The sequence below is a fragment of the Cuculus canorus genome, chromosome 8 (assembly GCF_017976375.1).
Source record: "Cuculus canorus isolate bCucCan1 chromosome 8, bCucCan1.pri, whole genome shotgun sequence".
Classification (NCBI taxonomy): domain Eukaryota; kingdom Metazoa; phylum Chordata; class Aves; order Cuculiformes; family Cuculidae; genus Cuculus; species Cuculus canorus.
This window is the reverse complement of record NC_071408.1, coordinates 10,210,581-10,341,065: the sequence shown is the minus strand read 5'-3', so window position 1 is coordinate 10,341,065 and position 130,485 is coordinate 10,210,581. Positions and strand designations below refer to the sequence as shown.

General features: G+C 36.5%; 1 long non-coding RNA gene across 2 annotated transcripts; it reads right to left on the bottom strand.

Moving 5' to 3' along the window:
• Positions 1-9,465: 9,465 nt before the first annotated feature.
• On the bottom strand, positions 9,466-74,589 carry LOC128852855 (uncharacterized). 2 transcript variants are annotated; one of them, XR_008450945.1, is made up of 4 exons: positions 74,208-74,589; positions 42,374-42,744; positions 34,761-34,854; positions 9,466-13,921 (listed from the first exon to the last, which is right to left on the bottom strand). It is a non-coding gene; the product is annotated as an uncharacterized LOC128852855 (long non-coding RNA). The 2 variants fall into 2 exon arrangements; XR_008450944.1 differs by lacking the exon at positions 34,761-34,854.
• Between the last annotated feature and the right edge of the window lie 55,896 nt (positions 74,590-130,485).

Here is a 130,485-nt window from a genome sequence, read left to right as displayed (position 1 = left end):
CATACCCAAAATGAAGGCCAAATGATTTTTTTAAAGTATCTTAAACTGCTTAGTGTTTTGAGGGTGTTTTGTCTCTTGAAGAATTATGAGAACTGCTCTTATAAAGAATGTATCCTGTAGCACCCATAAGATCTTTATGACCTCTTTAATGTTCACATCCAAATGCAAGGCCTGAAAAAAATAGGAAACCTATGTAGCTTTTACACATTATATGTCTGTGAGCAATGTTTGATATGAAATACAGGCTTTTTTAAAGTTCCAATTTTAATTCTTATCTTAAGAGTTAATATTTTAATTTGCCCACAAAAAAAGTTTCTATAAACTGAAAAATAATGTACCTGTTTTGCTGTTATAGTTTTATCTGAAATGCACCGGTGGTTATTTGCATGAGATGCAGACTAAAACCTTATTAAAAGTAAAAGCCGAGCAACTACTGCAGTATTTCATTCTCTATTTAGTTTACTTAATAGTTGAGATCTTTCTTGGTAGAAGTTATTTTTATGATCATAACATAAGAAAAGATTCTATACACGTATAAATAAAACTTGGTGATGAAAAGTAGGTCAGTCCTTCAGTCTGGCTTTTAGCTACATCTTAAAAGATTTTTCTCTGCAGTGATTTGCTGATCCACTTATTCTTAATATCATAATCCTTAAATTTATAATCCTCAGTGATAGTTAATGATTGCTAACGTATAATTTTTCTCATCAATTACAACAGAGCCAGTGATACATTTGCTCATGTGTTTGTGAGTGGCTGTCTGTTTCAGAATCTGATTATTTAAAGTGTATCTAATTTAATTACCAAACAGCAAATACACTGTCTGCAAAAGTCACTGACCTAGAATGTTGCCTCTAAGCTTTTGAGCATGGCTGACAGTGGAATGATGTAAAACGACATGAAAGCTGAAGACATAATTGCTCATTGTGAATCTCTTTTTCAGTAGCTAACATTATTCCAGAGATGAAAAGTGACAGTTATGTATTTTTGGCAACGTTTCCCTGTAGAAAAAGAACATGCAACCTACTTATTTTTGTTACTGTTAGGGCTGACTCAAAATTATATTCATAAAATTTTATTTACTGACATTATGGACTGAATTTTTGAGTGGTCTCTGCCCAAGTACTAATTTAGGGCCCTCATAGTCTAGGTATATAGTCATGCAAAATGAGCTGTTAGAGGTTTATCCACAAAACATCACAAGAGTTATTTCTAGGAACAAACATTGTGTTTTGGGAGTATCCAAAAAAAAAAAAAAAGAAAGTGAAGCATCCAAAACTGAGATGCTGTTTCCGAATATCTGGCCGCACAAAACTCAAAAATACCATCTGGTGACAGCCTTACCTTCCACACAGATTCTATCAGACTCTGTGTGTGTGTGTTCCCTCTGCTTGCAAATTTACACTTGTAGCTGATGGAAATGCTACATATGTGAAAGCTTGGAAAGCAGTTAGTGAGCAACCTTATTTTAAAAAGAGCTGGTAAAATATAGCAGCCAACAGTCTTAAAGTGAACATAGAGCCTAAGCACATGTTGCACTACTCTGTGCTTGTAAGTATGCAGCCTCTGTGCTCATTTTAACTCTGTTAGTTTCTTATGATGATAAAGGTGCATAAATTGCCATCAGCTCAGGAACTCATCAGCCTCATCTATGTGCAATGCAGAAATATCAACTTTATTGATAAAAAAAGTTAGGAGGGCCTGTTAAAACTGTGATTCTTCCTGTTGTGAGGAGGATAGTGGCATCCGTGCCCTGTGAGCTCAAGCACAGCAAGCTGATAATATAATCTTATTGATTTGGGGATTGGAGTCAGAATTTCTTTGTAGATATGACCTACATTTGTGGTAGAAAGATGGTTAAAGACAAGTCAGTTTAATTTTAATGACTACAGAATCCTTAAAACATGGTCTACTACTTGCAGGCACTTCATTGAATAATGTTTCAGTTCCAGTTCAAAGGCTGTGATACCCTTCTGCCATTTTATCATGGCTATCCTGAGCTAACCTGATAACATCCTCATAGAAAATTAATAAAACAGAAGGAATTCACTTTCAGGAAAATATAGCTCAAGTACCTTATCTAAGTAGAGAGGAACCACTACCACTAGACAAAAACAGCTGCGCAGGTATGCACCTAAGTTCTAGCAAAACAATATCTGTGCAGAAATGCATGTCTCAAACTTTGATTACTCTTGAACAATGTTCCTGACTAATTAGCAGTAGCTACTGCTGTGCCCCAAAATCTCAGTACAGGGTTTAAAGCAGAAGAGACAGTCTCACACAGACAACAGCCTCTATAAGTAGTGAGGAAATCTAATGTTTTTCTTTCTGTTTTTTTTTTTTTTTTTCCATCTGCAATGACATTGATGGGATGAGTGGTGTGGGGAAGAATTATTTTCCAGAAAACTGGACAGTCAATTTGTGGTATTCACTTTGAGCAGACCTGTGGTTTGGTTATCGTACTCTTGATCCATGTCATCTGGTTAGAGAACATAGTTCCACTCAGCGGTTACGACCATTTATACACATACTTGCAAATTCCGCAGAACATAAATAATCTCTTGATCTCCTGTAAAGGCTGATAAAAATCTGAAGTGAGTACATAGTTCTGGGTCAGATTTGGGGTGCCAATAGGTACCCCAAATGAAAAATCTCTTGGATATTGTGACAGAAGCTATTTTAAATGATAATGACAATGTTTTGCTTTGGCTTATTTTATTTCCTTTTTTTAATTTCTTTTTTTTTGTTCTCAAATGCAAAAAAAAATATAAAAGAATGGCTTAGTGTTACCAGCTCTGCATCAAAATAGTGGGAAATTATGTAAAGTACACAGTGTAAAAGAGGAAAAAAACTGCCATTGCTTCAAGTATGTACACTTGTGCTCTGGGAGCCATTGTCAGACAAAAATATACTGTGAGATCGTTCTCACCCACATACCTCAAACTACACAAGGACAAGGAGACTGTCATGTGGTGGCAAAGGCCAGATTATCATAATGTGGGTGTGACGTTTCTGCCCCAAAATACTCGCCTGCCTGTTGTGTTCTGAATTTCCTTATTTGTACCTGTAAAGCGGTAATCTGCACAAATGGATTACTTAGGCATCGAAGTGCTATGTGTCCAGGGCCACCCACGGTTCGTCTGTGGGCAGAATTGCTCTTTCTGTAGGTGGGAGCATGTGTTTTTTAAGTACATGTTCTTTTGTTGCTCTCTCCTCACTTCCCCAAGAGTGACATCCACCTCTGACTGCATTTCTAGTCAGTGTAGGGATATGTGGGACTATGCTTCTTGTACAGTTGTCTGTTGTACTGGCTTGCCAAGTCCTCGGCTTGTACAAATTGGCATAATTCCACTGAAATCAATAGAAGTATGTTGACTAAAACCAGCAGAGAATCTGACTTCATTAGTTGGCAGTCCCCAGTCCACATGCACTTATGGAATGATCTCCCACAGTTGTTTTGGATGTACACAGGTCTTCCTGGAGATGCTACAAAGACTTCCTTTAAGATACTCTGCAGGCCACAGCTGTCTGCTGTCTTTAAAATACTGTATCTTTTCCTGTCGTCTTCTACAGTTGTATTCTTAACGTCTGTCTGAAAGTTCTTTTAGCTTTGGTATCCTTTTAACACTTTGTGGCCTCCCTGTTCTGTGGGACAGTGGATGCAGTAATTTCATAATCTCTGTCAGTGTGGTAACTGGCAGCATATTGATACTGAGATAGTGAACTGGATGCCATTTAAATATAAATATATCGTTATGAACTTTAGGCTTATCACAGCTCATTATTTTGAGGCAAACAGTAATTAGCACAGGGTGTACTTTATGATAATTAGGAATGTTTTACGCATCAGATGGTCATGTTGACTTTTGAGGGCAACCACCTGGAGTCAGCTCTGACTAGCTAAAATTAATATTTTTTTTATTTCTTTTTATTTCAGTGTTTCAAAAAGCATGTGATAAAATATTTTAACTATTTAATCACTAAATAATAAATCCATACAAACAGATAGCTTAATAGCATGTTTATGGGGATAACTTGCCATTACTCATAGGTGACACTGTAGCTTAGATAAGCTACAATATGCATGAACTATCTTCAGTGCAATGCAAAACTTCCACCATCTTAATGGCCAGGTGAATGTTACTTTCCATCTATCTCGTCTCTTTGCCTACAAACCTTCTGAACACCGCTACCCTAGAATTGTGGTATCTGGCCTATTTCAAAGAATAACCCAAGTTGGAAAAGACCCACAAGGATCATCGAGTCCAGCTCCTACCTCTGCGTAGGCCAACCCCAAAATTCACACCACATGTCTGAGGGCATTGTCCAAATACTTCTTGAGTATTGTTAGGCTTGGTGCCACGAATGCTTCCCTGGAGAGCCTGTTCCAGTGCTCTGCCATGATCTGGGTAAAGAACATTTTACTAATATCTAAGCTAAACCTACCCTACATCTTCCTGCCATTCCCTCAGGTCCTGTCATTGATCACCAGGGAGAAGAGATCAGCTCCTCCACCTTCTCTTGCGAGGAAGCAGCAAACTGCTATGAGGTCCCACCTCAGTCTTCTCTTCTCCAGGCTGAACAGAACAAGTGACTTCAGCCACTCTTCATATGTTTTCCCCTCTAGACCCTTCACCAACTTTGTGGCTCTCCTCTGGACACTCTTGAGTAGCCCGATATCTTTTTCATACTGCAGTGCCAAAATTGCACAGAATACTTGAGATGGGCCCATAGCAGTGCAGAGTAGAGTGGTATAATTGCCTCTTTTGGCCAGCAATGCTGTGCTTGATGCACTGAAGGACACAGTTGGCCCTCTTGGCTGCCAGGGTGCACTCTTGGCTTATGATCAACTTGCTGTCAACCAGAACGCCCAGATCCCTTCCCTGAGGGCTGCTCTCCAACCTCTCAATCCTGAGTCTGTGTGTATCGCCAAGGCTGCCGTTTCCCAGGCGAAACAAACAGACACTTGCCCATGTTAAACTTCACGTGGTTGGTGATTTCCCAGCTATCCAGTTTATCTACATCCCTCTGCAAGGCTTCTTTGCCCTCAACAGTGTCAACAGCTCCTAAGAGTTTCATGTCATCGGTGAACTTGGTCAGTGAACCTTTGAGTCCTGCATCCAGGTCATTTATGAAGATACTGAATAGTACTAATTCAAGATGGATCCCTGCAGAACCCCACCAGTGACTGGTCACCAGCCCGATGTAACCCCATCCACTATGACCCTTTGAGTCTGATCCATCAGCCAATTGTTCACCCATGTATTATGTATTTATCTGTCTGTCTGATGGACATTTTGTTTAGGAGGAGACTATGAGAGATAGTATCAAAATCCTTGCTGAAATCCAGAAAGATTATATCAACTGTTTTTCCGTGGTCAACTGGGTGAGTAACCCTGTCAAACAAGGAAATTGATTTTGTCAGGCAGGACCTTCCCCTCATAAACCTGTGGTGGCTGGGACATTTTTAGAATTTTTTGACCTTTTTATACTTGTTTTTTAATTACAAAATCCTACTGTGATGTTCCTAATAGAGAAAATGATGATGATTAAAAAAAAAAGAATAAAAATCAACTCCCCTGCCCGGCAAACAAAGCACAGCACAACTTATACCATCAGATCTCACGCTAATCTCTCTGCAAATTTAAAACGGGTTAAAGTAACTTAGTTAAAACATAGTCAAAAAGAAGCAGCCATATCTCATGAAACAAAATCAGGAAAGGTCAGAACATGTGTCATGGGCATATAAACTAGCTGCAGAGCAGAGGGGCTTATTTCTTATTCACTGTGAAATATAAATAAAATTTTGGTGGTTGTTCATGGTACATGTGGATTGCAGTTTCTGCACCTGAGGCTTTCCCTAGATTTTTGGTATCAGTTTAGATCCAAACCTAGGAAGAGGAAACTATTTTTGGTTCCAGTGACAACATGAAGGCATTTTTCACAACTAGCAGACGTAGAAATAGAGCTGTATTTAGAAGTTGTGCAATTCACATACTTGTCATGTTTCCTCCTCAGATAAGTACTTCCTAAAATTAAACATAAACTTTATCTTACATATATTTGTCAGACATATTTGTGTATCCAATTTGTGATTATTGGTTGTTATGAAGCGAAGCACCTAACATGGCTATGTAAAATACTGAGATTTCAAATACACTTTGGATGCCGACAGCACGCGAGGCAGCTAAACATTATATTTACCACACGAACAAAGAATAAGGATGCAATAATGTAAAATAGTGTTATTTTTACTTCTAATACACTTCTTATTGGATAGTATTTAACTTTTGTAATTGCATTCCAGAAATTCTCTTTGCTTAAATTATACAACAGTATCTGCAGTGTCTCCAGATAGATGCAAATAGCAAACATTTTAATGGTTTTCTTAAACATACCTTGAAGATACATCTCATATACGAGAGGGAATGTTCCTTAAGCTCAGGAAAAACTCACTGGTTGTGTATTTATTCTTTTTGTTTCTCCTTTTATACTATATATATTAAAATTAAAATAATGGAGGGAGGGAAGATGAAATGCAATGGCAAGTTTAAATACTTTTTTACTAAATCATGAGCAGCTTCTGCTTGTATTCAAAGTTGATTCCTACTAATACATGCTGCCATGGTTTCTAAGTTTCAAAACATTAGTGATTTTTTGGGGGGGAGGAGAAGATATATTTTGAAATAAAAACCTCTAAGTTCAAAAAATTGCAAGTGCTGCATTTCAAGGAGATTAAATAACCTATTTCAAGTTAGGAAAGAACTTGTAGATACTTATGTATCTATGGAATAATGTTAGATAAATTTAAATGTGTTAACTGTATGGTGCCATTACAAATGTTATTTTTGGCTGAAAAGTATCAGTGATTTTTTATAAAATAAGGAAAAGTCAGACTATTTCAGCAAGCCTTGGCTGGGCTGTTTGGAATGTCGTCTCTATTTCTGGTACTCACACTTAAGGAGGATGCACAGGGCGACAAAAAAAACCAAAATTAAGACAAAATAATACAAACCTAAATAAAAGAAAGGGTAAGATATAAAATTAATCTGGAGGGGATGTCACCACATGAGTGCTATTAAAAAAAACCTGGTTTTCATTGTTACTCTGGCAAGAAGCAAAGATAAATCATCAAAAGAAAAGAAAAAAGGCGGGATCAGCAAGAGAAATGTAGTGTTCCTTTTAAGGAAAACTCAGTACTAACAGATTATTCTTTCTTTTTTTTTTTTTTTTTTTCCAGAAAGACACATGAATAGGGTCCAAGATTATCTAGATACTGCTTCCAGTTCAGCTATAGACTACTTCTATACTTAACTCTTTGACTTACACTATGTCACTTCATCATCCGTAAAGCAAGAGAGGCTAGTATGGTAGTGTTAGATTGTGCCAAGAAAAGAGTTTAAGATATTCATCCTGTCATGGTCTTGCATATCATAGACTATTTATATTTTAGGAATTCTTTGACTTGTAGCTTTAGAAATAAAACCAAGGGTCTGTATTTGCTGAACAGAAATTACAGACTTATTGCAGAAACTTGTTGGTTTAGATATTTTGACGCATCTAATTCTAGAAGTGAGAGGAAAAAATGAATATTGAGAGCTAACTAAAAAAAGAACAACTCCAACCTTATAACAAGCCCTTAGTACCACCTCTACTCTCTTCAAGTACATTATTTTGCTCACTGAGGAACAATAACTGATCTCTCATGTATGGAAAGCATAATCCTCCTTCTCCACCTCTGCTGCCATAAGACTAGTGCTCCTATTATGTCAAGGTCCATCGTGTTTACTGCAGCTTTGATATGCTTGACCTAAAAAGATTGCTGAGAGCAAATTATTTACAATGACACTGAAGAGCAATCTTCTAGAATGACTCTATGGCCTGTGGGCATTGCACTGAGTACATATGTATCATATTATCAAAAAATCATGAAAATTACTCTGAAACCTTTCCAGAGTATCTCACAAATACCATTACAAAAAGACATTTTTCTGTGGCTTTATGGTTTAAGGAAAGATGTGTGCAAGCCACCGTCTCCTGTGGGGTGTGGAATAATAGTATTGTTTTGCCAATGAACATTCTGTAAATTACTTTTCTGCAGAAGTTGTCTTTCAGTTAAGTTGCATTCAATATTACATAGCTGCACACTAAGAAGATATTTTTCTATCTCTATATGAAAATATGAGGTCATCAAAATCACTGATAGATTTTACACTAGGCCCCATTAAAAGAAACCATTGCTGCAGAGTTCGTTCTTCAGAAACCAGCAAAAACTTGCAGTCCGGGTGAAAATATTAGTTTTATATATGTAATGGGTGTGGACTGATCATCTCTGTCTAGGTCACTGCTAGCTGAGGTATCTGCACCCTGTTCTAGTAGGATATAAATTTTTGCAGTTTACTATTTAGCGAGTGTATGAAACAAAATTATGATAGAAATAAGGGAAAAATATGTATTTTGAGGGAAAGTACTGCCTTAGAAAAGGATACAACTGACTTAATCTTTATCCTGCACTAGAACCCATCCACTCAATGCTAATCATTCAGACACTATAAATTAGCATAGAAAAACATGCACAGAAACAATTCACACCCCAGGATGCTGGTTATTTCCAGTGTCGCCACATTCCAGAATCTTCTATTAAGCAAGTATTATCTCTATTAAAAAAATGTAACACAACTGTAACATTAATAAATATATTGCAGAAACAAGACCTGATTTTTGGTTTCTAGCAAGAAACTTTGATGCATAGTGTTGCAGGAACATACTACCTACCTCCTTATTCAAAAGTTTCTCCTTCCAGATAGAATATATACATCTGAGTCCTGCTTTTAATATGATCTTTATATATCTGTGAATATAAGTTGGTAGTAATTCAAGCTCCCATTTTTGTAGAGATGAGTAAACTTAAAGATACAGGCTTATCTCTGAACAGTGTTGCCGAGAAGTCATACTGCCATAGCAACCCTTCCTTTTAATATTTAACTCGGCTGCCTCTGATCACAATAATATCTAGTGTGCAACAGATGCTGTGAGTTCTTGTCTAGTAAATATTACAACAAAAAAAATATAATCTTCCCAAACATCACTTTCAAATAATGACCAAACCATTCCAGGATTTGATTTGTTAGTGTGGCTCTCTTTGAGAAATTGATTCAGTACCTTGAGAAATTGCGCAGTACACAAGTGTTGTATAACTGATGTGCTGAGGAAACTTAGTAAATAATCCTACTAAAATATTGTTAATGGACCCTCCTTTCTGATGAGGAAAAAAACATGAACATTGTGGAATTAACTAACTTCTGGAAGCAATTCCTACTGCAGAATATCTGGGTTGCATTAAGTGTAAAGGCTGATCTTACCTTGGATGTCTGTGCGATGTGAGATGTGGAGACTGGTCCTTCTGTGTGTCTGTTAAGGTTAATAAAGTGTTGTAATGAAATAAGGACAAAGTTGTGAGCTTTATTTACACTTTTATTTTCTTTTTACTATCAGCATTACTGAGAAGATGACATAGGTGCCCAAAGTTTACAGTTATTTTACAATTTAACTACTATTCCATTATTATTACTAGATATACATTTCTCTGTTATCTTCGATAGGCAAATGTAATATTATTTGCTGTCTAATAGTGATTATTTAGGTGTTTGAAATCAGTTTCATGTAAAATTAATTAATGCTTTGTTTAACATTTTATCCATATCTTTCAACTATGGCTCCCATTTGTATTTGTTATGACAAATAGAGAATAAATTTTTGAACTATTCCACAACAATTAAAAATGAGATTTAAGTATTATTTCCACCTATAGTCAGAATCCTTAGGACTGTATATAAACAAAGTTCAACATGCATAATGAATAAGAATTTTTATGATTTCAGTGATGCTGAACCCTGAGAAGGCACATTCTACAAAAATGCAGTGATTTTTTTTTCTAGTCAGCTAGCTTAAACAGAGTTTAAAACAAGCAAGCAAAAATTAAATATCCCCAACTACTTTTTGAGCAGAAAAACGTAGCCTGTAAGAGGTGTTTGCTTCCGACTACCACTTTCAGAGCTGATGTTCCTCTTAATGACGACAGTAAAATGTGGGGCCACAGTTGCATTCATTGTTCAGTGAGCTTGTCCACATAGTTAAACCCACCGACAGCAATGAATGTTGATTGTGACCTTTTTTTGTAACGCTTGGCAGAGTGAGGGAGAAACATCGTGTGGTGGTAAGGTTGCTATCTTCGCTGTTAAGGCCTGAAAGCATGAAGTAAGGAGGAGGATGGTTAGCTGGAGGGTACAATCAACGGTCGATGGTTTTCACTTTAATTCCAAACTCACCGACAGCGTTGAATGTTCACTGAAGCAACCACTACAACAGAACTCCATTGATTTGGCAGCATCCTGCCAAATGTCTGAATGTCTGAAAGGAGGGGGGGAAATCAAAATTCACACAGTGATTTTAATCATACAGATGATGAAACTTCAGTCATTTTTCTCTTACCGACACCAACACCCTTCTCTGCCCATCTTATTGCAGCCTTCGTACAGTGAGCTGGCATTTTTCCAAATTTCTTTCTATGAAAAGAAAAGATACTTTACTTACTCAGGCTTTAAGGATGGAGGCTGGGGATCCAGTTACAAGTGGATTAGTGTTGATGTTTTTTCTCAAAACTGAACTTCATAGCAAACCAAAACACAACATCCCATATGTGAAAAGAGCCGGCCAAGAGATTTATGAATAGGTGTTTCCAATTATAGATTGCCCAATTGAGTAAAATTTCTTCTGCTGATACGGTTAAAATGGATTTAAACTTGCTTAGGACTGACGGAAACTACATTTTCTTTTAAGAATGCTTAATTTCTCAATAAACCTTTCAGAAACAGAAGGCCTTTTTTCCTTACAAATTGTCATAAACACAGAATGTGTTATGAGAGTTTTCAGAAGGAAAAAAGGTGAATGTACATCAAGCATTGATGACCTAAATTTCTTTTCATGTTTTTTTTTTTTTTAGTTGGCAGCATGCTGTCCATATCCAGAACCTGATTGTCACACTGTAAAGTGCTTATACTTAAAAATTTCCACAGTAGCACAATACTTATTTCCAATCTTTGGATCTTTCCAACTCGATCATCCTCATATGTTAAAATAAATATTTAAAAAACTTACTTTAGCGTTGCAATTCTTATGTTGTATGGGAAGGGTTTTAGAGGCTGGATCAGAAGGCAAAAAATGATAACCTAGGAATTTTACCTTATTTGCATTTGTGAGCAGAGTTCTCCTGAGAAGGTGGTCTTGCAGCTCAGCTGGTCTGGATTCTCTTTTGCTAGGTCCACTCTTACCTTGCTGGACTGAAATTATTGGATTCTAAAAATTGCTGTTTGTTTACCTTGTCCTTTGTTAAAATACATTGTATATTAGTTCTCATCCATTTCTGGTTGTTTTAAAAGTCTTTATAAATGTTGCAGGTTTTTGTTAAAATTGTTTGTACTTCAATAAAGGAAATAAGCACCAAAATACTGCAATTCAAAACTGTGCTGCCTGTATCTATTTTATAAGCAAACACCATGACAAGGACTTTGTCCTAGCTGCTTTTTTCAATTAATTGCTCTGCATATAGAGGTATTTATTACGTCATTTAACTCAAATGTATTTTCTCTTAAATATATCTAAAAGACAAAGAGTCGTTAATGCAGCCTATTGGGGAAAAGGAATTAAATCAACTCATTTTCTCCTTTATGGTAGATTACATGTGCTTTGTTTAGGAAGGCAACTGTGACTGTGAATATCTCTGAATTCTAACAAAATATGGCCGTCTTTTTTTTTCCCCAATACAGCAATACAGGATATTTGCTGTTGATACTTCATATTTCAGCTCTGAAGTTCAATTTCTTTCTTTTTTTTTTCTCCTTTTATTTGTACTGACTCTTCTACAGTAAAATTCTGTGGATGTTACAAAAGGAGTTCTTTACACCAGCTTGAGGGATGAGAGAATGACTTTCCAACTCAGTAGTCTTTTCTGCATCTGCTTCTGTGCAATATCGTTCTAGCCAAATGAATAGACTTTATGTTTTAGGGTCACTCACGTTTAACATCCTCCCTATTATATGCTCACTTTCGGTGTGCCATTCTTTTCAGTACCCATTCCCATGTTCTTAATTCCCACTTCCATCTCTCTCTTCACATTTCAATACAAGGTCTTGCTTGGCTGACACCTGGCAGTTAGGGAGAGGGATAGGAGAAGGAGAGGAACTATATAGAGATTGCAGCTGGGTGGATTGCATCATAGAAGGAATTACTTTCACAGGTTATTGTCATGCTCTTCCCACCCCCATAATGAAAAAATCTCAGTCTTTCTTTGGATACCTAGCCTCTGTAGAAATGGGATGAAACTTGTAAGTACAAAACCACAAAAAAGTGTTCCTGAGCTCCAACCCCGATTCCTGATGTGTGCAGGTTATGCAGGGTAAAAATGCTTTCATATTCTCTCATCTGGTTTTCATTTTTTTAAAATCTCTTACAGGGCTTAGCTTGCTGCTACAAATGCCAGCTTTTTTAAGTTTTACTTCAGATCTGCAGGCTTATGTGAACATTCATATTGGATGTATGGTTTTTTTTTTTCATTTAAGGTTAGTAGGTCATAAATAAACTAAAGTGTTTTCCTTTGTATGAGCAATAGGGTCATGGTATACATGAAATATTGCTTTAAAAACATTGGAACCTAACATGAATTGACAGAGGTACATGAGGAAATAGTTCGTTGTGTCGCTGTAAAGGCCATAGGGACTTGGACTGCTGGAGCTGCCGGTCTTAGGAATAGATTAGGTATCTTGTCTGATGACCTGTACTTAATTTAAGTGACTGCCTTTGCCATTCCTTCCAGAGGGCAACTGTGTGAAGTAGAGCATCTCATCTTCAGTCCTTTTCCCTCTCTTCATGGCCTGACCTAAATTGAAGATATGGGTGTTATGCTGAACAGACAGTCGCTTCAATGCTACATGAACTGCATCTTTGGTTCTCATTAGTTAGCTTTCCCATTTTGACCTTGGTATCTTGAATCTAAAGACTAGTGCTCAACTTCATTGTACTGGTTAATACTAGCAACTGTTACACAGTACACTCATGTTGAACAGCTGCCTTATGTAAAACAGTAATAAAAGCTCTCACTCCCTACTTGGAAATGGTGGCTAGAGCTGTGAAGTACTACTCTGCCCTGCTTATTGCCTTCCTTTCTTCTTTCTCCCTCCCCCTCATAAACGGTTGATGAAATATTAATGGTAGCTCACAGACGGGTCTGGCTTGCAGTCTGCTTCAAACAGTTGTTTTAGTACTTCTAACAATCTTACTGCTTGTACAGCAGTGAGACTGCTTGCGAATAAATACCTAGGTGAATACACAGATCTCAGGTTTGCGGGGTTTCTTATGATTTTAGATAATTTCCCTAATGATGCATTAAACCAGTCTATTCAGATTGTACACTGATTACAATAGTATTTTAACATATTTATATGGTAGATGCTCTGCATGGTTTACAGCGACTTTTTTTTTTTTACTGGCACTGAATTGCAGCTGGAAGGCGGAGCTAAGTCTTTTTGAAGGTAAATATATGTTTGTATAAAGGGAAGAAAACAGAACAGTACTCTTAATATCCATATTGCAAAGTTATTTCATGGATACAGTTGTAGGCTACTTCTACCTCCCACTTGCCCACTTCCACAGTCTGTCAACAGGCTTTCGGTGACACACTTGGGGACAGGAAGAAATGTAATGCACGGATGTGTTTTTAATTGTGTTGCAAAAGTGAATGCTAATGGCAGTGTCTAAAAATTCCACTAACACACTTGATATCAGATTCTCAACTTGTGTAAATTGACACAGCTCCATTGACATCAGTGGGATCTGCATTTACACCAGCTGGCATATGGATGCTCATCTGGAAAAAAAAAAGTAAAATGAACAGTTATCAGTTCTTATGACCTTTCCTATTTTTTGTGTTACGTGTTCATTCTTTTTATTACACTGTTCTCAAATAACAAATTTTCATGTTATATTGACATTTTACCTGCAATAAATTAGCAGTGATACTAAATCTCAATAAATATTGACGCTGTTGTACTTCCGCCAAAAGAAATTAAATCCAGCTGACTGTAGTTATTAGAGCTTCAATTTATTCTTGGATGACCTTAAGTTATATGCTGAAAGCAAAAACTCTGTGCAGCTATCAGGAGAAAGTCCTTTGTCTGACAAAACGAAAAGTGTTCATTTCTTCTGTTGTCTTAAAAACTACAAGAACAGAATCCAACAACCTTCATTGTAATCTAAGACTCTCACTGTGTTCTACAGACACTAACTGCAGTGGTTTCTGCAGAGTGTTGGAGTAGAGCGTCAGCTCCTAATTGCTAATGCACTAATTCTAAAACCAGTGTCTTTCAAGAAATCCAACTAGACTATCACAGTGTTTTCAGGTTGCCTTCAATCTATAGGAATATCTTTGTTAACCTCTGCTGGGGGGGGAAAAAAAGGATGTTTTAGGGGTTACTTCACCATTTACTGGAGTACAGCCATCTCTGGAGAAAAGTAGCAGCTGCATAACATTTTGAAGCACTAGTGCATGCCAGCCTGAGACAGGAGGGAAAATTGTGATTGCCTTGTTTAAATTCTGTGTTCTACAAGGCTGCTTTTTTGTACATTATGATACGAAGTAATCTAAAGTTGTTCATAGTCATCCTGGTTATTGCTCATGAAATGAAGGGGAAAAACATCTTGGCACACCAGAAAACACATTTTGATCTGAAATAATAACCACAAAACCTCTTTGTAAATGAAATTAAAACTTTTTTGACATGCACAGCCATCACAGAGCAATCTGCAGTTCACTGAGTCCTATCAAAGTTCTACTGACCCAGAAACCAGGACATCTCCAAGTATTTTAGTTCATGTGCTTGTAGCCTTTGACTAAGTATTTCAGTAAGTCTGCCTTCCAAAATTTGACCGTGCTCTTGAAATTAAATCCATCAGATAATATTACATGTCTACTGCACAGGCTATAAGGTGGTATGCTGATTAGCCAAGCTAATTTAGGAACAGAACAAATATGATGAGCAGCAATGATATTAGTCCAATCAAATATTTAATTGCACTTCCTGAAATAACTTAATTGCAAAGTTCAAAACTATGTTTTGGCTATTAGAATTTTACCCAATTAGTAATTAGTATTTTTTTAAATGTTGATATTAAAGACACTTCCAAACAGTGTAATGTAAAAATAGCCCAGGCAATATTGGGTTTTTTTCTGAACACGTTAGACTTATGGTACCTCATCAGTATAAATTGTTATTCTCATTTAATAAATCATAGTTGCATTCATGTGCTCTAAGCAGACTTGTCTCTCTGACCTATTGAGCCTGGCTGCAATTTATTACTTCATGTTGTTAGTCCTGTTTCAAATTGTCAAATTGTCAACAGACAGGATTGAGACACTTGGTCTATAAGCTTTGCTTTTTTTTAAAAGCCAAGAAACTGGTGAATAAATTCTAATGCTGCTTGCAGTTTCCTAGCCCTTTGGATTCTCCACTCTTTGTAACAGGAAGACATTACTATTTATGGAAGATACACACATATTTCAGTCTCCATAAATCATATGCAAACATCTGTTCTTTAGATCAGTAGATGGAATATGGTAACTGGTTTTTACATCAACATCCATGAAGTAATACTCCCTACTGATGTTATGCTTAAAATTTAATATTTTAGCAAACATTTCGTTAACTTAACTCTTCAGGCAATGAAGGTCAAAACAGTAGAAATTGCAAACACAGACTGGAGTAGAGTTCCATGTGGCCTATACCCAAAAGATGTCAAATGGAAGTTGTATGATAGATGGCCTAAATATTAAGAGCAATATGATCATTTCAGTGAAATCACAAGAGGTTCTGTTAGCAATTCTCTGTACTCATTGTTGGCTTTGAAGGGAATTTCTTATTCTCATCCTTCCCATGGTAGCTTTAAATGGGCATTCTTTTCTTATTTGATGAATCTGGATTGTGTGTAGCAGTCTACATTTTTGTCGTAGTAGTATGATCTGTTTCCCATGTGATCCTGCAGGCAAGATTCGAAGGCCAATAACTGTGAAGCTCTGCTCAGAAAACATATGGTACATGTGGAAAACAAGACTGAGTACAAGTTAATGTAAGATGTGGGAAAGATAATATTGCATGATAGGATGGGTGCTGCAGGCAAAGGCAAAGGATAATAATTTTCTTAACCTTTCTTTCTTCAGTCTCAGTGTTAGTATTTTTACATGAAGAGTTTCCAGCTTTAGAGAGAAGAATCTTCAGGATGTACCCTGTTTAGCATTCATGGCAAGCATTTATTTGGTTGTCTCAGACTGTGGATTCATTGATTGGTTTTCAACATCTCATTTGTCTTTGTACTTATTCTATGGGAATGGAGAGCCGATATTTTGAGATTAGACCTGTAAGTGTCTGCATAGCAACTGAATTTTCAGAATGAAAGTATTTACAAAAATGGAGAGTAAAATATTCTATATTTCTAAAAATTATTGAGTCCTACTGTAGTCAAGTGTTAGACAGTAGATTGTCATTCATTACCTGCAGAAAATGAGCTTGTTTCTCTTAAGTTGTCTACTAATCTTTGTTTTAAAAACCCCAAACTACTTCAGAATGAATAAGGATCCCCACTTAGGATTGCTGAAGTATTTCAGTATTTTCTTTATGTTGTCTTTTATGTTCTTCACATTGACTATATGAAATACGTATATTCAGAAAAAAAACATATTTGGGAGCTTTTAAAACATCTTGTTTAATTTGTGTTTCTGATTTTTAATTATTTTTTTTAGAAGTTACCAGAAAGGGTGTCATTTGAGTGCAAGTTAGCTTAGGGATTCTCCATGTGTCTGTATCTCACTGTCAGAAGAGGGTGCAGTATCCCAACCCCCTCTTCTTATCACCATAGGAATGGACTGTGAGAAATGCCAAATTCAAATAATTATGGTCCTGCTGCACAAAGTTTCTTTTGATCAAGAGCAAGTAATTTAAACTCTAATGTTTAAACTCTAATACAGCCTCGTAAAAGCGTAGTGATGGCTGATATCTCATAGTGCTTTGAACATGTGAAGTGCTATATAAACAATATAGGGCTATTGGGCACAGCCCAGGCTATTAGCATTTGAGGCATATTGCCCCAGGCCTTTAGAGGGGAAATCATGTCTTCACTGGAAAAGAGGCACCTTTTTGAGTTCTGTCTGCTTCCAGATTAAGTATCAGGATCTTCATATGTAGCATGGAGATATTAAAAAGTATACTTTTTCAAATACTGTTTGTTACACAGTGCTGGATACTAAGTAAAAGCAGGGAGCATTCAGTTAGAACTGTGGTTCTGAAAATGTAAGGATGTTAAATAATTTCTTGTTTGCATTATTTCCTTTACTCTAATTGTATTTTGGCATTCTTGCTTTTTTTCCTTAGTGAAATTTCTGTATGCAGATCTATTTGTTGCTAACATATTTAGTATTTCTAATGCGTAATTTGAAACAGATGAGAGATTATGCTTCATCTTTGGTCCTAAAAATATCACCGTATTTTGTAGAAGTTAGGCCATAAATACAGTTCCAGAGTATGTTGAACACTCCATGGATTTCTTTGTGTAAATGTTGGTGAAATCTTGTTCTTCAGACACTAATACAAGTTAAGAAAATAGTAGAGAGGCACTTGCTAAACAGCTGAAGTAATGTTTGCCTTAGAGCTGAGGTTACAGCTCAAATGGGAACAAAGCTTTCATAGGATTGGTGGAATTGCCAGATTTGCTTCATTTTGACTCTCCATCACACATTCTTTGTGCTCTGATAAATAAAGGCTACTGCTTAGGACTCACAACTCAGGCATGCCTTGCATTTTCTCGTGTGTGCAGTCTGGGGTAACAGAAGGGCCCATGACTATCTTCAGGGAAAAGAGGAAATTCCCTGAAATCATTTTATGCCAGTCATTTCTTCAGTTTAAAAACAAAACAGTTTTTGGCTCAGACTTTATAAAACATTCTTTTTGCCTTTTAATGGTGTAACTTCTTATTTTCAGTAGCAGAGATCATTCTAAACAATTGCATTTTTCTGCTTACTTGGTGGGTTTTTCTAGTGTCTTGAGCTAAGCTTTTAGGCATGTTAAATGATGTAAACAAGTTTTGGATTTTTGTTACTGTTATCTAGGAACAACCATTCAGAACAAATACTCTATTGACTCAACTCTGCAAAGCTTTGAACACAGAATAAGCTCAGGCTTTGAAGGACTGGACACACAGTTTAAATATCTAGCATAGCAAAACCTATTGCAGTACAATTACTTGTACTGGATCCAATGATTTACAGCATAAATTTGATCCATAATTCCATGTATGCAGGAAAGAAATGCCTAGATAGTTTACTGTTTTCTCTTGCTTTTTTTATGAAGACAAACACACACAAATTACTTATTTTCTTCCCTGGCAAGAGTATTTTTAAGTAATATATTCTTCTAAAGAAGAAAAATCCCACAATGAATAGATACTAGATTACAAGAACTATTTTAACAGCCTTATGTTTATTGTTGAAAAACGATGAACCCCTTAATGTTTTTAATCTGCCCATATATTTGTGGCACTCTCAGCATCCTCTTCCACCTTCCTGTTCAGCTCAGCTGCCCTTTGGAACTCTCTTTGTGCTCCTGTGACCACTTTAAACTTTCTATTGATAAAATTAAGCTGGACTCCTAATTTATTTTTCCAACAGAAAGTGAGATTTGAAAGTGGTTATTGGCCCAATAACCTACAGAGAAAGCAAAGATGCTTTTATTGGGAAGGGGCCAATCCTCCTACCTCCCAGAGTCCCAGGAAGCTGTATTTCCTACACCCTTTCCCTAAGATTCCCTTTCCCAGCCCCACAGCAGTGGGGTTTCTATTTTTGCAGCCATCTGCTGCAGTAAGGAAGGGTAAGCTAGGAAGTTATGTTTGGGATCCCAAGTGAAACTGGTTTGTGAATCCAAATTCTGCTTAAACATGTGGGAAGACTGACTGGGAGATTGGCAATGAAGTAAATGAGTGAATAGAATGAGGGAAAACATGAATAGCTGAACTAAAAGGGGATTGTTAAATCATTCCCTGTGCTTCACAGGATTTTGCCCGTGTTTTAAAAATACACATAAACACACATGCAGACACAGCTTAATGTGATGGAAGAGAGGGAAATGTCTCTTCATTTTGGAGATTTGAAGGGATCAGATTTGTATATCTGTAGCATTCAGAAGGCACTATCATAACCAAATTATATTTCTACACAACAGAGTCTTCCTTCCACAGTACCTAATACATTTAAATACCTAACCTGCAATGAATGAATAGTTTTTGGTGTAAGTGCATTTTATGCAGTCAATACCGTGTTTAAAAATCTCTGGAGATCCACTGTTACCATCTCAGTAACCACTCTTAATCAACAGATCATGATCTGAACAATCATAGGTGACATTGGCTATCATTAGAAGTTTTATTTCTGCATCAATACCCCCTTGGATTTATGAAACCTTTCTTGTTTAGGTACCTACTGATTTTCTTGCTAAGGATAATCAGGGAGTTTGAGGCTCACAGATTAAAATTTCTGTGCAGCTTAAAGGTGTCCTATTTATATTTTTCTTTAGAAATTCCATTCAGTGGGAAGGCTCCATCAATTAAGTCTTGTGGGAACTCTATATTCCAAATACATAATGCAAAGACATTATGCTAGCTTTTAGCAGATAGGGTGAATTTCATTCTTAGCGAATATGACCTAGGTGCTAAAAAGCTATAGCTGAAAGTGCTAGGTTAAAAGCACAAGTCTGCTAGGTACATAAATATTACATGGTTATATCTTTAATGGGTTCCTGTCGTAGTCTTGCTTTGTTTAAAGATTTCCATAACCCTGCTGATTTATTGCATCTTTTCTAGAAGTATGCTGTTAGCAGGAAACTCAGTTGAAGCACTTTCAATCATGTTGGAGGATCATTATACTTTCACTTGAATAACTAATTAGTTGCAAGAAATTAACCACTGCTGTTTAGCACAAAAACACTTCCGAGAAGGGCTTTCATTTTTGTTGTGGAAAATGACCTCTGGCACTTGAGGAGGGGGGCAGAAGGGACAAATAATGATCCTGCTGTCTTTTAATATAACTTTTGTTTTCAGTTCAACCTGGTAACTAGCAGGCAGCATAGCTGTCTGAATAGGGCACTGCACTTGGACTTGGGATAAACATGTTTTAATCTTGATGGACCCATGGATGTGATCGCTGACCTCATCCAATTGATTGAAACTGGTTAAAGGTTCCAAATAATGTCCCTGAAAGCTGTGGGAGACAGAATGTGACACTGGGGAAGAAATAAATCAGTGAATAGCATGGAAGGAAGAATATAATTTGACCAAAGAAAGGATATAACCAGTTTGTTCATGTCTCTGGAACTTATTTTTCGTGTTGTGAAATGTGGATCATGCTTAATTGGTATATGAGGATCTAGTCTGTGTGTCTTGTGTAACAGCTCAGTATTATTGCCATATGCTGTTCACAGTACTGTTAATATAATGTAAGACACAGTGAAGTGAGGAAGAAGAATAAAGAGCAGCTACAATGCTCAGCAATTTAACCCACCTCTCCCAGGGCAAAAACTGGAAGAAAAATGAAGACAAACGGTTTCTGAGGTCTAGATTCTACTCAAATATATAAAATCCGTTTAACAAGGCAATAACCCTATTACAATTCCTGGTCACTTATTTTTCTGTAATCGCAATTTTGACTCCCCCCCCCCCCAGTTTGAGAAATATACATATAAATATTTTTTAAAATTATAAAAAGAAACAATAACTTATGATGCATATCCAAATCAGTAGCCTCCTTTCAGTTTTCTCCTCCCTCTATTGTAGGGGCAGTGAATTCCTCAAGTATTTGGAGAGATAATTACCATTCAGTAACATGAAGGTAAAGGGGAGGGGGAAACCTAATTGGTATTTTTTGCTCTCTTTTCTTTCTACCCACACTTGCAAGATTAGAAAGTCTTCAGTATGAGTATCTTAGGTGTGATGATACAGAAATACTGGGAATTATTCAGTGCAAAAACGGAGTGGGCTACTGTAGTCATGACAAACTCTTCCTGAATATCAAAAATAAGGGTAGCAGTACCCCATTTCTACAATATTTTTAACAGTTTTCCCATCTCCTCTGTTCTTTGCCTTCTTTCCAATGCTTATTCTCAAGTACCTATTTTGGGTACCTGAAGGTTAGGATTGGAGTCTTATTCATTAATTTATCATTATATTGGATTACCCACATAGTGTAAGAGTCTTCTGACTCACTATGTGCTTAATGTGGGTTTTCCTTTTTATTTATTTTTTTTTTTGAGAGGAGGAAATAAGTTTACAACTTATTTTTTGGTGCATGAGAATACAATAGGGAGGAAGGTCACATCTGACTTTTTTGAGGGGAGGTTTGCATATGTGCATGACAAAAAATCCGACATCACGTGGAAGAAGAGAGCAGAGCTGCCCTCTAGAAAAAGGACATGAGCAATGCAATAATATCTTCAATAAAACCCATGATCGCGTTCATCTTGAGGATCTACGAGGCAGACAGTTTCAGATGGGACACACTGACAATAAAACAAATGGGCACAAACAAAGGCAGCCAAGAACTTGTGCGTAGGCATGTGTGTGTTTACGTGTGTGCAAGCCACCGTGCTTCAGGATAGCCACACATACAATAAGAAGGGAAGTGGCCTTAGTGAAAGTTCTTTACTACCTTCTAGAAAATTACCTTCCATACATTTCAAAAGAAATATTATCCTGAAATGTATATATGGAATTTTCAAAGGACCAAGGGATTTTGAAAGATACCTTCCCTTAACTCTCAGTGGAATTTCTGCTAAAAATTCCAGTGCTTTCTTTTGTGCAGCGCTGAAAAGGGCAATCTGAGTGCAAGAATAACATAGAAATGTGTTAAATTCAATGCAAAGTATCTTTTGGAATGAACAGCATGCATTAGCCTGAGATTCCTTAATTCTAGTACATGCGACTCCTCCAAATTATGTAGACACTAACATTTTGAAGTATTACAACTCAATAACATGTAACTGAACATAAAACTGTTAACAGACACCCAAGATATATGCTGTTAACAGATGCCTCAATTTTATTTTCCCCTTTATGAACATGTTCTCTGGTCTGTTCCCATTACCTAATTTTGTTTTACTTGATCTTCCATTTTGATCTATAATCATTCAATGAACTTAATGTGTCTTCAAATAACAGGTGCTGACTTTAGGAGTAGTTTCAAGCTTCAGTTTGGAATTTGCCTGCAGTTCAGATTTGGTTTATTTGAGTTCTTACAGAGATCTAAATCTTGAATTTCCTTCCCACTTTGATACTCCTTCATGCCACATTGAATATTGACTTGTTAATGGTCAGACAACAGCTATCCCTTTGCCGTGGAAAATAGATGTCCTTCACACTTCAAAAGAAGTGTAAAATGTGTAGTCTAAAACTCCCTATATATCTAGGGAGAAAAGAATTTAAGACTCTTCTTTAAAGGACAACCTTTGAAATACAGTTAGATAAATAGGCAGCTATGTCTCCGTTGCACTTACTCATCAGTTATTGCATGAAATCACAAAACACAAAGGCTGATTATGAATGTGTCAGTAGCAGAATAACGTGCCTTTACTTTACTGAGATAACATGCCTATTCACGTGGAGGATGTTGAACCAAGATGCTAAGGGAGAGGCTAAGAAATATCACTTCAAGTGGATTATAGGAAAAAGCATGTAACTGTGTTCCATTTAGAAACTTATATGTATTAATTGTGTGTAAATATAACTTATTTTCTCTTCCAGTAGCTGTGCATGCATGTAGTTGAAGAGACCAAGCAAATGAAAAAGTGCTTTGAGTTGGTCATGAATTTTAGAATCGTTGCTTTGATTGAGCCTATGTTGAGTAAATCAGATGTGAAGGGATTAGCTTCTAAAGTACATTCCAGGTTATTTCAGACAAATGGAAAGAAAGTTCCACTCTGCAAATTGAACAAAATTTCCAAACTGATGAAAGTATGCTTGCTCACCTGATACAGTCCAAAAAGATTTTTATTTCTTTTTTACTCTTTCTCCACCATTTCCTCCCCAATTTAGGGCACAAACTAAGCTTATTTATTTTCCTTTCTGGTTTCACAGGGTGTAAGTCTGTAAACATGTTTTCATACTGATGTTTCTGTAAAGTTTTATGGTGTGCAAGCGTTCAAAGCATGTACATCTCATCAACTGGTTCAGTTTTGACATTCTGAAATAAAACATGGCTGCTGTTCTCAAACAATCATCAGTTTTTCATGCAGGTCTGGTGGTAAGTGGAGATTCTATAGTTCAAAATTCCTTGTAAGTGTATTGAATTAGTACAAATTCTCTCTTTATAATCACAAAGACTTGGAGTTTTACAATTCTGAATGGAAATAGGGATAGTTTTATTGGTAAAAAATCTGTATGTTGCAGATTATGTTATGTCTCATGAAAATTATGAACTAACAGTATTTCTTGCATTATGGCTTCTTTGTGCTTAAAGCATTTGATATTAGATGCTTGTCAGAGACACATAGTCAGAAGCTGAATGATGAAAAATGTCCTTGGCATTCTGCCCAGGATTTTTCCCCCCACTATCTTATTTTTTGTTAAAAACCAAACCAAACCAAACTGAACCGAACCAAACCAACCCAAACCAACCAGCACCTCCTCCCTCCCCAGTCCCCATAGTTTTAGGACTTGAGACTTACTCTTTCTCATTATTTCCTGTGCTGTTTTGAGCCTAGTATCAACTATTCAATCAGCATGTTTGAAAAGCACCTACCAGGCTGCCAGATTCCCAATGCAGAAAAACTAGACAGTGCCAGAAATCAGTCACTCTATGCTAAATATTTCTGCTGGCTCCACACCCTGTCTCTCAGAGCCTGTAGAAGTCTAATCTTCTGTTCTTCAGTGAAAAGATGGCAGGATTTAAAAAAGCCATCTGAAGTTGCTGTTACACAAAAAATGTCTTGTCATCCTGCATAGTTAATGAGTTAAACTGGTCTCTGGTCTTCAATGGTAGCAAGGTCCTATTTTGTTTCCTTTTAGTATCTTGTATTACGTGGAATGCCTTTAAGCTCAGCTATGTGGCATTTGTCATTCAGTTCTTCACTTGCCAAGTGAAGAACTTAAGTTGAGTGGATTTAGAAATTCTTCTGTTTTAAACAAAATGTTTTGCTGCCAAAAAGTCTGAATATCAACACCAAATGCCAAACAGCAGAGTACCTACAAGCAAGTACCTACAGCTGCCCTCACCTTTTGCATGATGTCTGTAAAGAGTTGGCGTACAGAAAATTAAAATGATGTAATATAGAAACTAAAATCAGAAAAAGTAATGCAGAAGCTAATATGGAACAAATCCTTTTCACAGTTTTAAATGTGTCTTCAGGACATATCCAGTTTTTATAATATCCAAGGATCTTCCCAAAAGTACTGAGAGTCTTTTGATTGTGTAAGAGTAGAATGAATTTTCCAATCACTCTTAAAATATGCAAATAATTTTTAGTAGGCATTTAAGGTAATCATGACAAAATTAGCCTAATGTAAACCAGATGAAGCTGTATTATTTTGCTTAAATATCTTCCATAGCTGGATTAGGTTCTTAACTAGCACATAGTACCTAAACTCAACATCTGAACTCTCAAAACACCTTATTCAGTGCCTGCCTTACTATGAAGGTGCCCAATGCCTCTGGCCACCAAAATATCTGCCAGATGAATTCCCCATTGTTCCAGCCAGGCTAGTGCTGATCATCACTCTGCAGAAGTGCCCTGCAGGCCTCACTTCAGCACGTCTTGCACAATAGGATGAAGGAGAACATGGCTCACTTCCCTATGCTTTCTGCTCTTAGAAGCAGTTGTTGGAACAATCCCAAAGAAGAGAGAAGTTGGTGTCTCAATGAGCATATTCTCTATTGCCAACTGAATATCTAGTTTTGCAGATTCTGAAAGCTTATTGAGGAGGCATTTGAGGGTGTCAGTCAATCAGAATATCTGTTCGGAGTTAGTGGGGAGGGATTTGGGTTCAAAATCCCACTGATGAAGCTGGAATTTGAATCTAGGCCTTCCATGCTTAGATGAATAACCTATTCCTTGAGAAGTAAGAGAGTAAAAGTGCAAGTTCATATCAGCTGGGAGAGGAATCTTTTCAGGGACAAACTGCAGGAAAGAGTTCCTGGTCGTATCACTGCAATATTTGTTATTTCTTTAGTCCTTACATTGCTCTAAGCTACATTCATGGCTTTCTGTCCTCCCTCCCCTCTCCTTCTAGTTAGGAAATGGATGCAACAATTTGAGATCTGGTTGACTCTCCTTGTCCTTAACGAAGAAGCTAATGTACTCTTTTCTGGATGTTCTGCGGTCTTCTCAGGCCTAACTTGATGTTGGTCCTCCTGCTGATGTGACAGCTTCTAGGTGATGTGTGACATGGCATTGTGAAGAAATCTATATGCAGGACGTGTTCTACAGCCAGATAGTTCTCCATGAAGAGGTTTAGCAGGTAACTCAGAGCCACAAATCTGATTCCATTATCAAAGGTTTTAAGCTTCATCTGTTAATTCTAGATGTCTAATGTATGAACCTGCAATTTATGTACGTGATATTGATAGCTGTAAATGTTAGCATATGAATTTGAGCATCCCAGAAGGATTTTTAATATGCAAATTAGCTTTTAGCAAAGCCACACTAAAAGCACCAAACTTCAGAGTTTATTTCTATTTATTACTCTGTCAGCATGCACTTGGATGGCCCAGATGAAAACAGAAGGCTCCGTATCTCTTAAAAATTCTTTCCTGGAGTTAAAGCAATGGGAAACAGCTCTGAGATAGACTTCTTGTGTTACAGTTATTATGGAGAATTACTTGTGGGAGCAACCTACGACCTTCAAGGCAGTTTTTTTCTCCTGTGTGTTTAAAAAAAACCCAAACAACCAAAACCCCAAAACTCTTTGATAACCTTTATTTTGATAATGTTTTGATCCACCTCCAATGTCTGGGAGTCTTAATCATTGCTTATCTGCAGAGCTGAACCTTAAAAAGTGCTATGCACATTTCTTCTACTCTGAGTATCCCAGCTGGAGTCTGTCTTAAAAAGGGGGATTTTCCTTTTTACCTGGGGATTTTCTGAGAAGGGATTTTCCTTTCTAATTACCTTTAGAAGGAGTTAACTGTATTTTGAGCATCCTTCTCTGTGTTCACCTGCTTGAGTAAGTTATTAGACTGCATTATTACTGAAACTTTATGATGATATTTTTTGTTTATTATTCAGAATATCAGATAATTGAAAATAATCTAGTTACTCTTCTTTAGATGCCTTTGGGGATGCTTGGAAAAAAAAATTGTATAAATGTTCCATAGTATGAATCTGGTTAACTTTCACTTAATTTTTTATTTGTTAATTTGAGACAATGAAGGAGAACAAATGTTGCTTATGTAAAATGAAACTGAGAGTGCAGAAACATGGAAGACATGCCTATTCTTGTGAGAGGCATGGTGTGCAATAGCTTATGATGAGGTGCAGTTGAAGATTGATTAAGTTGATTAAGATGGATGCTGCCTGATACAGGTCTGATAGAGTGGCCCAATTATGTATCCCTTCCCTTCACTTTCCCTGCTTCTTCCACCACTGCAATACTGTTCTACTTTTTCTCTTCATGGAGGACGAAGAATTTGTTGGGGAATACTAGTTGGCAAGAGAAGCATGCTTCCAGCTAGATGATAAAACTCAGAAATATGTTGCAAAAATGCACTGCAAGAAGGGGGAAAGGGAAATAACAGCCTCAGGATCTATCCTTCTATTGTGAACTGTGGCAATGTAGATTGCATCACATGGGACTGTGTCTGTGGCTTATGACATGTTGGTAATTATAAACTGAAGATAACTCAGTGCACTGTTTATACAATTTCTTGTTAAACTTGTCACAGATATTCACTTGAGATATAATTCTATTTAGGTTTACCTTGTTCATCACACTTATTCACATTGTTTCCTGTTTTCTTGTGTTTGGAATAAAAAATAATCAGAAAGCTTTTCCTTCTCCTAGGTCAGGCATTAGAGATATTTTTTTCAGGACCAGAATGCAGAGACAGACGTTTCTGTTGTGAAGTCTTTTTAGGTTTGGGGTTGGTTTTAGTTTCTTTCCTCCTGAAGTATGGCTCTCGATATTTCTTTCGATTCAGGCTTATGTACTTAATAGTGAAAACTAAGAATGTTTTAACTGTCAGGCACATGATTAAAAATGTGCATCAAAATTTACAGCTTAGAAAGAAGTCTCTGGACAATCTCAGCAAAATGGTTCACAGATTATGCTGATTCATGTTCACACAAGAGAATATGCCAAACTGTCTGCTTATAAAAGTAATTATTAAACTGGTATGGAAGCTCTCTGTGCTATAGTAGTTTAAATTTTATTCTAATTTGTTTGATTTTCATATCATTGAATCTACAAGAGTATTTAAAAATCATAGGTACAGTAGTTGTGTTATAGGTTTTACTGCAGCCCTGTGCATTTGAGTGATGATAATCAGTGGAAAGCCCAGAGTGGACAGACAATTCTACTATATTGTCCCCTTCAGTCCCATCACATGGCTCTCAGTATGGTACTTGCTTCTCGACTATGCCAGAAAATTATTAAATATGCATGACTGAATTTTTGAATATAGAAATTACATATTGCAAATGGTTGTGTTACACTTACGTGCAAGCTAAAGAATGAAAGAAGACAAGGAATTTATTTAGAAAATACAGGCAAATATGTCTGAAATTCTTAAAACAAATAAACACAGATATTTTGTAAGGAAATTCAAAATTTCGTTGCTGTGAGCATGACTAAATGTAAGCAGGTCTGAATAAAAGGGGACACATAATAGACTTCTCTGATGGTAAAGAGTGAGAAAGGATTTTACAGCATCAAATATACTTGTCTGTTTGCTGGACCTCCTAGAGCAAAAACTATATAGCTGATAAACAAATCAAAATATTTTTGCATTATTTTTGTAAAGGCTTGTTTATATCAGCACTCCATAAATAATATTGGCTTGCAAATGTACTGACTTAAGCATTTAATCTTGTGCCTTTCTATACAAGTATTGAAGAATGTGTATATTAGAAAAGTAGTATACCTATTCTGTTTCGATACATCCTAAATTTAATAATAAACGGTATTTTTCCTGGAATTATAAAGGAAGAAGATATGAAAATAAGTATATAACAAGGTATACAGGGGAATCATTAATATTCCTGACTATCGTGAAAATCTATTGTCTAACTTGAGACTTGTGATTTGTAAGAAGGGATACATACTGTACAGGTCATTCTCATTTAGTTTTGGTTTGTATTTAAATGCAGCCCTCTCCCTGTTCTGTCATCATTATCAGTGAATGCTTATTGATGAGGTCAACAAACATATCAGTATGCTTAAAAATGGACCTGATCTCCCAGTTCAGAGAGAAGATAGAAGGTAAGATATTCCAGTGTTTCCCCAGTAAACTCTTTCATTTTATACCTGAAACACAAATTACAGCCACCTAGCAGTCAAGCATGAATTAAATCTTTGTCATGAAATACCACATCTTTTCAAGCAGATATCTGGAGAGGATACCTAGTATTTTTACCCATATTTAAAGCCCAGCTATCAATCTTTATTGAACCAACAAATGGAGCTAAACTCTGGGCTGAAGACCTCTGTGCCTTAAGTAATCAAACTTACTATCTTTTAATAGATACTTCGGGAGAGGTTGTCATACCTACTTATAAACAGTGGATTGTTCTAGGGGTAGCTTTGGGCTAAATGATATGTCTTCAGAGAAGGTTTTCAGAAGGACCTAACGTTACTTTACTCTGCTCTCAATGAAGTTAGGTGAGAATTTTTATGCTGACTTTCAGAATTGAACTTAGGAAAGAGCAATTACTTCTGTGCAAGGATTTTCAGATCTAATTGTCAGAACAAACCATCAGTACTTGGAATGAATCCAGTTTGGGCTGACTGCACAAACTTATGAAGAGCCTTTGAGGCAGTTCTAGTGAATGATGTTAATGTAAAAGAAACTATTAATAAGACCATGGATGTGGGTGAATTAAAATGGTGGAAAAACTAAAAGTGTCTTCAAAGTATCATCTATGGCTAGATTCAGTGATGCCTACTAAGCCATTTTATACACCATTTCATAGTGGTCTAGACTAAACTGAAAACATTTACCAAGAGCTACCATGGGGTAGTATCTAACATACTACAACTATTTATTTTTACAAAGGAGACCATGAGTTATGAAAAATAGTTGAATGTTATAGCTGAAATGTAGATCATCTTCCAGTGTAGTGACTGGATGATGATATAAGCCTATGTGTAGAGCTGTTATTAAATAAATGTTTAAAGTTTTGTTTCAGATTATTACTGACATGTCAGCAGAGGCTGGTATCTCCATTCTTGGTGATATTTAAAAATTGTTTGGACAAAGCACCCGCTGTAGAGTAATGCTAGGTTTTACGCTGGTTTGATCAGGACACTGGCATAGGTGAGGTATGCAGGATCCTTCCAACATCATTATTTCAAAAGTCTCCCTGACTTCTGTCATTCTGAGTATATATTGACGAGGCTTGATGGAACTGCTTCAGAGGCACTTCCATCGACAAAAATATTTCAGGCAGCTCGAGACACTAAAGTGGATCTATTTCTACATGTTTTTATCAGCTAGTTGAGAAGAACTTGTATATGTGAAGGACACTCTCAGCTTTCCGTACTAAAGATCAGGAATAAGAAGTATAGCTTTTTGACTATTAACACTTTAGGAAAAAAGGTACATTTGGGAGCTTCATATGCATGCATAACTACCTCCAGTTCTTAAAGTGTGGTTGGTTTTCTATTACAGTTGTTTCACTGTGAGAAGGGATGAGTGAATAACCGGGGGGGCAGGATGTTTTACTTTACTTTCATACTCTGCTATCCAAAGCCAAATAACTGTACCCTTGGAATATGTTTAAAATAGACTGCTGGGGGGAAATAAAGGACATCAGAGTGGAAAAATAAAAGAAATAAAGAAGCTCAGTCAATCCAAATAATATAAAATAATCTTTCTATTTGGGAAAAAAAGTAAAATTACTTCACATTTCAAAAGAAAAATATAAGCTAACTCTTCCCCAGCTGCCCACTCCCTCCAGAAACAAAATTAAAAGTTCAGAGAAACTGTTAATATATTCTGTTGCCCTAGATAACCTTGGCAAGTTTAGAACATGCTGAAAAAACTTCAGAAATTCCTGATATTTAACATTTCTATGTTGAGATTATGCCTTTGATAAGAAAAAATCACCATTACTTTGCATATGGCATTAGAAATAAGAAATAAGCCAATACAGGATAAAAGCAGGTGACTGTAGTTTAATAATGTGATTTTTTTTTTCCTTAATGTGAATTCTTTGAAACACTAACTTGAAGGTCTGAGTGTTTGGATTGCTGAAAACAGTGTTTCAATACAACTGGAATATTTTAGTGAAAGTGGGAACAGAAATACCTAATATTTTAAAACAAAAGAAAAAAAATCCCACTTAATCTAGTTCAGAGTTTAGCTTGTTTAAAGAACATTATTTCTATCTGACTCTGTAACCATATCCTCTAATTTCATTTTAAATTCCATATCACATTTTTTTATCTGGCTCTTTCCTATTTGAATCTCCAACAATTTTGTTGTTGTAAATAGGATTCTTGGCTATGTGATGAATGAAGTATTGCAGCTGTCAGAGTAAGAAATTTCAGTGGTGTCTAAAGATAGACTTGTCTCTTGTAGCTGTTCTTTGGCAGAGAAAGAGGATGATTGACGAGAAGTACAGCATATGAAAGAACAGTTAAAACACAGACACACTGACATTATAATACAGTGTCTCATTGGGTGATGTGGTGTTTTGACTACATGGCTGCATCAGGTCTATAATTTAAATGCCATTAATGGCACAAAAAGCAATAGCATGGAGACAGGAATACTGTAAAACCTCTGGGTCTGTACTTACAATGCAGATAAAATAGCTCTTTGAACTTGTGGTGCCAAATGTTTTCCAAAATTACCATTCTTCCATGAGGAAAGCAGTTTTTGGTTTTGTGGGGTTTTATTTCTTCCCTTCCTTCTAGCACAGACAGACATTTTCTGTTTAGATTGCTTGGCTTGTGACACTACTAAGATCCCAGGCAAAGGGAGGCTGCTTGTATTTTGCCTAGCTCTTGTCCCAGTCACACATTCCATACAGAATTAGCTATTGTGAATAGTCATGACTATGTTTTCTTTGTGTTTGTTGGCATTTGAATATGCTTCTTTATACTTTTCCTAAAGTAGCGCATAGAACTAATTTCACCAGAAGCTATTGGTGTTTAGCTGTAACAGAGTTACACATAGTCCTGTGACTGCATCCCGGTTATAATATCGCATTTGTTTCCACTTGACTGTTGTAATGTTCTGTGTCTTTTAGACTTGTTGTCCTTTCTCTCGCTCTCTGTTTTATTTTTTCTTTTTTTTTTTTAACCACCATTTTAAATTATAACTGACTTTGCTTTGCTTATTGAACTTAATGTGGCTGAGCACATGTTTCCGTACCCTCACAGAAGCCAAACATTTAAGGCACCTTAGTGTAATGTATGCAGTAATTGTTTGGAAAATTGGAGTGACTCTTTCCAGAAACAGTTCACAATCTTTGAGAACCTTGCAAAATGTGTACAATATGTTAATTGTGAAGCTTTTTTTTTTCCTAAGCACATATTTCAAATGAGGAGAAGAAATGCTGTGTAAGTGAAACTTGCTCAAAGTTCTCTGCCTTTCCTAGTGGGAGACTGTTGTAATAGTTGCATTATTTCTTTACACTAATAGAATGCAAACAAAAGAATGAAGCCTTTGTAAATTATATTTAGGGTTTTTTTTTCTTTAAACAGATTATTGTATATGTCTGGTACAATGCCAAGTATATGCTAACTTTTTCAAATTTTGGCTAAGTAGACCAACTCTTTCTAAAATATTCATGCAGTGCTAACAAAGTTTAAATCCAACTTTTGTTCTATGAGTAAATCAGAACTAAATAGTCATTGTTGCTAAAGGGATGGTTAGGAGGGTTCAGAAGAGGTCTCTACAATGCAGGCCTCATATTCTAAGTGTGTTAAACGCATGCAAGTAGGTATGCCTTTCTCTTCTCACTTAAAAGCAAATCCTACATAAAATTCAATGCATATATCTCTGCTAAAGATATATGACATGGATCCAGTTTATACTGAGGGCAGAGTGAAGAAAAATAAATCTGAATTGATTTACAAACTTTGGATCAAGCAGAGGTTGTTTATTGAGGATTCTCTTTACCTCATATCTGACACTGTAGCTACCTCTTTGAAGCACAATCCTTCAAATCCGAGCTCATCAAAATGGCTTTCAACTGTTCCTGTGTACTCCTACAACAAACAGTTCTGCTTCTTCCAAAATTATTACTACAATGTACAAAAGGAAATCTTATAAATACTTTGGGTTTAGAAAGAATCTTGATCATAACAATCAATAAAATGCAAAAAGGTATATTGGCCTAGTGAAAGGAATTGGCGGCATTTATTTCTTTCTGAATATTAGTAAGAAAGTTTCACTTAAACTACACATGGCTACTACAACCAAGAATTTTTCTTTCTTGCAGTGTGTAGTTGCCAGTCTTCAAAGAAATATTTAATAGCTCTAATTAAAGTTTTTCTTTGTCAGGTAGTCCAAGAATTTTAACTAGAATTTATGCCTGTAGGTTATAAATTTTGGAAGGTTAAGTTTTCTCAACTTCTAACAGCAAATTCAATTGATATAGCCTTAGATTTTGTTGGGGAACAGCACCACTTCTAGCTTCTCTCCCGTAAATATAATTTTTTTTCTTTTTTTATCATTATTTGGAAATGTCATGAATAAAAATTAAAAAATTAAAATTCTGGGTCTTGGGGTACAAGTATTGAGAAAACCTCGCTTTCTTTTATTTCCTTATCCTGTATTTGTTGCTAGTTTCTTTCACTTCTCTGCCAATATACTAATACTTCATTTCTGTTATCGTTTGTATTTCTGCTTGGTAGTGCAAGGGAAATGATATACAGAAATGAGATTTCTTGTATTTTCAGCTCCTACTCTATAATATATTTTTTTCCTTGCTATCTCAAAGGAATCATAATTTATAAAATTCTTCACCTTAGTCATGATGGCTAGTCATAATGACTAAAACAACCTATTGTGTACTCATTATTGAAAAAAAAAGTAGTTCAAATAATTAGAGGCTTATGACTTCATGTGCTCCACTTTTCATTTTAGTGTTTTGCAGACAGACTTGTGTGTCTCTGTGCATGTAGCTTATGCTTGATCACGTAGTATTTACGCAGATGTGCAACCTACAAGTGTGAATTTTAGTTAAACTTTTGCTTCTTTAATTTCTATGATGTCCTTCCATACAAGATAAAAATGACAGGACATGCATGTTGTGTAAATGTAGAATTTACATATGTAAATTCCTGAAAATAGTATTGAAGTGTTGAGTCTGCTTCTGAAATTCTTACAGTATTGCTTGTAATATTATTTTGAAGAATAATGATTTCTTAACACCCTTGTCACAAAAGCTTGGCCTGGCAAGCTAGAAATTCTTTCCCCTTCTTCTCAAACCCACAGAAAACTACAATTTACTTAGAGTTTAATTGCCTGTGCCTGAATTTCCTTCAAGTTAGTGAAAGTGTTTGTAAGAATAGTAAGAGTCAGGAGGAGCCTAGGGGTGTAGTAACAGCTGCTCACAAACAAAATTGCTAATACCTGTGAGGAGTCACAGACTTTGAAAGAAAAGCCCGATATTTTAACATTATAGCCATAACCTTCAGATCTTTAAGTTGCAAGAGGTTCTAATAGGAAATTTAGGTGAAATGCTAGAAAAAATTGCAGTGTATTTGCATCACCTTCCTCAACTTACTTCACTTCAATTTCTTCGAGCTGTTCAGAGGCATTGGGCGTGATTTCTTAAGAGCAAAAGAAACTTTGAAATGAAAAATATTGAATAGAATATTTCAGAAATTATCATGTACTTGCCCATATTAAGTTTTCAACAGATTTGAAGCTCTCAGCTTGAATAGCACAGAAGCAGTATCCTGATTTCTCTGTCAGCATAACTTGGGCCTCAAGATCAGAAAATACATGTACTTCATGGAGATAAACTGGTACTGATTTCTTATCTGTAGTATTATTACTGATGCTGTTTCAGACTCTGAATGGAAGAAGGATTTATAGTCTTTAAAGCAGTGTTGCATTTCCTCCTTTTCTGTACTCTGAAAACTATTATAACAGCATAATCAGCAGAAAAATGAATCAGTTGCTGAAAGTAGAAAAATACGAATAAACCAAAAAGCTCAAGGATTAGCTAACAATTTAGTTAAGAGTATTTGGAGATGCGACGGTGGCGTGCATGTACCTCACACAGAATACAGACATATTATATGCATAGTATCTAATGCCTACAGATATGTGGGAATCTGTGAAGCCAAATGAGCAATAAAGCAATATTTAGTGAGCCATAGCCCTGAGATAGGTGCACGGAAGAGAAAAACATGTAAAGGTGTGCATATGCATAGGTGTTGGACAAAGTTAGAGAAGACGTGACAGCTGTTTTGGTAAGAAGTTATTCTCACCCGGCTTCTTTTACCTGATAGGGACCAAGGTGGAGAGTGATTGCTTCCCTCAGAGTGTGTCTGAAGAGAAATGAGTAATTTTTCTTGCATTTGTTTGCCACAAAGCCTCTGTGAGGAGTAAAACAAAACCAAAGCACATATTGAGAGAAGCAATATCTAGCATTTTCTCAACCTGTTTTTCAAATAAGGTCAGAACATAGAGTTAGTGAAAAAAATCTTTAGTGGCAGGTTTGTTAAAATCAGTATAACCAAAATGGTTGTTACTTTTCTCCTAAAAACCCTGAGTATATGCCGTAACAACTAAAACCCTGAGGAGAACACAGTTCACTTCCTGCTGTAGTGGTGCAGTCCCAGCTGCCCTTGAGAGCAGAATTCCAGATGTTCCTGTTTTGCTGTGTGGAGTGGTGCTGTTGGACAGAAAGGATATGATTTGGCTACCTGATAATAATGTATCTGTTGAAATACTTTTGCTGTAACTGTAGTGATGTGTATATACAGTATGAAAGAAACTTTTATGGATTGCAGTCTTTAAATACATTCATTGCTCAAGTGAGTGCAAGAAGTGCTTAGATTTTGGGATATAATAATGGCATCTTGAATCCTATGTAAGGAAGGAATTAGCTAGTGTATAAAGCAGCGTATAAGTTAACATAGCCAATGATATGCTGTTCATAGAATCATAGGTTTGTTTAGGTTGCAAAAAGACTTAAATATATTTGAGTCCAACCCTTAACCCAGCACTACCAACTCCACTGCTAAACCTCGCCCCTAGATGCCACATCTACACACCTTTTAAATACCTCTAGGGATAGTGACTCAACCACTTCCTGAGCAGCCTGTTCCGATACTTGACAACACTTTTGGTGAAGATTTTGTTCATAATATCCAATTTAAATTTCCCTGGGTGCAACTTGAGGCTTTTTCCTCTCAGCCTATTGGTTGCTGCGAGGGGAAGAGACCCACACCAACCTTGCTACAACCTCCTTTCAGGTGATTGTAATGAGCAATAAGGTCTCCCCTCAGCCTTCTTTTCTGTAGACTACACAAACTGTGAAAACAACTTTTGTTGTGGTTGTTCCTGTATTTTTGGTTTTATTTCAGAATCTGTTCTACCATTCTTGAACGTGCATGTGTTCAAATTTCATGAATATGTTCATGACTGGTTTGGGGGCTGATCCTGGATTCTTTCCACACTCAATTGTTCCATTAAATGCTGTGACTATTCTGTTCGTGGATTATCTTGTTTTAAATAATCGCTACAGATCATTTAAATGATTTTTAAATGTCCAAGTAAACCTTTGATCAGGGGCAGGAATCTTCTCAGATACTAGCTAAAACTGCCACTCATGCCAGAAGAGGAATATCAAACATTTATTTCTTTTCTATTCCTAAACTCTGCGTGGCCATTTCTATTTTCCTCATCTGCTTAGTCTGAAAATGGCTTCTTCTATTTATTTATTTATTTCAAGATGTGGCAACATAGGATCTGCAGGTAATGCTGCTGATGTACTACTGTAATAGAAAATTCTAATTAAGAATATAACTGTCAAGAGTATATAGCTCCACCTTCAGGATAAGAAAAATGGGGATGAAGATTCCCAGATTCCTAGAATCCTGCTTTGTTGGAGAAAGACTGGAGAGGCTAACAGGGGCTTAGGAGTATGGAGAAAAGGACGCTCTTTCCTTCTGATTATATAGAGTAGGACATTTGCTTTAGTTTGTGGTCTAGGTTTATTACTAAATGCACAAGCAAGCCTGCAGGCATTTCCTGAATTAGGTTGCAACTGTATAGCTTTTAAACTCAATTATCTCTCTCTCTAGTGTTTTCTCCATACTGCATCAATTTTAATGGAGTTTACTTCACTATGTGAGAAGGGAAGGTGTGGGAGTCTCCATAATCAGCCCCCTTTGCACACAGTGCAGTGGAATTGCCATATCACGTATGGCCCTTTTGCAGTAGCAGTCTCTCTGGAATCATAAAATGTAACTTGGGCTTAAAAGGAGAGGGGATGCTAGAAAAAAAAAATCATTCAGCAGCAAAGAAATGAGTGAGTTATATTCCACTATCTGATGTGATATTCTTTCAAAGTAGAAGGAATACTGCACTGGGCTGTGCTTTGTGTAATATTGACAAGAGAGTTTGGCCCAGTCTGTTTTTTCCCACACAGCAATGTTCTGAGGCCTGTGGTTGTCTCCAAAATGCAAACCTGAAAGTAATCCTATCAAAACTTTTACTAAAACAAGCCAAAAAAGTGTCCTAAGACAATTGATATTCATAGGAATAAGAACTGATTAGAATGTGTTTAACAGAGCAATAGAACTAGTCTGTTCCTACTGAAAAAAGCAGCAAAATGAAGACAAAGCAGCTAATAACTGCCTTGAGGAAACCCCCCTTTGTTAGGGTTCAAGAACAAGAAAATACTTGGCCTATTTTGAACAGCAATGTTTTAATAACATGTTTTTGCTGGATCACAATCTTTCTTCACTTTTTGATCTAGAAGTCCAACTGTGTTAATTTAACAAATTAATGTAAGGCATCAATCTTGTAATGTGATTAAAGGTATTACTAGAGCTTTATATAAAGAATGTTTTTTTTCTCATTCTGTTAGGAGTTTTTCCCCGCATTTGCAGATGTATACAAAAATGTAACCACATCTGGTTAAAAATTTAAACTATTTTTTCCCCTGTGGGGAAAACACAAGATGTTTTGAAAAAATATATTTTTCAATGGACAATTTTCTGGGAAAGTCTTTAGTGTGAGGAGAAGAAAAAAAGATCCCTTGCTGCCTCAGAATGGTTGATAGCCTGATGGTTTTAGTGTGCCTTAGGAATGTCATGGCTCTATTGTTTTTGGAGAAGGTCCTGGAAGCCTGGGTTTCCTATGCCATGTGTGGAAGTCTTAATGATCAGACTGCTATCTGTCTAGAAAGAAATCATGCTACCTAGATTTTCTTCTCCTCCTTCTTTTGCTATGACCTCTTTTTCTCAAAAGAAAATTAGAATAGTTTAGACCTACCTCTCTTTCATCTAATATACAATTAGATTAGGAAGAAATTTCAAAACCTATTTTTATCTGAGAAAGAGAGATTTTTTCTAATCATTCTTAACAGTAATCCATAGATCCATTCTTTCTTGTCTAGTAAGGAAGAAACTATAACAACGTCTAGAGTTTGTGCTGAGCAATGAAGTAAAACAGCTGTACATGTATGGTAAGAAAGGTGCTGCAGCTGTAGCTGAAGAGTTCTTTTTGGAGCAATGGAAAATTCTTGCACTTATTCCACTGAGCCTTGCAAAGAAGTACCTTGCCATCTGCTCACTTGTATATGTACTTTATATTTTGCTTTATTTATGCATAGTGAAAACTAGAACTCATGTGACAATGCTTTAAAAAATACAAAACTAAACTGAAAAAAACAAGTGTGAAGAACACATCCTGTTCATAAAACCAAAGTGACTCTTTATGGAAGAATAAAAAATTGCATATATCTGAATCCCTCTCTTCCATTCATCCAAATACGTGCAAAACCTTCAAAAAATTCAGTGTGTGTGCTAAGGTAGTAGAGATTCTTTTAAATTTACTTGAACACAACTGTGTCTGATTTTTTCTAAAAGTTCTGTCATCAGGGAAAGAAAGGTAATGGTTGGATCACACCACCATAGGATGCACCTCATTTTTAGTAGTCAATGTGTTAATATTCATCACTTTAATGTGTTTTGGGGGGTGCTTCTGAGTCATTACTTTGCAAAAAGAAACAGACATCATTGTCCATCTTCAGACAGGTTTCCACTTTGTTTAAAGATCAATACTTTTCTCCTTTATTCTTTAGAAAAGACAGTTTTTAATTAGATTCTGCTTTCCAGATAAGCCGCTCTTCATTTTTAATTCAAGGGAACAAGAGGTGGTAGCATTAGGGTATCTCTCTGAAATTTAATCTCTCTGAAATTTTTCAGCTTTCTTTAGACTCTCACAGCACTGTAACTTACTCTTGAAAGGCTGCTGTGACACTCAGATGTTTGTTGGCTGGACTTGAAAGTATGCTTTGGATACTGTTTAGAAAAATCTAGAGTCCCATAAGTGCAATATACAGTAAAAGGAAATAACGCTTAATACCTATTGTGTGTGGACTGCTTTTCTCTTAATGCTTTCAGCTTGCTGACCTGGAGAAAAGGTTGTTTCTACATTTTATTCTAGTTATCGATATGAAATTCTTTATTTCAGGTCCCTTTTGGTTTTGCTTTGACCTGGTTTTGCAGGTTTTAGTGCTGTTTAACACTTGTGCAGTGAACAGCTGCACTACTGAGTTGTGAGCTAATATGATTTTTATAACTGTGTCTCTGATGCTCAGTCGTGGAAGTCTTGATTTAGGAAAAGAATAGATATTCAATCATAGATGTCTTCAAAGGTCCTGACCTAGAGCTAGGAAAAAAAAAAAAAGGTATAGTGTTTTCTGGCACTCTGTACTGAGATCTCTGAGACAGTTTTTACTTCTGTGACTCCTAAACACATCAGATAAAGTTTGGAGTCATTCAGTAATTACGTGTTCCTGGTTACTTGTCATATCTACAGCAATCTTGCTAACGTTACCTCTTTGTTAGTAAATATCATCAGATAAAAGGATATTTATCCTTGATTTGTGCTCTGTAAAAGTCCATTAAATAAACACATTATTACCAGCTAACTGACTTCTGAGCTTAGTTTTATGGAGTGTTTTAGTGTGTTGTTAACAATTACAGCTACGGCTTTTTTTACTTCCTGATTTGAGGGACAGTTTTGCTTACCAGATCACCTCTTTCTGTGACTCTTTCATGTATGAACTTGCCCTGAAGGAGCGCTATCTCTAACTATATAATTTTTTATTATGAGTTCAAAATATCTATTAATCTGATAATAATTTCAGAAAGTGTATTTCGTTGTTGAAATAGTGGCCATGACACTACTATTTTGTATCTGTACTTTGGTATAAGAATTTAATATAACTAAAATTCATGATCAAGTTTCTTTTTAAGACAAATTTCAGAAAGTCAAACCTTAAACAGACCTGTACCAGTGTGCTTATCTGGGAAAACTAAGTTAAGGTTGTGTCACAGTGTATGTGTGTACATGTCTGTCTAGAGGGGGCACTTAAACTGTAGTGGCCATCTTTCATGTGGGAGGACTTGATACCTTACTTTGCATAGATTTCAGGTGGGCTTGATGTTCTCCTTGCTCTGCAAAAGTAAAGTGGTTTGTTTGCTGTGCCCTAAACCTCTTTCTCATTTCTCCTCCCTCTACCATCACATCATTTTGTCACAGGTGATACAGAGAGGCAGGACTCTTTTTTTTCCTTCTTTTTACGGCAGTTTCTAAATAATGCTACCAAGTTATAGAAACGTAATCAATGCTCTACACGGCACTTTCAGAGACTGAGAATGAAAAGGAAATAAATAACAAAATCATCAGTGCTAGTCAAGAGTTGCAATGAAGTGTTTGCCAAGGGAAAGAATAGTAACAGTAAAGCCAGGACTTGTTGGTCTTGTTCTATGTGCTGGTGCACTGCATTGACTTTTTGGCCCTTCCTTAAGCTGGACCAAAAAACCTTGTCTGCAGGCTCCTCCAGTTTTGAGGGCAGTAGAAATATAAAGATTTAATTTTCTAGATCTTTTCCTTGCCAAGATAGAATGGAAACCATAAACTAATGGTAAATGTCAACTAACTGCTAGACTTGAAAGAACCAGCAGCTGTCTCCTGCCTATGAAGCAGAGAAACTGTGTGGGAGGAGATGTAAAGAACATCCTCAAATACCCACTCTAATGGGGGGGGACTGTACTGAATATGGTTTTTAACCTTTAGAATTCTTTTGATGTATTTTCATATTAGACTTATATGAAAATGCAAAATGGCAATTGATGTATTCCAGGTAAAGGAACCAGACAAAGGCTTTATGCCACCTGAAGTTAATTTCTGATAAGAAATGGGGCTCTTAATTTGCCTGTATCAATTTTATGTCTGTTAAAGATTTATGATATGAATCTCAAACATCTTCAGAATGTATTTAATTAATAATTGTTTGCAGAGAGATTGAGTGTGCCTTAAATAAGATGCAATGTTTCAATCCAGCAATGCTATTATCTGCATTATAGTAGCACTTAAAAAATGCATCTACCATAAATCTGGAATGATGAGGGGTTTTTTGAGTACAAATAAACATAGAGGAAATAGATCAGGTGCTAGCCATTCATGAGGTATATACTGATAAACTGAGATAAAAAAATAGTCCGCAGTTTTATGCTACTACAAATTGAGACAAATTCTAGTTCAGCAACACTGTTTGACCTAAAAGTTGTCTACAAAAGGCAACTAATGTTTCTTCCACTTGGAATAGGAAGTCCATACCTGTTCTTGAGGAAAGATAAAGGATTGTTTGGGAGTGGTTTTGTTGCTTAAGTAACTTATTTTTGCAATATTTTGTAGATGCCTCATTGATTTCTGACATGGAAAACAATATATAGCCTCATTAGTATGTCCCAATGATTTTTAACTTATTTTAAAAAGATTCAAGGTAAACAACCTAGAAACTGAAGAAAGAGAAGTTTTGTTTTAAAATAATCAATTACAAGTCACTTAGCCAATGTATCTGAAAAATGTAGTGACAATCTGTCTGGTTTTTAATTGGAGAACTTTCTATATTTGGATGCTGATTTTACTGGGCAGATAATACTGCTCTCAAAGAATGATAAATATTGTTCAGTATGGGAAGATTGTTTTTACATGTTTGATGAACAACTCTCATATGCAAAAAAATTAGCAGAACTGCAACTCTGTTATTTCACCTGCAGTTCCTTTAGAGATGTACTTTCTTGTTTGCTGACAACTCCCACAATGGAGCACTTGTCCACAGTCCCAGGAATTACTATTAACTCCCCAAGACGGGAGTGGGAAAATTAGAATTGGTGAGCAAGGCCTGGAAGGGTACCAGCTGGAGGATATTTGTGACAGATAAGAATAACAGGAAGAGAGAAAGGAAAAAAGAAATGGTCAGCACTTTTGGCTTTTTGAAAGTGAGGTGCAGATGACTGGCTGTTATGTTTTTGCAATGCCTTTTTTCCAGACTGCTGTCTTTGTCAGTCACATCTTTAATTTGCCTGGTCTATAACAGCTGTTTTTGCTGCTACCACAGAAAGAGAAATTACAGATTCCAAGCCTTCATTTCATGCCTCTTACCTATAATCCTCAAGTTCCAGTCTGTCTGACCACTTGACAAGGCTTTTTTAATTAGCAGATATTTTTGGGAGCCCTTAAATATGTTTTGCATATACAGAAACACTAAACAGCCTTGGAAACTCTTGATGAGATGAAAAACATCCTGCTGGGAATATAACAAGGAACACAGTGCCTAGAATACTGATTTCCACAATTTTCATGTGCTGCATTAGAAGGCACAATTTACCTGGAATCCTTGTCTTATGAAATGAAAAGAAGAGACTGTTTAGCCATTTAAAAACTTGTCTCTTTAATTCAGTCTCTTCACTGTTTTGTTGCTTCCTCTGAAGAAAGCTTATGGCTTTGGCACAAAATACACAAAAAAGCTTGAGATGAAAACTATCATTCAAACATTTCTGTCCAATCTGCGGGTTCAGATGTACTTACTTATTTGCCCAGATGAGGTAGGTGGAGTTTCATAATGATCTTTTCCTTGTATCTGAGATGGCACTGCTGCCTGATCATTTGGCTGGTGTGGCACATTGTTAATAAAGTTCTAAGAAACAACAAAATCTGTGAAGGTACAGTCTTCTACACAAGATAATAGCTCTCACTGCTGCAAGGATCTTAATGTAATCAATGAAAACAGCTTGGTTTAATCATTTGCTAATTGTATAGCACAACCGACTGATCTCTGGGTTGTACCTTGGAGGCCCGATAACATTTTTCATCGACTTCTGGGGAACCAACACAGATGACAATGGTCAATTGCTCTCAGTTCACTCCATTTGCTGGTCTCCACATGTGTGTTGATTTGTCTAGAAGACAAAGAAATAAAAGATTTTGTGTGATAGCTTAGGATACAGTCAATAGATCAGCCAATAACTGGTCTTGACATTACACAAGGAAAAATCATTAGTATTGCTATAGAGGTCTGAGTGGTTTTTTACTCATTCTTTGGATTTTCAGGTAAAATATGTTACGCTTCAACTTAGCTCTGAGTGAAATTAGATTACTCAGTATATAAAACTGAGACATAATACTGTGAATAAGACTTATATTTTCAATAATTTAAACATCATAAATACATAGGTATTTTCTTTCATGCTGTCAGTTTGCTGTTCTTGTGAGATTTTTCAGACATATAAAACAATAAAAATTTGCCTGAAAATGAACTCTAGGCATATTTTTTCAGTGTTGCAGATAAGTGCTGGTAAGATCCTTCTCTGAAAATTCATATATAAAAACTGTGTGCACTGATCTTTCTGCATAGCTTAGATATGAATTAATTTTCTGTCTTAAAGAAAAATAAACCCACTTAGACAATCAAACACAGGTCTAGGTAATAGTTTGATCTTTATTGGTACACCTATCCTGATGAAATATGAAAATATTCCAGTTTTTCGATAGCCCTGAAAATTGTTGCAACCTTAGCCTGCAATGTTCAAAGACAGCTGAGGAACTACGTACACGACTATCCTCTGTCCCTGAAGTGCAGTGGGTTAGGTGATGGGGCTTCCAGAGCATTATAAATGGTTAGCAACAGGATTGAAAATGCCAGGGCTCAAGTAACAAATATTTGAGTTTTTTTTAAAGCCACTTTATTAAACGGGACTAGTCTGAATAAGTCTGGTATCAAGAAAGTACGGTACATTAAATCTGAAAAAAAAATATATATTTCCAAATGCACACTTTTCAACAGTCTGATGATTGATTTTTGAAGACCTCACAATCTGCAAAATACTGGAATTTATACAGCATATAATTAAAAAGATTAGTCTGTAGGGTTAACCAGCTTGCAGTTTTACTGAAGACGTTTCAAGGATTTCGGATCCATCTTGTTCAGCTACACCTTCTCCATGATGCTTAATGGAGAAACATGCAAGTTTGAATTCTTTGAATAGATTTGAAAAGTCTCGCATTTGTTAGTTGTCTATTTTATAGGACATGAAAAAAACTGCTGCTGCTCCTCTGGGAATTGAAGCACTGAGCTTTAATTACATAATGCCCATTAATGCTAATAAATTTTATGCTAAAGACCCATGCTGTACCTGTGCCAACTAAAACATAAGTCTCCTTCCTTTTCAAGCCCCGTGCCACGTCCAGCCTGGACATGCGGTCATGACGATGAACTCAGTTGCAGTGACAGGCATTGGAAAAAGATAGAAGATTTCATTTTGACTTTCAACAGCTTTTATAGGTTGAAATAATTCTAGGTTTTGATCTTCAAGTAATCTTTAAAAGCATTCAAATACAAATAGTGCTAAATGAGTGAGGAAAGAGGCCACTATGTATGTGAAATCAAGTGATAATATTTTTCAACTGCTGCAGTGTTTCTATAACCTGGTATGACTTGAGTTTTCTCTCAAAAGATTCCTTTGTAATGTTTGTCTGAAGAATGAGTTTACCAGCTGTACAAGGGAAAACATGTTTGGAGCTCTTTATTGGTATATCTTGGGGTTTTTTTTCCTTCTCTTCACTGTACCTCTCACTGAGTCAATAGCTGCAGCACCTTTTTTTTTTTTACCAGTCCTTCCAGAATTCTTTACAGAGTTTGACCCAAGAACTGTCTCCTCCTCTTGCAGTATTTCTGGAAATCAGGCAATCAAATCACTCTTCATCTATGTGTTAAAGTGCAGTGCACTTTCTATGGGTGGAGCAGAGGAGGAGGTTGTTATCCACTTTATGAGAATTTGAAGGAAAAAAAAAGTATCAGTGAGGGGATCAGATTGGTAGGGTACAGACCTTTTTGCATATCTCTGCAGTGAGCTGACATTTGGTATCCCTTTGTGCTAATGAAACAAAAATGTGATAGTGGTGTGGTTTGGTCTGGTTGAGAATGGGAACCAAATGGGAATAGCTGTGCATGAGGAACATGGCGTTTTTTTCAGAGCAGATGAGAAGATTTTGTGGCGGCAGGAACATGAGATCAGGAGGGGCTGAGTGATGGCTGGATCGTAAAATGCATAAAAAGAACAAAAAGTCTTTAGGTACTATCTGGTTATGAAGACTTAAAAACGCCTGGACTTCACAAGTCGAGGGATAGTGGTATCCTCTAAATGGCTGTGAAGAAATGTAATTAAAAATAAATTTAATTAAAAATAAATGTAAACTTGTAACTAAAAGTACAATATTTAAGGTTTGTTCTTGTATTCCCTGTCCTTCACCTTGGATGTAATAAGAAGGATAGGGTTGTTTCTCAGCACAATCTTTGTTTCTTTCATATATTGCTCTTGACTGTCCCAGTCCCTGTGTAATGATTAGTGTCGATCTCCTGAAGTGGTTTTACTAGCTGGTCAAAAGATTACCAGCCCTTTCTTTTTTAAGCGTATCATCAGGGCAGTCTTCAGGAGCAGACAGAAGGGAAGAGCAAGGGCTGCGAGGCAGCGTTTGGTTTCAGAGTGGGAACTGTGCCCCATCCTCCTGGCCTGGACGTCGGTGGGCAGGGGAGACACGATGCTGCGTGGCTGGGCTGCAGGCGGGGGTAACAGCGGGGTGAGAAGAGGGTAGAGAGCTGGACTTGCTGCCTGCGATGCTCTCTTTTAAAGCGCTCTCAGCAGTTGTATTTTATACTCAATTGCAAACCTGTACATTGAAGGCATTAATCATGTTTTTAGTAGTTTAATTACACGACGTTTTCTATGATCTGTTTGTATTGTATTGCTATTTCTGCTGAAAGATTGGAAAACTTAGGCTGAATATGGGTGGCTTTGCCAGCAGATGTGTAGAAACAGCCTCACATAAAAGAAGAAAGGACTATTATAAGCAGAGAGTTTGTAAGAATGCTAAGTGTTGGTGAGCAGTAGTTATCAGAGCCAGGAGCATTTTGAAAACCTTATTGATGACTAAGCCTCCATTTTACACCTCTGCTTCCCAAATCCACGGTCCAGTGGGAGCTCATGCTATTTTTAACACCAGCTAATTTTGCCAGAGTCTTAATGGAGTGGAACTACACTTTAAGTAATTAATAATTTTGAAGTTATATCCTGTTGTTGTAAATATCCTTTTTATTTCTAAATTATTGAGAGACTTGAATTGTCCCAAATCTTCCCACCATCAGTTGCATTTTTTCCCAACTTTCTGATTAGTTTCAAAGAGAAATCATATTCTTGTTTTTTTCTTCTGCTTTGCTTGCCTGCATTCACCTCACTGCTGATCTCCCTGCTCCCAGGCAGACCTGTTCCAGCCCAGTGGTGAGTGCCAGTTGCAGCAGCGTAACAAGCCAAAGGTAGTAAACTCACTATGAAAAGCTTGCAAACTTGGAAATACTTAGGTGCTAGGGTTTAAAACTCATCACAACTTTATTAATAACATCCTGGGGGAAGAATCTTTTAATAGTAAACACATTCAAACAGACTTGAGCTAAAAAAGCTGGATTTACTTTGTTTTGATTCGTGTGTACTACAGCATTATCAGATGATGATTTAAAGCAACAGTGGTGAACTCTTAGCTTGGACTGTATTGAATTGAAGGTTCTCCGTGACTGGAAATGTTTTTCCAGCTTTATAGGCTTCCCCTGCTCCTACCCCTCAGAACACTTTGCAGTTTAAAAAGTGTCATGTGTTAAACAGCATTTATTGAGCCTACTGAATAATCAGAAATATGATTTCATTTTTTCTTGAAACATTAATTCCTGCTCTGCTTTTGAAATGACACACGTGCCAGTGTGCTATTCTTCTCTACGGTAGTTTCTACATGAAATTTATTTTCCCCTGAGAAAATGGAATCTTTGTGTCTTTGTCTACTCACTAGCTTTCAGGCATGTTTTGGCAGGAGCTCTGACTGTCGAGGCACTGGAGAGGAGGGGCCTTGCGCTCATTTGTCAGCTTTTCTTGCATCTGTAATTTTTGTCCACTCAGCAGTACTGGAGGGGCTTAGAAAAGGGGGGAGAGCTTGTAGCTGTTGGAAGTCAAACTCTTGAAAAAATTGCTGGACTGTAACAGTTTGGGAAATGTGTGTGTGTTAGGAGAAACTACAAATGTTTTGGCTAGAAACAGCTTTACGTTTAAGGTTTTAGCAACTCTCCATTTCATGTAATTGCACACCTTTTCCCTGTATAAGTGTACAGGCAATGGTACTGTGTTTATTGACTTGCTTTTTGTGTGTTGATAAACTGGCTTTTTTTTAACAGTGATGAAAAATATCTGTCTGGTGTTGAAGACCTGCTTATTTCCAACCAAAAGCTTAATTTAAAATTTAAAGTCTTTAACTTTTGCCCTAATCCTCTACAGCAATTCCTTCACAAACTGTGCATTTTCATCTCCTCGTGTAAAGTAACCAAACAGAAATCAGTTAATTTTTTTTTATTAGAAGACAGATCCCTTCTTACTAAAGAAAGCATTTTTCCTCTTCAGCTTTTTATGGAATATTAATGTTGATCTCTCCTCACGGTTTCAGTAGGCTATTTAAGCTCAGGGCTCATACTGTGAGCTGTTAATTAATCAGTGTGACAGATGAAGAAAGTATCCAACTATGAAAGAAAACCTTACTTCAGTGACTAACAATAAGGATGTGAGCCTGAGTGATTTAAAGGATTTTTACTTTTTTTTCTTGGATGTGTGATAAGGAGTCTTAAGTTAAGTAACGATGTTGTTTTCACTCAGTTTATGTTTCTGCACAAACATTAAAGGGCTCATCAATGTTTTGTCTTGAAAAGTCTAGACAGGAGTTAAAAGAGCCTCTCTACAGTTTGAAGAGATCCTGTTTCCCATAATTAATAACAGGAAGCAAGTAAATAAGGCTTTGCTGACAAATGAAACTGCAAGAGTAGCATGTACCCAGAAACATTAACTCCTAGCTGAGCAGTGTAGCTGAGGTTAGTTGGTTTTAGGGTACAGGAAAAGACTGCGGTGGAAGCACATTATAGCTTTGCTTAAGTGAATTCAGTTATGTGATAGCAGACTAAAAATCCAAAAGTAACGATAATGCATTTTAATTACTGAGTGTGATTCCTGACCCTTGTTTACATATATGCTATAGTCCAAGAACTCTTCCCCTGTCATTATTTGAAACTCTTTGAACTCAAAAGGAGATTATCATGTTTATTTAAAAGTTGCCAGAAGGCATTTCAGACATTTCCTGGAACAAACTGTATATATCTATTTTAGGAAGATAAGAAATGAAAGGAAACTTGAGGAAAAGCTTTTAATTTTCTTCCTTTTGGAAGACTGTATTTTCCCTTCAAAGATACCTCTTCAGAAAGTAGTTGGAAACCCTTCCCTCCCCCTCCTCAGTTCCTCTGGTTAAAATTAGTTAAGCAACAAGAGGGGAGTTAGATCTTCATCTCTTCTGTACCAGTGTAAAATTAGAGCAGTGCCATTTGTCTTACTGAGCTGTTAAGGTCACTTCAGTAACTTCACATGGCAGCCACAAAAATTCATCCTTGTCCTTGCCTGCCATCCTTACGGCTTGCTTTGGGTTTGGGGTTACATTGGCAGGGGGAGGCTGACAGGGAGGAAAAGGAGGAGGTTTCTCTGTGTGTGGTTGGGGGGAAGCTGTTTTCCTAGTGAGCAGCAACGGCTGAATGCAATATTCAGAAGCACTGGAAAGTATATTTAACTCTGTGTTTGTGCTGGTCTTTAAGTCTGAGCTTGCTGAATTATGGGTTCATGGTCTCGCATGTCGAGTATATGATACAGCTGTGTAATACAGACTGCATGTCATCTTAATGCTGACCATGAAAAGAGATGAAAAGTGAATTTCACTGATTCCTAGGTATACTAGGCAGTAAATTCCTACTTTAGCTAATTTACAGTTAACTACTAGATTTTTTTTTACTGTAGAAAACCCAACAGCTCATCTACTAAAAATAACAAGATAGGCCAAAATAAGCCTATTTGTAGGGCTAATGTTTTCCCTTTTCTGTATGTTTTAGAAGATTAACAGCCGTTACTGTACAGGAGCATGGTGATGAATACTAAATAGCCTGTCCATAAGGCATTTTGGAAGGAATTCAGTAAATTCAAAGAAAGTATCCCAACACTGTATCCCATAACTTTGTTTTATCCATTAGCTGCAGCTAATACTATGAAAGAAACACACCATATCCAAAGAGAAGACACAATATTTACAGTACCTTGTCAGGTTAAAATGTTTACTGGTAGATACTATTTTATTGTTCACTGATTAGGTGAGAAATTTGAGCACAGGTGCCTAACTTCAAGCATAGGATTTTTTGATTATTTCCATTATTACTTCCATAGTTTATAAGTGGATTTCTGTTATTTTCTGAATGCATTTCCCTCCTCTATTAAGTACTGAGTTCTGTCACATTGAATCATACACACCAGTATCCAACTAGACTTACAGATTTTAAATGAGACAACTTATGGAATACTTTGTTACTTCACATAAGTGCTTGGGTTCTTGCTGCACATAAGTCTCTTAGATGTCACTTCAAATGACTACGGTAATAGGAAAAGTCAAAAAGGCAACTGCTGAAAGTGCTCTTTCAGGGTTAACTGCAAGGTATTATGTCAAGGTTTTTCCTTAGCTCAGAACTGTATTAAGTAGTCAATTACTGAAGGAAGTTTATTCTGGACAAGGTGAATTGTCTTTACCACAAAAAATGTTACAATACACAGTAAAGATTTGAAGAAAATGGTGTGAATTTTTCATTTATTTAGAACCTTTGAAAATCAGGTGTTTATATGCTGCACATAATAGATCTAGGGTTAGAAATTAATTAAAAGGAAAGTAATGTACAAACCCTTTTAATAAACAAATTGAGTACCTTGAATTGCACATCCTAGAGAAAATTTTCATATCAAGCCTTCATATATTAGTGTTCAGCTTTTGATATACTCTGTGCAAAGCAAAGAAGGAGATTTTCATGTTTAGGGTCCTTCTTTTAGAACGAAAGATGATTCATCAGTGGACTGTTTGAATTCTTTGAATTATCAAATTATACATTATTGGTGTTGTGTGCACCAGTACACATAGATTGATTAAATACATAATTCAGAGAGACTAACAAGTATAGTAGATAGTAGAATAGCATAAAATAAGGTTACTGATATGGACCCAGGATACAGACCCAGTTTAATCTAAAAGATGCCAATATGAAAAACTATGGTACTCAAAGGACTGGGTATTAGTAGCAGATTTTTTTTTATCATAAAGCTTGGAAGTACGTTGTTTCCAAGTGAAAGTCTCTTAATAACTAGCAGTTTCCAGAACATTATCTAGATTTCCTTAGTTTATGAGGTATTGGAAGTACCATCTTATGCTTTTTTGCCAAAAGGATGAAGTCTGATTTTTGTAGGATATTACCCAGAGACCACTCTGTTAAAGCAACAGTTACAGAGTAACTGTTGGTAGCCTGACTATGCCACACCTCTAACACAATATTTCTTTTAGTCCTCTTGTATTTTTAGTTACTTTGAGAATATTTTCCTTTGTGTCTGCTTGTGATCAGACCTAAATGCATTTCTTCTTCAGGATTTTTAAATATCTTGGATTGTCTAATCTACTCAAGGATAAAGAGAAGTTTAGTTTTGATTCAACGATAGGGTCCTCTTAAGAAACCTAACTAGAAGAAAAGTAAAGAACAATACATTTGCATTTTGGTTCAAATATTAATGTTTCTAATCATAGATTATTATTTAAGTATACTAGGTGTTTATTTTGATACACATTATGGTAAGACATATTTTGCAAATCCTAATTCACAGAACTTGGGAAGCTCTTCTTATTTATTTTAAGCAATAACCTAAATTTGGCATGCAATTTAAAGATGGCATTCCCATTTATCCTTCTTTTAAATGAACTAATAATTGCTGAAAATACTGTAAATTACTGTAAATGTGTGAAAGAAGATGCATGCAGTTGGATAATGATTTAAAGAATTTGCCTGAAATGTTACTTTTACCATGACTAATATTGGCTGGCTCTTGGAAAGTTCACTGTATTGTGTGCAGTGGCTCTACAGGATGCCAACAAACAGTGCAAAATTAAAAATGTTCCAGGCTGCCAGCAGGTAATAAAAACTATGGGTTTGTGAATAGGATATGTGAGTTCACGCATTTAATTTTCAAAGGTATTCACTTTAGAGATTCAATTTTTAAAAATATTTCAAATTTTGGTTTCTTGCTTGTAAAATATGGAACAGAAAATACCTGTTAACACTAAAGGATTTTTAAAAATTACTATTTTTTTTAGGGAGGGTAGGGAGGCTCTGCAAAGGAATCTGAACACGCTGGACCGCTGGGCTGAGACCAATGGCATGAGGTTTAACAAGGCCAAATGCCGGGTCCTGCACTTGGGGCACAACAACCCTATGCAGTGCTACAGACTGGGGGAAGAGTGGCTGGAGAGATGCACGAAGGAGAAGGACCTGGGGGTGCTGGTTGACAGTGACTGAACATGAGCCAGCAGTGTGCCCAGGTGGCCAAGAAGGCCAATGGAATCTTGGCTTGTATCAGAAGCAGTGTGACCAGCACGTCGAGGGAGGTTATTCTCCCTCTGTACTCAGCACTGGTGAGACCGCATCTTGAATACTGTGTTCAGTTCTGGACCCCTCACCACAAGAAGGATGTTGAGGCTCTGGAGAGTGTCCAGAGAAGAGCAAAGAAGCTGGTGAGGGGGCTGGAGAACAAGTCTTATGTGGAGCGGCTGAGGGCACTGGGGTTGTTTAGCCTGGAGAAGAGGAGGCTGAGGGGAGACCTTATTGCTCTCTACAACTACCCGGAAGGAGGTTGTGGAGAGAAGGGAGCTGGGCTCTTCTCCCAAGTGACAGAGGACAGGAAAAGGGGGAATGACCTGAAGCTTTGCCAGGGGAGGTTCAGGCTGGACATCAGGAAAAAATTTTTTACGGGAAGGGTCATTGGGCACTGGCAGAGGCTGCCCGGGGAGGTGGTCGAGTCACCTTCCCTGTAGAAGTTTAAGGGACGGGTGGATGAGGTGCTGAGGGGCATGGTTTAGGGATCGTTAGGAATGGTTGGACTAGATGATCCAGTGGCTATTTTCCAACCTAATGATTCTATGATTCTATGATTTTCTGTGAAGTGGCAGACACTTACTACAGCATTTATTTCAGCAGAAAGAATTGGCTGATGCTATCAAGTGGAGAACACTCCTGAAGTCTTTCTTTCTGTCATACAGCCCAGAAGGGTTTGAGAAGAGTCCTCACTGTGCTCTCTCTATCATGACAGTAGTAATGCCAAAAGAAGTGAAAGAAATGCTGGTTCTGGAAGGAAAGCTATTTTGCTTTATGCATAATGATAATCTAAAAAGAAAAGTAAAACTTTCATCAATATCCATTTTAGCCATCAGAGACTCAAACTGATGTGCACCACTGTCAGTCAGAGGAGGAAGTAATAACCTGTAGTCAGGAGCAGCATCTTTTTTTCCCAGCAGAGGAGTAAGGGAATATCTGCTGCTATTATTATTTCTTGATGTCCTAGTTTAAGCTCAGATTCATCAAACCAATGTGTATGGTGTTCTTACTCCTTTAACCACAAAACTACTTGTATTTTTTTTTAAAGCCGGGAGATTGGAGCACGTGATGATGAAACTGGATTTTTGTTTGTTTTCTTCAACACTCTCATAAAGGTTTTTAAAACTACTGTTTCTCTCCAGAAACATTATTTCTCCCAAGTAACCTAAATATAATGTGACCAGTTAAATAAGTGGATTTTTTTGTTTTGTAGCAAAGTATCTATGGGCACAGCATAAAGGTCAAGTATACTTTCGTCTTCCATTGCTTTTTTTCCTGAATGGGGATAATTTTCCATTCTCACAAAGAGCAAGTTCTATTCACTTTGGTAATTAGCCAAAATCTCTCTCTCTCTCTCTCTCTCTCTCTGTCTCTCTGTTCCTCTCTCTCTCTCTCTCTCTCTCTCTCTCTCTCTCAAGTCCTCATCTTTTATTAGCCTGTATACTTGACATAGGTGTAGTGGAAGTCTTCATTTATATTACAGGAAGGGAGCTTTGTTTGAATAAAACTGCTACAGACATTACACTTTTTTTTGTCAAGATCTATACAATACATTGTCCTTGAGTAAATTTAGTATAGGAAGTGAGGCTGACATGGCAAACTTATTACATGAATATACAAATTGTACTATCAGAATCAGAAATTTTTAGTAAATAAATTTCATTCCATTATGTAAATAATATTTTGGTGCATGTAGCAAGTCCTGCTTTGGAGTAGTATGGCATGTATTACTTTAATTTTATTAATTAAATTAATATATATAGACATTACCATGTGAAAGCTCCATGCCTTAGTTAGGACATGAAATATTTCTCAGTGTTTATTCTTTATCTTGTTTTACTTTCAGAATTAATTCTTCACCTGCCATAAGGTCTTAGCTGGGAGGGAAGCAAAACCTATGGAGGCATATATTGTTTTACACTGAGTCTTGGTTGGTTGAAAGAATTTGTGCTTTGGTTCTGTTCCTCCATCAAAAGTTACTCTGATAATGAGAGCAGAACTGCGCATACTCTGGAAAATATTACTGCCTCTGCAGATACTATGGCCTGGTGTGGTTACGTTGGTTCATTGAAGAAGTTTTAACAGTTCATTTTAATTCTTTCAACTAGAAAAAGTTTTAAATAATTCTATATCCAGTAAAAACATTGTACTTCATGACACTGAGTTCTGACATTGAAGAAGAGTGCTATGATTCTGCATTTTGCACACTTCTAGACAAAAAACCACAGATTGTTCTTAGTGACATGAGACCAGCTCTTGGTCCTTCTGTTACTTTATTTAATTGACTGTTAAAAGTAATTTTGCTCTTAAATGTGTAATTATATTTCTTCTTATCGATTATTTCTTTAAAATTGTTATACTGATCCTTCTGTCTTATAGAAGGTTAATAGAGACCCTTCTATAAAAATCCATGTAATAAAAAAATAACTTAAATTACCAGAATTATGTGAAGTATACCAACGTAGGGTGTATGCAAATTTTGCTGCTGTGGGTTGGTTTTTTTCCACATCAAATCAACTTTGAGCCCAGAAAAAAATTTAGTCTATCTTCACCTTTTATTCCAAAGAAGTGCCATATGTTTGGCTTGCACTTACCAAGATATATAAGAAGATGTATATTTGTAAAATATTTGCATAGCTCTCTTTTACTGATAGAAACCTTCCTAAATGTATAGGTTTTCTTCTTTGTAAAAAAAAACCAAAACCTATATATTTTTCTGGACAATATTCTGTTTTTATGATACTCTAATAAACCAGCATTTTTTTATCTTCTAAGGCAAATTGCTAGTGTTGAAAAACAATGAAAGCAAGTGCAGTACATGATTCATGGTGATAAATTTCTTTTAATAGATTTGTCTTAAATATTAAGATAGCTCAAAACACATACAGTTTTGGTACTTACTAGAATTTTTTTTCTTCATTTCACACCTCAAACACACCAACCTTTACATATTCTTTCAAGCATTCACCTTTTTTGTTTCAAGAATATACTGAGCCCTCTTAAAACCATTTAAAACAGAAGGTGAAGGCTGCGGTAATAACTAGGCTATTCTGCTGAATTCCTGTGAAACTTGGGAGGTTTCTCTGTAAGTCCGCTGAAATGCCTGACAGCCAAACAGCGCAGTTCCATGACTCAGAAAATGGCAGCCTGCCATAATTTTTATAGCTGTTGAAGATGCATTTCAGTAAGAGTAAGATCTTTTAGGCCTTGTCATCTACAATATTACAATGAAGTTTTCAAAGACTTGGGAAAAGCTTATCAAGTGCCCTTTGTCAACTATGCATTTGCTTAGCTCTGGTCATAAGCAGAGGCTGAGAAAGTCTTTATCTTGTCTTGTTTGTTCCAGGTATCACATATGTGATGACTGAATCTCCTGGTAGCAAAAGAATTGTTTTAAATACAGAGCTGACTGTCATTCCTTTTCCTCTTACATGTAAAATTGGACTAATCAAAGTCCAAAAAGTCATCCTTCCCCTCCCATGAATAAATTTGCTTACCTCTTTAACAATTCCAGTTCTCTTTAAAATATCTAAAAAGTGGGTTTGCATTTGAGATACGGTAATTCTATGACTAAAATTAACTCTCAGAAGGATCAGTTACGGCATTTTTATGTTTATTCAATCATTTTACATGATATTTTACTTTAAAAGTTTACATAAGTAGTTGCACTTGACCAAAACGGATTAAAAGTTTTCTAATAGAAGTTATGCAGTAGGTACTGTTGCAGTGTATGATTTCTTGCAGAAGTTCCTCACAAATTATGCATTTAATTCTAACTTGGATTGTTAATTCTGCCAAGCAACTTTATGGTAGTTCTGGCCCATTGCATCGAACCCTAAATAACTTAGGGGGAACACATGTTATTGTTACGTATGTATGAGGGTGAAATAAAGTAACACGGCTCAATACATTAAATTCACGTGACCACCAAATGCAGATTGCTAACTCCTATTGAGCCCTTCATATAGAGAAATGAATCACTGTATACTATTCATTGCTCCCTTTTTTTAACTAGCAAACTGATAAATATTTCATGATCACAGGTAAGCATAAAACTCACTTTTTCCAGCCCACAAAACTTTACGTTCAACACTAGTTCTGTTCTACAATAAATTTCAGTGAAATCTATGAAGAAAGAAAAGATCTGTCCAAAATAGTTGATTTGTTGCAGAATGGGAAACAGCTATTTTGGATTCAATGTATCTAGTTTGGACTACAAATTCCCTTTTAATCATCAGAAATGTTTTCCGAAAGAATTTTCCTTAAAAGTGGTACAACCTCACATGAAGTTTAATTTCATGAATCACCATCTTCCAGCTTGACAGAAAAGCTGATATTCAAAGATGCACTATTTGTGAATTAGGAGTCAAACATGAAGTGAAATCTTCTTACGTTTTTGGTGAGAAGTGGCACTTGATCCTTGAGGCAAATAAATTCACTTCAACCAACATGACACATCACATCACATTACTAACAAGTGTACTGGTAAGGCTATAAAATGAAATGCCACTTTCTGTTAGGTTAAAAGTAGGACACATTTTTTCCATTTCTGAAAGTTCTATCACTTCATATAGTTGATTTTACAAATGAAAAATGACAACTGTCCAGTACAGAAGTGGTCTACAAATTACAGAAAAGCAGCTTACACTGAGTAGTGTGGCAGAAGAATATGCCAGGCACTTCATGAGAGGAGAATGCAGCATAGTGATGTGGAGATTACAGACCCCACAAAATTTAGTTATGCCAAGTCTCTCATTCTTAACCAAAGAGGAGGCTGAATAAAATATAATTATGGTTATAGTTTTATTTTAGGAGGCTCAACAAATACAGTGACCTTGTAGATAGGCAAAATACTTAGAGTACCTGGACAAATACAGAGAGAGGACATATGGGGGTTTACATTTTTGTTAACTTCATCTGTTTTCATAAGTATCCTGAACTAGATTACTACTGCCAGGTTGTCAGGCTGTTACACAACTGTGTGCATGACATACCATATTGAATTCCCTAGGTTACTTTGTAACTGTGTAGCAGTGTCCAAGCAGTCCCAATTCACGTTTTTTTATATCAGAATGAATAAAGGGAAATAATCACAATGTACCTTTCTACAGCCTGACAGTCAGAGAATAATCAAAGAAGAATTTCTTATATTACATCATTCTGAAGTTGGAATGCAAGTCCAGAAGAACCTGGGTCTCCAACTGGATTCAGCACTAACTTGCTCTTTCCTTCCCCAGGAAGATGAAAGGGAATCTTTATGGAAAAATCTTTCAATCGATACTACTAGGTTTTACTTAATAAATATTTTAATGAAATTCCAATGTCTCTGCTGGAATTGTGTTCTACATATGGCTAAAAGAAACTAAAAAGCTAACCCATAGAGGTAATGGAATGAATGAAGAGAATTTTGATATTAATAATATAATTTGATAAAATGCCTTGTTATATCTTTGTTATTGTTTTAATAGCTTTGATACAATTTTATTTTCAAGAGTTTGAATCAGTGTAAGAAGGAAAACAAATATTTAAAAACAAGAAATAAGATATAGTAAGGAATGTAACACTAGTTCACAAAATCTTTCACTTATGAAGACTGGAGTTGTTATTAGGGGTTTTTTGAGTGCTTTTCACTCCAGCTGCACTAGACAATACTCTGACTTCTAGTTAATACATGCAGACATATCTACTTGTTTTCCTTTGCATTTCAGCACATGTACTTCCCCAACTGGCAGCTTTGCCATTTATATGTGGAAAACAAGATTGTATTAGCAAGGGGAAGAGAATGAGATTTCAAATGAATGTAGTACACAAATATCTTAGTTGCATTAACGAAGGGAGAAGAGACTTAAGTTTTAATTTAGTTGTTTGGATCATAACGCACTTAGAACTTCCACAAGGCTTGCCGTGAGTTACAAATAACCAAACTCCTTAAAACTCATACTCTCCTTAGAAGGCTTCATATTAGGACCAGCTTTAGTTTCTGTTAATGGTGGGAGCTCTATGTAGATATCCAGTAAGAGTACATATATTCAATAAAGCCACTTATTTTTCTCTTAAAGTTGAAGCTTAAATCAAACGCTGAAATACTCTTCCCCTGCTAATGCAGAATAGAACTATGAAAGTATTATATTTTTTATGAAGTTAAACATCATACGTAGGAGACAGATGATTGAATGTAATGTTCTAGGAAATAAACACTCCTTACTCCATTCAACAACTAAATTATCGTTAAAATCCCACAATTTCTCTCAAAGCGGAGAATAACTGATGTAATAACGAGAGCTCTATCAGGCACTGTATTACTGCCCTCTTGGGTATGGATGTATTGCTAATCCTCTTAAGGATCATTTGGCATCAAGTTTGTGTTGCCTAGCTAGGCCAGAACCATCTAATTTGCAGGAAGACATTTGGATGAATTCTGTCTCCTTTGGAAACTCTTGCGATATCTTTCTTTTGCTCCATTTTAAGTGAAACTGAGTAGAACCAACTGTAACTCTAGTCTAGTCTAAAGTCAAACGTTTCCACTATGAAAAGTCAAATTGTGGAAAATGCTTGTATGGAACCAAAAAGATTCAACCAGCTACCTAAATTCTAGAAGACAGGTTTTTTCAGTTGTTCTTTGTAAGCAATATCTTGCACATTTTTTCATGTCTTAAGGCCACAGAAACCTAAAATCTTTTCAAAGTGCCTTCAAACAGACTCTGTTTAGGACTTGGGTTTCCTAAAGTTTCTTTTTTCAGTGTCCTGTTTTCTGTTCAGTGCATGACAAGTGCTTGTAGTAATTCAGGTTTTCAGATGATGGAGGGAGACACCTAATATTTTCTGTATTAATAGCTACAGACAGAAAAGTATTGTGTATTTTGGAGACTTGGTGTCTGCGAACATAAGAAACTCAATTAATAGGTTTCGTGTACTTGAAAGCAATGCCTTTCTAGACAGAGTACTAGAATTAGACAAACAAACTCTGAAGACTTTCTGATACAGGCTGCGCATTATAGCTTGCATAAACCTGTGCTGAAGAAGTACTCAACCAGAATGACTTGAAAAGAGTTGATAGAAGTATTACCAAATGAAAGGAACAGTACTCTTAATCCTGTAAAGCAAAGTGTTCATCAATGAACAGAGTCACTAACATATTAATGATTTAATCATTAGAGATGATAGGAACTGTGAGTCGCTATGTTAAAAACACCAAAATTAGCCCATGTCTGTTCCAACCTGGAATTTCATAGGTTCTTACGAATTAGGGAGTTCGGTATCTTGCCTGCTGTAATCAGCTAGAGTTGATACTGTTGAATCCTCATTATCCACTAGTCTACATAATCTCTGTACGTTAAAATTAAATCTCCAACTGATACAGCTAACCTTCAACACAGATTTGCTGTCAACTTATACAGTTCATCCCACGAGGAACTCATTCGCTTCTGTAAACTAAACCGGAGTACATCTCTTCCTCCTTTGCCCCTTGCATTTCAAATTGAGTAGTCCTGATCCTCTACGTAGGCTTTGTCAACTGAAACAACACAGTGGGTAAACAGATTTCCCAGACAATGCAAAGTGATCTTTTAAGCATCATCAGTAGCTTCTTACATACTTTTGATCTAGGTGTTGGTGTGAAAATCTCATTGTCATTAAATTCTTCACTTTTCTTGCTCACTTTTGTCTAATTTACTGCACCCTGAGAGATCGCTGGTAATTACATTGACACTAAAGAAAGGATACACTTCAGCAGAGTCCAGAAAAAGTTGGACGGTGGAATTTAATCTCCTTTATCAGCCTCCACAGAATTCTCTTTGTCTTTTCTCATCAGCCAAATCTATAATATCTTGTTACACAGCTTTGATTCTAGCTTTACAGTTTTGAGGATAAACTAGTCCCTCTCCCTGGTCCAGTTCCAGAGATTTCTGATGAGGAACCAAATCTTTTAGAATCTTAACTACAAAAATAAAATATGAGTTGATATTCAGCAGTCTGATGTAAAAATTACATGATCCACATGTTGTGTAAATTTTAAAGCATATTTGCCTTGCTTCATTCCATTAAAATACATTTCTCTGCCAAATTTGTATTTTCTTCCCTAGCATCCATTTACTTTCCCAAACACTCAAATGAAGCAACATAAATTTATTAAAGGCTTACAGGATAGCTAGCAAACACTTAAGATACCTGCTTAAGTATTGAAGATTCTGTTTCTCTTTTAGTCTGTAAATATGTTTAGTCTGAAATCAGTTCTATTAACTTTTCATAGCAAGCCACTTATCGAATATTTGCTTCTACTGGAGATCCTTTAATAAATACAGAAAAAAAATCTGTTAAGATCGGTGTTACAGGACAATGGGTCAATCATCCTTATGAAGAAATAAATACAAAAACCTTTAAATAAGAAATATTATTAATTGAAATTTGATTTTTTTTTAGTCAGGAGGAGAGAGAAAATTAGATATTCTTTAAGCATCACTGTGATTAGTGCTGGTCTGTTGAAGAAAACACTCATTGTGTCTTTTGAAGAGAGACTTTGTAAATTGTATTAATGTCAGTGAAAGGTAGGGTTACTAGCTTTGGAAGGCAAAGGAGCCCAACTTCCATTTGCTTCATAACAGATGTCTGCATTTGTTTTTAAACAATCTTTAAGTAATTTGGGAATGAAAATAGTGAGTATTCTTGTGAAAAATGTGTCTTAATGTTGTTTTTCACAGCCATGTTTAGGAAATATATTCTTGATTTATCAAGATAGGTATTATGATAGGTAAGAATGGGAATGGCATCGTATCAGGGAGACATCTGCCTGTCCTTCTTGGAGTAGGATAAAATATGACACTTTTCTGATGCTATGGGAAATAAGTTTTCAGCACATGAAACATTTTGACTTTTAACTAAGAGGTTGAGTTTTACAGTGCCACCATCTTTTAAAGATTAAATGCACATAGCACTATATGGAATACAATATCTATTGTTCATACTTCTTGAATGACTTGGAATCATGTGCTAACATGATGAAACCAGATGGGATGTTCAAACGCTAAACTCCATTCAGTGCTAGCCAGATGTCTTTCCTGGAGGATGGGGGAGGGATCCTCCAAATAGCAATTTCAGAAAAGAAATTAACTATCAAATTTTAAGCAATTAATTCAAGCGATAAATACATCATATTGATTATTCAGTAATTGTTTAACTGTTTTTAGGTAATCTTGGTCTGATTTCATCCTAGCTCCTGGATTCAGATGTGGATATACCATCTGATCTGAAGAGTTTATTTTTTTTCCCCAACTTAAACAGGCAGTTAAAAGTTAAATTAACTTGGCGAAGAGATACAGTGTTTACTTCTATGGCTCAACAAGTATCTTACAAAGAAAAAAAATGGAAAAAGAGGGCAGTAGAGAGCAAAGTAGGTAAGTCAAAGCAAGCTGCAGAATGTGGCACGCACCAAATTTACAAAAAAAAAAAAAAAATCAAATGGTTAGCAGTTGCTCAGAAAGGTTACATCTCTAAACTAGATTAACAAATGTTTCTATAATAAGCCAGCTACATGCATAGCTATGTTTGTAGAAAATGCATGGCTGTCTTCTCCTGTCTTAAAAAAAACAGCAAACCAAAAATTCTTTAGTTATGCTACCTTTGACCCTTACACAAATTCCCACTACAGTGGGCTTGCAGCAGTGTGGAGAGACTGTAAATATGTTTAGACAGCTGGTACAGTCTGGGGCCTTCTTAAGGAAATGGAAAACAATACAGAAGGTCTTCGTGCAGAAATATTCTCATATAATGAAGAATGCCCAATATCTTTCAATGCAGAATGCCTTTTTCAGTATTGCTTATGAAATTGAGTATGAGTTTTCAAACAGAACAATTGAGAAGTAGGTATACTCCACATTTCTCTTTCATGCTATGTTAACCTCACTTATTTTACATTTGTGCAGCAGAAGAAATGCCAGCCAAGCTAAGTTTCTAAATTTAAAAATACTGGATGACAAATCTTTGGCAAGGAGAGGATGCACAATTCTAGTCTTCGCTATGCTTGCCACCTCCTGTTGTAGAGAACCGAGTTAAAAAGGACCAGGAAGCTCATTAAGATCTTGTAGCCAAAGGCGATAACCCCCTCTCCCATAAAAGTCTCAAATTTTCTTGACTGTCTGCTTTCCCTTTGCAATGTCCAAAACACGTGGTGAATCCTGAGGGCATCTAGCAGGAAATCTTTGCTGTTTGTTCTTTATAAATCTCAAAAAAGGGAAGAAAAGGACAAGGCACAGGCACCACATAGTGCATTGCCCAACAGAGAGGCTTTGGAGGAGAACAAAGTAGAACTAGGTCTTAATACAATAAAAAGTTTGTGAATTCAGCCAAGTCCCTCTGGTGATATCAATGGCCTCGATGTTCTCATTATCTGTGTATGCAAAGCATCATTCTCCTTCCACCAGGGGTCTTCACGTTTGTTAGAAACACACAAGGGAGTCCTAACCCACCGAAGCCTGCTGGGATGATGCTAAATGTGATCCCCTGTGCAAAACGACCTACGTGGGTACAAGTGTAGTGCCAGATCCCTTGGGGACCCAACTCAAACCAAGAAATATATTCATGAACTTGATGCACATTTAATGTTAGTCCTTGTTTTCTTTGACTTTTTCTTAAAGTTGAGGATTTTTTGTATTGTACAAATTTAAACCGGTCGTTCAGCCAAAAACTTCTTAATTCCTCTCTGAAAAGGACATGAGCTTCATCAGCCTTTCAAGTAGCTTGGGTTTCACTTCCTTCATTGATGCCACCAATAGATTTTAATATTTTTTTTTTCCATGGAAAAGGTCTTAATAAAGTTACACACATTTTACCACTGAGCCTGAAAAATTCAGCTAGAATACTGGCACTAATAGAATTAGTCATGATGAATGTTTAAATGAAGTTATGTAAGATGTAAGCATTATTCCCTGAATATATGTACAAAACTGGTGGAGGATATTGTTTAAAGGGATTTGTTTTCCTCTTTTTTTTTTAATTAACTGTTTTGTAGAATTGAAATGTGGATTTAATGATAAAATAAGACAGGGCAACTTAATAATAAAAACCAAATAAAACTAAAGCATAAAGTACATGAATCACCAATGAGGTGAGGAAAAAATCTTAGATTTAAAAACAAAATGTCAAATAAATCCCAAGACTGAAGCAAACATGTCCCATATTTTGACTTATTGAAATTTTGTGAGACAATGCTTGCTTTACTGTACTATTAATTCTGTACTGTGATTCTGTGATTCTGTGATTCTGTGATTAAGTGTTTTGAGGAAATTTGTCACAAATTTTGCAAGTAGAAAAATTATGAAAGAGAGACTAACTCGATTGCCACATAGTTAGTTATTTGGTGTTCCAATAATAATGTTCCAATAATAATGGAAATGCAGATTTGAAGTCCTAATCTTTCTTCCTAAAAATATTTATATATCTTCGAAACTTAACTGTCCTACAAAAAGGCAATATTTTACTTGGTTTTATGGTTTAGGTAAAATTTCAAAAAAATCCAATTCTATCTATTTCATATTTATGGTAACGTGTTCCAATTTTTATATCTTTACATCTTGACCACTTTGTGCAGAGTAACTCAACAACTCAGGGTACAGGGGTTTAAAGAAGCAGGTTGGATGAGGGTAGAAGAGATGGGTAAGAAACAGCTCGTCAGCGAATGGAGTTCACAAAGGAATCTGTCCCTAGTTTTAGAATTTTGTGAACTGATGCTATGGAGCACACCCGAGCTCTGATCCGGGTGGTGCACAGGATCTGGAATGAAGGATTTCTTCTCTTCCATGTCTATGATATAGTCACTTACTGGAAGAAATCTGGTTTTAAGTGTTATGCAAGACTGAAGTATTATATAAGAATTACAGAAGGAGACACCTGGGTTGTTTTTTTTTTTGGTGGGGTGGGGGAAGGGTTATGGCTTGTTTCAACTGGCATAGAAAAGAACTTTAAAACCAAGCACAATTCAAAGGGGAGGGGTGCTTTAATTTCCTTTCTTCAGGTAAAATGTGTAGTGAAAGCTTTAGGAATGATTGTAAGTTACAGGATGAGGGAAATGTGTACTCACACAAAAAAAAGACATTTCAATGGGCAATTTCCTGTACTATAGGTGCACTTATTGCATGTAGAAGGGACTAATAACTCCTAAGGATAAATGAATCAAGACACAAGAATAGTGTAATACTTCTACCATGCTTTTTTTTTTTCCTAGATATTGTACCTTGTGTAACAATTGTAACAAATCCATTTAGAATTTACATAGAATAAGTCTTATATTAGTCTTCTCTCAAAGACATGATTTTGATGTTCCAAAACAGAAGACTATATTAATTCATAATTTTGTCTACTTAAATTAGAAACATGACTAATATCAGCTTTATTTGATTTTATACTTGCAAATTATTGACAAATCAGTAATTTGCAAACATTACAAGAACTTCATCTCAGATTGCAGTCCTGAAAAAAGATTCATAGTAGCAACTTAAAGAAAAGCAAATGAAATCACTTTTTACAGTCACAGGAGTCTGACATTTTTTAAGTACAAGGAATCAAAGGGCTGTTTCCACTGATATATAAAAAGTGATGATCTTGATGAGATAGTAGAAGAAAACATTGTGAAAAATCACACCATTCTGTTTATTTCAAGTCCAGGTCTTCAGTGCTATGTGTTTCCTTCACAGAAACAATGTCTGTTTTCAGTCTACAGAAGTAGTTGAATTCTCAGCTGTGCAAAAAATATGATTATGACAAGTACACTTGACCTTCAGTGGAATTAAGGAGAGTACCACCTGCACTAAAGATGTCTTGTAAACAGTGTCAGGAGCAAAGAGATACAGCCTGGCTAGAAATCAAATCCAGTTGCATAGCTTACTACAATAATTGCATTGCAGGTTGCTTTAAAGCTTTGACTTCTAATTGTACCCTAGTCTTATACAAGAAGTGTCAATGAGTTATTAGCAGCTGCACTGTGAACAGGAGCACTCTTTGTGCTGAGATAAAGCTACCCAGCTCTAGAAATAGTCAGTCATGCAATAAACAACATTTCTATTTTTTTTTGTGATTCTCTTGCAGTCCAAATATTACAAATTAAATCAAAGAACATAAGACAACTGTTTTAGGGCAACTGTTTCAGGGCACTTCCCAAAATATTTTGATCCCTTGACCCATGCCTATTCCTAGAATAAACTAGCATAGTAAGATTCATGAAGTAAAGGGTATTTTCATTTTGTTTCGAAGAAAAAACTCAAAAACTGAGCCCCTTAAACTGCCTAGATAATGAAGATGGCCTAAATCAGTTTATATGTAGATGTCATGGGGTAATCATAAAATAGTCTTTTACAAAGACACAGTATCCTGTAGCCTGGTTGTCACAGCTGAATCCAATAAACAAATGTTTTAGTCCAGAACCAAACACATCTCTGTCATGGACGTTCCCTAAATGTAAACCCTCATGAGATCTCTTTTTATGAAAGTCTCACCTTGAAGTAATGCTGTGCCTAGAAGAGGTGTTACCCTGGGTTGTCTTGGCTAGACAGTTCTACCTAGTAAGGTTCTCCATAAAGACTACCTGCTGTTATTCACCTCTTCCAAACCCATCCTTTTCCTCTTTCCTTTTCCTTCAGCTTAATGAACATTTCACAATATAGCTCAGAGGGGAAGGAGTGTAGGGGAAGTCAGTTTTAGTTATTTAAAGGTTTTAAATGTCTGAATCATACTTTCTAAACTTTCTTTAGGCGCAGTTAGCTGCTATAGATCACAAAGTGCAGTGCAGTTTTGTTATTTCCAGTAAGCTTTATATTGCAGTTGCACAGAGTGCATTTTAGTACATAGTATCATGTGGTGGAAAACTCTTAAATACAAGGTCAACATCTGAAGAAGCCATCAGTGCTGCAGCATATTATAAATGGGGAAAAAGTGTTCCTTGCCCACAGTGACGGAAAACACTCTTCACAAGCTTTTTGGAAAAACAAAATTAGTAATGGTCTCCAAGATAACGGTACCCAGATTATACTTTCTCCCCAGCAAAGTCAAATTGCAAGCCCTCAAAATCTTAGCAACCAACTGCTAAATATAAGGCATATATGAATAAACATTACATCTGCATGTGCCATCTTTTATATTATCTGCATCACTGACAACTGTAGACCTTATAGCATTTTAATATACATTTTACTACACCCCTTATAGCATTTTAATATACATTTTACTACACTCCTTATGTTTGTAAAAAAAGAATTAACATTTATAGACCTTACGTAGTTTAGTTCTTTACATTACTGGTTTGTAAAACTGTAGTGTTTTTCTTTAAATTTTTTGTCTGTCCCAATATAATTAATAATTGTATCAGAATTCAATTTATTTCCTAGAAAAATCTGTTCGAGTACCTTGGCTGTTTTGCAGCAATGCCTTCTGTTTTTTTCTCCAATTTCCATTGCAAAGAGAATAAATTTAAGAGAGATCAATAGCATTGCTGGCATACGTTGCATACTCCTGCTTTAAGCCAGTGCTCAGAATATGCAACATGTTTAAACTTAATCCTGTATCTTGCATCGAATTATGCAAATAGTATACCCCTAAAAGGAAGATTTTGTTTCTATTAATTTAATACAGTAATAACTAATGCAGGGAAAAAGTGTAAAACAAATCATTGTGTGTACTTCAGATAAGAAAAGTGTTCTAAGCCTTGATATTGGGTGTGTGTGACGGATGTTGTGTGAAATGCTGGGCACTTTGCAGTGTGTGAAACCTGCACAAACTTTCCAATAATGCTAAAGCACTTGCAGAAATGTTGCACCTGGAGCAGGGAGGAGTGAAGAGGGCAAAGGTCAGCATTAGGCATTAAGACACTGACTAAACAGACTTTACACTCGGTGAAAAGTCCAGACAACCCCTGCAGTGTCATCTTACAACTCTGGTTTTCTTCTTTTCAGGACATAGTAATCCATAAATACACTCAAGTCACCAGCAGATTAGCTCTTTCCCCCCCTTCTCCCCCTTTTTAATTCTCCTTTCATTTTTACTTCTTACATAAAGATCTGAAATTTTAACCCTTTCATATTCTAAATCAACCTTGGGAGCTGCTTTTCTTCACTATTATCTTTCACTAGACTACTTACCTTTTTAAATCCTTTTTTTTTTTTTTTTTTTTACAAATTATCGCCTTCCAAAGTGGTTTGAAATTAACTAGAAATTAATTCTTAAACAGTAGCACAAACTCAGTGTATGCATAAGACATTTGGGGAAATCACCAGATTTTTATTTCTCAAAAAAAGACAGTAATCAAACTCTGCAAACAACTTAAATGCATCCTTTTTTCTGATGCTTCTTAACCTAACTTTATGTAAAATATTTTATGGGATATAGTATAAAATTTGTTTTCACAACTTCCAAGCTTATTTACTTGGATAGATGAATCCAACTTCAACTGGGATTCTGCAAGATGACAACCATCTTGCTTGCCATTGTTTTTTTAATCAAAAAAAAAAGAAATCCACTATTCATCAATTATTTCTTTAAATTGGAAAAATGTAGAGGTAAAACACAATGAGGTGTTTGTACTCCTGTCATAGAAGTCTTTCTGTTTTGCATCTATTACACCTACTAGATGAACTCATGAAACAAAACTGATCTTAATCATATTATCTGATCCCATTATCCCGATCCCATGGCTTAAGAGACTGGATAGTCTCCTAATGTATTCTGGATTCTTGACAATAAAAATAGATTGGTGAAATTCAGCGCATCACTTGCATATAACCATGCACAATTTGCTGACTTCCTCTCCTTATTCTGAGCACTGCATGAGGCCATACTTCCACGCAGGTTATTTCCCTTTCACTCACTTCTCACTACCCCACCCCTTCTGCAAACTCACTGAGAAGACCAGCAGATCTACCATGATGCCTTTTTCTTAATTAATTTTTACAACTAATGAACAGCACTGAAAAAAGATAAATGTAAATCTGAGTCTTTCTTTCATACCGTGCATGAATATAGAATAATTAGAAACATTAGGCAAGATTTTTTTTTGTTACTTTTGCATTGACATCCCTCATATTTGCCCACTTTTTTCAGTGGGCTGAAAAACTGAAAGTTTTCAGTTCCATTTGTGCGACATTATCATTTCTGTTAGTCACAAAATGGTGACCTGAAAAACTCGTGTGAAATCTCACGATCATCTTCAGGCCCACTAATTTCTGAACAGTGATTTTTAGAGTTGCTGCCCAAGGGTTTCTGACTCGGTCTGTTCAACTGTGGGAATCAAAGAACCGTCAAGAGAAACAGAAAGGTGAAACTGGAAGCACGACGTAATGACCAACAGCAAAGACAGCAGAACCCAGCAAAGGTATTTGCTTTTCATGGCAAAGAGTTCTGTAGAAATTAAAGACCTATTTCAGCATGATGTTTCAAACGTGCTGAACTTTGAGCATGGAAGTGCTTTGCTAGATCACCTTCAGGCTTTAGAAGTATGAGTATGTTCAATGTCACTGCAAGATCAGAGTCTTGATGCACAGATACTGGAGGAGGTAAATGACTAGGGCTCAGGTTTGGTACTCTTGGTCACACAGTGCAGCATTTTGGCCACCATTGGTCTCACTGGTACCATGGAACACTGATAAATAAGCCATTACTCTACAGCAGTCAGCATTTTTGAGTTAGGCCTTGCATGACAGCACTTTATGTTGAATATAGAGCTTCATTACAAATGAAGTAGTATTTTCCATTTATCCTACATTCTGATGTTTTGTTGCATGTTAGCAAAAAATAAAAAGTGAATGTGTTCAGGTACATGAAAAACTTAGGAAAATTAAGCTAGAACTGAGTTACACGAACCTCTTGAGAAACAGGCTTTGTATCTTGTCTGGTTACAGAAACACCATACCAAAAATGACCTGATTTAATAACAATAAAAACAACAATAACAAAGACTATTGTTTTCTCTGGAATTTTATGTTCTTTTCAAGTATCTGAGGTGTCTTCAGTACCCCTTGCTGTGGTATCTCAATGCTAACATCACAATAATAATCACAAATTCAAAACTTGAATTCCACTCATGTGACGTAGATGAGAAGCCAGGCAGTTAAATGACTTGCCCAAGGCTACAAAGCATCTTGCTGGAGAGGTGAAACTGGGCCTTTTACCACGTCTGCCTGGCCAGTCCCAAAGTCTGTACTTTGTTTCGTGTTCTCAGGCATGTTTCGTCATGCACATGTTACTTGGACCGCACGCTTGACGTATAGCAAAGTCTGTGCTCCCTGCTGCATTCTGTCCTGGATTGTTTTTCACTTTATATTTTAAAAGTGATTAGAGTTTTAAGGAAAACTTGATTCAACTGAAGAAAAGATAGATATCTTATTGAAGCCATATTCATAATTATTTTTCCAGAAATTATTTTCCAGAGCAGTTTGGTTGTTTCTTGATTCAAGCTCATAGTCATAATCCGAAACCATGAACCATTTCAGCATAATGTTACACCAAACTGTGAATAATAGAGGGAATTTTTACAGAATAGTATAGGAATAATAAGTATGTTGCCAATTGGTTTTTTTGTATTAAAAACAAACAAAACAAAGCACACGAAAAAAAAAACACACCTCAAAAAAAAAAAAAAAAAACCCACCCCAAAACAAAGAAAAACCAACTAAACCTGCTGTGTATTGTTTTCAGGTGGTCTTTTCTCCTCACCTTTTCTTCTGAAGAATTCATTTTTACCCACTTACCTTATCCACAGGCTAAGTAGATGTACGAATAGGATCTTGTGCATCTTTTGCACACTATATCTCAAAAAATATTCTTAAATTACTCCACAGATAGCTCACTAAATCCAAAAAAAAGTAGGCAAGACTAACGATATCTGTCTGCTTGTGTCCATACGTAATGTTTGTGTGTGACATACAGTTTGTATGTGGATCACACAGACGCAAGTGAGACCCTGATCACCAACCTATGGAGCATGGGTGGGGTATGTATGTGTAAGCAAATTAATAGCAATTGAAGATTACCAGTGTTTTGAGGGTGAGAATTTTGGACAGTGGAAAATTAATTTTTTCTGACTTTTTAAAAAAATATTTTTAATTTGAGAAGTACTGTGTTTTTCAGTTTTTCTGACTTAATTAGAAAAGGCAGGGCAGCTCATGCTTTAATTCACCCACACCTTTAATTTTTTTGTTCATTCTTTGCTTGAGGGTTTGCATTTCTTTTTCTTAAACATTTGGCAATGAGATGATGCTGAGTCCCTCTGTGTCTGGTGTCTGACAGACATGCGTTCCTTGTTACACACATTTGTAAAAGAGGAACTTGCAATGATTTTTGCCTGAACGCAACAACATTTGCTGCTTTATAAATATTATAAATTAAACATTCTTAATTATTTTTGCTCATGCTAGATAAGATTCAGGACAAAGGGGAGATTGATTCAGTGTGCCTTACAATGGCCCTACTGATTTCTCTACTGGCCCTTCCTCTGCACATGGTCAATTAGAATTGAAAATCCTGTGCTGATTTCATTCACTGGAATTTTTAAGCAGGTCAGGAAGAAAGATGTTATTGAAAGGAAAAGTCTCATCTAAATAAGAAAAGAACACGTGGCCATCTGGTCTAACTGTACCATGCCGAAAGTCATTTTGGCCCAGCCGTAGTTTGGTCTTTGCAACAGTTTGCCAAAATATCAAACAGAAATCTGTTTACATTAAAACACTCTGCTTTTTATCTATAAAAATGCAATGCACAGTTCTCTTCCTATCTGTAATGCATGAGCCCATTTGAACCCATTAGCTTATTGAGACTGCCTATGTTTCTGGTAGGCTCTCAAGTTACCTCTTCTGTGTAAAGGTATAAGCGAAACAGACAATCTTTTGAAAGTTTTGGAAGTGCTCCTGAGCACTTTGTGTTTATGACTGAAAATTGCACTTCTGCTTGAACCAGGAAAGGCTCAAGCAAGCAGATTCAACAGAGGAAGCACGATAGAAAGAGGGCAGAAAAGTGTTTAAAAAGAGAAATTAGAACTTGAAGTTTGTGTAAGTGAAACCACGGAGTTTACACAACTAATTGGAGGCCATAGGTTAAGAGATGAGCTATAACAGACATCAAATTTTTACGTAATGGAGTCATAAATGTGCATGATCTTCCATGATTGTTTTGTTTCAACATCAACTATTTAAAAGTTTAAAGAAGTCAGCAAAACCCCACGTCAGAATTTTTCACATTGACGTAAATAAACTCTTTGTGTAAAAATCTAAAACGCATAGCTCTGAATCTTAGAGACTTGGACAGGAGCAGCTGGAGGATAATGCCATATTTGCAAAAATACTGGGTATTTATATCTCCTACCTACTTCAGTCAGAGCAGCTGAACACCAAAAGATCTTACAGAGAGAAGAGTGTTGAACTAAACATGCAGGCAAGGGCCCTGTATTCATATGCTCAACTTTAAGGCTCAACTCTTATATGATTAGTCATTACTTTTGCATTGACAAACCATATATACATTGCCAGCTGAAATATCCTTTCTAACGCTACCTAGCGTGTAAATCGCATCTTGACTTTAAAGGAATCAATTTGCGTAGGATTTCAGTCTTTAGGAAATGGATAAAAACATGATGTTTATTGTCATTACTGTAAGAAAACAAAAGTCAGCACTTCAAAAAGCAGCTGCAGGCATTATTTTGAAATATATTTGTGAAATACCCTTGTGAAACATTAGTCGCACATTTTATTTTTCAAGCATAACATGCCAGGAAAAGTAGAAAGGAAATTAGCACTTAATACTAGTGAACTTGTGTATATACATATATGTGTAATTTACAAGTATATACTTCTCTACACGACCATTGTGCTGAGTTAGCTTGTCTATTTCATATAAAGCATATAAAATATCCTTCAGAAAAGTGTTAAACCCCTTGAGTTTTTGGCTTTTTGGGTTTTTTGATTTTTTTAAAATACAGGGATACAAATCTGATTGCAGGTCTCAATTAATTCTCTTCCTTTCTCTGAAATCTCCTTTCCAGAATATTTATCTTGCCTGTGAATATGGTTGCCACTACATGCAACCTTTTCTTTGTATGTCTCTGCTGCGATTTGGAAAGGAAGTTTTTTTTTTTAAGACTAAGTTTATGGTATACATAAGCTGGTTTCCCTTTCTAACAGTGTTTTAGCAATATTAAAAAGAAAAAAGGTAAAGCAAATCCTTTCAATTAAGATATCTGTTAATGTGATTTAAATATAGTTTGAGCCTTTTCAGAGACTAAATTAAAAGAGGCATACATGTGTGTATGCGCATGTGTGCATAAAAATGTATTTTCTTGTAAGTCTTTTTCACACCAAGTCCATATTAAAAAGCAAAAATTAATCATTTTTATCATAGCATAACTTGCATCATAGGACAATGTAATTCCAAAGCACCTTTAGAAAATGGGTCCGCACGGCATACATTTAAAAATTAAATAGACTAAATGCTTTGAATCTCCCTTTTTGCTGGATATCTCTGCTAATCCCACCCATAGCCACACCAAACAGAGCACAACTATTTTGGGGAGTACTGCATTCCCAAAGACCAACTTTCTGGCACGATGACACTGGGCCAATAGCAATTCCACTGGGCTGTGGCAACGGAAAGGCCGAGGGTTGCAGGGCCAGCTAACTGAAACAGTGCCCTGCTATGCTCCCCTTCTTTCATTTGAAGACAACCTACTCGCAAAGCATTTTGCTACAGCCTTGTTTCAAACTGCCACAAAACTGCCTAGGAGATCCTACTAATCGCTCTAAACCTAAATATGCTCAAGCATTTCAGTTCGACTGCCTTTCAGATACAGGTCTCTGCGCACTAGCTATTTGCCTTTATGTAGTGTTGTATACATATAGAAAATCTTTACGTAGTATTTGTGAGCTACATGGCAATTATGCAAGAGATCTGTGAATTTAATATAAAACACTGCATTTACCGTAAAGCTAGAGTAGAAATCACTATAAAATGGGAAATAGTAGATGCCCCCAGTTCCACTGCGTTGGAAAGCCTGCGCACATATGTGCATGTTTTGTACATTAATGCGCTTAGATATTTACAAAGTTTCTCATGTCATATTTTTGGCGAATCACAATGAAGTTGAAACTGAGCCTGGTCGACATAAGGAGGAAAGGCTTGTGTTTGTCTTTAATCTTTCTGCAGCACGGTTCAGACTTCTGTCTGATCTGCACATAGCAGAGCAAGGGGCTTGCCGTGCATTGCGTGCAGGCTCCTTGATTGTGGAGGGAAAAAAAAATCTGGCTGGAATCCAGACAGGCGAGCGCAGCGCTCTGTTGATCATTATGTCTAGCCTTCAGGTGTCTCAGCTCACAGTGGGCGGCGGCTGGGGGAGGGGGAGATAACAGGAGGGCAGACAAAGAATAAAATGGTGTATTTAAAAAAAAAAATCATATGTAAAAAATTCATGCCAAATCCTTTTTTAAAAAATGCTTCTTTTAATGTCCCTTTCCCCGCAGTGGGAGCTAGCAAACATCTGTCCAGGAAGATTTATTTAAGCTATAATTAGTAGTGTCTGGAGTCTTTCAACAATTTCGCCTTATTGCACTTATTTTTTTTCAAAAGCAGACTGCTCATCTTTCACTCAGAAACTGTTTTCACTTCATGCTTTATTAGACATCCAGCCCAGCCAGGACCGAGTCAGATTTCTATTGTCTTTGCTTTTTCTCTTCTGATGGTAGTTTTCAGAATCTAACTTTTGGAAGGGGCGGGGGCGGGTAGGAAGAAGTGTGCAGGCAAGATCTTGTTAAAGGTCTTATGAACACGTGGGGGGGGGGGGGGGAAGAAAAAAGAACAAAAATACAAATCAGTGCTTCTTATACAGTTATCCATTTGGTTTCAATTTCTTTTCCAGAGAAGAAGAAGAAGAAAAAAAAAGAAAAAAAAAACCAACAAACCAGCTCTGCTTTGTCTGTTGCTTCTGTTTGAGAACTCTCATAAAGCTTGCCCAGAAAGCAACTTGGGCTGAAGGAGATCTGGCAAGCAAAGCTCTGGGAAGCAATTGAATGTCTCTTGCTATGGATATTCTCTTCTTTCTGCCCCCTTCATCCCCGCTGCCCCAGCCACCCCGACCTTCTGACGTTATGCTGCTAAGAGCCCTTCCCACCCGACCAGGAATCTCAGAGAATGCGAGCTGCAATCTAGAGCTACTTAAAGTTGGTTATGAAAAAGCCTCTCCTCGTGCTGAGCAAGCCCATATATTATACGAGTTGTGTTTTTTCAGTCCAGCCATAAGCCTTTTCTACGCTACCCCCGTTGGCCCTCCTCTCCCCCTCCCCCCGTGGAAGGGGTGGGATGGGAACCTTGCTCGACTTCATTGTTCCAAATCTAAGAGCTATTTGCCCCAAAGTGTCTTTGCTGTCTTTCATAGCTAATTATAATAACTGTCAGATGTCTGGAAAGTCTGGGCTGCCCTTGCTGGCGGAGTTAAACTTTGCCTTTATTTTTTTCCCCTTAGGGACAGATCAGGCCTGATTAGACACAGAGTACAAATAAAAGTGAACAACATACATGTGTAGGGCTTTTTGTCTTTGTTTTTTTTTTATGAACAAAGCAGCATGTCAGGAAGCACTATGGCATGCAGCGAGCATGCAGGCACTGCCCTGGAAGATAACTCTCTTTCTATTCCACCCCCTGCACCCCTCCACAATTTTTTTTTTTCTTTTATTGAAGCATGCAAGAAATATTCCTGAATTTGAATAGCACTTCAGATACTTTTTCATATCATCAGAAAAAATAATAATCGATTTAGTGCACGCAGCATTTTGACAATTTTAAGATATTTTCTTTTCTGGGTGAAAATAAAAATAAAAAGACCGTACTCACAGTTTTGTTGTGCTATGCAGGTCACTGTCTCCTCCTGCAGAGACAAGGAGGTAAGGAACATGTCAAGGGTGCAGAATCCCAGTTTAATTCAGGAGAAATGTACAAATGTGCTTCCTGAAGGCGCCTGGAAGTCAGCCACTTGTGCTCAGACATCCCATTGCTGCTCTGCATGCTATACTATCTGCAGTTCTGAATTGAACTAAATACTGCCCATGTGAAAGACTGGGGAAACACAGTCATGTGGGACACACAAATCCACTCTATTGGCTCTGAAGGCACAACTTCAGCATTCTTGCATTTCCACCATTGGTTAACAGTTCAAGCTGAAAGAGTCTAGGTCCTCCTAGTGAGTCCGTTTTCCCTTTATGTGTGGAAGAATGACTGTAGGATTTTACAGTGGCAGGATTAGTTAAGAAAGGGACTGAAGTCATCGCTTTGACTGAAGCTGGTGGGTGGGGATTGGAAGCTGTGCTTTTCTCGAGTCGACGTTTTTCCTTTTTCTGCCTGCACTCTGTGTGTCAGGAAATGCTTGCAGTTAACTTGGGCAGCACAGAGAAACTGAAATGACTTTCCTCAGGTTCAGGGACTTGACTTTTAGAGTACAGACAGTACAATGATTTTCACAGTATTACAGACCATACAATGATTTTTACAGGAATAACTCTATTTTGAATTGCAAAAGTGTGGTTATTTTCTCTTTATTATACATTTTTTTTAAGCCCAGAAAGGGCTTTATCAGCGTCATTTAACTGGATCTTTTGCATCACATAAGCCAGACAAATGAATCCGGCAGTTCCAAAGCCTGGCCTAATAGCTCAAGTGACAACAGAAAATAGATTTTACAGAACTGTTAAATCTCTGGGGAATATTACAATGCAGTCATAATAATATTTTGAGAGTAGCAACAAATTCCATAAAACCTATAATTGCTTATATTTGGTCATTTTGAGAATCATGAAACCATAAAGATTAAAGAGGAGGAAAGAAGATTCGTTTTTCCCTATTTTCATGTTCTGTCATTTGCCTAATTTAGTTATGCCAGCATGAGCAGTAATTTGAAACGGTACTCAGTCATGTGTGACATACTTCTCCAATTAACTCTTATTAAAAAGGCCTTTCCCAAATCCCATATACACGTTTCCTAGAACCACAGAAAGTAGAAGTATGAAAGATTTGTCAGGGTTACTGTCTATCCTCCTCTCTAGCAGGTTTATTTCCTCTTTTGTGTTTCCAGAGCATTGTTTGGTGTAGCTCTAAATACCCTGAGCATGTGGCTCCTGTTGGTGGACTGTTGAACTTGGGGCCCAATTTAGCATTTGAAGGGTTTGACTATACTTGGAGATTTACCAGAATAACTATTCTGGAATAGTAAATTCATTATACTCCTGTGGCGTTTGCAAGACCAAGCACAGACAGACTGCACTGCTGGCATTAGTACTACATACAGGCTGCTATTGAGCAGCTTATGCCTGGCTCTGGGTGTCAGGAGATCTTTTTGTTTCTACTAGTCCACCTTAAAACAATGCTTCTTCCTCTTTGAAATTCACCCTCTTAAGCTATTTATAGACTTTTACCATCACCTTACTGACCAACCTTGTCACCACCTAGCTGAACACCATATTCCAGGTGTAGCTGTGTAAGATCTGGTAATGTTCTGCCATAGCCTGAGACCTGGTATCGCTGCAGTATATCAATATGTGTCTGCTTGGTATGTGAGCAGAAAAAATATATCATTTAAAAATGTACTTACACACCTGACAAACAGGATTTCAAAGATGTTGAACACTTTATATGTTTTATTCTGAGTTAGGAAGACCTTGTAAAGATTTCTTTGCTTTAAGTTTTAAGGTGATGCAGAGCATTTATTTTTCTTCAGCAGGCTGACTTAAAAATAACGTTTAGTATTAATATATAAAAGGTGGTGTTTGATTCTGTTGTTGTTTGGAATTTTAATCTTCATGAAGAAAGGTAATTGTCTGGTCTGGATAAAACAAGGCCACAGCAGTAGCATCAAAACTTTCTCTTCTCCCTTCAAAAATGTTCTCAGCTCGGTTGTGCTTTCCACATCTGGACTCCAGAACACTGAGGGGAGAGAACTGAAAACCCTGGGAGACATTTTCTTTTTTTCTCAGTGCTGGTGGTCTTCATAATTTTGGTTACTTTTTTTGTTGTTGTTTAATTCAATTTAAGTGGGAAGCAATACTAGTAAAAGAAACCTTACTCGAGAGAGCAGTAAACTCTCTGGTTTTAAGACCAGTACATGGTCTTGTCTTAAATACATCTTTTTCATGAATGTCAGTTTCTGATTTTAAAATACTGAAAGGCTATTTAAAAAGATGGAATAAACATCTGAATTCATTTATATTGTTTAGATTTTTCCTCAAACAAGTCATGAGTGAAATTCAGGAAAATTTAGAGAATCTGGAGCAATGATTATTTATCTGTGCTTCTTGAGCCACGAATCGAATATTTAAGTGATACAAGTAGACATTTTTGTGACTCTCAGTATTTCAGAGACCAAATTAATGTTTAGGGTCACTGTTGTCTGCAGAGAGAAAAATAAGTGCATCTTTACATGCGTAAGTCTTAGACTGCATCATGTTCATTCTCTTTGAATAATAAAGTGTTTTTTTCTCTGTTATTGGTTACAAGAGAAGAATTCGTAACTGTAAGAGACAAAGAATGAGAACATCATAAAATTACCACAGTGTGGAAAATAAGACTGCTTTGCAAATTCTGTCATTGTGATGATGCTGAAGATGTGAGGCAAGATGTTGGTGTATGATCAGGGCTGTTGGACTCTGGAGACTGACTGTACTGTTACTGCTATGTGGTCCATTCCTGTTGACAGAATGGACTTCTGTTTCTGGTCTGGTGTTCGGGCTTTTGGGGGTTTGGGTTCTTTCCCTGACCTCGCACTAACTGGTAAAGACACTTAACTCCTGCCTGGTAAAGGTCCTGTTCCAAATATTTTTTACTCTCCGCTTGCCAGGAACTCTAGGAAAGCAAAGGGATGACTGAAGGAAATTAGGAATGGCAGTCACTAAAACAGCTCTCTTTCATTCTTTGGAATTACTAGAGATCATACAGTGTTAGGGAGGAAAAAGCAGAATGACCTCGATCCTCTCATGTGGGGTGCATTCCCAAACAACTTTACGAAAGAGTTAGTGAATTTTTTCCTTTTCAATGACTGTTTGGTGGGAGGAGATTAGCCCCTTGGCTTCCTTTTAGCAATGTGTTCTACATCTAGAAAGGCAAAAATTAAAAAATTAGATAAATTTCTTTCAGAAACCTTTAGAATAAAGGCACATATGCAGTTCATGTGTTGATGTGTTATACTATATAAATGGATACTTCTGAATACATTTTAACTGGTTTTTTTGGAAAAAAACCCACAATTCTGTTGAGTGCATGACAGAGATTCCATGTTGCCCAGCCTTTCAATTTTTCTTTCTGTGGAAAATAAACTTTACTATATAGACTGTGTATTTGCTTGCAACTTTGCCAGAGAATTCTTGCTGTTTTGTACACCTTTGCTTTTTATAATTCAGCAGTAGGTGGTAACTGCTAAAGTTTAAATCTTATATTAGTCACTGCTAGTAAAATCCCTCAATGTTGGTAATGCCTAAGCAGAGAATAAATTAGTCAAAAAAAGGAGGAGATACTGCAGAAGCTAGAAAAAGGCAGGCAAAAATGAAAATTGTTGAAAATCTTTGAGGGCAGTCAAGTGGACAAAGGGCACTCAAAAGCCATTTCACAGAGAGGAATTATTAGAACCTGGAAACGCACACATCCCTTGCAATGTGTGCATACATTCTGGAAATGGTTTTATGCTGTAGTTAAGAATAGCTCTATGTTAACATGAGGAGTTTTTCAAATGCATCTGGTACAGGAGGGCTGCGAAGGAAGATTTGTTCTCATCCCCTACACCAGGAGGGGTGATATTTGCTGAAATGCTGTCTGAGCGAGTCGTTTGTGCTGTACATGAACCAGCTGGCCAGGCTGCACCATTTTTATTATTTACACAAAGAAAAAAATTACCAGTAAAGGTGTTAATATCATAACTGATTTTGTTGGGCTTGTTTGCGTTTATGTTTCATTTTGCTTGTGTTTTTTTTTTTCTTTCCAAATGAGTCTTTTCTCATTCCAATGTCTCATCTAGTTATAATGTAGATAAAGTGAACAAAACCATATGAAGATTCTCAACGAGCAGAGAGGAAGCTGGTATCCCATTACCAGTGATAATCAGAGATAGAACTTATCCCTGTGTTTTCTGCAAGCCTTTCTGTTTAGAGACAAGTATTCTGGCTGCAAAAACCATCTCAGATTCACTAAGTTCTTGAACTTTATGTGAAAAAAATCAATCATTCCTTGATCTATTCGTTGTTTCATTTTTATAAAACTGATTTTCTTTACAGAACTGTTGATGAAGAATTCAGACCTCATCAACATGTCATTCAGATGAACTAATAACATTCTAAAATTTCTGCAAGCTTTAGTCAAGTGAAAATTAAACTAATCTGGTAAGAACTGTGTTTGTAGGAGAAAATTTCTAGGTGAAGCAGAATGTTATGTCAATAGTGGGCTGGCAATTGCAATATTTTTCAGGTGAAATTGAGTGATACAAATGATTCAAATCTTGGCTATATGTAGTGTGCCATAGAATTATGATGTCCAGAAAGATTTGATCAACAAAGCTAGAACCAATCATGCTTTTAAGCTGATATTCCTCTAATTTCAAATATATAAAATGCCCTGTAACCATTAAGGCACCACTGAAATGAAAGATACTTGAACAGGTTTTATATCATATCTGCATGTCCCAGAAATTCTGAGGATTTCTTTTAAACGATGTTTTTTTTTTTTTTCTTCCTATGTGATGTCATTAATTTTTGTTGAATCCTCCCATTTTCATCTGTTTTCTTAGGTCACTTTTTTCTGTAACTCCTTTCAGTATAAACAAATTATTTGCCCTAAAATACACAGATCTGAAAATCATCTGGCCCAGTTTTCATCCAAAAAATGAAGGACTTCATAGAGGCAGTCTGACTTGGTGGCTTTAACATGTCTTCTACCTCAGACTGCTCTTACAAGTTTATGTAACTTTTTCTGGTTTCAGGTAAATTCTTTTATCCCCACTTAACCCGGAATAATATATAAACATATACTTAATAAATTATCTATCAAAATGTTATTTCCTTATAAGTGTGGTATTATCGGTGAGGTTAAAGCATCAGAAACAATTCATTAACAGCTGTACTTCTTTTTCAGAAAAAAATTATTAAAGCTAAAAGATACTACAACTTTTTTTTTCAAAGTAATGTATTGTTTGAAGACAAATATAATAAACCTTGGAGATTATTTTTCTTCTTTTTCAATAATTTTGATCTAAGGAGATCTATTTTCAATTCATTATTCTTGTCTGACATCTCAGTTTTTTAGGCATTAGTATAGTAGTTATTATAGTTTGCCCCATTTCTGTTTCAGTTTTGGGTGGTCCGAAACCAGGAGAGTTTCAAAACGATTTAAACCATCTGCCTTCCACATTTTACTCCTTAATTAAATAATTTATTTCATTATTTTCTTAAGGGAAGTTCATACTGCATAAAAGCTATACCAGTGCCATAGCTTTCCTTGCAAGGAGCCAGACCTGTCACTTTAAGGATGTGCATTTTTCCTCTAGTAGCTTATGAAAATTTAAATTAAAAGGATTTAATAATTTAAGCAGCATAGTTTCGTGGCTGAATGTTGAAGAACAGAGGAGTTTGAAACTGCTAGCAAAACACTAGACATTTGAGAGAATACAGTTCAATACTGCCTTCAGGCACTGATCCTTGCTAGGTGCATGCAGGGTAGAGATGCTTTCAGAAACAGATTAGTATATAGTTGAATAGAACTGCTACTCTAGTAATGACATTTTATCTTTAATTATATATTGTATTATATATTCTACATTGATTAATGAATTTCTTATACACTAAAGACCAAAGGATTCCTTTAACAAGAGGGTTTAGATCTTGGTTAAAGAACAAAGTGTAGGGAAAGAGGAGGAAAGCAGAGGGGCAGAGAGTGGAAGTCAATGAAAACTGCACTTGTTCAAATAATTGCAGTCACCAAAGTACATTGACGTATTTGTCTGATCCTTGTAGGAGAATAAAAACCTACCCTGAGCCCTACTAAATGTTCTCCTACTTTAAGTAATCTCTCTTGTGGTGTGGTTGTTTTTTCTGTAGAGCCATAATGATGGTATCTAAATATCCTGTGACTGTGTTCCTCACTCTATTTCTTTTGTTCCTTCCCACTGTTTAATTATGGACCTCATTTGTGGCTATTGCAATTTAAACTGGAGATTTCTTGAGGGACCTTGACTGAGATCCTGACCTTAGTGAAATCAAGGAGGAGAGTAGATTTCAGCGTCTTAAGTGGCACAGCGATTTCACCCCTGCCTTTATTCAGGACACCTCTGGACAAAGGGAACAACTAAGAATGAAGTGCTTGAGTATTGAGCCAATTATGTGTTTTAATTAGGACATGTATAGAGAACTCTTAAACTGAAGAAAAGATAAAATGTGCTGAATAAATTATTCACAGTAAATAATCCACCCAGATCTAGTTCTGACAGAGATAAAGCTGCAGTGGAATCAAAGTTTCTGCTCTTAGAGGGTTTTGCTCTGACACAGATGTCAAACGACAAATCAACATGAGGTGAACAGATGAGTCTTATTCCTTGACTTGCTCAGCTGGAAAGATCACTAAGGGTGGTCAAATAGGTTCCAATGATGCTCTCGGAGCATCCTTTAGCTGTAAAAGATAAATAAAGCTGGCCAGGAGGTAACTTCTGTAATTCCTTAAATCTGCTTTGCAGATATTACAAAGAGTAGACTACAAATACCTCAGGACCTTTTTACTACAGCATGGAAGGAGGGAGGGAAATCAGTAAAATCTTGTGGCCACCTCCTCTGAGACTGAGAAGAGACCTGAAAATTTAAGACAGTTTTTCTGCTGGTAAAATCGGTGTTGCTAAAAAGCAGTTTAGCTGTGGCCGGTACTGAATATACCTCCATGGTCTTTGCTGATCTCTGGTAAGATAGCTTTGAAAATAGAGGACACTGATGGAAATAACTGAAGATGTTATGAGTAAATAGTGATGAAATCCTGTTCTGAGGACAATGTTCTGACGTGTTTTTGCAAAATGCCATGGAGATCGTAATTTCCTTTGGGCCTCTATTACCCTGTGTAATTCCTGTACTACCTGCTCAGAAACTCTATCTTCTCAGCTCATTTTCCATAAAATTGAGTGCTCAGTCAGGGAAAATCAAAACCATTGGACAAAAGGTGGTTTAAATGCTTTCTCAGGACAGACATGTAGGAAAGGGTGTCATTTGTAATGTTTGTAATTCATGTAGGACTTTGGTAGAACTATTTAAGCATTTGCTGTGAAAACACTCCTGTCTACGTGCAGAACCTGACGTGGCAGCTGGGTGACATGGAGTCAGGCAGCAGTAGCTCCAGCTCCGTAGTCACAGAGAGGAAATCCGAGAATTCAGATCGGTTGCCTGTCCAGATATCAAGCTGTCACTCATGCATTTTAAATGGCATAAGACTGGTAAAGGCTAATTTGGGCTGAAATCATCATGATAGCACAAGATTTTCCTTTGGATAATAAGCTATACTGTTACTTAAAAAAAAATAAAAAAATTCTTTCACTCTTTTCCTAAAAAATAAATACAAAAATGAAAACAGGTACTTTTACCAGCTTTTTGTCCCTCTTTCTGTGAGACAGCACTACCTTTAAATCTTTGTCCTGAATGTAACATTTCGAGCCATAATTTAAAATCAGTGTAATTTTGTATCACATTTCTGGCATTCTTTTAAATGCTTTTTTTGAAAGTATGCAATGAAGTTGAAATACAGTTTACAATCCTCTGACCTAGTGAAAATCCTTATTTTGCAGGGATGCATTTTCAAAGAGTTAAGATGATAATTAATGTATACAATATCTTGATTAAATTTCTGTAGCTTTTTAATTCCATTAAGCCAAAATTTCTATAAAACAGTATCTTCCACAAAAGTAGAATTAAACTAAAGTTTAATTCTATCATACAGTTAAAAACTGTACACCACAGAAAAACAATTCATGTAGAAATACATGCTTGTTCCTTTGAGAGAGGTGAATAGATAAACTGTCCAAGGTACAAGGAAATAGAGCATGGATAATGCGGGTTTGAGATATTCTGTTGCTTAAGTGATGCATTAAATCAATATTCTGCAAAGCTTTTTCTTGTTAAGTTATTTACTTGGCTGCTGTCACAATTCACCATTTAGGTCATCATCTTTTTTAAAAAATATATTTTCTCGTGGCCTAATTTAACTTTATCAAAATACTTCAATACCTCAAGTAATGAAACTTCTTCAAATGCTGAAATTATAACACTGTTTTAATGTCAATATTTACACTGAAATTCCTTACTTGGTTAATAGGCTAAGAAAAAATTTACTTTCAACTGAATTACTAGTTTATCTGCATGGAAATCTATATTACTACAAATGAATAGCAGAATGAATAAAAAGTGATGCTAATAATTAAACAAAAAGGGAAAATTCTCTAATAAAGCTCTTGAAAGAGAATAATGAAAACAAAGACAAGTGTTCTTTCTTTTGCTGTTTTCATTTTAACATATATCTGTATGAATGGAATCTCTGAAGTTTCACCTTCTCAACAGACAAAGTAACAAAAAATAATTATGGAGATAGTGCCTTGTTGTAACGGGAGCAGAGGGTGTGCATCCAGTATGGATGTGAGGGTACCTCAGGGAGATCTTCATCCTCCCATCATTCAAATGGCTCAGTAAGAGCCACAGAACTTCATCACCCTGGAGGTATTTCGTTTGTCAAAAATATAGGGATATCCTAGATCATGAATCACCTCTGTTGTGCTAAGATTTTACTGAGCTTCAGAAAACAAAATTATTTTAAACCAAGCAATTTACACATTTTTCCCCTCCCTTTAATCGACATTCAAAAGGATAAGCTCCCTTTGTAAATTGTCTTAATGGTCCATCATCTATACAGTCCTGTCTGTGAGACATGGTTTACAAAACATGTAATTAGTCACAGGAGTGTGCTAAGCCTACACTTCAGGTTTAGGTGGTTTTGTTATTTTTTTTTAAGAATTTTTGAAGAAATGATAATTACAAGTGACAACCACAGGGCTGTGCTGGGCTTGTTGTTAGTTTGCTGGGGTTTTTTTTTGTTTGTTTGTTTCTTGGCAGTTTCTTTTAATTTTAAGCTAGATTGAGAAACAGTGTTTCCAGTTAGAACTTCCTCATCCTTGTTAGGATACAGGTTTTCAATTAGTGATAAAATCAGTCAAGTAAATGCAGAGGGTTTGGGTGAAGGAAACTGCAAAGATTAAGATTAATTATTTAAGAAAACAGAAGAATCATAATGGGTGATGAGGAAAAAAAATGCAAAGTACTGAAGCTTGTAAAGGAGAAAGATTTGGAATGCCTGTGTTCTTCTTCTCTCTCACAAGGAATGAGAGAGGTCTTCAACATGATCTGAAAAGAGAAAAATCAAATTCTTTTGTTAGAAAGGTAAAAATGTGGAACTCATTGACAAAATTACTAAATCTAGAACTCTTTCCTAATTACTGTATTAATATGGACTGTTTTAATGCTCTTCCATTTTTTCATTCATTCTTATTTTCTCCCAATCCCATTCAGTTTTACTGAACTGTTTCTAGGATGCTTTTTCTCATGTGCCTTTTCCTGTTTGTGGGAATTGAATGCAAAACAAGACATCTACTGTCTTGCTATCTACTCTTCTTCAAATTGTAGAAATGTTTTAAGGACATACAGAGATAAGTCTTTGTAGTTCTGTTTCACCAGTACTCTGAAAGATTGTTAGATGGTCATTTAGAAAGTAAGCATGATTCACTGACACTGTGAAAAATAAGGTAGATCTTGTTAATGTTGCTTAATAAGAAGATTTTTGGCATGCATCATTTTCCTAAAGAAAGTTTCCGTTTTTAAGTTTTTTTTTATATCATGTGAAAAAAAGAAACAAATCTTTTCTTGAAATCTGATTAATGGGATTTCAACTATGTAAACCATTTCACTCTGAATGTAATGGTGAAAGAAATTATAATTGTCTGGAATAAGTTAAACTGGTTTTCAGATCAACAAGGTAATGAAGAAATATTTATATAAATAAATATTGCTTAATGAATGCAAGTGGCAAGACCTTCTTCAATTATTTTATTTCAGTTGATGGGAATTATTTTTAATAGTTTGTTAATGATTTTGTGGAAATATTGAACTACACTTTTATTGAGGAATGCTGTATGCAATGAGACGTATAGTATGACTACCATACGCAGTGGAAAGTATTTCCTGACTAGATAAAACACCTAATATGCAAGAAGCGATTGGCTCTGTAATCGGGTAGCTGTAGAGCAGGTAGTATGGCTACTCAAAAAATACAAGCAAACTGAATTCCATGTCAAACCAAAAGCTTTTAGTATGTTCTTAGAGGGCCAAGAGCCCTCTAAGATGATGTTATCTCTGACATGGAACAAAACAAATCAAGAAAAAAAAAAGGTGGAGTAGCTGAACTGATGAGAATAAGTTCCAATGAACCAAAAATTCAGTAAATCCAAAAATGTAAAGTGCTGACCCCTGTTGACCTCAACAAGTTGTTAATTAGCAGAGGATTAACACCCTTTTCATGTGGTGGCAATCACTAGAACATAATGTGCATGCATCAAAGATCTTTAGGGTCTAACAAAGGATTAAACACAAAGATTCTGTGGATTATGAAAGTAGAATCTGAAAGGGGCATTACGCTGACCAGTTTGCAATTTTGAACAAATTATCAATACCTTAAAAAATAAAATATTTTGGGAAGAAAAACTGACATAGAGACATATTCTTTTAAAAAAAGAAGTATTGTTATTGCATTCATTTCTGAATTTAGCATCTTTAATTTAAACACTTTACAGAAAGATTTATTAGAGAAAAATCTGGACACATTATAAAATGTTGCTAATTTATTACACAGTAGCCAATAAGGAAATATTTTTTCTTAAATTAAATTTCAAACAGGGCTTTAGAAATTTTAATTCTAGTTTTAAATTACTGTGAACACAAAGTTGCTTAAAGTTGTCATAAAACCATGAATTGAGAGGAATACTGCCAACATCAGAAACTTCTACAGATCAGCTGTCCAGCAGGAAAATTTATGCACAGCCCTGGCCCCACCCAAGCTTGTGATTTATGGTGTGAAACAGTGGGTTGATGAGCACTTTTCTCTTGTAAAGAACCTCTTTAATTTCACTATCCAGACAAATATCTAAACCATTAAACAAATAAAACTCTTGGTTTGTCTAAGCACTTGTAGGTAGTGGGTTCTGCAGGTTAGTTATGTTGTAAAAATGTATCTCTCTCTTTATAAGCAAAAGATTTAACTCTTGTAACTTCAGGTTTATTGAAAGTACAGCATTTCTGCTTTTATAGGATCATAAATGTCTAGCAGAGCATTTCTTGCTGTTTATTTCTACTTCATATCTAGTTTCATCTTACTTAAGTCCTTTTTCTTTTGTTCTGTCTGAATTATGAATTTGGCATATATAAGTCTTCACAATGGACAGATTATCGAGTAATTTATATCATGAAATGGAAATAATGGTGATTCCAACTGTAATTTTCAATCCTGCATTCTTAGTCGCACTCATCAGAAGGAGCCCATGCACTGACTTTCATATTTAAGGTCTAAAGGACTCTCTCATTTAAGGTATTTAAGGTCTGCATGGCTTTTTTTTTCAGATAACTGAGTAAAGTGGACCTGGAAGTTTCTGAAAGATAGTGAACAGGAAGCTGTGCAACTTTTAGACTGATTTCTCAACAGAGCCACAATTGAAGCGCAACTTCTACATTTCCCTCCTGTGAAACGTATCTCCCAGTTCTTGTAGCAGATTCCATATATCCATGGGAATTTTACATTATTATTTATACTCCAGTGCTGACTAGGACATGTTCTATTGGTATGTTTGAATAGTCTCACTCTCACCTTTTCAACTGTTGAATAAGCATTTGAAGCCTCCTGTCAATGCATAGGTCTGCAAAAATATACAATTTATTGTTCTGTAGGTAATTCTCTGATTTTTGAAACAGACTGATTCAGCTTCAGACTTTACATGTTAATTGTTAAAAAGAAAATTAAAAGTTCCACTCTTAAGGGGAAGTAAACATAATAGGCACTAATTATATATAGCTATATAGGAAAAAAGCTATTGGTAGCCTAAGTAGCCAATACACAAATAGGCATTAATTTAACTCTTCTTTTTTTTCAGGCAGTAAGATCTTAATTCAGAACAAGTTCATATACATCAACAAAGAGCGTGACTGTGTTTGATTCTCTGTTATGATTGTTTCACGATTCTGATGCAATACTACCTGTCAGTTATCTCTCTTTCTAATTAGATAAACATTTCAACTGAAATTCTTGGAGGGCCAGATTTAAATTGTGCTTCCAGAAAAGCTCACAGAAGCAACTTTTTCATTTGCTTTCTGCAAATGTTCATGCCAGCAGTGTTGATTATTTGAATACTATTGGAAAGCAAGTAAATTCAAATAAGTATTCGTAAGTGGTGTTGCTCCTTCAGATGTAGAAACTGAACCTAGGGAGATATATTGTGTTAGACCTTCAGCTGCACACCTATAACTGTTTCCAGCTAAATTTATATTACTGTGTAGTGGATTAAGTCTCTCTCTTTTTCTTCGTCTAAGACAACGGTTCTGTAAATACCTTAAACTACTTAGAACATACCTCAGTAAAAGGCAGAGTTGCTGTTTCCAGTAGAAGTACGTAGCTGGAGATAGAAGAGGTGGGACTTTTCCTTTTGCTAGCATGGTTTTAGATTGGTGTATATCAATGATGAACTCCACCCTAAAGCATGGTAGAGAGAAAAGGCAAGTACATGTGTTTTCCTATGACCTAAACTCTTAAATCTAGATCAATGCTTCATCAGAGTTCTCATAGTTTTCCCAAATCTTGATAAAAGTAGATTATTTTCACTCTTCAAAGGTCACAAAGAGCATCTTTTGTTGACTAAAACTCCTAAGCACCATCTAAAAATACTCAAAGCCCATGCATGAATTTTTAAAAGATTCGTGTTCCCAGAACTAAATCCCTATTTCAGTATTTATTATTTGTTTCCAATTCCTTCTGTTAAAAAAGCTTGCTGCAATAACTAAATCCATAGGCACTGAGGCACGTACTAATTGGGATTACTTTGAATTAAGATGATTCCTTTTTCCTTGAGCATTAGATCAGATATGGCACTTGCCTGAAATAACCTGTGTTGAGGGGATGTGAAATGCTTTCCATATCCAGTAGGAATATGGAGTAAAGGCATTGATATGTGTACAGTAAATGAATCTATGAAATCTTGAGCCTCTCTTGTAAAACTGTTCTACAGAACTCAATATTGAAGTTACTGTGAAATGTGGATTCAATTCGATTAAAAGGCTAAGTGAATCAATTTGAAGGCACCGGCTTTCATAATTTTGCATTCTCTTTCTCTGAAAGGAGTATGGAGGGATAGAAGGAACTGATTTCCTTGTTTTTCTGAAGTTGACTTTGCCATGGAAAGTTTAGTAGATTAACAGAAAAACGTGGGAAAGATATTGGTGTATAATAATTCTACTCTTCTACTGATCCCATTTATCACAAACTGAATATGGAAAAGCCATATGGTGATCAAGGCTGGGAATTATGCCCCAAGTTTCACACTAAATGCACTTATATGGTCTTATGGCTACTTACACTTGGTGCCCATCTGTTAGGATGGCAGGGGGCCCACTGCTAAGTTGGCCAGACAACTGCCCTTGAGGATAGTTGCCAGGCAATGTTTGAGTTTCAGTGGGCAACATTGCAATGGAAAAACCACTGGTTTTGCTAAAACTGCCTCCTTATACCAACAGTGGCTTTTAACACTTGGTTAAATTTCTAGTTCAGACAGAAAAAGTATGAAATAAAATAATTAGAATGACGATTTCTCTCCCTTGCAATGGTACAGGTTATATTGCATAATGTAAAAATGTAAAAATCATCAAGAAGAAACATTTCAAGTCAGATTGCAATAGGCTAAAATTATGATAGTTCAATATACAGAACAATTCACATGACATAGGAAACTAGAAAACAGACTGATGTAATACATCCGTGGCACAACTGCAGGTACGAGTTCTAAATGTGTTTCAGAAATTCAGCACTAGGGTTCACAGAGAAAAGGCTGTATGATTCAAGTCGGTATCCACCATTCAGAAAGTGGGATGATTTTTGCTAATTTCAAACAACAAAGCATATTCTGCTTCATTATAATACTAAGAGATGAAAGTGTTATTTTGGGGGAAAAAAATCCTTTAAGCTTTGCAATCTAAACCAAATTTGCACATCGAAGAGAATATATGAAAATAAAGGTGGGGAGAGAAAAATAGTAAGGAATAAAGTAAATCAGTTATGTAGGGTATAAAAGTATAGATTCAGCTAAGAAATGAGTAAAAAGGAATTGGGCAGTGTAGAGGACGTATTAGAAGCACAAAGCAGAAAAGCAGGCAGGCTTGTTTATATCCGTTAGAAAAAATACGTTATAGCCAAAGTCTTAGGTATAGACTAGGAATTAACTATGCTGAAGATAAAAGCAGACAGTCATGATAGTAGGAAAAAGCATTTGGTCTAAGAAAGAAAAAGGCAAAAAAAACCCCTGAGAAATAAAAGCAGGTGGTAGCAATTGAAGTTCAGCTTTTCCACAGAGTTGTGTGAATTAGGCTTTAGTAGGTCTGAAACCTTATTGCTTAACAGTGCAGCTGAGAAAAACTAAAACTCTGCTCAGTCCTTTCTGGATCTGGACAACTCTCTTGCATATAAAAGGTCTACTCTGTCAAAATATCATCTTTACCTATTCAGATGATGATTTATTTATCACTTCAGTAACACTGCTTTCTGTATCTTTCCAAGGGGCTTTAAGCTTCATATTCTTACTTGAAAAATTAAGTTCAGCAGAAATACTTGTTACTGAAAAATACCTGTATCTCCACATTAAAAATTCTCACAGGAGTATAACAGTTTTGATGGGATTGTATTGGAAAAAATCTTTGTATCCAAATGGATCAAACTAATTAAGAACACAGTTTGGTGGTCAGATTAATTGCTTATGATGGAGAAAGTTGCACACCACGTCTTGCTGTACCTGATTCATTCCAGGAAATGCTGGGTGCCTACATGTCAGGCAAATCCACTGGCTCACTAGATTTTCTGGAGGAAATGGTCATCATCTCCATTGTCTTTTTTTCCATCTTGAAAGGGATCATTGGAATGGAATATTTTTAAAAACATAAAAGCTTCCAGGCTCAGAGATCCATTTTCTGTGAAGCTTTAATCAAGAACAGGAAATTACTGACTCTAGGATGTGCTGTTTCACCCCATAAGGGTCCAGTAGGTGAAACTGGTTGTAGATCCATTGTAAAAATTCCCATTGGATAAAAAGGAGGAATGTCTAATTTCTGCTATGAAGTTGTTAGTAACCAGCTTGACCCTCTCCAGTCTGAAAGGGGATGCCATCCCCTGTTGAGCCAGTTGGCTAAAGAAATGCTTGAATTAGAATTCTTGTTAGTGAATCTGGTCATTTTTCTGCCCTGTTTCTGAATTCATTTAATACATTTATTTAATAAATAATCATGCAAGGCCCTCACTCTTGTGAGCTCCAGAAGAATAGGTCAAACGTGCTAAATGATGATGGAACGACAGGTGCAAGACAGTAATTTTTCTTAGAATCATATTTTTCTAAGGATCCTTCACTCTACACATACTTCTGGTTGTTTTGTGTTTGCATTGTGTAGCAATCATAAGACTAAGAGGTTAAAATTAAGATTCTATGTTCTTTAGTATGTCTTTTGGCTTATAAAATTCACAAAGAGAAATCTAGATTGGTATTTGACGTTGTAGGAGGCTTTTCAGATGTGAACAGAAATGTGAATTTAATTTTGAGCTTGGCCCAGTATCTCAGACTAAACACACGAGAACACAGTAATGCAGTTCATTCTGGACCTGAAAACTAGCAAAACCTTTTGTCTTTTAGGCATTCCTGAATAACTGAAATACAGTACCTATTAGTAACCTGGTGTAATTTAAGCAAAATACTTTCAGCTTTAACAGATGGGCCTTTCAAATTCAACTATATGAAACTAGTTTATTTTGAGCATTTTATTCCTGGAGGGACAGCATTTTATCTAATCATCATAGCTCTTATTTGCATATTGTGTTTCATTTGTTTCATGACCACATTAATTAGAAGTAAAACTATCTTTCTGTGCATGGCATTTCAGTTCCTGAATGAACAAGGACATGAGCTTCAGGCAAGTTGCATTAATTGGTCTCTATAGAAATTAATGACAAGTGTACTTCAAGATTTCCCATCAAAAATAATAATTTGAATATTTATGCATTAGAAAAGGCCATTCCTGACCCATGGCCAACGGATTATTTTCTTGGCTTGTCCACAGGAAAATATGACCAAAAGAAAAGAAGTTAAAGAGGAATGGTGATGTAATTCATTAATTTTGAGCCCAAAAAGACTATAACAAATTTAATCCAGTATACTGCTACTGAAAATGCTTCCAGAACTACCTTTAGAAAGATGTCTGATCTTGATGTGAGGATTTCATGAAGGAGTCATTCTTAGATTTACCGCCCCGGAAAAGTGCAACATTATAAGGAGATATGCTAACACTTCAATGGCATGGGTAATGAAAAAATTGAAAAAAATTCTGCTTGGAATTAGAAGAGAAATTTTTCACATATATCCCATCTCTGGGAGGTGGACCTTTAAATCTCAGAAATTTTATTATGTACTGTAGATAAGCAAAGTACGCTCAAGGAAACCGCTTCAACAAGAAGCCTCAAGTAGTCTATAAAGCCATGTTGACATAGGTATTTTTCTTTGAAGATATTGCAGTCTCGTGTTTTCTATTGGAGAAGAAAATCCTTTTCCACTCCACCTTTCCTGGAGTGCTTTATATTTGCAGACTGCATGCCTTTAAATCATGGACAACTATCGTTCTCCTTTTATCTATGGCTTTCTTATTGTTTGTCTAGAACTAGGACTAACTATCTGGCCCTAAACTTCACAAGGTAAACAATATCATCTTTAAAGTCATTGTAATTAGCACATAAAAATAAATAAATAAATAGGGTTTCAAAGCTGCTTTTTATCATAGTTCTGATTTTGGCGTGGGGAATTTTTGTAGTATCTGTCTTTCTAAACTCTTATATTATTTATATCTTCTTCTTGCCACAGGATATAGTCCATGTTTAAGAAATTCAACTATATTTCTACAATGACAATGTCATTCTCAGAACCACCTTGGAAAATAATTCTTTCATTTTGAGTTTGACTTTTCATTTGCGTTTTCTTTTTCACCTACATTTTTCTTCAACCTTATTTTCCTTTTAGTTCAGTATTTCCAGTCCTATTTCCAGGTAAACCTGAATGTTTTGACTTTCAGATAAATTGCCAAAGACAATTAACTGAGGTATAGAGGAAAGGACAACATTATACACTCCTCAGTGTGCCTTCTCCTCATTCTAATGTGAAGATAGAATGTCCAAAAATGGATTACTGTAATAATTATTTAAAAAGCCATGTCCCCTTTCATGTTCATTACAACAATAATTTCTCAAAATAAACTAGACAAGTAACATCCAAAGTAGTAGAAATTAGGTCTATTGAGCAATAACGGTCCATCTTTTGCATTGGGTTTTACCTGTACAGCCAGAAAGAAGGCCATCGAGTTATGGCAGTTCAAAGTGTGATTTGTGGCCTGAAATATTTCCTGGGCAGCCCATAGAGAAGCCTCCGACTTCTGTAGTCCTTTGCTTCAGCACTAGAGCCAATGGCATTGTATCTGCTTCTGCAACAGTTGCATGAATTCCATTCACCTGACCTGTCTGAATTTAGTTCTTTTTTTATTCCACATTTCCCAATATTTTTCTTGCAGATAATTAGAGAGCTTACAAATCCAGTCTAATAAAACATTAGTATCGAGTTTTTCACCTAGTCTGTCTAGGTCCCTATTTAATCTTAGAAAACTAAATATATTGCAGTAGCCATTAAATTGTTAATGCAAGCAAATTATGTTCAAGGGAGCTGGGGTACACCAGCAAATCTTCTTTTATTCTGCAGCTCTTTTCTTGTGTGCATTTTGTTAATTTTTGAGTGCTTCTCGTGAAGCCAGGAAAGCAGTAAAGTCTTTGAAAAGCATGAAATAAATTCTCTTCAGTGAGTGGGTAATTGTTCAAGGTCATCTGTTCGTTGTCTTTGTCTTGATTGTTTGAATTAGTAGCTGATAATGGGGCTGAACCGTGAATGAATTATTATCCATAGGGCATATTTTGGGGAGTGTAAGGAAATATTATAGGGTAATTAATGCTATCCAATAGCGAGGCTGTGTTACCAGCAGATGTCTAGTAATTACTATGTTTAAAAAGTGTAGGGATTAAACTAAGATTATAGCTTTTATATTGTCTGCCTTTACAAGTCATATTTGGAATTTATTCAGTTTATTCTGCTGCCCTTTTCCTTTTGTTCTGATTCTGTCACTTAAATTCCAGCTTAAACACAGGCCCTTCCTGGTGAATTAAAATAAACATCAGCAGATGGTATGCAGTGCATGTGTATACAAAATAGCAATGTGGTTATTGAGGACTACAAAGATGACTGCATTGATAAATACTTACCGCTACTATATATTTGTTAGCAAGTTCTGATTCCATTCTAGGGCTCAAACATTAGGTCTTTTAGGTCCTAAAATAGTGAAAAAATAAGATTTTGGAAATATTTTCCAACAATTTAACAGTATTTAACATGAGATCGTAAGTGTTCATTTAATTTTAATTTTGTTGAGTTGGTCATCTTCAGGCAAAACCAAAAGTCCCAAGTTCAAAGTTCTGCTGTTATTACTAACCCTAAGCTGGCTTAGTGCTACCGGAGGCCAGAGAAGGGGAAGCATTTGTTTAGTCCCCGATCCAGCAAATTTGATTTTAGCAGATGGGCTGAAGGGAGATAATGTAATGGACAAGTATCTGTGGCATCTGGAATGTCTGGATTTAGCACAGATGACTGACACTTGGGTAGGGGGGGATGGCGCAAAATTTATCTGTGCAAAGAGTGAGCCTTAGAGGCAATGAGAAACCTCTCAGTAGAAAAGGGTAATGAGTAGGAGGAAAATGTCAGGATACTGAAAGTTTACAGCAATAAAAAAGGAAACGTGGGAGGCCTGAAAAATGGAGGAGAGGTACTAAATGAATATTACAGGAAAGGGAAATCTGGCCAACAGTGCGTGAAGGCTTTTGAGCATTTATGTGCTTCCTGGGACCTCTTCAAATAGGAGCACACAGGCAGCTTGGGTTTTTTCTTAAGAGAAATTTTAAAACACAATTGAAATAAAATATTTACTTTGCAAATTGTAGGTAACTACCTGAAGTCTAAAGCTTTTTGATTGTGCCCTTCTATTCCTTTACATCCTTTTTCGTCTGACTAGCATTAAGCATGGCAAGCTATTTATTAATTTATTATGCATACTGCTGGCAGTGCAAGAAGGCATTACACAGAAGCACTATGGATTTGAAAATCTAGCTGCCATGTTAGTGATTTTCATTGTTATGTGGCTAGCAGCAGGTGAATTAGTCTACGGCAAATGCTGCTAGTTGTTGTAGTCAAGCCTATGCTCACTCTAACTGGCTTCCATAGCCATCTTATGCCATTTGTAGTGTAACCCATTAATGAACATTCCATAATTTCAGGAATTATGTTAGCCATACTAGAAGGCATTCATTATCATTGCATTGACAGCTTCTTTGGCTTTAAATTAAGTGGTAAATGTGTCATGCTTATGACTAAAGATTGTACTGATTTTAAAATACAAGTTATGTACTTGCATGCATGAGCAAAGGAAAATAACCAATGGTAACCTGACATGGCAACATGGGTAAGCAACTTCCTGTGGACATGGACTACTAGGATGAAACTTTGTGACAAAGAGTCTAGGATATATAATGCACAGTAATCATCTTAATTAAAGTCAAAGGAATATTGGAATTAAGGCTTGACTTCTGGTGTAGAAGGAAAGCTGAGAACATGGAAGAGAAGGGACAGGAAAGGGCAAAAACAACCAGCTGAACATTTGGAGTTTGTGCAGTTAAATATAAAGGTGAAATATAAGGCATCTCTGTTTGCAATTATTCTGGGTTTAAGTCCATATTCTTCCATATATATTACAACAGGATTTTCATCTGTTTAGTTTTCCTCAGTTCAAAAAATGCAGACCCCTCATCAAATCAATTAAGAACTTCAATAGCTATTAGTCCCTTCAGTGAAATACTGTAAAGCCTCTTGCTTGTACTCCAAGTCATTGATATCCATATGTTAACATGATAAATGGCAAAGCTGATGTAAAATGCTCCTAGCTTTATAACAGACATCCATCTTTCTTGGTTGTCCAGTTATTACCATGCAAATGCCTGAGCTAGAACCTGTTTAAACTTAATGAGAGTATTGTTACTAACCTGATTGTGCTTTGAGTCCAAACAGAAATTTACTCAACTTTTCTTTTGGCAAGTTATTTGCTTTGTTTAAAGAAAGTAAGGCTGACATTTTGTTTGATGGAATTAGTTAAAATACAGCAGTGGGGAAAGAGAAAGTTCAAACACCTAATCTTACCTTTTGATCTGATTGTAAATTAACAGTCGCTGAATTAGCAAAAACCACTGCAGTTTTTATAGCATCATTTTTGCATAGTTGGAAAAGGAGCTTAATGGAAAAGCTATATTTTACCCTAAAGCTGTTTTTTTTTTTTTTTTTTTATTTTGGAATGAAGAGAAACATCAATAATCACATTTTCCTATGCTAACTGAGTTTACTGTTGTAGCAGTAGTTCTTTTACTGACATCTCAATACTATGTGGCTTCACCAAGTCCTGCCTGACGTGCCTACTGGACTTCTATGGTGGAGTGACTACATCAGTGGACAAGGGAAGAGCTACTGATGTCATCTGTCTGGACTTCTAAGGCCTTTAACACAATCCCCACAACATCTTCTCTAAATTGGAGAAAGATGGATTTGATAGGTGGACTGTTCATGGGTGAGGAATTGGTTGGACAGTTGCATCCAGAGGATAGCAGTCAATGGCTCGATGTCCCATTGGAGCCTAGTGACAAGTGGAGTCTCTCAAGTGTTCATATTGGGACCAGTATTGTTTAATATCTTTGGCAATGACATAGACAGCACGTTCAGGTGCACTGTCATCACTTGATGATGACACCAAGCTGAGTGGTGTGGCTGCACCTGAGGGACAGGATGCCATCCAAAGGGACAAGCTTGAGAAGTGGGCCTGTGTGAATATTGTGAGGTTCAACAAGACCAAGTGCTAGGTCCTGCAGCTCGGTTGGGGCAACCCCTGATATCAATACAGACTGGGGCATGAAGGGATTGAGAGCAGCCCTGCTAAGAAGGACTTGGGAATACTGCTGGATGAAAAGCTGGACATGAGTCAATAATGTGTGATCCAGCCCAGAAGACAAACTGTATTTTGGGCTGCGTCAGAAAAAGCATAGTTAGCAGGTTGAGGGGGGTGATTCTGTTCCTCTACTTTGCTCTAGCGAGACCCCGTTTAGAGTATTGCATTCAGCTCTGGAGGCCTCAGCAGAGGAAATACATGGACCTGGTGGAACAGGTCCAGAGGAGGACCACAAAAATTATCAGAGATAATTATCAGAGCACCTCCACTATGAAGAAAGGCTGAGAGAGCTGTGGTTGTACAGCCTGGAGAAGAGAAGGCTCTGGAAAGACTTTATCGCAGCCTTTCTGTACATAAAGAAGTCTTATAAGAATGAGGAGGACAAACTTTTTAACAGGGTCTTTTGTGACAGGACAAGTGGTAAAATTTTTAAACTAGAAGAATGTAGATTTAGACTCGATATAAGGAAAACATTTTCTGCAATGAGAGTGGTGAAACACTGAAATAATTTGCCCAGAGAGGTGTTAGATGCCCCATCCCTGGAAAAATTCAAGGGCAGGTTGGACAGGGCTCTGAGCAACCTGATCAAGTTGAAGATGTCCCTGCTCACTGCAGGCGGGGGTGACCTAGATGACCTTTAAAGGTCTCTTCCAACATATATTGTTCTATGATTCTATGTTGATAAGCAAAGGCAGTAAGTGCACAGGGCACTGCATTACTCTCTTGACTGTGCTAATAATGACTTTGGTTACATCAGAGAAGAAAAGCAGTCTCTGCAGTTTCACTAGCCTCTCTTATACACAAAATGGAATAAACTAGAGTTTTCATTAACTAATGAAGGAAAGGTACATGTAGGGAAGAGCTGTCATGTGTGAGATCTGGACAAATCCAGTACAAGTGGAAAGTATACATGTAGTCATGGTCGCAGATTTCCTCAACGTTAATCAACATGTGGCAAAGCCATGCTTTTTCTTACCTTTGGAATTTTGTCTGTGTGCTTCTCTAAAACAGATGATTTCCCACCCTGAAACTAATGTTCAATAACCTTCAACAAATTTATGGAAAAAAAGTCTCCTGTTTCGAGGGGAGACCTGGTTAGAGATCTCAGAAACTGACCAAAACTTTAAAGCAGGGTAGCAGAAAATTTAAGTGAACAAATGTGGTATCGGACTGCACAGAACATCCCTGTTCTGAAACATATCCATATACTTGTATTGACAAGAGTCATGTTACTTTTCATGTTGATGCAGTTATGCTGAAGTAGATTGTAGAGAGATTTTGAACTTTTATTGTCCTTTTTTTCCACCAAAATGGGAATAAGGAGTACAGAAGATACACATACTCAGCCTTATGATTTAGAGAAGGAAGAATGACCATTTGCTAGGTCTCACCACTACATTTGGGTCTCAAGTGTAGTAAGAGGTCAATATAAAACAGATGTAAAAAAATAAAGTTCAGAGATTAGGGATGGCAGTAGACAAAAAGTCTTTGAATATTACTGGTTTATGCAGCATTGGTTAGAGGTAATAAATGGGAGAACTTTGAAAACATTGCATTTTTGTTTTAATCCCCAGAAAATACATATTTTAAAGCCACAATTTTGGATGAATGGTGACTAATTACTTTCTTTGATTTAAACTTTAAATATTTCTAAAATTATCTTGACAGACAAAATTCACTGTATATGGAAACTGGTGAAACAGAATCTGCATAAATTTAGAAATAAATTGCTTGCATATAAGAGGCTAAACATGTTGGAATATTCACATGACCAGAGTTGTAGTGACAGGGAAGTTAAAATGAAGTCCTCAATTTGCTATGGCAAGATTTTTAGGATTGTATAAAACGTCTTTTCTGGGTGAGCATGTGTCCTAAATCAGTTTGTATCCTGGCAAGTTGAGCCCGCTCTCCTGCAGCTGAGTCTGCCCAGCCAGGTAACACCCTACTCAGGTGTCTTCCAGCAAGCTGGCATAGTTAGTGACCTGTGAATTGGTAAGATGATGGATCAAGAGATATCCTGACTTCATTGTCAAGGAAAACATGAAAGAATAGCTGATTCATTGTGAGAAAACCATGACTTCTTGGAAAAGTAAAGATTTTCAGACTTTTGGCTTAAAAACATTTATTGTTTTAAACTGTAAATAATCAAAAGGAAATTTTAATAAAGAATAGTTAATTTGAAAATGAAACAAAGTATTTTATTGCAATTTGGCCTAAACATAGAAAAGTTTTGATTTGGCCACTCAGTTGAGACACCCATTTTTCATAGAATTCCAATATCAATTTCATTGCATGGAATTTGAGGCTGTAACTTTTCCTCTGAGATGATAACTGTGAAAACTGTACAGCATGTGTGGCAATTTCTTATCTGAGGCTAAAATCTTGTGAACTTCAAAGCAAAACTTCTTGGTGTGAGAGCCTGTAACTAACCGTTTTTACTTTCAACACCTTCTGGATTACTGAAGCTTAAATCTGAGGTATAATGAGCATTCTTATGGGCATTTGTTTTTATCTATCAAGACTGCATGCTCCAACATAAAACCTTAAAAACAGGGGGAAAATTAAGTTGTAATTTCCTCAAATACCTTTTCTACATTTCTGTATATGTTTAAAAATATTCAACCTAAAAATTTCATTACTTTGTAACTTCAAATATAAGTTTTTATAGCCGATAGAAGAAATAATTTTATGTTTATTTTTGATCTGCAATACCTTCATCTGGCTCTGGATTTACCATGAAGGAAGACTGGTGCTTATTTTTAACATGTTAAATAAAAAAGGAAATATAAATGGTCATTTCTTGAAACATGATTTGCTGAACTCCTAAAAAGAAAAGGGTAATTTAGAAGGTATCCTGTGACAGGAAATGAGAAGCTACCTTCACTAGGGTATAGGTGGGGCTGCGGTGCTTGGATCAGTATATAGCTGTTGACTTAGGAGAGAGACGCTTGCGCAGAAAAAGCAATACTTTGTTCAAGTCAACAGACAGTCTGAGGATTTGGGGAGAAGGCAGGGAGGGGCTGAGGGTTTACACTAAAAAGGCCGGAGTCATCAGACTTCAAAATAGCATGTGTGGCCTTGTTCAGTGAAAATAGAGAGTAATGTGGCTATAAAAAGCAAAGTAAATTACCAGTTGACTGCCTCTTTTATGCCATACGTATCTTTGAAGGTTAAATTTGTTATTTTAGAAAAACATATGGTAGGTTTGAAAAGAAAACCCAGATTGTTTGGTTTCAGGGTTTTTTATGACGTAAACCAAAATTTGTCTTGCACTGAAAAAGCAAAATTCCTCACCTTTATTTTAGTTATATTGAATGAACACAAGTGTGCTACCTTTTAAAATTCCGTGAATAATATTTTTTAATATTTAATATTGAGTGAAATTTGTAAGCATAAATGTGACTGTCATATTAACTTGTAATAATAAAATTTCATTGGTTCAAAAATTGTGAGGAATTTGATGTCTATACTGAAAATCTTTCTAGTTGTTAAAATTTTCTCTTACAGATGTAGTTTTCAAATAAATACCATTTACTTTTTGTGTATTAATGTTTGTCAAACATAAGAAATGTGCAAAATCACTAGTGCCCCTTTAAAGACAAGCTTTTAGTAAGGTAGAAATACCTCTGATTTTTTGAGACAGTTCTCTCATTTTAATAACTTTTGAGAAAAAATTTCTACTCCTAACCTTTTACCTGAATCCTTTCTAAAATAATGGGGGTCCTTATGTTTTCTTTCTGTCATAGCAGAAGTGGAGGTCATATCTGTAAGGCCAGAATTATTAAAATATTAGTTCAGTATGTAATAGGAATCAGATTTAGAAATGGAGAAAAAGCAGGAAACTTCTAAAGCATTTTTAAAATATTTGATTTTGTTCGTTCAGTGTTGAAAGGACACCGGTTACTCTCTTGTGGCTAAATTTGAATCTATTAATTTATTTAGAAATATCAGGACTTCCAAACTTTCTTCTCACACTGACTCACCTGGAAACCAGCTTTCTTTGCACATACCTTTAGATTCCTTGGACATTTTAGCTTTTCATTTGGAGATCTCACGAGCTTTCTGAGTTAGGAGCAGTTCTCTAGGCTGTGCAACTTATTTACCCTGGATTTCCTGTTGAAAGGGGACCAACTATGAGAGAATTATTTTGTAAATGTGATTTTTCTTTCTTTACAGTTAGTGATAATTGCAGGTCTGGCAATTTGACACTCTTTGCCCCTTTTTTGTGCCTCTGTACCCCTTCTTAAAAATAGTGAAAATGACATTTGCAGGGGTTCCTGTTCTTTATCCCCCTTTTTTTCCACTGTAACTCAACTACAACCCTATCTCCCTTCTTCTAAGGGTTATACTAAAAGCATTTTCTATTGCGCAGAAAATTGCTTACCAAAGTGTAGGGATTATTTGGGAAGCATTAGAGTTTTTTCAGGAGATATAACCTCTTTCTAAATTAACCATCAGTTGTTCTGTGCAAGTAATTGATGTGTGCCATGGGAATCAGGATGATCAGCTATTCTGTGTGATAATGCTTCTGTTCTTCAAATGGACAAACACTCATTTTGCAAATATTTTTGCCTGGGCATGAATAATTTCCTTGAATACTTACACATTTGCCTTTACACTTGCCTCCCATAGCTATTTGTACTTATAAGGCTTGTAGGCTCTTCCATGGAACTGATTGCTAAGAGGACACAGATGCAGTCTAGGAAGATTAATTTTTTAAAAAACAACATATAAGTATTGATTTATTGAGAAAATTTAACTGAATTCATTCCTATGAATAGTCACATCTTAAGTGAATATCTGAAAAAGGTGGTTAACATTAATTTATTAAGTTAACACTCTTGGAGGTGCTATTTGTGTTTCATTAGACCTATATAATTTGCTGACCACTCTTAACATCTTCTTTCTTCTTCTAAAGAAATATTTTTTTCAATCTCAGGCAATATTTTATTTGAAAAAAAGATAAAAATTAATTTTAATCGGAACTATCAGCTTTTAATGATCTAATGAATGCACATTGTTAAAAAGCAACTGAGACATAGTCATGGTATAAAACATTTGGGCAATCTTACATTTCTGATTTCTTTGTGTACTTGAGTTCAGTTCTTTCCTAAATTAGAAATGTTACTGATTTATGGGATATTTTTTCTCTTAAAAATATTTTTAATTGTAGTATGGTCATAGTTTACTCTGATTATTTTATTCTGCAGTTTTGTATTTCAAAGAAAATATGACATTTTAAGGAAACCTTACTGGAGTGAATGTAAAATAACTGACAAACCATGTTCACCTGAAAAATGGAACTGGAAAAGGAAAATAATGATACAAAAATGGAGGAACGAGAGTTCTTTCTTCTTTTGGAGGCTGTGGCACCGAGAAAAAATTCCTCACTGCTAAGATTATTTCATGAGACAGTGTTTGGATATTAATTCGATGCAATATGGTAACGTGAATAGTTCATGTTTGAAGGAAGTTTATATATCTTATATTTAGTTTATAATATCTTTTTATATGCATCAAATCAGTTAGGTTAAATGACCTGTCAGTCTAACCTAAAGGGAAGATTGTAGTGTGGTTCATCTTGAGTGTGCTCATGAGGCAAGTGTAGGTCAGCCAGGGGATCAGGCCCAGCCAGCACAGATTAATGAAACGAAAGTCCTGCTTGACCAACCAGATCCCCTGGACCTGCCTAGCGGATGAGGAAAAGGCTGTGGATGTTATCTACCTGGACTTCAGTAATGCATTTTGTACTGTCTCCTACAGCATTCTCCTAGAGAAGCTGGTGGCTCATTGCTTAGACTGTTGTACTCTTAGCTGGGTAAAAAAGCTGGCTAGGTGTCCAAGCACATTGAGTTGTGGTGAATGGAGCTAAACCCAGCTGGCAGCCAGACACAAGTGGTGCTCCCCACGGGTCACTCTTGGGACCAGTCTTATTTAATATCTTTATCAGTGATCTGGATGAGGGGATTGAATGCTCCCTCTGTAAATTTGCAGGTGACACCAAAATGGGTGGGAGTATCAATCTGCTCAGGGGTAGGGAGGCTCTACAGAGGGATCTGGACAGGCTGGGTCAATGGATCTAAGTCAATTGTATGAGGTTTAACAAGGCCAAGTGCCAAGTCCTGCACTTTAGTCACAACGACATCCCCAAGCTACAGGCTTGGGGAAGAGTGGCTAGAAAGCTGCCTGACAGAAAAAGACCTTTGGGGTGCTGGCGGACAGGCAGCAGTGTGACCAGGTAGCCAATAAGGCCAACAGCATCCTAGCTTGTATCAGAAATGATGTGGCCAGCAGGAGCAGGGAAATGGTTGTGCCCCTGTACTTGGCGCTGGAGAGGCCACACCTCAAATACTGCTTTTAACTTTGGGCCCCTCAATACAAGAAGGACATTGAGGTTCTGGAGTGTGTCCAGATAAGGGCAACAAAGCTGGTGAAGGGTCTGGTGTTCAAGTCCTGTGAGAAGTGGCTAAGGGAACTCGGGCTGTTAAACTGGAGAATAAGAGGCCAAGAGGAGACCTTATCACGCTCTACAACTACCTGGAAAGAAGTTAGAGTGAGATGAGTGTTGGTCTCATCTCCCAATTAAAGAGTGATAGGATGAGAGGAAATGGCCTCAAGCTGCACCAGGAGCGGTTTAGATATTAAGACAAATTTCTTCACTGAAAGAGTAGTGAAACACTGGAATAGGCTGCCTGGGGAAGTAGTGGAGTTTGCATCCCTGGAGGTTTTTAAAAAATGTGTAGACATGCAACTTTGGGACATGATTTAATAAGCACAGTGGTGTTGAGCTGATGGTTGGACTTGATAATCTTAGAGATCTTTTCCAGACTTAATGATTCTAGGATTCTATGAACTCTGCATCAAGCTGGAGAACAAACATACAGGTGTCCATCCCAGTGTGCAGATTCATAAGGAAATATTTTTGTGTTTTCAAGTCCATTTCTAGTGTCTTTGACTGTGACATAGGATAGAGTGAGTCATATTTCAGAGCTTGCAGGTGTGAGAGATTTTCTCACTGCTTATCAGAAGTGGAGAGCATTGTGCTATCAGTGTTCCTTGAGTGTGAGGTATGGCAGACCTGTGTGTGTACGAGGTGCTGAGCCTAAGGTGAAAATATCACTGAATGTGGATGGGTGGTGGTAGTGAAGAGGCAGCTGCTGTTAAGCTGGGGAGACAGAAGATGAGAAAGTCATGGCCCAAGGAATAGAATAATGTGAACTATTTCATATGGGGCTATGTACAATGACATAGAATGACTGTGACTTTCTGAATAAGTCAGACCAACATGAAAGCATAATTCCGCATTTAATAGATGAAGATGATGATCTCCATCTGTGTCTGTGTGGTTTTACAAAAATTAAATAGAATGTCTTATTTTCTCTTGTAAGTGATCTGTGATAGGTTTTTTTTCTGCTTTCTCTCTCTGTTATTAAAAAAGGAAGTTTTCAAGGATCATTGAGGTAGTAAACCTCTAGCTATTGTAAGCTGGGAGAGTATGATAGAAAAACTATCGCTATGTGACTGCCTGGTAATTATACACTTTACTAGCATCTTTTGATAGCCAGTGTTGGAGGCAAGCCTGATATCACAATATTTTGGCTTCCTCCAGCAAGATCATCTTACCTGCTTATAAACAGACGTGGCCCAGACTAAAAGAAGATGACTAGTATTTTAGAGAAGTTATTTTCTCCAGCTTAGTACTGGAAGGGATCTTCCAGGTCATAACATTTGGCTAGAAGTTGTTCCACTTCTAGAGGGCTGGCAAATGTGAAATTTTGCAATAGCTGAAAAAGAGGACAAGACATCTCTACCCTTGGGGAATTTCCTACAGCAGAACAGAAAATTGAAGATGAGAAAAAAAGATGGTGGCTTCACCGAGTTGCCAATAGAGATGATTTCTGCTGAAGGGCTGGGCACACAAGCTAATGAAGCCACAGGGAAAAAAGGCCAAAACAACGACCACCACCACCAAAACCTAGAATACCTTCCATATTTAAGTAAAGGATGTCAAAAGGTTTCTACCCTTTCAGAGGTCTTTCCCCGACACCGAGGATGCTGAAACAAGACATTGTGTTTTGCACATTTTTTTCTTCTTAGGCCAGTGTCCCTTTCGTTTCAGAAAACTTTGGGGGGCCTATTAGTCTCTCTGCTTTCAAAATTTCATGTACTTAATGAGGTGTTGCTAAACCAGACAGCCCAGAGTGCCAGAGCACTAGAAGTTTTGCTTTGTGCCTGCCAAGTATTGAAGTCCCACATTGTGTGACAGATTGCCCTGAGAGCATGCCGGAAAGGGGAAAAAAGGGACAGCTAGCTGGCTATGGCAAAGGAAGTTTAGGAGGATATGAGATGACAGTCAGGAAAGTATGGAGTGGCAGAAAGGCACTCAAGCATGGCTGGTTGTTTAGTGTGCCGTGGAGACTTCTCTGTTAGGGCTGGATAACAAGAGAAAACGATTTGGTATTTGTTAGACAAGGTTGGATTTGTGGTTCACCAAATGTTATGCAAAAAATGGTGAATCATAGATGATGTGTGTATTTTAACATTTTCTCACCTATAAATAATATTCTTACTCACAAGACACAAACCTTATTCTGTTTTAACACTAGATGTTACTTTCTGGCTTTCTATGTTATAAACTTGATAAGCTGTACCTCAAGACCCTGTAATATGATATTACCTAAGAGTGCTAACATCAAAGTTGCTTTATTGAATATGATCAAGGGACCTCTAATGTCAATACCCAGTGCATTCGTTTTGCAGTGGGCTGGCAGCCAGCCAGCTACCATGCAGTTATGGAGTTCCTTAATGTTGAAGAGGCTTTAAAGATTTGGTGAAAAAGACTGATGAAGGCCTATGCTTCTTGAATGTGCAGGAAAGGAATTGCTTGTGTAATGCAAAGGTAATACTTTTGGTTTATGTTTAAAAGAGGGGGAAAGGAAAGCAAAAAAATGGAGGGGAAAAAAGCAAGGATATATTTTGTCAGCTGTTTGTGCCAACCTGGTAAGCAGTGAGAATTAGTGAAATGTTACCAGTGACATCTTATCTCAACAAAAATGAATGAATTAAACAAGGTAGACTATTTTAAAAAATAAAACAAATGTAAAATATACAGTAGAATAGCAGAAACTATTGTGACTCTCCTTATTAGGAATTTCATGCCTCTGGAGTTGAGTGGTGGCGGGCAGTAACACGAGACATTTCAGTCCAGACTTGATTCATACAGTGAGGTCTGAAAGTAGCAGCTGCTAGTGTGAATGACCAAAGGTGGAATTCTTCAGCTGTAAATTATGCACTCAAAGGAAGCTTAATGGCAAGTTATTCTGTGGTTTGTAACCTTTATATCCTAATGAAGACTAGGCTTATGAGATGTATTAACACCTGTGCCTTGGGCAGCCGCTCACCTTATTTATAGATGTTCTTTCTGGTACTGTTTGGACAAATCACCCTAAAACTGCAGTGGTATTGTCAGGCATCTTCTAGCAGTGTTGAAGGTATGAAGCTGTCTGCAGGCTGTTTTGCTGAGACAAAGAGTAACATTTTCTCTCTGCCATGAGATTTTGGAGAAGTGAAACAGTACCTGGTGTATCAGCCATCTATAAGAAAGACCAGATAGAGATGGAGGCACAAAATATCTACAGTACAGGCAGATTATTTTTACTCAGTATTCTGTGTGAATGGATGCTATTCAAGTTGCTGTGTTGTCTCCTTGGCTTATGTATGTTGATATTTTTTACTTTCAAAAGATGTGTACATCTCAGCCTCTGCTAATACTCCATCACCTATACAAAAGAAAGCATGTGAATAGAAAAATCCAGTCTTCCCTCCACTCCAGTTTCTTAGTCCCAACCAAAAAAACACATCAGTTAAGACTTTAAGCTACTCTTAAGTGAATAAAACAAGACTCCATTTGTTTTGGCATATTATCAGCTGATGCTATTGTTAGCCGTGAAAGCAGGGATAAATTGTGAATAACACAGTGCACAGGAGCAGTGAATGAGGCCTGAAAGGAGCATCAGTGAAAGCTCCTTATCGATCCTATTGCAGTTGCTGGCACAGAAATGAGAAAAGGTTGATTTACATTCTTGTAACCTTAATATTTTTGTGTGACTATTGATTACAAAACCGAAATTGTATTTTAGTATTGCAAAAATGAATTTTCACAAAGTCTGGAAATGCAGAATGAAAGCTAGACTCTGCTCTGATAAAGTGCTCTGTGGTGTATCGCTGGCAAGCTGGAGAGAGGAAAGGGTACATTTGTTTCTGTGCACATTTGCTTGTGGAGGGAAAGAAGGAGAGTGTGATAAGCTAACAAGCTGCTGTTTAGTGTTTCTATTGACAAATATATGCATAACTATGTACGAGAAATTTCCAAACAAGCTCTTAGTGATGTATAAAAATAAGTAATCAAATACTTATGGTCTGATAAGAGCATATATTTACTTATAGTGTTGAATGTGTGTGTTGAAGTCTCGTTTTACTACAACTATAGGGTTTCTACAATGAAATGATGAGCTATTTCTAATTTTAGTGGTTTCCAGGTTCATTGCTTTAAAAACAAAAGTAAAATGTATACAATGGCTGTTCCCTTACAAGAATAATTACATGCACTGTTTAATTAAATTGTGGTAATTTTAAGATTTTTGCAAGGAAAGTAGTCTTTATGGACTTTACACTCTTAAAACTGGCAAAGGTTCTCATTAACTGAAAAAGATTATAAAATAAAATTTCTAAAAAAGTTAAGATCTAACTACATTCTTAGTGTCTAAATTGCAACTTTAAATTGAATTAAGTCATATCCACGGCTTTAGTTAATGAAAATGTACAAAACTGGCAAATATTAATTAAGTTGGGTTTTTTTGAGAGAAGTAAATGCAGAAAATCAGGTAGATTTTTGTGACAGAAAAGCTCTTTATCAGTTCTATTAAACGGCTCATTTCAATTTCTTGAGTAAAACCAAGAAATGAGATGTTTTATGAACTAGAAAAGTAAAAAGAAAATAAATTATGGAATGAACTTTTGTGATGTTTTAACATAAGCATTATGGGAGCTGAAAAATCATGACATCCTACTAAAACCTTATAGTTATGCATTGGAAGCAGAAGTAAAGATATTTTTACTAAATGCTATAAAAACATCTCTGATAAGCATCTTCAGATTTTTGCATGATAAAAATTCTAATGAAAATAACGAATCTGCAGTTTTAGAATTTTTCTTTGAAATACCCTCCTAAATAATAGAGAAAATGAAAATTGTCTGTCACGTACTTATGTCATTGTCTTTTGTTGCATCTTTTTTTGTGAGAGATTCTGGGTACTGCTTTTTTTCCCCTCCGACAGTCAGCTCTTTAGTACTTTCTCTCTTACTAACCCTCCCAAATTAGTATCCAGCACACCTTTCTGAAGTGCGGTAGTATCCAAGAAAGCCCAAACAGTTCTCAGTCTTAGACAATTAGAATCTTTTTAAGAATTAAACCAGCAGTGGTTTTCCACTTAGGTTTGAACTGTTCATCTAAGTTTCAATGTTGTCCTCTTTCTTTATGAACTCCATTCTTTATTTTTCCTGTATTCCTGTTATGCTGAATCTCTCACAAATGTGGAACTAATAAATTTGAATCCATGCTCTAGGCAGACAAACTGATTTTGCAGCATCTCGTTCTAACGTTAAGACACAGTGCTTTAAAAGATTCACTGCATTTTATATTAAAAAACTTGCACATTAACACATTTAATAACATTAGTGATATAAGAGTGTTATTATACTTCTTATTAATGCATTTGTAGTGTTTTCTGTTAGAGAGAGAGGAAATGCTGACTGTTGTGTTTAAGCAATGGCACAAACAGTCCATAATCAAATGATGCTGATAAACATGAATTGATCAGAGCTCTGTTTCCCCTTTGAATCATAGAATTATAGAACTACTAGGCTGGAAGGGACCCACTGGATCATCGAGTCCAACCATTAGTAACACTCCCTAAACCATGCCCCTCAGCACCTCGAGAGGTGTCTGTGAGAGCCACAGAGACCACTCTTGGCAGTGCTCCCAGTTGCCACAAAAATTGTAGCTGAGGTTCTGAGCTGGGTAGGTTTTTTAGTGCCAGAACACCGGGCTATTGGGATGTAGATTCTCTACAAACCCTGATCATTTTGCTGTCTTGTTCATGAATAGCTCAGAACTGACCTTTCTTGTAATAAGAATTTCTTTTTAATCTAAATTTAACTCACTTCTCTGTATGGTTAATTTGTGAAACTCTCTGGTTGTGAACTACCTATTTTCAACTGAAAAAAAAATTAAAATTTGATATTTTAATTTTTTTCCCTTTTTCATTGAAGAGAGTATCCCTACTACTCAGTAAGTACTTCTACAGCTCTTTTCAACTTTAGTCCTTACAGATGATCTATTTAACTTTCTCTTAGTGATGTCAACAATATGTGTTTGATGAGATCAGAGGATATCAGCAGTGACTTTATATTATATTCCTTTTTGGCATTAGCTATTGATTGACTGATTTTATAAAAGCATATCTATTACATTTTGTCATCACGCTGAGTCTACACGTTTTGCTTTAAAGAAAAGCACTTCTCTTTTTTTTAGGGGAGATGGAGCATAGCAATCTTTAACATTCGGTACGAAAACTGGTTTGTTAGTCAGGTCTAAAACCAGGTAACAGCCTAGAATTTTTGAATTGTGATAATCTTTTACCCTAAATGAAGTTTAGACATCTTTATGAAACAGTGGTCTATATGAACAGTTACCAGCCTGTGTCACGTACGGACTCTTCTGCTGCAGCTGTCCTTGTTCTTTTCTGTGTAACAAATATGTAAGGCAGATGCGTGACAGACAGGATACAATATTTGTAATACTTTTGAGTGTATGTCAGTGTTAAAACACACTGATTTACTGGACTGTTGTGGTACTCTCAGTTACTAAGGAAACACCAGTTAATTAAATATTTCAGTTCCATTTTGAATATATGCAAAGGTGGAAATTTTACCCAAATAAAGTTAAAATACACTTTTGTTAATGCTGTATGAGCTTAAGAATTCGCTTAGGTGTATCTCCAGAGTCCACTGGAAAATTAAGCATATATTAAATTTCCCGCAGCAGTCAGCATACATTGGTCAGTAGATAACGGCTCTTGGATAAAACAGCTGTTAAGATTTACTTTTTAAAGTTTCTTGTAATTCCAAAGCATACTACATAATTCAGAACAGCGGACTTTGCTGTATTAACTATTAAGCTTATAATAGTTATAGTGCATGGAAAATGGTCACTCATTGTTTCTTGCTGTGAAGTTCTCAGTAAAGACCCTTGTAGTCTAAGCAAGGGAAAGAGTATGTACACTGATCGTTTTGATCACATACACTGACTGCACACATTCAGACCTATTTTGGTTTATTTTGTTTAGACAAGAATTGTACACCTAATTTTAAGTTTTTTGAGATGTTATCTCCTTCAACAGCCTGGTGTGCAGATACTTGTAAACCTTCTCCCAAACAAGCCTTTTTTTTTTTTTTTTCGGAAAGGTGGAAGTGGTAAGAAACCGTTAAACCAGTGGTTAAGAAGGTAGGTGTCTGTGGGTATTGATGGGAAATAGTCGTTAGAGGAAAGCTGCATCACCACACAGGAAGAAGCATAAAACTCTTGAAAGCATTTTCTCCAGCTGTTGCGGAAGATCAATTTAGAGAGGAGAATTTGAAAGCCACAGATCTTATACCTCATTTCTAGCTGAGGGAGTCCATCCAGAAAAGGACTGATTAGCTGCACTCCTTTAACAGTTTTCACAAAAGCTCAGCATTTTCACAGAAAAGATAGGATTAACAGTAGGGAAACAATAAATTGCAAGTACGTAATCAAAATTTTACATGATGGCCTTCAAGTTTTGCAAAGAAAATCACAAAATATGAAAGAAAATTGTGGGTCTTTGATTTTTGAAACAGAATATAGCTCCATAATTTATTACCAACCTATTTGCCAGGATATAATACCCAGTGAAACTTCTACAAAGATGATATTTAAAACCATTTATGACTGTAACTCCCCTTCACCCACTCACATGATTTCTTTACTCGTTCTGCTATTACACTTTGCTTTAAGGGCTGGGCAAGATTTCCCAATGACTTCGAGTCATTCAATTATCTGCGAGGGTGGTGAGCTGACAGCTCAGAGTTCCTCTTTCTTCCCCCATTCTCCATAGTCTGTTTCAAAAATTAGAGACTATTTTTCCCATAGAAATGTCCACTGCTCTGCCATTAAGTAACTTCAACACTTATTTCACATGACATATTATTGGTAGCAATTCTGCTTCTAAAAGATTGCCCACTAGCACCCTTGGAATAAATATTTGCAACTTTTCTTTGAAGTATGTGTTTGGAGACAAAACAGACCAGCAGGCGCTTTAAGCCAATATTTTTCTTTCAAGTGAGATTTAAGGGAAGAAATATGATAGTTTATAAGAGTAGAATATGATTCACATAACTGATGGTGCATTTTATAGTCCTACTTCTGTTACTGACCTGTTACATCATCATAGGCAAGCTATTTCATCTCTGCTTTTGTCTCTTCCAGGACAGGGGTGGTCACTATTTTTTTTCAGTCATTACATCTTGAAAGAGCATCTAGTAAATTGTGTCTTATGTAGTGAATGTGCGTGAATGTATGTATGATGGCAAGATTTGCAGTCCTGTCTTTGGCCATCTTATTTCAGAATTTAAAAAATTATTTTCCTGTAACAGCTTAGAGTGACATTCTTCAATTAATGACAGCCAGTCTCCCCACCACCCCTGAGTAGAAGCCATATCCCATTGTTCTCAGGGTAACCCAAATGAAGGTGTCTGTCAAGCTTCTCCTCTCCAACGACAGCAAAACCAGGCTGCACTTGTGGTGACATGTTTGCAGCAACATTCCAAAGCAAAAGCACAGTGCAAAAGTGTTCTCCAAAAAATACTTATTTATCCTATAAGGTTTATAGCAGTCTCAACTTAAACAGAACCGAATCTTTTTTCATGCTCCTTCTATAGTGCAAACTTCAGGTTTCTCTACAGGTTGTATATTTCCATAACTTAATTTATAATAGTTAGTTTTGAGATAATTGTGACATCCTGTATTGATACATGTTTCTAATTTAACAATTATAGCTTTTATTTAGGAGTAATCTCTATAATTTCATATGCTAGAAGATGACAAAGAAAATAGACATGTCACAGTTCACACATATTAAAAGGTGCAAACATCCAGACTTTGCTACAGTCAGAAGCTGGAGGGCCTAACTGAGGAAGGGAAACCTAACCATTGCAGAGAGGATTATTTTGACCATCTTTGGATTTCAGAATCTCAAAATAATAATAGAAAAGACCCTTGCAGGGAATTTCATTTTCAAACAATCTATAGTATTACTGTAGATTACTTCGGTCATTCCTATACTGTGATCATAGTAAGTAATGCACATGCGAGTTTTAGACAATATGCTTTTACAAGGATATTGTTCTTTGAGCAGGGAGACCATGGTGTAAGCTTTCTCACAGGTAGGCAAAACTGAGCACCTCAATATAAACTGAAGAGAAGGACCCCAGGCTGAAGAAAGGACACTGTATGGTCTACAACGCTTCTCCATGATATATATCCTCTGCAAGAATAATCTAAGAAAAACAACTTTTCTACTATGCAGGCAACCGCAGAATTCTAAAAATACATAGATGATGCATTTGGTATGCAGTAGCTTGACTTTTATGTCCTGACCCAGAAATACTCACTCTTGTACTGACAATCTACATTCTATGTGAAGTAAAAAAGTGGTGGGTGTAGTACACACTTACCACAGTACAGATGTTGCTATTTGATACCAAGAACTGAATCGACTCTGCTGTCTTTACTAGAAATCCTAGTCAATGTTTTGCTTGTGTTAATATCTACATGTGCTGATCATCTTGGGCAACACCTCAAAGTACTTGCATTTCATTGCTAAAAATTTTTAGTCATAATGAAAATCATTGGGATTTGAATTTTTGAGGTGGGTTGTTTTGGTTTTTCTTAAGTTCCACAAATGACTATATCGGAGCAATACATAAAACAAGGGGTTTAACTTCTTTGGGCAGATATCCAAAAGGTGTGTGGTCTGAAATATGGGAAAAAAGGCATGAATCTCTTCTGTGCCACAGATAACTTATATCATTTTGAATGAGGCATTTAATGTTTCTGTTGCTCACATCTCCACTAAGGAAAGGAAAATTGTGGTATTTCTCTACTTGGAAATATCACCTTACAGAGGTTACTGTATTTGTGTTTTAATGTAAAATATCTTCGGTTATTTGTTTGACAGACACCCTGTTACAACATGTTGTATCAGTATTATAACTTTAGAGAAGAAAGACCTGCTAAGGACTGCACCTAATTAGGTGCAACTTCTGTTCTCAAAGGTTCATCTGAGAAATATTTTAGAGGTAATGAATTGCTGTGCTGTTAATATTTCAACTCCTCTAATTCAACCACTCAAAGAAAACAAGTACCAAGATTTTTGCCACTTACTTTCACAGTAGGAATGGGGCTAAAGATGTTGCCCTTCTGTGCCTATACACTTCATACATGTGTATGATGATACACTAGAGATGTACATTCTTATAAAAGCATATGGTATCTGTCCATAGTTCAGGCAGCCTGTGAAAGCCAAAAAACTTCTGAAACTCTTCCAAGAATAATGAGTTGTTCCCCAAGACAAACTTATTCAGGATGCAGTTACCAGACAGAATTCAACATTCTCTATTAAGAGAAGCTGTTTGAGCAAAGGCAGTTATTACATGCTATGACATTTTGAAAATGAAATTGATGGATTCTTCTCACGTCTGGAGCAGACATTAATGGAAACTCTTGTGAATGTGCTGAGGCCATTTGAACAAGCCACTAGAGAGCTAACTGCTGAAACAGCATAGTTAAGCCAAGTCTTACCACCAGTTTTTATTCTATGATTATTGATGCATGACTCCTCTCCTCCCCACCACCCCTGAAGTCATCCAACAAGTAATATTATTTGTTGCCAAAACATTTAAGGGAGAGGAAAAAAAATGGTGCAGATTTAAACTATTTAAACCATTTCACAGGTTTTAAAAAAGGTCTGCATTTTTATGGAAGCTAGCTGCTAAATGCCTTTCTTTGAAAAGTTAGTGAAAGTTTGTGGAAAGTTTGTGTCAGAGAGGTAAAAAGACTAAGTGACCAAAGATATCTGAAGAGTAGTGCAACATTCATATTCCTTTGGCTACCACTATTTCTGTAATTTTTTTTTTTTTTGAAATGTTGCTCAGGGGGTTGAGCAGACAAAATTTTATTTGTTAAAGCAAGCAAAAGAAAAAGTCACATACTCTTGCTGTCCTTTGCCTTTGCTAATTCGTTGAGCCCAACTTAAAGTAAAAATCAGATACTCATCTGCTGGGATTTCAAATAAACCACCTGGCTAACTAATGTGATAATTAAGTGTCTTGAATTCCATCCCACTAATTTGTCATTTAAAACAACAATGACAACACTTTAGTAGTTGGAGCTTTTTAAATTTTATTTTTTTTAATTTTATGTAGGTCATGTTTTAATCTCAAAGTCTGAGTAGCTAGGCTGTCGGGCAAATTATTCAGTTTGAACTGCTGATACTCATTTGTTAAAGTCACTTCTGATGGCATTAAAGAACTGGTTAATTAGTCTTTAAGCAAACAAAAAAAGTAACATAAAAGGGCCTGCTTTGAAAAGTTTTATTTCTGTATATATATTTGTTATTCCTTAATTTCACTGAATAGATAGGATAAAGAGTTTTCTTGTTGTATTGTTTACAAACTGTTCATATACTGTGCAGTGCAATGTTTTGGAGTTATTCCCTGTTCACTTAGATCTACTGGAAAGTACATATATCTCACCAAAATTCGGAATATTTCCAGTAAAAAAGATGAAATTTTTAAAGACTGGTTTGAATAAAGTTAGCTATATAAATATCGTGGAGTTGTAGAGAATGTTGTAAAGCACTGACCAAAAGTTGGACCAGCTCTGTGCTAGAAGATAAGTCTTCAGCATTGGACTGTGGCCAATTTCACTAGTGTGTCCTCTCACACAGACCCCTTCGAACACAGTAAAAACTGCTCCTTACAATACCCTGACAGAACAGTTGGAGAGTTGCTGAGCAACTGAAAAGTGTTGGCTTCCACTAATAATTCTAATAAACTCAGTGGGGAAATGAGATACAGTGTTACCTGAAAAATAACATCTTCATATCCTCTACTGATTTTTTGTTGGTAGAAATAGAGTTCAATTCATCTGGAAATCACATAACATATACATCGTCTTAATAAAATGTTAGCTTGTGTGTGTTTGTGTGTATAACACCTATGGATCATTTACATTTAGCTGACATGCTTTAGGGAGGAGAATGAAACTCGTATTTTGTACGAAAATCAGAATTACATAGGTAATGGTTTGAAATGATCTACTGTTAGCCACCAGAGTCTTTCTGATTGTTACAGTTGCAAGGAGGTGTACACAATTATCAGACACATTTAACAAAGGGAAAAGTCTGTAAAAAGGTAATCAACATCTATGTTTAAACCAATGATACAGGAAGCTGCTCTAAGTTAGCCTTGCTTTGAGCAAGGAGTTTGGCCGGATGATTTTCAGAGCTCCTTTCCAAAATAAACTGTTCTGTGTCAGAAGTATTGTAACTAAACATTCCCCTGTCCAAAAGTGTTGGCCATTTGAAAACAGAACCCGTTGGGCCTAGCTTTTTACTTTGGTTAGAGTTATGCTGGAAATAAGGAGGAGAGGGGGAACAGAGGAACCCAGAAGACCCAATTATTTGCGCTGACTACTTTACTTGTGGTGACATAAGTTAAGGTCCAAGTTTTAATCCAGAAAATAAGTGAACCTCTTTTCTCAACATTCCTGTATTTTTAATAGATTGTGAAAGGTCTGTTTTATTTTGGTGTATAATAAAATCAAAGTATGGAACATCAAAAAATGCTGTAATCTTGATAATTCCTGGTTTCTTGCCAGCCATACTCAACTGGGCCCAGTTAGGGGAAGACATTAGATCTTATGTAGTCCTATCGTTTCCTTTTCTCTCTTTGTTATAATAGAGAATTGCTTAATGATATTTCTTGCAAATTATGCCACTCTAATTAGGCATGTCTATTAGTTACTTCAACATTTTTTTTTTGATATATACATGTATGTATTGTTTCACAACTATTTTATGAAGATTAGGTGTTATAATTCACTCAAAGCTGGGCTGAGGGCGAGATGATCCAAAGAGCATATAAGAAATATTGTAGTGATCCAGTTTACAGTCTGAACCAAAAATATAAAAAAGTTAGGAGAAGAATTTCAGTAATAAGGCTAAATATTTTTCATTTCCATTGGTGGATATCTACATGTTATGAAAAGGTATGAAAATCTCATATATTTTATTCTTCAGCTATTGTAAATAGAAGAAAAGATAGGACAAAGTAAATTTAAAACAGAAATTTTCGTAGGGAAAAGTCAAATATTTAAACCTTCCACATCATAATTGAATGACCAAATCAAAGGTGTCTATACAATCAACTTCGTTTGTAGCCCAATAAATATTTAAGGTCAAGAGACATAACTTAGCTCCCTGCTTGACTCTCAGCAAATGAGAAAAATGATCTCACTTGGCATTGGATAAAACGAAGTAGCAGCAGGCTGCCAGAAAAATAGCTGCACTTCTTACTGGTGCAGTGAATGTAACTGAATAAATGTTGACGAGACAATGTCTCTCAGAAGTAAGATGGAACCAAATTAGGATGCATTATCTAGGAAAAACAGCATGTTACAATTTACAGTCTGGTCTCAAGCTGAATAATTATCATATGGTGCTAATACTCATTTTGCTCTTTTACGGAGCAGGTCTGGGATTTAACATCTTGAAATCAGCTTAATCTAAAACATATGTGTTTTCTTTTATTTCACATGTGTGTTCTGCATTTCCCTTTTTCCAAGAGCTAGAACCAGTATGACAATATGCTGTGATGAGGAAAATGCAAAGTTCATTGTTGTGATACAGCTACAGAGAAAATATGGGACCTACAATAAAATATGTATGTCCTCTTTTATGGGTTTTATTTTGTGGTTCAGACTATTGTTTCTGTTAAGATCAGAAAGCGAAAGTTACCCCTATTTGGTATGGTTAGTGCTCCCCTCCCCCCCAAAGCTTTAGTAACTTTACTGAATATTTACTAAAATTTGCAGCAAAGGCTGAAGCAGTTTGAAATTATAAACTCTCAACACTGTCTGTCTTCTACCATGGGAATGCTGTGAAAAAAGGATTCTGTCATAAAGCTTGGGACCACTTAGAGTGTTGTAGATCTTTGTATCTGGATGTATTTAAATCTAGCATTTTGAGACAAAGGACTGAAAGAGTTTTCCAAATAAAAGGATGATTTATAGCATTAGTTTGTCAAAGTAGAATGGAAATATATATTTAGCTTGAAAAGTATTTCATGTAAAGATGCCATTTCCTTTCAGTACTAGAATATAAGCATATCCCATAATATTTTTTTTGTTGTTTTATAGAGCCACACTACAACACAGTACAAAACAAATTAAGGTCCCTGTCATAACAATGTGGTATATGCAATTCTAGCAGAATTGTTTGTCCAACATAATTTTCTTTCTAGTCAGAAAACCCCTAACTGCCATGATGAAACTGTCTTTTCTGGCAAAAGAAGATCACTTGATCAGTGCTACATCCCCACAAGGGATTTCCTTTTGTCTTGTTTGGTCATAAGGTTGTTGTACTGTGTGAAACTAGTTCAGTGTGGTAAATGAAGTCTCAGCTGAAAAGTGATTATGTACCACAGTGCCTCTTCCTAATGCATTGTTTCCTAGAGTCTCTGTGTTTAAACAAGTAAATGCAGAAAGTACATTTGAATTATAAATAACCTGAAAAGGAAAATACAGAAAAGAGACTTGCTGTCTTTTCCAACAGGCGTCAAACATCTTTTATGCATTTTAACCATTGCAATTGTGTGGCTTCAACCATGCATTTGCATTTGCTCTTTATCCTAGAGGGAAATTCAAGTGAATTTGTTGGGCATATTTGAGCATGCTCACTGATACTGGGAAGTAATGACGGGAGTTACCTAAAACAAACCTTCTATTTCACCCAATCTCCAGTTTTCTTCAGTCTTCAAAAGACGGGGAACAAAATTCTGTTTCATGATAGCAGTCACGTAACAAGTCCAGGAAGGGCATTAAATTCTACTGTATAATTAATATCAGACATACAGACTCCATGCTGCTATTTTAAAAGAGCAGTAAAGAGTTGGGGGGAAAAAATGAAATAAACCCTGATAACATCCTGCATAAATTAAATAAAGGAAAACTTTCAATTCCATTTTAGAGCAGAAGCGTGAAGCATAGGAAGGCACTAGGTAGTCACCTGATGTACTGCTGCACTGCCTTGTACTTTGCTCATTGTTGACCAAACACTGAGGCAGAGGGGCAGCCGTGCAGCCTCACCTCTACCGGAATGTGAAACATTTAATGGGAAAAATGTGCAGCACTGCCAGCTCTTCCCTCATTCTTTATTTTCCCAGGCTTCACAGGGTAGCAAGGCAGAGGTTTGATTCTAGCTTGTATAGATCTAACCAGACAGCTAGACCAAACTTGTTTTCCCTGCATGGAAAATGAGGGAGGAGCATATTTAACTGCAGCCATCATGAAGAACTCAAAGTGCAACAGTTTTTACTGTGTCCTTTGCATAGACATTTCCAAAAATAATGTCCTTAGTTACACAACAGGGTACAGATACAGATAAGGTAGAAGCTGACTCTTACACATTGCTCAGGATTTCTCACTCACTAGATAATGAGATGCTAAAAAGACGCGTGGCTACAAAGTTTTTAAGGAATGGAATAATCTTTTTTTTATTTTCCCTTGCCCTGAAAATTCTGGGTTTTATTTTTCTCTAACTGAAATGATTATTTGCTTCAAGGACATAATTTTATGAAGCTTTTCAGCATCTAAAATCAAAATCCTTATGCAGTCTGCACTGCTGTGTAAAAATCATGACCTCTGCTGAAAGAATAGGACATAAACTGTACATTGCTTATCAGTGGTATTTCATAGCATCATAGTATCATAGTATAGTTAGTGTTGGAAGGGACCTTAAAAACCATCTACTTCAACCTCCCTGTCATAGGCAGGGACATCCCACTACATCAGACTGCGCAAGGTCCATCCAACCTGGCCTTGAACACCTCCAGGGATGGGGCAGCCACAACCTCCCTGGGAAACCTCTTCCAGTGCCTCACCACTCTCATGGTGAAGAAATTCTTCCTAATGTCCTGCCTAAATCTGCCCCTCTCCAGTTTATACCCATTCCTTCTGGTCCTATCCCCATAAACCTTTATAACTAGCCCCTCTCCGGCTTTCTTGTGGCCCCTCTCAGGTACTGGAAGGTCACTATAAGATCTCCTCTGAGCCTTCTCTTCTCCAGGATGAACAACCCCAACTCTCTCAGCCTGTCCTCATAGGGAAGGTGCTCCAGCCCTCTGATCATCTTTGTAGCCCTCCTCTGGACCCATTCCAAGAGCTCCATATCCTTCTTAAGCTGAGGAATTCCAGACCTGGAAATAGTATTCCAGATGAGGTCTCACAAGGGAGGAATAGAGGAGCAGAATCCCCTACCTTGCCCTGCTGGCCACTCTTCTTTTGATGCAGCCCAAGATACAGTTGACCTTTGGGCTGTGAGTGCACATTGTCAGTTCATGTCGAGCGTCTCGTTGACCAGTACCCCCAAGTCCTTCTCTGCAGGGCTGCTCTCAACCGTGTCATCCCCCATCATGTACTGAAAACGAGGATTGCCCCAACCCAGGTGCAGGACTTTACACTTGGCCTTGTTGAACCTCATGAGGTTCTCAGAGGCCCACTTCTCCAGCTTGTCCAGCTCCCTCTGGATGACATCCCATCCTTCCGGCGTGACAACTGCATCACTCAGCTTGATGTCATCTGCAGACATACTGAGAGTGCACTCAATCTCATTGTCTGTATCACTGATAAAGATATTGAACAGCACCAGTCCCAGTATGGACCCCTGAGGGACACTACTTGTCATGGATCTCCATCTGGACTTTGAGCCATTGACCACTACTCTCTGAATACAACCATCCAACCAGTTTCTTATCCACCATACCATCCACTCATCAAACCCATATATCTCCAATTTAGAGAGAAGGATGTTGTGGGGGACTGTGTCAAAGGCCTTACAGAAGTCCAGATAGATCACATCCATCTGTTTACCTGTGTCCACTGCTGCGATTACCCTATCATAGAAAGCCAACAAGTTGGTCAGACAGGACTTGCCCCTGGTGAAGCCGTGCTGGCTGCCATTAATCACCTCCCTGTCCTCCATAGCTTCTGAGAGGATCTGTTCCATGATCTTCCCAGGCACAGAGGTGAGGCTGACATGTCAGTAGCTCTCAGGGTCGTCTTTTCTACCCTTTTTAAAAATAGGCACAATGTTACCCTTCTTCCAGACACCAGGGACTTCTCCTGACTGCCATGTCTGATATCAAATATCCTGGAGAGTGGCTTGGCAACCACATCTGCCAATTCCCTCAGGACTCCGGGATGCATCTCATCAGGTCCCATGGACTTACATACATTCAGGTTCCTCAGGTGTTCACAAATCTGATTCTCCTCTACTGTGGGAGGGGATCTACCTCCCTGGAATGTATATGCATAGGTATCAATTTGTTCTACCTAAGAATACACCTTTAAATGATAATTGCAAATAAAAGTGATTTGTGCTTTCTTCTTTGACTGTTAATTCTTAACCAAAAGAGTGGGTTCTTTACAGCAGAGTTTCAAAACTCAGAAACTTCTCACAAACATTCTTCATATACAAAATTTCACAGACTACCAGTGAAGCTGTGATTTAATCTTTTGTCATGATGCTACCCAAACAGAATTTCTTTGGCAGTGGAATTGCATGATGTGTGAACGTACAGTTCTATTATTCACTGGACAGATATTTGAATTTTACTAAGCAAATGGTCTTTGCAATGCAGAAATGCGTGTTATAAAGATGAAGCAAAAGTTATAGGTCTGTAGAGAAGTGGTGCGGGTAGCACAGGAATGTCATAATTTCTTCTGATTGACTATTAAAATGTGCAAGCTTAATCTTTTTGCCACTATGTTGTCATTTTACTCAATCATGGAATCATTAAGGTTGGAAAAGGCCTCTAAGAGCATCAAGTCTAACCACCAGCCTGACACCACCATGCCTACTAAACCGCATTTCAAAGTGCCATTTTCAACATTTTTGAAAACCTCCAGGGACAGAGACCCCACACTTGGCACTTGGCCTTGTTAAACCTCATACAATTGACCTAGGCCCGTTGATCCAGCCTGTCCAGATCCCTCTATAGAGCCTTCCTATTCACAAGCAGATCTGCATTCCCACCCAATTTGTTGTCATCTGCAAACTTACAGAGGAAGCACTCACTTGAAAACATTCAATGACAGAACATGACTAGCATTGTCTTATTATACCTATAAATATGTTTGTCAATCTCTTTGTTCTCTGAGAAACAAACAGGAAACTATAAATCTGGTCTACCAATGATGTGTGCCTTCTTAGTACAAATTGGAAAGTTTGCAGTGTAGCTCGTGTTTTTTTCATCTCCTGTATTCAGGTTCTACGCCCAAGCTACCTCTCCTTTTAGAAGGCAGCATAAGTTTACCATATGCAAATATTTCATTCATATCATTATGGGAAAAGAAACAAAAAATAATCTTATTTATTCTAAGTAAAGACTATATTTTAGCAAAAGAAAACAATCCAAGACATAAGCACAAACAGAGAGACTAGAACAGTGCTTTAATACCCATATGGTTTGTCTTGCTGAGAAACTAGGGAAAGCTTGATTTCTATCAGCCATTTACAAGTGTTTAAAACCTTTTTAACTTCTAAACTTTTCTAACTTTAAAACCTTTTTAATTTTTCAGCTGTTCAAAACTTTCATTACAGGGAACTGCCTTGGAAGAGAATGAATAATTTATGTGATGGGATTCCATCTTCAATTTCTGTGCTTCTGCAAGATATATGTGTAACGTTATGAAATTCAGCTCTTCCTTAAAAAAAAGGTTCTTTCACGTTGGTTAATAAGGCATTTTAAGCCGTTGTTTTTAATCTACCTGTTTAAATAGAATGAGTCATTTGAGGGTTGGGAATTTTTTAAGCTTTATTTTCTTACGAATTCTCTCTGAAGGGAAAAAGTGGGTCTATAAAAGTGGTGCCAAGACAAAACAAAACCAACAGAAACAGAAAAAAATGTACAAAAATTCGAGAATATTCTTTTTTCTTGTGACTAGGATGGGTTTATAACTTAGAGGTTAGAAACCTGAGCATGAGAAGGACCAACTGGGCTGTCAGACTGACAGTTGTGTAACAAGCAGTTAATCCATCTGCTGCTCCTCCTCTCAGAGGCTGCACAGCACTTCTGATACCCTGTAACAAGATTAAACCCATGATAAAAGATCTATGGTGACAATTGTGCCAGAGGAGGAATACAGGAGACCTCAGAAACTTTATTGGTATCACAGGACACCACAGTAACAGCGAACTTGCTGAAGTGAAATTTCCAGGTGAGCCTGAGATGCAGGGCAGGGTCTGCGCTAGCAGGGGAGACCCACAGCCCAGGCACTTCTGCCAGGCAGCCCTGTGGGGAAAAGCCTTCTTGGCTGCAATCTGGCAGTCTGGAAGTGCTTGAAACAAGCATCACACAAGCTTCAAAGATTTTCATATCAGCCACAGTGTTCTGTTCCTATTCCTAGCTACAGCTGTGTTACCCCAGCAGTTAGCTAACTCGTCACCTTGTGGAAAGTGGTGGGGGAAGTGTAGGCGATGGAAAGAAAAGCTACTAAATCCTGCAGCAATCAGTGAGATTTGTTGAAGCAAAGGGGAATATAGGCTTAATACAAATGTCATTTTGAATCATCTTGTCATCACCCATACAGGGTATACTAAAAAATATGTGTGGTGGTATGGAAATATTCTGCATCTGCAGAGAGCTGTCTCTCTTGTGCTCTGCACCCCTTCCCACCAAGCGGTCAGGTCAGACACATGAAGCTCATTTTGGAGTTTGGTCACAGTGGTTATGAGTTGTGGGGCTAGAAAGAAATGTAGAAAGGGTACTCCTCCTGTGTTTTGGTGACAATCAATGCTAATATCAGCAGCTGGCTTCTCTTAAGGTTGAATCAATTATTGAGATGGCTATTAATCATACACATGTTAATAATACTGACTTGTTTTAATTGATACACTACTTCATTGCTTCTTAGCCTGGTATTGGTCTTTCTAAGCTACTCTGAACTTGAAGGAGACATACGGTCATCTATTAGTCCTTTATTAACAACATTTTTGTAGCATTAACTCTGAAGTTGAGCACCTTTTTATACCTGGCACTTTTCATTCCTATTTTTCTGTCACGCCTTAACAGTGGTAACAAGAACATGATGGGGCTGTGCAGTCCAGCTCTCCTCAAGGAGCCTGTTCTTGCCCTCTCAACCTGAGTAGGCCTGAGCATTTCATCTTTTGCTCCTTTCTCCTCAAAACACAGGTAATTTGAATTTACCCTTAAAAAAATTGATTACTCTTTGATTTTTAAATCAAAACCTGTTTATTAACCAGCATGTGTTTGATACAGCTGTCTCTAGATGCCTAGTTCTCATTACTTCAGATAATTAATTTGAATGATCAATGAATTCGCATGAATGCTTTAAGAAATTTTATATAAGCTGTAATAAGTTAAATGCCTAATTTTAAGCATAGATAATTGAGTGACCCACTTCCTTTCTGCTTAAAATGTTAAAAGAGGCTTAATTTGAGTTTCTGATGGATGTATCGCTGTTTTATCCAACTCTCTTAATCCCAGGTTTATATAAACTATAGTATTGCTGTACTTTTAAGCAGAAGATTGAGGCATGAGTTTCCATATGTATACTTGAAGAATGAACATGATTTGTCAGACTGAAAACTTTGAATCAGACTAACTTACTAGCAAAGTTTCTTAGGCCTGAAGGGGATACAGCAGCTGGCAGAAGTGCAAAGGGGAAACATTCCTAACGAATGTCTGACAGAAGGTGATGCAGTTGCTGGTTAAGGGAGTTTCTCTTTCACTTGAATCTGTTCAGGTCTTTATTTCAGTGTGGCAGTTTCTACGCTTTAATCCTCTCATTCCCCTCTGAATTCCAGTATAATTCAATGGGTTTATATTCAGACAGGAATTTGTTTATCACTATCTTAAATATTTAACCTTTCAAGGGACACTGGAAAAGAATAGTAATTCCATTTTGTGATCCTTGTCTGAAATAATATTATGTTCTCTCCACACCAGCTCACAACCTACATAAGCCCAAGACCCCAAAAAGTCAGCTCTGAATCCAGACTTGCCCAGCGTGAGAAGCTCTCTCCATACTGGCTATCAGCTCGACCACTCTATAGAGACAAAGGCCAGATGCTAAGATTTGAAAGGCACTGGATTTAAGCATCACCCAACTCTAGTTGTACAATAGGCTGGGACTGGTTTTCAATTCTAAAGGTAGTGATCCTTGAGCTTTGATGGAAATATTTTTGGAGCACAGTTATGGCTAGCATATACCTAGGGTGATTCAGTGCATTTTGTAGGATTTATATATATTGCCTTATTTGAAGCCTTGCCATCCAGAATGTGGCTTACCCAAACAAGATGTTCTCTCAACAGCAGAACCTGTAAATCCAGTGGGTTTACACTGCATATCATTAAATTCTTTCTGCCTTTATCCACACTTCTCCTGCTTCTTACATTGTTATCCCTGGTCCATTTACTACGCTGCCAGGTATCCCAGTGGCTCTTAAACTTATTGGGCTGAAAATAATACTGCAGAATTATTAATGCATACAGTAGATATAGGTGTAGTATGGGTGACAGTATAGGTTTACAAATTAAGATTTTCTAAAGCACATTATAGGAAACAAATCTGAAATACTTATTTTTTTGTAGAATTTTTAATTGCTTTTCCCCCCCCCACAACTTTTGACGGAGTTGGAGTGCATTTAGATCTTAAATTAGTGGCTCTGAGTAAATTTATCAGAGTTGTGAAAGCTGAGAATATTGGAAAACTAAGCACCACATAGTTCTGTCCAGCACCTAACAGCAATTGCTGATTCAAAGGAAATGCCCATCTGCTTGCTGGGGGTGGTATTAAAGCACATAACTTCTCTCCTTTTATTGGAAGGAATGAGGAAGTTTTGATATAAAAGTCCTGATACTTTTTCAGCCTCAGTAAACTTTTACAAAGCTTTTGTGGACTTTAATATAGCCATAAAACAGCGGAAGTTTATACCATTTAAGTTTGTATACTGTGTCTCAGGTTCAAGTGATGTTCTCGAGACCCTTGAGCTTTCATCAGAAAGTTTACTTGCGTTTCTTTTACATGAACAGTTTTCCAGTCTGCCTTAGAGTAAACTTTTTGATCCCTGAGGTTTTTGTCCACTATGACTAAAACCAGGTAGGTTCTTTTTTTTCTTCCATGTGTAAGCCTATTCATTTCATGTACGAACCAAGAAACCCTTTTTTTTTTCCACGGGCAGTAAATGGTAACAATGTCAACTAAGAATATAGGAGCAGCAAGAGTGAGGTCAGTTGAATAAATAATATCAGAAGCAAATTTGGCCATAGACTATGGGAAATAAGGACACTATCTTTATATGGAAAGGTTGTTCATTGCCACTACATCAAGAAAAAAATGCTTTATTCTTGTGTTCTCTCTTTTCCGCTTAAGGCTTTGTGATTATAATTTTATTATCTGATACCAAGTTTAGTTTTGAACTGAGTACAGTAGCTCAATAGAACACCATGCATTAAGATCCCCACTGAATTTTGTATGACAGCCTCTACATTTGCTGAAGACTTGGGGGCTATAGTTTTAACAGTCATCTCACTCACATTTAGGTTGAATACAGTTTGATGCACGTCTAGGAAATTTGTATTTTGCTCACACAGGGGATGATTCAAGTTTACAGCTGTCGCGAACAGTATGCAGGACCTAATTCATGAATAAGCTGTCAGCTACTATGTTCCCACAATAAACACAAATTAGAATCACAGGAGGAAATTAGTATGAAACATAAGATGGGAGTTTAAAAAAGTCATATTTGTATTCAATTTTGATGAATATTCACCTTAAAATTAGGATACCTGCCTCAACTTGTATTATTGCAGTTGGATCTCTGAAAGCACACCTCACCTATGAATGTAGGATTCTACACACGAAGAGTATTGTTAACCCTTAAAAATATAATCATTCATATACAATGCTGTTAAAATAGCTATAATGAGAAAAAGCTGTATTCACTTAATCACACTCTTCTGGCATTTATGCCATCAGTCTGCCATGTAAGAAAATAATAAGAAATACCATGTAAAGAAATTACCTTTCATAGCTAAAATAAGAATTCTTGAGGAACTTAAGAAGAAACTCAACAAGATTTTCTGAAAGTGTGTCACATTATCTTCCAAGACTGGGGGCTGGGGCAAAAACATTGAACACAGAATGTGCTTCATAACAGATTTGATTATTTCACCTCTGTATGTGCAGGATTCTCTGCCCATTTGGCTGTAATACATTATTATGCATTTATTTACAGATGTTTACTAGCATTCAGATGTTGGTAAACAGAAAAAAAATTTCAAACTTCTCAGATGGTCAAGTGACATTTCTAGACTTTTTCCAAGCATGAAAATAAGCATTAAGTGCTTATTCAGATCAAAGTGCTGATGCACTGAAATATTTTGAAAGCTATTATTTGATACAATTATATGAGTTAGTACCCAGACAGTAGAAATTATTACATATATTATTCAGATATATAAGAACCAGAGATAGATATATACGCATAATATAAACTAATTAAGCTACTGCTTGCTGAAACTGGCAACGATTTGATATCAGAAAATATTGTATGGGATTAGACACCCATTATTTTTACTAAGTGAATAAACTCTAGAAAATAGCAGAAGGACGATATTTATTCATCTGATCTTGTGTGTTCATTTTCACTTACACTTATCTGGGATGGTACTTTTGGCTGATTGTGTGCATGCCATTGTGCTTTATTTCTAAATCTAACCTAGATTGACAACATCAGCATAAATCCCATTCCCTTCTTTCTGTGTCACTTGAATAAAAACCTCCTCCCTTATCTTGCGCTATGATAAAACTCTCTTCCCCTGAAAGCCTCTTCCAGTTAGAGCTTCAGAGGTACAAATGTGGCTCCTCATTATAGGAACATACCTTTCTCTTTTATGCTCAGCGTTTGTTTGACATCCCAAACTACAAGTATGCATGTGGTGACACGTGCTTAGGTTGCTGCTGGCTCAAATCTCAAGGGACGTATGTGCCCCAGTTTATATCAACTGCTAGATTAAAACAGTTAAATATTAATCTGTTAATTGTTATTGCTACATAAGAACTACACTGCAAGATCTTCCTGCTGCTAGAAATGGATGCAGTTGATAAAAATCTATTTTTTGTACAAGAAATCTTCATCTGTAGCCATTCCTGAATTTCATGTGTTGTACACAGATTAATGTGTGGCAGAGTTATTTAAAATAATTAATTACTGCATTTAAATTCAAACAAGCTTGCATATTTCAGAAATGAATATTTCCATATTGTATGTGAAGTACCTGTCATCACACGTTGCCAGCATTCTATTTGTTAAAGACCACTAACATACAATCTGTACACCCTGAAACATCCATCAAACAAGACCTTTAGTAAACAGAATATTATTACTACAAACAAGACCAAGGAATTGTTTCAGACAGTGGGAGCTGCGCGACACAACAGATCATCTGTGTACGTAACTTCACTTCCAGTTCAATTGTCTCTGTATACAGATCACTCAAGTGCTCTTATCTAGCTTTCTCCAAGCTTGTTCTGACAAGTTTAAATGGTGGTGGTTTGTTCTGAAGCAGTCAGTCCCTCTAACAATGCAAAGAATTAGCCTTTTGTCAGTGCATATCAAGTCCAACAAAAGCATCGTTCTGCATAGCCTTATTCGGTGGCTGTTTTTCAGCAGAAATGATGACTACATTTCCAAATTGTGAAAACTTAACACTGCTAGTATGGCTGGAGCTTCATTTTCTTTCCTGATGTGCTCAGTGCCAAAAACCCCCTCACATTTCAAGTCTTTCCTATTTTTGAAAAGTTCATTTTATTGTTATGGTTGTTATTGGCTTTTAAAGGTGACGTGCCTTACTTTCTAGGTATACATAGTCATATTTTGTTTTATTTGGGATTTAGGGGAAACATACCATTTTCCGAAACTTTTTGAAATATTTAACAAACACTTCTGGTCATAGTTTATTTTTCATTTTCAAAATCTTTCCAATTTTTATTTTAGTATTCAAAGAGAGAATTGTGGGAAGTGACAGTTGATTATAATAATAGTTACAGATATTTCTTTTGGTTTATTCTATTTTAATCACCTTTAGCATAATACTTATTTACAATTTTTTAAATTAAATGGATCTATATTTTAGATCTAAATTAAAATTATTGGTTTTAATTCTTTAGATTGCTATTATTATACTGATACATGCTCCTAAATCAGGAATTGACTCTGCTTCATTTTTATTGTGTAAACTTTGAGTGATTTTGCTTACAGAGTGTGAAATTTTCTCTGTCCCTGGAAGTCTTCAACCATCTGAAAGATCTTTGTACAGAACATGAAAGACTCTTAGGTATAACACTAATATTATGTGGAGAAACTCTTTATGGAATAATCTGTGTCTAAAAAAAGTTAATAGTGATAATGGTCTACTGTAGTATCTAAATCAATAATTCCTTTACCAGTTGGAATATGTGGAATATAAAAGTATTCCACAGGAAAGCAGAAAGACAATGCAGTTATATAGAAAGAAGAACAAATCAGTTTTGATGGAAATGTTTTCAGTTAGACAACACATTTTAACAGTGAGTTAATATTTTTTCACATTTATATTATAATTTCATTTTTACTTGTATTCATATTTCAAATATAACTTCTACTATTGCTACAAATTTAGTTTTGACAATAAGTTCAAAGAAAATGTATCAAAAATTTCCTTCCTGAGAAACATTCTAAAATCCTGACTTTTCAAATGTGATCTTCAATATGAATAAGAATGAAGAGTCAGAATCACCTAATAGAGAGAAAACTCTTCTTCCTCTTTCAGAAAATGGAAATAAGGAAGTATCTTTTTATCAAATGACTTTTCTATTATTAGAAATTGAGGTATCATTTAGACCTACATAAGTTCATATAATTTTAAACAAAGATAAAGTAATATTTTACATATGTTCAATGGCCCATTATCTTATGAGACTTCTTTTCTTAATAAAATTAATATATTGGGAAATATGTTCTGAAGCTGTAGACTCTGTGTGAGTATCTAGGGCTGTAGAGAAGTACAGCTTGAGGAGATAAAATCTGAAATGTTAGATATGTTTAATCTATCAGACGTAGGCTGACAAAGATCAAGCTTTGTTAAGAATTTGAGGATGGAAACAACCAAGGAACCTTGAATAGACAGATGGACTCCCATGCTCATGACTTTAGGTGTCAAACAGTTTCCAGGTGGAGAATGATACAACTTGCAGTAAGGACATCACTGTGTGTTGGGTTTTTTTTTTTATATTTTTGATTGCGGTTTGGTCAGATACCTACGTTCATCTTCCCCAGCATTGAGTATCAACTCTGTTGTTGGTATCAGTGATTCAGTGATAACATTTATCTGGTATGAAAGATGGACTAGGAGTAACTTTTCTCTTAACATTTGTTAGTACAAAGCACAATTTGAGACCTCAAATGCCTACATCTCATATGTGACTGAAGAGATAATGTGCTACACAATCATTTCAGACATGTCCTTCACTCCGCTACTGTAGCTGTTGTCCCCAGAATGGTCTATTTGAGCTCAGTCCTCAATTGCTGAGCATTATATTGTTTGTATTTTATAAAAAAATAAAAATTATGTTGGAATTTCTGCGAATTCTTTTCAGTATTTCAGAAAATTATAACAGCAAAACTGCATGCAGATGTTTGCAAGCAACGACATTTCTAAGTTTCTTTTATTTTAGCATCAATATTTCAGTTGATCAAATGCATTTGAAGTTAATTCTTCCTTCTAGTGAAGGGGCAATTCCTCTTAGAGCTATCATTTCTGCTATCTGTTTGTTAGAACACAGCCCTTGAAACTTTGAATGTAACCTTCACAACTAAGAGAATTAGAAACTTCTGATCTTCGACTGAAGTTTTGATTTTTTCTCACCAAAAGTTACCTATGAACCAGCTCAGTTTTACTTTTACCTTGATGGGATATTTAAGTTGTGTCTAGATATGGAGTTGATTCCTCTATGCCAGGAGAAATGCTTGGGATTTTAAGATCTCCAGAGGTTATAATAGCCCCCTTGTTCCGCTCCTCCAGTGGAGGCTCTAAAATTAGTGCTAATTTAGTCAGAGAAATATTCCCTTGTGAAAAGCAGTCATCTTTTTCCTATCACTGAACAAAGAACTTCATTAGAACATGGAAAATGGCATTGCATCAACTCTGCTCCTTTCTTGTTCAGCCTCTTCCTAAAAGAGATTTGTCCCAAAACTTTATATTTCTCTCCTATGAAGTTCCATGCACAGTCAAGAAGGACGTTGTCAGCTTAGTGACCTCAGCTCGAGTCCAGTTGCAGTACAAAGGCGATCGGTCAGACTTTCAGTCTCATAGTTGCATCTCATTTCTTTAATCTGAAGACCTTGCCATATCCCAGCGATGAAGTGGCTGTGCAGATGCTTGGGAGCACAAACCATGGTGATTGGTGTGAGGGTTTCTTGAGACCTCAGACTATAACTAATTAGAGATGGATGAGGGGAGCATAGGCTGCCTGTGCATTTCCTGAAGGTTGATTTTATGTGTATACAAATTTTTCTCTTAATGATGAAGGGGTTGAGGAGAGGGTATTTGGCAGTGCATTTGCCCAGGCGTCTGGTGAGTAGCTTCCAAATGGATGTAAATGATCTGTTCTTTCCTTTGATGTGACTTCACTGAGTGCAAAGCACAGATAAAAGGATCTCTGCAGTTTATTATAAAATTACTAGGCAAAATCAGAAACCCTCAGGACATTCTCCTATCCTTCAAAATTTGCCAAGTGTATTTAACTGTTCCTATGTCCCTTACAATGATGTAAGCTGCAAGGAAATCTAAGGCCTCCTTTCTCCTCTAATGTGAGAAAAGTGGTGTAGTCTGAGCATCATATCACTGCAGAATAACAGAGTTAAATCTTCTAGTTTGTTGCCTTACATAGACACAAAGCATGCTCTTCTTTTCTGCATTCTAGAAAGCTATGATCTAGTTGCCGTCATGGAAACTTGGTGGGACAAATCCCATGATTGGAGAGTGGTTATCGACGGCTACAGGCTGTTCAGAAAGGACAGACCAGGAAGGAGGAGTGGAGGCATTGCCCTCTATGTCAGGAAAGGGATAGAATATGAAGAGCTGTTATTGAAGAGTAGCTACAAAGAAGTTGAAAGCTTGTGGGTCAGAATAAAAGATCGAGGAACCAACAGGAACCTTGTGGTTGGTGTATACTACAGGCCACCCGATCAGGGAGAGCCAACCAATGACGCCTGCTTCCT